We start from the raw sequence: 144,179 nt of genomic DNA, 5'->3' as shown, positions 1-144,179 counted from the left end.
CAGACACGCAAACTGACAGACACTCACACACAATTAAGCACTTGACACCTCACCTCATCATAGCCCTGATGGAGTCGGTGACCGACGCCCTTGTATAGTTCCTGCCCATGACGTCACTGACCCCTTTGTACTGGACGGCGACCAAACCAACCACGTCATCACCTAATATAGACATAGATAACATAGATAGATGGATGAATATTCTACAATGTGTCGATATACTTACATACATCATTTGTAACATTTTATGACATTTTGAAACATAATGGTTAGTCACGTTTTTCACGACATGGCACTGCTATTTAAAATCCAAAATAATAGATCACAATTCATGAACTGAGAGTGAGAAAAAAAGAAGAGATGTGCGTGTTTGCCTGTTACTAGATTTAGGAAAATGATTGTGTCCCTTACAGGAATCAACTTTGATCGTAACTGAGGTATAACTGAATATTGTATTCAAACTCTTATTTTCAACAAAATCTTTACGTTGGATTTAATATTAAAGTAAAAGAAAGACCATGCGCAAATGGTAGTGTAAACGAGTTCGGAGCAAGGTATGTCAAACGTCTTTAAAAAAGCGCTGATTACGTTAAATCAACATTTTGTTTCCCCTCCGAAAAAAAAAGGGGGGGGGGAGAGAATCAGGTGGCGTTATAACATTAGCTCTTCATCATCAAAGAGATGTAATGTGCTGATAGACGATGATTCTGGCTAACAGAAAGACATATCATTTTGATATGATTATCATTCAAAGGCACAGCCTCGGATGATACATGCTGACGAGCAACGATGTCTCCGATGACTACTACTTACTCTGGAAGTCGATGATGTCGAGATAAGTCTCTGGGATGATGATACCTTCTCCCTCACCAATCTGAAAGATGTACTCCCCATTCTCTGTGATGTTCTGCCATGTGTCTTTGATCATTTCATAGTCTGGGGAAAAGAGAACGGGAAGATTAACAGTGATAAATTGCTATTATTACTACTTCTAATATATTGCTGATGCTACCTACTACTACTTCTTGTTGTACTAATAACATAAATAATATACTTCTACTATACTACTACTATCACTACTACTACTACTACGACGACGACGGCTACTACTACTACTACTACTGCTACTACCACCTATAATATTATTATATACTTCTATTACTATAAATTATTACCTTTATATGATTTTACTATTTTTACTTCTTTGTCAAATTTCAAGACTTAAAGAGACAGAAACTGAAGAGAACCGCCAGTCCATTACATGCAAATTTCTTCTTTTAGTTAATTTTTGCTCAGTACCATGCATGAGATACATGCCATAATTTATCTGTTAAAATCCTATCCAAATCGCAATCAGTCAAACGGAAACAGAGTCATGAAGTCACAGTCTTAATGCAAAACTTGAAAAAATATGCTTTTTCAATGGCTTGTGATTTAAGATTAGAAAGAGAACAAGCAAGATATAGTAATTATTTGGTGAATATAATATTAAACAGATTTAAAACCTCTCTGTTCAATCAGATTTTGAGATACTTACTGATATTTTTGACATGAGACTTCAGGCTTCCAGGAGTCGATAAAAGGTTTGCTATCGCCAACGATGCTACGTCGACAGTCTCTATCACCGAAGCGTAGACGGGAAACGCCTGGGGAAAATTCAAATAAAAGAAGGTTCGCGATTCACCGTCTTCTTGTGTTTTTTTTTTCAAATGACAACGAACTACAATACCGATAAATACAATTTGACAATGGCAATATGCTGCGGGAATCTCTAAAAGATGAATGGTTGACGCAATGATAGTTGATATCATTGTGAATCGATGATACAAAATCTATGGTCTTGTAAGCCAATGATGTCATTGAATGGGACTTCATACCTGAATGTTGATTAAAATAATAGTCTCGTCCAGACTGCTGCTATTCCACTATTTTCAAACTCTATAGGTTAATCCTGAAAACTTAAAAAGTAAACAACTAACACGACTAATATCGCATTTCCTCAACAACATTGGCATGTATATATAATACACACACAACACAAACACACATACGTAAATACTATGTATTATAGTATATACGCATATATAGCTTTTTTCTTTATGTTTATATTCAACTATATCTATGATACATACCCGTTGAATATCCAACCACAGATCTAGGTACTCTTCGTCCAGCAGGATATCGCAGATTTCAATAATGTACTGAATAGAGAGAGAGAAAAAAAATGATATGAAATTACATAGCAAACAACACGAAACGGGTTTTGCTATGATGACTATAACAATATGCAAATATATGTCACAATAACACACCTCTAGTGATGTGCAAAGATAACTATGCTCAGAAAATTTCTGTGTAATGAAAAAAAAGAAGAAGAATGCGACATTGCCATTTGAGAGAGGCTGTAAAAAGCGAAGATATTATGATTTGGTGTTGCTGATGTTGTTACTGTTGTTGAGGGACAGAATACTAAACTGTTGTGATCAAGAACAATCCTTTCTGTGACAGTGAGTCAAATGTGTACAAATTTCACACGCATAGCAGCTGCTATTGACAAGAAATTAATGCGGTGCGCAGAGTATTAACTTACCGACATGACGCCATCAATCTCTCCGTAGTCAGCGAGGAGGTCGTTCTCCGACATATCGAGTAGGATGGTGGCCGTGAGATCCTGGACGAAAGCAGCGGTGACCAGTATTTCCCTGGTCGTCATGTTGACGTCCTCGTTGTCGAGGACGTCGATGATGACGGACAAGATTTGTAGCAGCTCGTCGGTCGTCACCGACGTCATGTCGGGACGAGAACTCGAGTTTGTCATGAAGTCGCCGTTGAAGTAAATTTTCTCAATGACCTTTGACGGGAATTAACACACACACAAAAAAGACACACTGTGATCTATAGAAGCACTTTCCTGGTGATTTATGAGAGTTAAAAAAAATGTTCCCACAAAGTGATGATTTCAACTCACAATTTTATCAACAGAGATTTAACGAGTTTAAGAAAGAAAAAGAAAAGCATTCTCAAGTTATTCGCATAATCTGATAAAACTTAGTCATGTTAGTTGTGGTCTGGAAAATAAGAAAATACTCTATATCGAGCTATCGAGCTTTCTCTCCCCCTAACCCCCCCCCCCCCCCCCCCCCGATTAGCGGGCATGACGAAATCATCCCATATCAGCTGAATATCTGAATGAATCTGCCAGGAGTAACCCCGGAGCCACTATCAAGCAACATAATAGATGCCTTGTACCAATAACTGTACAGATGCATAACAATGTCAATATTTTCGGTTTGATCAAGATTGCAGTCATAGATGAATTTTATAACACATCCTGCACTACAAAGGATCACGATCTTTGGATGCTTTACCAGGTTTATGTTTGTTGTTGATGTAGTTGTTGTCATTGCAGTGTTCCTTTACTATTGTACTTTCTATGACATTAAGTATTAAAATCATAATGACCACCTGTCCTTTGGACTTACCTGGCCAGGAACATCTGGATATTGCTCCATGATGGCGAAGAAAGTGTCGTTGAGGCTCTGCGACCTTTGCGCCATCAGCTCATCCACGATAGCCAGCCATCGAATTTCTGCCCTGTTTGGCTCGGGCGTGGTCGGGACCGTGGTCGTAATGTTCGGGTTCGCAGTCGAGGCGGCGGTCGTACCCGTCGTGCGCTGTTCAGTGGTCGGAGTCAGGCCGGTCGTGTTTTGGGCTCCCACTACGAAGAAAATGACATTTGTATATTACTACACAGGTACTTCCATCATGTGCAAATATGTAGGCCTATGCATGCGACAGGAGTATTACACCATGGTGGCATTTATTTTGATAAAGCTGTTTTTTTATTGTTAGTTCTCAAACTTTGATTAATCCAAAACGAACACTCCGAGAAGTCAAAACCTTGATGTATAAAATTGAGCTAGTTAGATGCCGGCTCACTAATTTTTGTTTTGTTTAGTTTTGTTTTCACTGGTTTTTGCTTTATTCAGTGTATGAAGAGCGCTGAAATTCAGTGGTGATAAAGGAATGATGCTGATGTAGGTCTGCATGAACTTTCATAAAAAGTAAGTTTCTGAGATTCAGAACTTTGTCTGAGACTTAGCTGATATGGCACAAATCAATGCATGTAAAATGAATCCCAAATAATATTTAGAAATTTATTAAGGAACAGGGCATTTTTGATGTCTCATGAATATTCTCATCCTACTTAATTGCTCATAATTTGATACAACGTTAATTCTCGCTATCGCCAATGACGTAAAAAGTACCCGGATGTTGATTTAAGCGTCATTTACGGTGCATTATGGGATAGTCCGGTAGCAAAGTCACTTCCGTTCGTACGCGCGTGATACGTGACTAATGCTATTTACACACACAACCGACTGTATTCTACGTGTACTTCCGGTTTTCTCGACTTGAATTACAGCTTTAATATGATTTGAAATTTCTCCATTCTTAAGAAATTGCTGTTAATACGACTATTGGATGTTGCTGCGAAGCTGCCATGTGTTGTTCGCACGACAATAAATGAAAAAAATCTGCAGAAATAGGACCCTTACTGGCATGCGAGACGTGACGTGGCCGCGTGGGTGAAGTTTGCGGGTGACTCCACAGCGCAGTACGTGCACGCGCGACTTACTAGTAGTGGTAGTATTATAGTAGCACTAGGTAGTAGGCCTAGTGCCTACGTACATTGTACGTACTTACTTGGAAGAAATTGCTTCGGAGACAGGATAAGTTCGAGATCACTGTTCGTTCCCGATTGTGTTCGTGACATTTCGACAGAGAACAAATAAAAGAAAAGATGGGCATATTCCATGACGATATACTCCAGGTGGGTGAATATTTTCCAGCATATTTTCAGCGTATGCAGAGATGACTGATCTGTGATGTGCTCATCGATCGCATGATCAAGCAGTACGCCGTACCGGTATGTGTTACTGAGTATGTAATTAGCTTATGCGCTGCGTGCAGTGGTGCATGTTGACCGAAAGATCGGTCTGTATCTGTCCGTCGGGGAATGTTCCGCGGAGACTGCGTCTGGCTTTACCGATCCCCTCCGTCTACGGAGGACAGCGTTAATGGCAAAATATAAAAGAGTCCTCCGGACAGACGGATCTTTCTGTCTATCTGTCTATGGTGAATGCTAATGCAAGGCCGGCCGCCTGCGGGGACTACAGTGTACGAGTATGACAGGGCTGGCCACTCGCTGGCTCGTAGCTCGGGCGGTACAGCGGCCTATTGGCCTACTGTACTAGTATCAGTGGTCGGCGCTGCGCTATAGGTAAGGTACACGTACGCGCACGTTAGCGTTGTGCAAATAATGCCCCGCGCCGGAAGTGCCCTTGCTACCAAGTGCACTAAATCTTGACGAAAAAGCCACATCCGGGTACTTTTTACGTCATTGGCGATAGCGAGAATTGAGTCTATATGACTTAGTTCAAAGTATGTTTTCTTATAAGAACTGACGAGCTGATGCAAACGTTTAAAAGACTTTATGTTAGTAAAATAACGTTGCGTTTGTGAGTGTATATATATATATTTTTTTGTTTTGTTTTTGTTTTTGGAACTGGAAATAAATGAAATCAAATGATAAGTCTGGGAGTCGGGGAGGGGGAGGGATATCAACTATAAAGTGTCATGCATAGACTTACCGTGACCAATGTGAAGCCATAGTAGGAACACGGTGGCCAAAGACACGTTCCACATCTTGGAAAACGACAACAATAAAACAAATAAGCAAACAAATCAGGAACACATAGTATGGTCGACGGATAATGTTATTTCAAATTTGAATCCCACTTCGCACAGTAATCTCATGGATCTAAGACACTGTGTGTACAGCTCCATGTTAATGTATAAACTTGTAAGAGGTGTCCTTCGTTGGAAATCATCTTCATTTCAACTAAATTTTACTAGAAAGATGCAATCGGCAGAAGAATAGCAAATTATATATCAACTTGCCTCAAAAGGAAAATCTTCCTAAGAAATTCCTGACAAAATTTGACCCCTAATTCAATGTGTTAGATGTTTGGGCTTTTCTCTTTCGATTAAAGAGATCAGAGAACCTTGATTCATAATGAACACAATCCTACGAAGAGTCATTATACAGTACCCATCTTATGATACTAGTTACTGCGAGAAGAAAAAAAAAATCACCTCAGAATACTAAATTACTGAAGGGAAATAAACATTGCGATCAAAGTTTCAAGGACATATCAGAAAGGCAGAATGCTTACTAAGGTCCCAGTGCAGAAGAATTCATCTTGAAAAATTTTCCATTGAAAACTGAAATCAAATTGTATTGCTGGATAGAGACATCCAAGAGATGCAAAACACATTGAGAATGAAGTACGAATAATGATTTATACTAAGTGATAAAATGTCCAAATTTTGCAATAGTTTCTTTTTATTGGTTCTACTCATGTCATACATTAGCAATCATAAATTACCAACACGCTTGATAGTCAAGAATAACACTAGTACTGACAATTCACAATTCAAATTGATTGACGGGAGAAAGAGAAATACTCAAACGTTATAAGTTACTAAGTATACATAGAAATGACGACTTCTTTGTGCATTGTCTACCACTTCTATTTGAATAGCAAATTTATGCCCTAAATGTTGTCAAATTCGCATGTTGAGAGGATATAGAGAGATTATCACCATCCGTATGCTTCATGATCAGGCTCCTGTGAGTAACTTTCATCATTACTAAATAACACCCCAGAAAAAAGAAATAAAAAGAGAACTCATTCATGGTTAGGTCATCTCTTATAAACATAGCAAAAAAAAAAAAAAAAAACTGATGCCATATGTCTGGAAAGATAGCAAGCATGTTAATTGCGGTTTGAAAAAAAAAAACTGATGCCATATGTCTGGAAAGATAGCAAGCATGTTAATTGCGGTTTGAAAAAAAAAAGAAAGAAAAGAGAATTAGGAACACTGATTACCTCAGCGAGTTTCGCCATTATCTAGGTCGAGTTGTCGGCATACTGAAGGATAAATTATTCCACGGCCTTGTTGGATCCCGGAATGTTTTCTCGTTTCGCGATAGAGAAGGGAGCGTTTCTTTCCTGCAAAGTTATTCCAACTGAATCCAACGTTATGATTTCCAAAATACGAGTCCTTTTCAGGAATATTAAGTCAGAATTCTACCCATTAGGTTTCTCCAAAGATGGCCGCACCATATTTTCCAGCCATTTTGTCCCATATGTCGTCGCTAAAAATTTATTGAGCGTTCTTTTGCACGAAACAAAAAAGAAACAGCATTAGCCCCCCTCTTACCTCCCGGCACGTTTGTTCGCAATTCGCGCTCAGGGACAAAGGGAGTATCGATCAAGACCCTGTCTCCTTTCTCAAACAGTGATATTATAGACCCAATTTTTCCAGACATCCTGATCTAAGCTCGAAATACGTCAAACGCCAGCTGTATATTTTACGCTGCAACATAAGTGACTAAATCTACACATGATCACATATGCGCACAACAATACTGTTCTAATATGATATTGAAAATGCGAGACATAGGATAGTAAAATGATCATCTCAGAGTGACTATGTGCAACAGGGTCTGAAATCAAAGCCTAAGTCTCCTCCTGGTTGCCACAACTCGAAGTAGGACACAACTGCTCAGCTATTTGGATGATTCTTTCGTTCCGATCGATAAGGCCAGAGATCTAACATGGCGTGACAAAAGAGTCATCGATTACCCGCAGATACAAATAGATAACGGTGCGTTGGGCAGTTGGGGCTGGGGTTGGGTTAGGGGGGCAGTCGAAAAGGCTGGCCCCCGTAGAACCGGTGATCGATATAAGATTCACAATCAACCAGGATGGGGGATAATAGGAGCCAGGATGGAGGGAGAAAGAAACAAGGACGAGTGGAGGATAATTTCATTTGTTTGCCTCTACTTAGGGCATGCGTAATGAATGTCTTCTTTCACAAGCAAATTAGAAAGCATTTATGTAATAGTCGTGTATGACTGTCATGCATAGTGATATTGAGGTTTGGTGGCGATCTTGTTCACAATTATTGTTTAAATGAATTCATGTAGGGTGCGTTCCCCCCTTTATACCGTCATCATGCAAATGATAACGGTAAGAATTATTTGAAATCATGACACGCTTTTTCTTTACTAAATATTCTCCATCTTCTTAGCTTATAATCCTCTGACGTCATACTCAGACGTGTCCACAAATGAACATTTAATGCGAGGAAATAATCTATGCACAGTCTTAAAATGGTTTCACCCACAAGAATGCCAAAGCATGCAAGAACAAAGAAAAAGAAGAACAAAAAAAAAGAGATAGTCTGAGCCCGACTCTTCGAATAAAATTGGTTACAAGTAATTATAGAACACGTAAAAACTGAAAACTTTCCAAACTTACTAAAGAAAAGAAAATCCCTTACATTATGACTTTTTTCTCATCCCATTAGAATTTCCTGCAGCAGCTTGTTACTGAAGCATCAAAGAGAAATTTACCCTTTTTGTTAATTTATGTCGAGAATCAGTATTGCAGAAATAGTACATAAAATTACACAACAATGAAGGTTTAGCTGAATTGTACAGTCCCTTCAAAAACCTGGCAACAAGTAAAAGTAAGCTGACCCCAGAAGCACACATACCTGTTAAGAAAAATAATAACTCATAAAGAAAATGAAGCAACTGAAACTAAAGAAAACAGCAGTATAAGAAGCAACATCACATAAATGCATATAAAATAATTAGACTTTTATTGGCCCGATAGCTCTGACATGAGATGAAAAATAATAATAGCCTCCATGGTTCGCAAAGGAATCGTGCTGAGGTTGATTAGAATGGCATGATATTTAATAATCTCTACTTACTTACGTCATTTGAACTCACAAACAAAATGCAACCACTCTCAGACGATGAGGACACGATTAATTTGAACTTAATCTAGTCTTAAGTGTAGGAAAAACTCTTTTGCCAATTAAAAACACCATAATCATCATTACGTGACCATTCATTACAGAATATTAGGCTAATTTTTTTAATGATAGTACGTCTTGTTGTTGTTTTTTAAACAATTTCTCCCTGTGATATAATGCTTGTGGCCTGCGAGCACATATTGTATCATACTGCTTTGTATTTTGAGACACGCTGCAATATCAGCATATAACATGATCTCTATGTAAATTTATATTGAAAATATGTGACTTTGGAGTTCCAAAAAGCGGTGTACTTCTCTAAGCAGATGCCACAAGATGGCGCTATTACGTTTCATCCAACGTAACACAGGGGCCACAATGGAAAGAGGAGGGAGAGCAGTGCAGTATAACCTTTCCCGTGTCACCCGTTCAGAACATCATTCATACGGCATTAAGAGACATGAGAAGACTCCACGTTTTTGATCGTGCAATGACAAGAACGATGTTGCCAGCTTCACTCTCAGTCAATATTATGGTTTGTTACGGCACATTTTGGTAAATTGCGCATTTTGGTAAATTACCAAAATGTGCAGTTACAAAAATGTGCCGTAACATGTCACGGCACATTTTGGTAAATAGGACGTTGACGGCACATTTTGTTAACTTTTTACTCCTCCACAATCATCACAAAAACAAATTAAAACTGTATCGCCACCCACGATCCAGTATTATGAAAGTGCCATGGCAGCACAGGGACTCAATAAACATTAACATATCTATGCCAGAAAAATGCCCCCCCCCCCCTTTCACAAGATTACTAGCACTGAACAGTAGTCCTGCCTGGAACAATTATTGATCACCTTAATTGAATTCTTACTCCTGGAATGCTAAATCTCCTACCAATGCACTTGACCCTTACTTACTTATAACTTTGGGACCCTACCCCCTAAGAATGATCCTCACCAAGTTTGGTTGTCTGAAATCCGCCCACTGGTTCTGAAGAAGATGAAAATGTGTTTTCCCCCTAGGCCCCCCCCCCCCGATCTCCAAGGGGGATACCCAAGTATTCCCATAAACAAATTATATTCTTCAGCTGTAAAGATATCCACGTACAACATAGCTTGCGTGTAATGCTTTTTGGCCTGGAGCACAAATTTCTACCTATTTTCCCGGGGGGCTCCCCATGGGGAGCCATATGCCCAACAGGAACAATCTTATTACCCAACCCCCTAAGGATGATCCCCACCAAGTTTGATTGAAATTCGCCCACTGGTTCTGAAGAAGAAGATGAAAATGTGTTTTCCCCCTTGGCCCCCACCCCTCAAACTTTCATCCCCATCTAGGGGCCCAAGGGGGCCCCTAAAAACGAAAAGCGATCGCAATGTGGGCCAAAAAAGTGTCTTGCCTGTCTTTACTGCAGGATCATATCACCTTAACTCCTTGACCGAATCAACTCTCAAGCCCATCCATGGATTTTAGTTCAGTTACCATAATGTGCAGATTGTCCAAAATGTGCAGGCAAATCCACTTTTTACTGCACATTTTGGTAACAGTTGATCCCGTCAGGTATAGGTGCACTATCGGCACATTTTGGTAACAAATTTCTTTCACCAAAATGTGCAATTTACCAAAAATGTGCCGTAACATGGTTCTTTAACAGTGTGTAACTCTCACACTTTCGGTTTACGCATTGCTTCGTATTCATTATCGAGGCACAGTTTCGTTTGACATTGAAATTCATGCTTGTTACTTATAACACAAATAGTACACACAAAGTTATCTAGTTTATTTTTCGAGTACATTGACTAAAAAAGTATAAACATTGATTATACAGAAAATGACAGAAAATGACTTCTTCCTTTCTCTTTTTTTTTCAATACGATAGTTTCTGTGATTTGTCTTGTTTGTAAAAATCTAAAAATCAAAACTCATTTTCTCCAATATCTTCACCACAGTAGGATTTAGCTCATGGAGACATATCAACAACTCTCGTCAGCAAAGGCTACAATACTCCACAGGTGTCGTTGTTTACATGTAGGGCCTAAACAATGAATTCGATCATGATCGCAATCATAAGTAAGATAAAATAATCGTTTAGGTTTTCAATTTCCACAACGATACGTGTATTCCATCTCCATTAAGTCACCATCGCTATAGTGAAAGCTTTGTCACAGTTTTCCCTGCGGACCATTTGTTTTTATGCTTTCCTTCTCTTTAGTTCAAATAGAACAGAAGCTGTTCCATTCCATTACGTTTCTTTTGTCTTTCTTTTTTTCAATTTTATTTCAACTGCTACTGTTGCATTACTTAAGTTGATAAATCTATGTTCTTTATATGAATCTCATTATGGGTTGATTACATTGTACTACTCATATTTGCAGTAATTTTTGAGTAACCTGCACACCAGGCAGCGTGACTCCAATACGATATTTTTGAAAAACAAGCGAAAAGGAAGGACTGGCTGGAATGTGATGATCATACAGCTAAAACGACTTAACAGAGCAAAACTCACAAAGTGATCGTCGACCGGTCGGTCCTGTCTCGATGATAAATTCAAGCAGGCGGGATAAAAATACCCGAAAATTCTTTCAAGACCATTTTCCAAACGTAAACGAGCATCATATAGGACCCAGGAGAACAACAAATATCTTTACAGGCGTGTTTTTCATACTTCACTTGTCACATAAATTATCAGACTTCAGTGGGAGAAGAATTTGACGCCCACGCCTCTTTCTACTCCCCCCCTAAAAAAAGAGTTCTACCAAGTATCTGGAGCACGACAAACATATGATATATATTCTTTTATTACGTTCTGAATGGTTGAAAGGATCCTCCGTTGATAAAAACAAAACAAACCTTCACCCCTACATCAGACACACGCGCTCACAAAAGGAGAAACGTACAGTGCACTCAGCAAAACAAGACAAGATACACCAAAGCGAAAGGAAAGAAATGAAAAATAGACCCAAACAGTCTATTGCAATTTAAATATATACCCGAATAGATTGTAAGAGTTTGTATCAACAACAAATGATTTGAAATAGAATGTGTATGATTATTATGTCAGGTCCAGATCAGCCGGCACCACTTTTTTAGGTTTGGCGCCCTCTAGAAACTTTTTTTTTTTTTTTTTTTTTTTTTTTAATAAGGTGAGAAAGACTGTTCGAGTTGCAATGACCTGTATGCATCAGAGACTGATAACAATTAGATGACAAGAGAAATGCGCAGTCCCTCTGACGACCAACCAAGACTAGTGTTGGTAACGTGGAATTGCTCATTATATTGTACGTAGATATTGAGGCATGCGCACAAGCAGACACATACATACACACGTATACACGCACGCGCATACACAGAATACATAAATCATTTTTACATGGACAGTGGGGCTAATATCATAATGTCACAGCGGTTATCAGCACTTACCGTTTAAAATTAATTACCTTTTTCTTATGCACCTGTAGCCCTGTGTAATCTACCAATCCCTGCTATTTACTCCCATTTTTTTCCTGACTGCTTTAAATGACTACTCTTCTAATTGCCTTCGACAGTAGAAAATCTCTCTATCAGCAAGATAGACCAGTCAGATTGATCGTTCTAAATCAAGTAGTGTACAATAATATTATCGTTGCCATTTAAGCCTGAACGAGGCAATTTCTGTTCTAGATTTCTGCAGTGCGTTCGAACTGAAGGCTCTCATGGGACCTTGTAATCTTTATTACCAGTCATTGTCAAACAGAAGATTAACTTTGGCTCTTTCGTTCAGCTCTGGTGCTCATGGCCACTTCTCTTTTCCTAGTTTTTTTTCCTCTGCCTTCCATCAACTCTTTTTTTTTCTTCTTTTAGCAAGATCCTAATTACTGGGCTACGTTATGAATCAGCTTAAAATGAATGCAGTGTGTGATGTTTTGATCCATCATCTGTGTACATTTATATGTCTGTTAAGATGAGTACTACTGGAGTTTCATAATGTTAGTTTTCTTTCTTCTAGATAATTCCTTGCCTAATTCTTCTTCTTCGTAATCATCATCATCATCATCATCATCATCATCAACATCATCATCATCATCATCATCATTATCATCACCATCACCATCGCATCACCATCACCACCATTACCATCATCACCATCACCATCACCATCACCATCACCATCACCATCACCATCACCATCACCATCACCATCACCATCACCATCACCATCACCATCACCATCAACATCGCCATCACCATCGCCATCGCCATCACCATCAACATCACCATCACCATCATCATCATCATCATCATGACCATCTCCATCTTCGTCATCATCATGACCATCATCATGACCATTATCATCATCATTATCTTCAACATCATCATTATGATCATCGTCTTCTTCTTATATTGTCAAATATTTTTAATACTATCACTACCACTAATTTTACTATCATCATTATCATCAGTAGCGTTTTCGTTGTGTATAACATTATACTAGTAGTCGTTCCAAGTATTGTTGTTATGGAATGTGTCAGCAGAATTCATCAACAGTAGGTTTAATCATTCCTGTAGGGTTTACGGAGGGAGCTTCTATAGAGTCGTAAACACGTCTTCATTTCGAACCGACATCCTCCGCACAGGTATTCTGTAGTGCTCGGCACACGTCAGTAGACATAAAATGACAGCACCTCATGCGCGTAATAATATGAACGGGGCCAATATTGTAATTGATTATTCGGGTCGCCCTCGGACATCCGACCTAACCGACATGAAATCAGAAACCGGTTCGTGCTATCTCCGCCAGGTAGAGTATCGGTCACGAAGATTAGTCTAGGGTCCAGTCCCTCTAACTTGCGACATTAACTGTGTAAACAATAGCGGTAAAACAATAGATCGATAAAACCAGAATTGAGCCCACCGCTCACGACAGCCAAGTATGCCGCGTGATAACCCTGCATGAAATGTGTCTTGAATGCAAGCAATGGGTTAAAAAATTAACAACGAAAAGGAAGAAAATGATGACGGGAAACATTAATGTGTTTGAATACATATCTACATTTTGCTATGTTCTTACTGATACTTCTACGGCGAATGTTCAAAATGGTATTGCACAACCGGCATGCGAAGTCATGGTGGCTGAGGGAATCGTGTATATTTTTCAAGATGAAAAAAGAAATGCTTGAAGACGCTCCCATTCTACTCAAATCACGAGCTATATGTTTAAGATGCCATGCCTCCTGTGGGCGTAGATTATGGAAATAAGAGCAATTCGGGGATGGGAGCTATTGAGGGCGATATGTCCAAGACAGCTCAACCATACATGCCTCCGGTTGCACGTCACGAGTTCGACACCCACGAGTAATACAGCACACGAGTCATACGGCCCACGAGCCATACAGCCCATGAGCTCGACACTAGGCAAGTAAGGTCCGCGAGTCCGATAATAGGCAAACAAAGACCCACGAGTTGGACACTACGTCAAAACAGGCCCACGAGACCGATACATTAAGCCCTGTGATATAATGTCGTTCTCGAGGATCTATTCCGCCTGATGTCGGACTCATGGGCCTTTTTTGCCTATGTCGAGCTCACGGGCTGTATGACTCATGGGCTGTATGACCGATGGACCTTTTTTCAGTGTTGAACTCATGGGCCGTATGACTTGTGGGTGTCTGTCTAGTGGGATGACCCCCCCCCCCCGACCCCCGCCTCCTCCCTCAGGAAACTGGAGGACACCGTGAAAACACATTCAGGACGCACTTCAACGGATACTCACAAAAGTCATTGATTTAGTTGGAGGCCCGCCGATTACGAATAGTAACATGCCCCGAACCTCCATCTTGAGGAAAACAGCACGGCAAATTTAGCCGAGTGGCAACTCTTACTCGCTTCTTGGTCAAGATCGTGTGTAGTTCATGTGTCAGAAGATTGCGCTGTTCATATAAAAGGGGTCAGGTTTAAGAACGAGCCCCTGTCACGGAAACAGGTAGATAGATAGTTTCCTTGTTGACCTTTCTCAAGTGCCATTCACTTTTCACGGAACGTTATAGATCTCATCGTTTGTGTGTAGCGAAGTGCATGGAGCGAGACATTTCATAGGGAGAAAAAAAAACAACAACAAAAAGGGTTTAGGTGTATTGTATAAAGGAGTGCCGATTTAATAATGCAAAAACGCAATATACGAAAACAAACAAACATGCAAACAACACCTAGATTCAACAAACAGTAAAACGTAACCCTATATTGTTACCTTGTATTGAACCTTTCGTTAGAGATTATCAAAACCTATTTGTAAGGCATTTTTCTTGTTAAGTTGTTTTATGTGCATACTCAACTCAACAAAAGCAAAACAAAATGAAATCTGGCCCAAATTTACGATAGTTTTTACTTTTTTTCTTTTTTTTCTGGTATTTTACATTTTCTTTCTATCCCTTGTATCATGACTAATATGTTTTCATATGCTCCTCGTTTTTTTTCTATTGTATAGATTTCTTATGCTTACGTTGATAGAGTGGATCCAGGTTTATGACTTTTTTGCCGACTAGCTTGCGAGAAAAATGTATTCATCCAATTTTTTCTCTTTTTTTCCTGTGTCTAATTAAGTAATCTAATTACTTCGACTGCAAAATCACAGCAGGTATTCTGAATAATGCTTGTAACTGGCGATCCTTATCATTATACACATTTTTTTTTTCTCACTACGTCTGATGACTCTCATTTCTTCGTGTTAGCCAACCTTTCTTCTTTTAAAGGGAGTAATCAGGATAAGATAAGGGGTAACCTTTTAAACGCTTACTCACAAATGTTTAGGCACATACATAAGTAATGTTCAAAATGCTGCGAAAAGAAAGGAAAACAGTTTGAACTGACTTCCATACAAGCAGATTGATTTAAAACATTAGCATAAACTTGAATTATCTTTCTGGAATTTATGTGTGCGCGTGTTTTATAATATTGCTAAGCTATACATACAGGATTTGATCAGATGTAGGTTACATTTTGCTCTCTTATCACTTGTCACCTACGTAATGGATTTTTTACTACCTCGAAAAAAAAGGCAGACAACAATATGTAGCCAGTCTTCCCGACCGGTCACGCTTGGGTAAGGCAGAGATTTGTACTGGGAATTGCCCGTGAAATGCAGGTCAAAGGTCGAAGTCAAAGATTGTACGCAAACGATGGATTGTCAACAACGCAGCAGTGACGAAAGAGTCAGAAGAGAAATCAAACTGACAAATTTTCATGAAGTGAATGAAAGAAACCACAGAGGCAGCAGAAATGTGGCGAGGTATATGTTACAATCAATACACCAATTTCGATATGCAGCTTCCAGCTGGACGTTGTCTGATTGTGTTCACGAATAAACCTTATTCCAAAAACTATATGCAGCTTGTGTATGCATAAACATGAGAGATGAATACATATTCAATCACATTGAATTTGTGGGCATATAATACAGAGGAAACAATTGAGGGAAAATACAGATTGTTTCAAAACGGTTTTCTTTTCATCGTCAATATCATTAATCTAAATTTGCTTCAATCGGTCGAATCTGTATGAAATCAAACTGATATATTGTTTGTGGATTTGACACAGGCATAGATACATAAACATCTTACTTTATGTCAGGAGGCAATATTTCAACGTTATGCATACAAGGAACCCGGTATACACATAAGACCTTCTTCCATCAACAGTCCCTGGATGAGTGGGATTGTTTGCCCAGCAACTCCCAGAAAATAATCGTATTTAAAGGCGAATAAACAAGATAAACAGATAATAATTCGGCAAACACGTCGGTAAAGAGAAGGAAGGCTTCCTTCCAAATTTTTAACGTCTTTCAAAAGAAAAATCGTCCCACTGCAAGCATTTTTTTCTACAGTTTTTCAGTGACGTCATATATAGTGCATTTCATTGTGTAAGATTTTGTTTAAGATTTTGTTGATTGTATACAAGTCACTCATCGGTCAAGCCCCCTGTTACATATCTGAATTATTAGTGCTTAAATCTCACGAACACACTCATTTAAATTTGCGCAGTTTCAAGGACGCTCTTCTCTTACAAATTCCAACACGTATAAAACAAAAGTAACATTGGGAGACAGAGTATTTGGCTGTACAGCTCTCAAACTCTGGAATGACCTACCATTAGAAGTCAGGAAATCCCCAACTGTAGCAGTCTTTAAATTACGACTCAAAACACATCTTTTCATTTAACTGTTCATTATCATCAAGTCCTACATCAGAAGCTTTTGCAGCGCAGAAGAATATAAGTCTATAGGTTTTGCGCTTTATAAATTGATATATTATATTATTAGTAGTATTATTTCATCTCACAGAAAATCTCCTCTTACACGACATGACACAGATACTTGATTTATTCGACATCTGTTTGCACTTTTTACCCTACAGATCAGAGCTGTCCCGCAAAAAACGATATAAATAAATCCAACTGAGGATAAATTGGAAAGTAACCACAATAAATTTAGCTAAGAAATCGTCTTCCATCAACATCTTCGCCTCAGCTTGGTGTCAAAGGTCAGCGCCTGACCTTTGCGTGTCACTTCATACTTGAGGGCTTTTTACACTTGTAAATTTTTGCTTAGCCCCGGACTATCGGTGGGGCTAAGGGGGGGCCTTAGCCCCACCGTTGGTACGGGACTATCCTTAGCCCACTTTCTGTTTACACTCGTTTTTGCCAAAGTGGGCTAGCCCCACCGATAGTACGGTACTATCTGGCCCTGCAAAATAGCAGGGGTTAGCACCGCAATTGCGGTGCTAGCACCGCAATTGCGGTGCCAAGCAAGTGAGTGTAAACAGAACGAAAAAATAATCCTGGGCTAAGCGACGGAGACGAAGTCCGACCCTCACTGACCAATCAGAAACGAGGCAATCAAGTGCTGCCGGTGCGTGCGTGTACGTGTACAGTACACAGCGTAATTATGAATATTCATGTGGTTTGGAAAGTCCGGGGCTAAGAAATACGAGTGTAAAAAGGTCAGTTTTCTCCTTAGCCCCGGACAAGAGATAGTACGGGACTAATTGGCGAGTGTAAAAAGCTGAAAAAATTGGTACGGGACTAACGATAGTCCTGGGTCAGAGAAAGTCCGGGGTTAAGAAACACAAGTGTAAAAAGCCCTTTAGAAGGTCAAGGGTCAGGGAGTCGCAATGCCAAAGGTGAGAATTCTACATCAATATTGCGTGCCGCAATTTAATGCGACAAACGCAAGATGCCGCCAAATAATCTCGTCTCCTAGCATCAATAAGTTGTATATCTGTTTTGGCTCTTTCTTTTCTTTTTTCCTAAAGGCAGTCAGGGAATATATTCAATGTAACGATATTTTGGGTTTCAGAGATTTTTTGGTTTCACAGTTATAAAATCAAAGTATGTATCGTTACAAACTCTACAAGCTTGTCTTTTACGTGGGCCTCTCTTGTCCAATAATACAATTATTTTGGATAAATAGTTTTATATGTGCATGTTTATATCTAATTGTCATTTTTCGTTTGTTTCCCTGAAATTGTATTGAAAACAAAAATGTGATATTGGAAATAGAATTTGATTTGAATTGAATTGGAATTGAAACGCGATGAAAATTGAAACAGTGGTAATATGATAATTGTATAACAATTGCTATCTAACGAACATGTAGTATAAATAGGCCTAATGGACGCGTGGAAACATAATGCAGTCATTTGGTGGACACCCAAAGTTTGAATACGGAAATTTTGTTCACTTACACAGGAAAAAGGTCTAGTTGAGTAAGAAGTTATTTTTTCATGAATGAAAACTTTGAGCTCAACAGAACAGTATGTCTATTAAAATAATGGTAATGCTGAAATTGTGTTTCTCGCAAAAAAAGTCTTCTTGAGTAACTATAGTCGTGTTAGTCAAACCTTAGAAATCAAAAGCATTTGTATATAATGAAATTCTGTTTATTTCACTGGAAAAGGGTGTGGAGAAGTAATTAATTTTTCGTTTCGTCCAGAAACTCTTTTGAGCTCAACAGTATTATTTTCTAGATTATAGAAATCCTGACATTTTGTTCATCTTAGGGGAAAAAAGTCTAGGTAAGGACAACCTTTGAGCTCAACGATTATTTTCTATTTTATGTATAAAAATGATAATGAATAGTCTTGTCCATTGAGCCGCAACAATTTCTGTGGGTGCACGTCACAAGCTAGACACCTACGAGTTATACAGCCCACGAGTCATACTACCCACGAGTCATACAGTCCACAAGTCATACTGCCCACGAGTCATACAATCCACGAGTTATACAGCCCAGCGTATAGACACTATGAAAGTGAACAAAACCTACCTGTTGTGACATCAAGTAAAACAGATTCACGAGCTATACGGTCCACAAGCCAAACGGTCCACGAACTATAGACACTAGGAACTACTAGTATTGCCTGTAGTGTCTAGCTCGTGTGCCTGTTTAATTTGATGTCAAGCTCGTGGGTGTCTATGATAGTGGGATAACCCCGTTTCTGTGAGTATGTATGATAGTGATAATTATAAAATAATGATAATGATAGATATCTAAATAACAATAACATCTATGTGTCCATGTACGTATGTATGTATGTATCTATATCTATCTATATATCTATCTATCTATCTATCTATCTATCTATCTATCTATCTATCTATCTATAACTATCTATCTATATCTATCTATCTATCTATCTATCTATCTATCTATCTATCTATCTATCTATCTAGTCTATACCAATCGACCTATCTCTCGATCTATTGATATATCTATGTTTGTATGGATTGACAGCTGTCTTTCTATCTGATCTGATGTCTTTTTTCCTATGGCAAGTTGAATTACAGGGACGACGAAGGTCTGTCCGAGATTCACGAGTAGCAGAAGACTTTAGACTTGATAGGATGGAGATTGGATGAAAGGTCATAGAATTGCTCCAGTGATCATTGAGTTTAATTCAAGGACTCGCTCAGCCTTCGCTGATTAAAAAGGGGGAGAGATAAAGGGGAAAAGGTAGCAAGAAACATAATTCTGTCAGTCTGGCATGAACATTAAAACACAAACACACTAAACACAAACGTAAACACGCAGATACTTATAATCGTTACTGACATTAAAGGAGGAACTATGTCATTAATTTTGTCCAGGCTTGAAGGGTAAACTCTTTTTATTTCATTCATAACTGGAATGTTAAGCTGATTCAGCCTTCAATGAATAAATCCTCATTGTGAAATGATAATCGAAATAAGGCCTATGTAATGACAAACAAACTACTTACATATTTTGACACATTTCTTCCGAGATAATCATAGGATAACATACGATCATTCTATTCCTCATAAATCAATTAATTCATTAATTCACAGTCGGTTCCAGCAAGCAGTGGATAAACAATGTGTGGTCCTAGCAAAGCGATATCTATGGTTTTTTTTTTTTAAATTTTAAGAATAAGGATCTTTTCTCAGGTAAAATGGAATATGCATTTTTTTTTTCAGAGCAATAAGAACAGATGGAAAGGATCAGTGAAGAAGACTGCTTTCATTTATTAACACCATCAGCTACACCAGCAATGGTTTGGAAATAGTATTTGACCTATGTAATGTCTTTGTATCTTTCTCACATAATTTTATTAATATTCAGTTGAACCATAATCTGACGGACTCGGGGATGGCCTGAGGAACAAAAAATAGAAACAATATAAAAGAGACTCTCTCTTTAAGATTTTTTAATCAAGGCAATTGTAAAATACCAGAAAGCATCACATGTATCATCACTGTTTCAGTAACATGATGGCAACTAACTAGAACTAATCATCCTACCTCTTGATTGGATCAGATTTGATGTCTTTTAAGTCTACCGAAAGAGCTTTCCCCTTCGCTACGTAATTGCGTTGGTGACAGTGATGCCCTTCGCTATGATTTACCGAGCACGCTTTTTTTTGTACAACTGATACTATCATAGTACATGTAACATACCTTCTCAACAACTGATTGGAGCACTATCAAAGGTTATAAAAAATGTTTGTGGTTGTTGTGTTTGTTGAGAAGGAATGGACGTAAGCAGATAATATCAATGTCTCTCATGGCATGTAACTTGTGTGATTATATCTTTATATCTTTATATTTGTATTATTTATATGTATATAATTTGAAGAGCTTGCTTCAAAAAGGCGCTAAATCCATCATTTTCAATGGATTTAGCGCCGTTTGGTTGAAAGCTCTTCATTTAGAGATATGGCATTGTTTTCTCGGAATCAAAATCAGGGTGCCGGATTTGTGTGCTTTGTAAATAAGCTGTTGCTATAGACAGCAGGATACATTTATGGAATTCTGTTCTCCTGTCATTGATAATATTATTTGACCAACAGGTGGACTACGAATTATTCGACATAATTTCATTCAATTTCAATTCAATTCAATCATAGTTTATTTCCAATCAACGAAAATCAAAAACATAGTACAATGTATACATGTCATTAACTGATATTGTTCAAACGCTTGCAAAAGATTCATGTAATATACGAGACAAATTATAGAACAACATATATGTACAATAATAAAGAGGAACACTGTACAAATACTACGTGGGCGAGCGGAAAGTAAATTCGATCATGGAAAATAGTGATCCACTAAAAAGCAAAGCTTGTCGGACGTGGATCGCTAGATAAATAATGAGTGAATGATATACTATTCTATAACAATATACATGTAGTTATTTTGAGATACACAGGTCGGGAAAAAAAATATAGAATACCAATGCTATAGTGCCCGGACACTGTTCATTGAACCACATGTACCGGGAAAATAAGACAAGGACAATACATTCGTACACACATTCAATTACCCACACGCATATACACTGTTGGACGCGAGACAGTACCGAGAGGAGAGAAGACGGTAACAATACAAGTCTACGAAGAACAATAGACAGGAAAGGAAAAGGAGAGAAGAAAGAAGAGAGGTCTGCACACAGAACACGCCAAGTGCTGCGACATCAGGACAGGTGAAAGCTCAAGCATAAATTATAGCAATTTAAATTATCTAAGATTATAAGTAGAAAGTAAATGTTTTCTGAGTTTATATTTAAATGTGACAAATTTGGGGGAATCTTTTAAACTATTATCTAAATTATTCCAAAGTCTGGGTCCAGTATAAAGAAATGTATTTTGGGCATGTGCGGTTCTCATTAACGGAAGATGGAATTCGTCGGATCGTCGCGTGGGATAGTTATGAACATGACTGTTTCGATGAAATAAATCGTGGAATATTTTAGGTAAAAAGGTACTGTTGTAATTAAACATAAACTGACCAAGTTGAAACACATACAAATCATTTACTTTTAATATTTTATGGTCAGAAAACAAAGCATCTGTATGTTCTCGGGTATGTAAATTAAAAACAATTCTAAGCGCTTTCTTTTGCAATAAAAGAAGTTTATCAAGTAACATCTGATATGTATTACCCCAAGCAAGAATCCCGTAGTTTAAATAAGGGAGTATCAAACTAGAATAAAGAGTTAATAATGCAGATGAAGGAAGATAATATTTTAATCTATTCATTACGCCAATGTTACGTGAAATAATTTTACATATGTTATCAATATGATTCCTCCATGAAAGCTTGTTATCAACGCAAACACCAAGAAATTTAAAAGAAGAAACTTCTTCTAAGGGAGTAGTATCAAATGTTATATTGCCTGGGAGGCTATCTAAAGAATTACTAAAAAGCATAACTTTTGTTTTTTGAATATTTAATGACAATTTGTTTGCGTATATCCATTGTATGACCTTTATCAATTCTTCATTGACTGTTCTTATTAAGATATTTGGGTCAGGGTGGGAAAAAAAAAGATTAGAGTCATCCGCGAATAATATGAATGATAGTTTCTCCGAGGATCTATGAAAATCATTAATATAAATAATGAATAACAATGGGCCTAATAAACTCCCTTGTGGAACACCACATGCAATTGTTTTACTTTGAGAGTCAAAGCCGTTGACATGTACAAATTGGGATCTTTCTGATAGGTAACTCGTGAACCACTCCAAGGCCTTTCCACGTATTCCATAATGAGACAGTTTGGCGAGAAGTATTCCGTGGTTAATCGTGTCAAAGGCCTTGGAGAAGTCCAAGAAGATACCTATTGTGTGTGAACGTGTGTCGAGTGCGTGTGTGACTTTGTCGATGAGGGCAAGTAGTGCGTGTGTTGTGCTGTGATTTTCCCTGAATCCAAATTGAAAGTTTGAAAATATGTCGCAGGTTTTAAGAAAACGTACTGTCCTGGTGTAGACTATTCTTTCAAGAATCTTAGAAATAGAAGATAATAAAGATATGGGTCTATAGTTATTGACATCATCCTTCTCCCCTTTCTTATAAATAGGAATTACTTTCGCAATTTTCATGCTATTTGGCACATGGCCAGTTGCAAGCGATGAGTTGATAATATGTACTAAGGGATCCACTATTTGAGGAATTATGTTTTTTATCAAATAGTTGTCAATTCCGTCGTGGCCAGGACTTTTACCTTCTTTCAAATTGGCAACAATCTTTATTATTTCTTCTTTATATGTTGGGTCAAGAAATATAGTTTTAGAGTTAGGTGTATCTAAAAAATCACTAAAAGATTTACTAGAAAGAGGAATATTTTGAGAAAGATTTTTTCCAATTGAAGAAAAGAAGTCATTAAAAATTTCAGCCATGCCAGCGGGAGTGTTGCTGGAGGCATTGCCCCACCGAACTTCAGAAATATTAGATGAATTGTTAGGTGTATTCATAGCATTCTTTAATGTTTTCCATGTGTTTTTAATGTCATTTTTATATTTGCTTATCTGATTAACATAAAAAAATTTCTTCTGCGTACGCAATAATTTGATGAGTGTGTTTTTGTATGAAACATATTTTTTCTTATTTTTTTCAGTGGGATTACATCTATATTTATAAAACAAATTATTTTTCCTATTTATAGATCGTAATATAGACTGGGTTATCCACGGGAGTCTTGGAATTTGCTTATATCTATTTTTTATGCTACGCAGGGGAATATGGTTATCGATTTCGGAGGTAAGAGTAGATATGAAATAATCATAAGACAAATTGACATCGGTAGTGTTGTATACAGAAGACCAATCGAGTTCTTTTAAACTGTTTTGGAGACTTGTAAGATTATCTGCAGTAATCTTACGACGCTTATGATAATTATTTTGTTTATTCAGTTTAATTGGAACCTGAGCAAATATAGGAAAATGGTCAGTGATGTCTGAGAGGACGATACCAGACTCAGGAAGTGGAAGAACATTACAAAAAATGTTATCTATGAGGGTAGCCGATTGGCTGGTGACACGGGTAGGCTTGGAAATTAATGGTAAAAACGAAGCAGACATTAATGTTTCTATAAATTCTTTTGAACTGTTTTGGGAGTTACATTTCATGAGATCGATATTAAAATCGCCCATCAGAAATGTATCTTTAATAGATATCATGGGATTTTGTACTAAATCCTGCAAAACTGTCAAAAAATCATTCAAATTCGACCGAGGGGGCCTGTAAATTACACCAATCATAATGTTTTTTCCATGTGGATTTATCAATTCAATAAAAAGGGATTCGAGTACATCGCTCATAACACTAATCTCCTCATGTATAATATATTTAAATTTTTTCGAGATGTACAAACCAACTCCTCCACCAACTCTCTCATTTCTATTTCTAAATACAAATTCGAATCCAGGTAAAGAAAATAAATGACTGATATTAGAGTTCAACCATGTTTCTGTTAGCCCTATGATGGAGCAAGATTTATGATCTGGGTTTTCTAAGAGTAAGCGCAACTTATCAAAATTTTTATTGATACTGCGTATGTTAAAGTGAGCTAACAAAAATGTTTCATCAACTGTATTCGTGATCCGATTTTTATACTGATTTTCGGTCAAATAAACACACGATGGACTCTGGACTGGATCATTTGAGTCAAAGTTATATTCAAATTCTTGTGCTGAGGTATTGTATTTATCGGATATGTAATCTTCATATAAACTGGAGATCATATTTGCATGATCAGATTCAAAGTGCCTTACTGTGTTATAGAATTCATCATTATTCAAGGAATTAAAAGCAAAATTTATTGTGTCAGCCATGGGTTAGAATATAAAACATTCGGGAATTAATAACTGGCCTCCCGCCTGGTCCTAACTCAGCAGCTACGTGGGGATATGCAGACCTAAAAGAAGAAAGGAAACCGAAATGCGTGCAGAGAAACATGAAACACAGACAAAACAAGGAAACGAACATGAACACAGATGACACAGAATCAACATCGTTGCGGATGGTACACAAGGCCATGGGCTCGTATACAATACCTAACATAAACTTATTTAACAAACAAAGACGTGTGCTACACGTACTAGGCAGCGTCCACGAGCATATTAAACTTCTCGACCACTTAATGACAAAATAAGGAACCAGTTATTGTTGTGGGTTTTTTTGGTAGTCGGATCGCCTATCCAAAATAACTAATTCTTATACCATTGGGATTTATAATCAGTACGAACAATTATATCAAAGTAATGCAAAAACACATACACACAAAAATGCAATTCCATTGTTATTGTTAAAATTTTCATCAAACTGATATGCAAATACTATTGACATACATTGTAGTTTTTCATTTTGATTGAAATAGGTGAAAAATATAAACTATGTCTAAACCATATCAGTTGTGTACAAGGATACTCCAGCCGTGTCTCATCTTCAAACTCTCTTAAACAGGGGTCTCTCTCATCCCCCTTAATTTAGTATAAAAATGCTCGTTTTCGTCTGGCATGTCCTCCGGAGGTCCTCCTAGACGGGGGGGGGGGGGGGGGGGGGGGGGGGGCTCTAAACCCATTCCAGGACCATCTTTGTACCACGTTCCTTCTCTTTCAATAGCATATATACACAAATGCGAGCAGACGTAGACATTTAAGACCCACTCACACGCCAGTGACTCAATCTGTAGATAATTTCTTTGGTAAGAACCAAATATTTTGTCACGTGTCACCCCAGTGGAATCCTGACAATTTCTTACAGTCATCTTAATCAGAGTGACTGACTTCTAATGTTCAATGCATCAACACTCGCGACAGGCGCTATAAAATGGTCTAAAATGTCTTTTCATCTGGTCTCGTCTGATATATTGCCCCCTTTCATGGCCAGGATGTTGCCCTTTCCGCCCTCCTCTTCATTGGGTCTCGTCTGTAATATTGCATGCCCCCTTTTCACGGGCAGGATTTTGCCCTCTTCGTATTAGTTTGGTGCAATTTATTGGTGCCCTTTCGTCGGCCGTGTCCCTCCCCCTCTTCAGAGAGCCTTACCCTCAATTGCGCCCTCTATGTCTCTTGACGCTAGATGATATAACTTGCAATAACACCGCGTTGAGTAGATGCCATTAGCTATGGGGAAGTTATACTACTGCGTTGTTTGTATTACTTGCAGCTGCAAACGGGCTCGCCAAAAAGGAGGCTCAGGGAGAGGCGAAGCTAATTTTGACGGAACCAAAAAAGAAAAAACGAACAAAACAAAAAACCAAAACAGCAATTGGTGAAAAGGAAGATTATTGGTTTGACGTACTGTTTGCCTCAGACACAGTCAAAGAGTGCCTCTCGATGCTATATCGTTCAGATATTCCGCATGTGCGAGGGGAGTAGCATGCCTGAAAAGTCTGAAGTGTTTAGTTTTCCCCATCATATTCCTCCCTGTCATTATTACAACCTTGCATTACAAAGTATACATTTCTACGCCCTGGGCAAAGGGGATCGGGGGGGGGGGGGGGGCGCTGGGGTTTGGAAGTAGAGACTGGAAGTATAGTGGGTGAGATGTTTTGTCGAATGACGTAGGCACTGTATATGGGCAGGGATTGAACTTTGCGAACGCTTGTTCAAAGTGGCAGCCACTCTACGTGTTCAGATAGATTTCATAAACTGAACAATGTAGTATCATACAGAATTAAAGGTGACGATTTCATTAAATTGGGGCATGATGATAATAATGTTAACAACGTTATAATTATGGAGAATAAAAAAAAAAAACCGTGCTTCTACTGATCAGTGATATAAATCACAATCCCAATTTCGGTTTAATAAAAATCTTATGTCAATTCTAATTGTTTACATTGATGTGCAAACAATTTTTCACTCATTGACTTCTTTCTCAATGAATTAACACACTGTAACGTTTGTCCTTAATTCATTTATAGTTATTTGTAGGCCCAGAGACTTTCAGGGGTAGCAACACTGTTTTAAAAAGGGTAAGGGTTGTAATCGCTGAATCACCCATCTAAATATGATTCGTAGACAATGATATACAGACCTATGGTTAATTACTGATATTTTATGCCCACTTTGCATAATTCTTTATTATGTCTAACGTTACTCATGAAAACTATTCATTACAGTCAGATTTAATATGAAGGGAAGTTTCACGTTGAAAGTCAAGAACACACAACATTTTTAAATAAACGTGTAGTAACAGCCAAATTCCCCATGATATTTGTATGGAACGCATTGTTTTTGTAAGTTTAAGTTAAATTATCATTTTCTACATTCATCTATCTTAGCTTCAGGCACCAAGACTATTCTGAGAAGAATTTTCAATGCAGTTCCCACTGGAGTATCGAAGAGATACCCTTGTGAAAACGAGTCAGGTACTCTTCACCAACAGACAACAATACCTTGTATCTCGTAAAAAGGTATACGTCATACACGCAGAGAGAGAAAACAACCTCTATACCGACAAAGTCGACAAAGTCAGTGGAATCGAGACTTTATTATAATTGCGTTCGATCTTATAGGAGCTTCCCCAGATTCTGCCATCACTCGGGGGCTCTGCCGACGAAATCCGAAACCCGACCCCACGGGATGCATCGATCGGACGATGAGAGTCACGCGTCACGGACCCGAGAGCGGGATCAGATATTGGTGACTTTTCCGTATCGGTCGCTGATTTTCCCCCCTCCTCACGTTTACCTGTCGCGTACGAAATAAAACAACGACAAAAAAGGTAAGAGATACAAGGCAAATGCCAAGAGAATCTGTGCTAGTGGTATGTGATATTTTCTCACCATCTGCTTGTTATGTCATTCCTAACATCTTTTATCTATCTATCTACCTATCTATCTATCCATCTTTCTTTCTTTCTTTCTTTCTTTCTTATCGATCTATCAATATATCTATATGTCTACTGTATCTATCTATTTATTTAATTGTCTATCTATTATCCAAATACTATATTGCATTGATCATTGATAGAATGCAAAATTAGACTGAACTGAACTTAACAATGTCTTAAATCATGACATGTACGAAGTATGATAAAATGACATGATGTAATTTTGTCTATTGATAACCATTACATAGCGTGCACAAGATGTTTCATGACACCTCTCAATAGGCTAAAGATTTTATCAATTTAATCGAAACTAATTTTGAAGAACATCGGTTAGCATGATCTATGGGACAAAACTTCTATACAGCATCTCAACGGAACGCAGATAACTTCAGCAGCCTATATAAATCCCTCAAAATAAGTTCTGAAATTAAAGTTTGATGTATCGTATTTCTCTTATACCAGCATTATCTTCATTGGATATGATATCATAACAAAGCCTGATTAATCATCTTTAAGTAACACCACACTTGCTATGGCTGGATGTTCCTGGAATGTGTAAAACAGCAGCGTATTGGGACGGATCAAAAGTGAAAAGTCGCAACAATTCTGCTAATGTTAACGTATTAATTCGATGAAAAAAGGCCACTGGAATAGGCAAAGTGAGCACTATCACAAACTTCTATACCTAAACATTAGACGATTGCTTGGTCAACCTTCATGTTTAATTTCAGTCTTCACTTACTTCAACAGTTTTTAATTCATGGATGAAGACTATAATCTAATTTCAATCCCACAATGCATTCTTTTCAAGCACACTCCTTCCCTGAAAAGACACACAACAATTATAATGGAGATTATACCAGTGTATACTGTTTGACAAAACACGTTTGCTCCATTTTTCAACACTTTGACCTTTCCTCATTATACGCAATCGTACTTTGCATTCCAGGGCACCGTTTCATGAAAGTTGTCAATCCTGACAAGTTCATCTCTGACAATTTAAGTAAAATCCTCGGTTTTGATTGGCTGAGAAGCCTTGGTCACTGACTGCTACTATGGTGATTGTCAGAGACTGACAACTTGTCAGGGCTGACAACTTTCATGAAACGGTGCCCTGGAATGCATGAATGCATAATGTGAACAAGTGAGTTGTCATTTAAGGAAAATTAATCAGGCTTTCTTATCATGTCACATTTGAATGAAATGATGTAGTTTTAAGAGAAATATAACACAGCAAACTGGAATTGCAGCACTTTTTTAAGGGGTTTAGTTAAAAATGATAATAACTAATCAATGGCTTGACGTATAGTTTTGTTTAAACCCATCGTCACGTATATGAGCGAAAAACTAAGACAAATTAATTCTCTTTCTTGATAACCAATGATGATTTTTTTTTAACATCGTTGGGGACACTTCCTCCTATCAACACTTTTTAATATACATTATATCCCACACACATAATGTGTACACTAATATAATGCATATCAAAACCGTGGTTTTTGGGCATCAACGAAATAAAGACAGAAGCGTCCAATGATTTTTTATGACAGACGGAGGGATGGAAAAGTTTGATATCGCATTTCTTCTGCCGAAACTAGGAAAAAAAAGACTCAAACAAAAGATTCATCATGATACTTTAATCCCTAGTTGCCAAAGGATCAGCCCTGTGGTTTAAAACATTAGGTTACAGGAGAAAAACAAAAGAAACAACTGCTTTTATCTGTTACGGTGGACATATTCCAGCAAGCGCCACTACAAAAAGAAGAGACTTCAGTGTAAAGTCATTGGTTCCGCTACGACGGCTAGCTTTGGGCCTCTGATTCTTTCTTCTTCTTTTGTCTTCATCATGTCATTCACACCTAGACTATCAATTTCAGTTGATATTGATTGAAGATGTCCCCATCCACATTGTATGAAAAAATTATATATTATCGAGGCTAATCCTCTTCTGCGGCCATGGTAACCGATACGGCACTGTTTCATTAGAGAACATGTCTTTTTGTTTTCATTGTAGAAAGGGGAGGAATCTTGACAACATAAAGGGGTGGAGTCCAGATCAATCACAGACTCCCCTGAAACTGTTTCTAAAATCGGGTAATCATTCTTTCTTGTTTCAAGTTTTCTATTTTTTTTTTGTCTTGACACCAAAATGAAACCAATACAAGCATCTATTTTTTCAAGTTAATAACCATCCTAACCTGTGCATGTCAGAGAGAAAGGCGATTTCACCCTATTCGTGATTTACCTTTACTTTGCTTTTACCTCAATCCAATCTAGATGTCACCATAACTAACCAAAAGGTTAAAAAAGCACGTATAAATGTCGTTAAGAGACAAATCAGAAAAATTGAACTACTGACGGCATCAAATATATAACGTTCTATATGCACTTCTCGTCTGATGTCGGTGCGTCTCAATGAGAAACGCGTATGAACCTGCATGTGTATGGTGTGTATTGACGCGGTTGTTTACACCAAATTCTAGCATCTAATCAATTGGTTTATCACGCTGGTTGGCTGGATCAATCGAAGTCGACCAGTACGCTGGAATTGCTCGTTCGCTGGCGCAGGTGAGATGGAAATTATCTTCTTGGTATCAAGTTTTCTTTTTAATAAGCTCATAATCATCAACAATACCCTTATGTGTGTTTAAAACAAACACTGCGAGTATATGTGAACTTTATATTGTCATGATATATTATAATAAAATCCGCCTATCCGCGTATTGACAGTAATAGTAGTAGCAGGAATGTTACGATAGAGGAGCGCATTAAATTCTAATTTGTATTTGTGACCGTGCACCTCAAAACAAACATAAAGTCGCACACACTGATTTTGCGTGAGGACTGAAAATAAGTGAAATGGGTCAACCCAGCCGAACTTGACTTTCTTCATATTTTCTATAGAGCGGGTCTTCTTTTAAATTATGCTAAAATTTGGTATCATAAAACGGGCAGGAAAGTGTGTTTTTTTAGCCGTTTATCTCGAACATTTTTGGTACAATAGTGTGATTAGGTGTGTTTTTAGAATCCCGTTTTCATTTCTGAAAAACCTTGTCCACACTCTTCACTTTCAACTCTAATAACTCTTGAAAGGATAGTGCTACTGCTTTGAAAGTTTGCAGTAATTATGGACAAAATGTTTTAATGAGGCATGCTTAATTTTCAGTTTAATCTGATAATCCCTTCATTGTTGTTACTCTGGTGGTTTACTTCCTGTTTTTTGTCCCATTCATCGCACAGCCACCGCGGTTTGGTAAAGATTAAGCGCTTGAATAGACACTGTACTTCAGAGCCTCTTTTCTCAGTTCACACTTTTCCTGAGTTTGCGCTTTCTTTCCAATATTTAGATAGGTTAGGAGAGTCCATTTGATTTGAGTTATACATCATTTTAAAGCTTAAAGTCTGCTCTTTCAGAATATAGTCTTAACTAAAAATTCATGTCTGGCGACTTTTTGTTTGTTTTGAGGTGCAGGGTCACATTTATAAAAAATCCACATTTGGATTTAATTAAATACGATTTGACGTTTAATGCACTCCTCTATCGTGACATATTCCTTATACATATATATATATATATATATATGCAAGAAATGTTGTGCCAAAGAAGAAGCTACGTCTCCAGTGGAATACTAATTATACTGTCTTACGCCTATATATATATATATATATATATATATATATATATATATATATACACACACACACATATATATATATATATACACACACACACACACACACACACACACATATATATATATATATATATATATATATATATATATATACATAATATAATTGTAAGTGTCTTTACCTGAAGCCACAACCAATCTACGATCCAAGATCTATGATATCGAATTGATGAACAAGAATGATGAATCATTCACTGTACTTACGAAACATATCACTGTACTTCTTTCTCGATTCTTGACACAAAAAAATATAAGTTGAAAAGTTATGAGCGCCAAGTAGACCCACCATTTATAGCACAAAGCGGGTATGTCAGCAGCTGCTAGTCGAAGGGGTGTCTCCCGTTTTATCAGTCCCCCACCTGTCATAAGATTGTTAGGAATGGTACAGTATGATCATGATGATTAAGGTGAGGATTCAGCCTTTAACTTTTTGCAAGATACTTAGAAACCACTTTTTGCAAGATACTTAGAAACCACATGAAATGTTAAAGAGCATACAATTTTAAGAGGAATTCATTTGAAGTTCATTTGATGAAATCGGTTTTGAAACGGCTGAGATATCCAAAAGCAGAGTAAAACAAAGCGAGCGTAATAAAAGGTAGGTCCCACCTTTTATTAGGATTGCGTTGTTTTGGACAGTTCAGATATTTCAAAACCAATTTTCATCAAATCAACTTTGAATTAATCTTCAATTTTCATAAAAGGCTTCTCATTATTGTAAAAAGATTATCATCAAAACATGTTAGGAGCCTGAAGTCCCATCTCAATTGAAACTGTACCATCTCTTTAAACATACATCAGCTTCCCTTTTATGTTCTATGTTTTTCCCGTTTCCTTGATCAGCAGAATAGCTTTCGTCAGCTGTAGACCCCTTATATGTCTGGGTTTCCTGAACACACTTTTTTTTTGTGGGGGGGGGGGGGAGTAGGTAGACATTTTCGACATTAATCATTGATCAATTATATATTGGAATTAGACAAAGCATTTTTTTTCTTTAACTCAGCGTGTAATTGCACTACTCGAAATTCACAAATGGAATTTATTTGTTTCTTTCATGTCAGCACGTCTGGACACTCACATTAAAACAAACTCCATGTTTAACCATTTTTGCTTGACGTCAACACCTAGGTGATTAAAAAGGCCGAACGTGGTAAGAGGTGGTATAAAGTAACTGCATTTTACATGTCATGTATATTAATTCATTGCATTATTTACAATAGACTTTGAGGCACCAATGCGACCAATATCACCAGTGATCACTGCAGCATCATCCGATCAGTATTAACAAAGGGCTCTCAAATTAATTGATTTTAAAGGTAATCGCGTTGACGGGTTTCTTACTATACTTTTGCTGGGGCACTGAATTCAATATTGTGTTAACGAGTCATGACATATATACAAGAATATATGCATATATAAATATATATATATATATATATATATATATATATATATATATGTGTGTGTGTGTGTGTGTGTGTGTGTGTGTGTGTGTGTGTGTGTGTGTGCATATATTTTGTCTCGTCATTCTCATTGTTACCATCATTTCGACAAACCTAGCTAAACGACAATCTTTTGAAGTCGCCGCAGCGCCATTTGTAATCCTATCCTAATGAAAAATCCTCTTACGTTATCCTCGGATTAGTCCAGAAAGCCTGAGCAATACGACAAATTTGCCCTTATAGCGGTATGGCAGTGGGCGACGACGAGGAGTAAGTAAAAGTGACAATTCATCATAAACTTATCATCACTAACGTGTCGCATGGGATCACTGGGCCATGTGTTCGGGGTTGTAATATACTTGTCGACTGAGAACCGGAACATTTTAACAGTAGGACATGAGTCTTGTATTGTTTTCTTCAGGCCATCTTGCCGTCATTGCGTGAAGATATACAGATTGAATACTCATAACTTGTTGCCTGTCACAAAGAACAGTCCTAAGTTTTATTTCTTTTGAGATGTTTGTTTAAAGTCGAGCTGACTCTGTATTTTTCTTCATTTTTTTCTTTCTTAATATATATTTGTTTATTTATTCGTCTATTTATCTATCTATCTATCTATCTATCTATCTATCTATCTGCATCTTGTACTTATCAATCCATTAGATTATTTTAAGATTTGTTATGTTTAATGTTAGTCTCGTCAAGCTCAATCTGTCTTTTCTTCAGTTTTTCATTCTTAATATTTGTATATTAATCTCTTTCTTTAAATATGTGTTTATTTTTTATTCATCTATATCTATCTATTATACCTATCAATCTGTCCATCCATCTTTATCATTTATCTCGTACTAAACTTTTCTCCATATACCCATCTCCAATTCACTCTCACCTGTCTTCTATCTCCCCCTCTTTCTAGAGCTACTGTTCTCTTTTTCTATCTTCCCCATCTCTCTTCTTAATTTCCTCTCACTCTCTCTTTTCATCTCTAAGTTCAATCTGCAATTCACTCCACCTGCAGCATCGAAAAATGAATGAGACAGAAATAAAATAGTGTCAGACCAAAATGTTCCCTCGTAATGATTTTCTTCTACATATCAATCCCTGTATTCACATTTCCCTCGACCATGTACATTAATAAAAAAAAGAAATCAAGAACATCTGATCAGCAGCAAATGATAATAAGCAATACAGACATTGAATTACAGAGAGTAAAAGTATAATAATGCAGCCATTCCAATTTGGAACAATCGATCTGATACAGCTGATTGCTTAGCAGTGAATCTCGTCTCAATTTCGCTGATGACATATCACTTTGAGAAAGTGAAACTGATGCGAATACCCATCATCCAAAAGATAGGATGAAAAATGACGCCACTTACAATCATATAGTTCCCTCGGAAGGAATGAAGGACTATCGCAACCTATCCTACTGGAAGGAACACAGTGTCCCACAGTGTGTTCACAGTGTGGTCACATAGTCGACTATGTGAAAACGCCCAGTGTTGAGATGATTTCACACTGTGGTATGGTTTTTCACAGTGTTCACACGGCAATGATCTGTGTCACACTGTAAATTGATGTTTCACAATGTGTTCACACTGTTAAAACTCTCGTGAACACATGTGAACACACTGTGTTTCTCACACTGTGGGACACTGTGTTCTTTCCAGCAGGGTAAACACATATGGAAAAACTACTATTTAGGGAAATACGACAATCTGAAGCAACATGTATGACTTCTGACCCATGGTTCCCAATCATCACTGTAGCTCAGACATGATAGGATAGCAAACAAGCAAAAACAAGAGCAGTAAAATTTGTAAGGATAAACAAATTCTTCTGAAATTTGTGGATTAGAAGTGTAAAGAGCTAATCAAAAAAACTTTTCAATGCCACTGTGATAAATAAAAAAGAAAATTTTTTAGCACTTTCAGACTATATAGTGACGTGCGTAGAAGAAATACTTTGATAAAATCAGTATAAATATCGCATTACAATACGCTAGTGGAGGAAAAAATATAACGTGTTCTTATCAATCATTACGTGTCGTACTACAGAATCTAACTTCTCATACCTAATCACAAAAAAAAATCTTTCCTCTCAGTGACATGTGCGCCTGATGATGATGTACTTGACCAAGCAGAGGGATCGAACAATACAATGTACCAGTAGTTTGATCCTATTACCCCATATAATACTATGTGCAGTACAAGTATGTGTCACTGATGGCATGAATCGGTAAAGAAAGAACCTTGATTGTGCGGTATTTTCTGCCGAAGACTTTCACGTTCGGACCCTTAAATATGGACAAATTCGTGGATAGTTATGGTATCGTTATTTTAAAAGTCCCCGAAACTAACTGTCTGTTAACACTGCATGAATATGACAACATCAAGGAGAAAATAACTACAAATAGACACTATCTCATCAATACAAAAAGAACAGTGGGAAATAAAGGCTTATGGTGTAAATAGTGAAAATGATTTGCTGTTGAAAATCGCACATACATAAAAGAGCTATAATCGCTTTGTTGTAATTGCAGCACGATGATTTGATAATCGAACAGGTGGTGGCGGTGGAGACATATTGAGCAATCGTGATTAAAAGTAATTTTATGGTAATGCTGCCCATGAGAGATTTTAAAAAGATGTTCAAAGAAAGTCTAACACATGAAACCATGGCCAGGGGCTTAGTATTATTTATTTATTTATCTATTTTTTATTGGTATGAAGGCAATCTTTCTTACGCAACATTTTTCAAAACAGACACCACTCAAAATTGCGACACGTCTTTCGATAAAAATTGTATGCCATATCAATATTTTTCTTTTCGATTGACTGCTTATTCTTTGAGTCACAGTTTGCGCATGTTAGTGCTGCTTTGATCTGCCGAAGCCATTACAAGTGAACAGTAATGACAAGATTAATAGTCGACTTTGTCAAAGATATCGTGATCAACACATCTTTTTGGCAGTCAAAATATTCTTATTCTTACTACATTGTTTCATACACATACACATTCATGGAAATACCAGACAAAATGACATTATTCGCTTAATATCAACAACCATATGTACAGAAGAAATCAGCTGTTTGGAACTTATTTCAAGTATGCACAAGATGATATAAAACTGTCTTTCGAAATAGTTGAACCAAACTTTACAATTAAAAAGATCATATCTTACAAAATAAGTGTCAATATAGGAAGCAATTTTCAAATTTACATTTCTTTTTCTGTGCAGTTTTAAAAAGAGTGGTGAAAATCAAATCAGATCAGTTATTTGCTATAACCGCCATTTTGTGGCTGAGTTTATTACTAATATTAATATACTGAAGAAAATTGTATTGCTGGTTGCTATGGTAGCACGACTGCCGTTACTTTCTCCCGCGTTTTCTGTATAGACAACGTCCATCGGACCGTGCTCCGAACAGTGAACTAGCGGGCTCTGAAATGAAGTTGGCCTGAGGTCTTCCCTAGTTGGACTGCGTCCGTCGCTGGGTCGCTGTCCGTTGAAGAGTAGGAGGCCGAGCTCTGGATCGTCCTGCAGTTTGAGGAGCTCGAACTCGGTGTGGGGCAATTCGATGCCGATAACGTCACACCCACCCGTTGACGTCACGTCCAGCGTCTTGCCTATCTTCCAGGCTCCCCGCCTGCCACACCCCTGACCCTTCTTGGAGTTGAACCGGTTCACCTCCCTCTCGCTCTGCGGAGTCAGGTACATGGCAAGGCTCGTGAACTTGAAGTCGAAAGCGCCCTCCACAATGATTGAGGGATTACCGGAAGTTCGCGTTCCCTTCACGGAGACCGTGTACATTGGGAACTGGCAGAGCGGGTCCTTGTAGTAATGAAAGTGTCCCTCCCAAGTGTGGTTGTCGAAGAAGAGGAGGTGCCTAGTCAAAAAGTACACGGGTCGAACCTCGCAGTGGGTGCTCACCCAGCCGCCGCGCAAAATGACGTTGTCGTGCTGTTGCCTCGGAAGGACCGGGGGTTTGTGCTCACGTGCGTTGTACACGATGCGACAAACGGCACAATGACTCTGAAAAGATAAAAGACATTGGTAACAGAGCAATAACATATTAGTTAATTTTTTCTTCATTCGAATTGATTCATTTATCTGTTTTTTCATAACAACATGATATAAACACCATATTTGATGTCATTTACATTTCATTGCATAATTAAAATAAGAAACACAGCATAAATAGATAACATGAGTCAAAGGATTATCAATGTCTTATTTTCAAGTGAGTGAAATTATGTAATCCTATGTTTTGGTTGAACATCATGGTCTGTCAGAGAATAAAGGGATGCACTGAAAAGAGTCGCTTGTTCATTTTACAACCCTAGAAAAATAAAACAAAAACAAATCAACAAACCTCAATTATTTTAGGAGTACCTGTCGACATAAACGACAGTTGCAAAATGTTTCTAAATGTTTTGAAGAAATGATGTTGTCACTTTTTCTTGTGACGAACCATACAAAGAAACTAAGCAGTAATAAGACAAGAATAGACAGGACAAGAGATAACAAGACAAAAATACTTTATAAAACACAACAATGACAAAAGAAAAAAAAAAGCTTCAAAGAATATATTAAGTTGAATGAGAGTGCGAATGACAATCAATTGCTACTATTGGATGACCAGAGGGAAAAATGAACATAGTATCAAAGTGGAGAGAGCATTTCCGAGTGCAAGGCTGATGACAAACTTTATAACAAGAAAATAGAAGAGATGTCAATATTACCAGGAAAATGATGTGAAATTGACTGTTGCCTTTACGTTGCAAAGATGGAAAAGTTGAGTAAGTAGAAGTACTAGAAAAGCATTTATTTTCCAAACGATTACTTCCGAACCATCGAAGGAGTAGAGAAAGGAAAACGCATGGAAGCACTGCAACTGCTCTGCAATGAATCTTGTGTCTATATTCAAACCAATCGTTCAAATGAATTTACGGACTTTAAATCCATGTTTTATAAATAATTTCAACAAAAAGGAAATAATTTTGAAAAGGAGCCCCAAAAGGGGTAAAATCCTGGCTTTATCTCATAGGATAGAGAGAGGGAGAAAGAAAGAGAGGGAGTGATGGAGAGGGAGAGGGAAGGAGAGGGAGTAGGAGAAAGAAAGAAAAAAAAAGAGGGAGAGAGGAGAGAGAACATGAATGAAGGTTGTAGAGTGTTCGTTCAGCTCAATGACGCCATTGCAGCACCAAGCCCACTCAGGGTCAATGGCTCCACTTCGTCACTGAAGTCCAATTTCATCGAACGATCGGTAAAGTGGTAAGGAGGGGTATTAAACCCGATGTGTAGACAGTGGAGCGGTTAGGGTGTATTTTTTCATTGCCGTCGAATCGAGCAGAGCGCCTCAATGGCGGGTCGACACGATGCCAGGGAAATATCGTGACTTGAATCGGTCGACGACTTCTCCGCGGCCGGAGGTCGCCTGCTAATGGTCACACCGTCAACGTGATCACGGGGATTGGCTGACAGCGCCGCCCAGCTGATCGGCTCAAATGCGCCTCGTCTTGTAGTATCGATGTGATATCTGCGAGTCTTTTGAGTTGGGCGGTTTGGCCTGCTCCGAATGGATGCCATTGAACATAATTACTGTGTCCATGTACTGGGATTAGCGAGGATGTCCTGGCAAATTTAGCAGCCGCTTCCTATGTACAAGTCGGGAAGGAGAATTACCCGTACAAAGACGTTGATTTAGAACAGTAAATGAATGATGAAAATGTAAAACAAAAAGGATAGTAGACACATGAGAATTATGACCTCAAGAATAACAACTCTTCGTTTTCTTATGTCAGTGCGCCCGAAGCGGCAATCTCTTTAAATAATCACCTTGGTAAAATACAGCGTGTTTCCTCTGCCTTTGTCATGACATCATGCTAAAGCATGACATATTCAACCTTTCAATTTTTGTAATAAAAAACAAAGAAAATCATCCTAATCATGCTAATTAGTGAAGATGCCTCAAAGATATCTAGTTTAGAAGCAACGTATTAGGTAGAAGAAGTCATCGAATCCCAAATCAAAAAAAAAATGACGTTTTTATGATTGAAATGTTTGAAAATCATCTTTGATGAATAGGGTGCGTGATGTCACATTCACGTGACCAAGACATTCCTCTAGAAAAACCAGAAGGGCTCTGTATTGGATGACGTAATGTGAAACAGCCTTGGATAACACAAGCTTTAATGATGTCATAAGAGTTCTTTCTTATAAGGTTCCATAGCCATAGAATCACAGAGGAAGTGATCGTGATGAAGGCGATCGATGCAAATAGAAGGATTGTATTGATAAAGTTAGAGTAAAATGGTGATGAAAAGGGGCTTGAAATAGACGGGTGATGAAGAATCCTCGGTTGACGCTAAATCGTCCCGAGCCCAGGACTGCAGCAGCCAACTAGCAGTACTACTAGCTGACTAGCAGAACAAGCAGTATCCCATCCCTTCCGAGCCTAAACGCCCTGACGACCGCAGACAGGCAAATAGGGAATGTTTTGTGTTTGGCTAAACTCAGGAGAAACTTGAAGCTGCGGAGCTGAAAGAGGGAAGCAGAGTATAGATACACCTTGTGTCGTGCCTTGAAAGGATCCCATGAATAATGCATGCATATGGAATGTCAATCAAGACATTACAGTCATACGTTCAGCAGACGCCAAAAAGTTTCTCAATCAACACCACGGCACATTTATGCTTCTCTCTGAAGTCCTCTCATGCATCTGTGTATAGTTCTTAACAACAGTCCCTCTTATAAAGGTATGTGTGATAACTCTTGAAATGAAAGCGGGTAATCTTGAGGTGGGGGCAGTAATAAAACCCCGGTTCCTTTTCGTCCCGCGGGAAATAAGGGGACCAGACAAAGAACCGGTGCTGATAACCACTTGGACGCATTTACATCGGAGACACGGACAATGAGGGCGTAATGAAATCCTAGACACCAGTCCCAGTTTCGGAGTAACGGATGCGAGTCGCAAGTTGGCGGACGAGCACGGGGGCATCACTAATGGGGAAGGGTTCCCCTCCTCCAAGGCAGTGAGACACGTTTTGTTCCGTTAGTTGTTCCCCATTCGCGCTTTTATACCAGGACTGGGACGTGGAAGGGGAACATGGGGGCTATCGAATGTCTCAGGAATCTACTCGCTCGTCGGGATCGAATATCATTTTTTGTTTTAATTTTTCATTTGGTTTTGTCAGTTTCGCAAGAATTTTGATTTTAGAGGCACGATCGCCACTTAATGCTCGGACAGGGTGACAAAAACACGCTTTCTACATTCTGCCTTGGAACACGCTCATTTTCTCTGAATTACAGCTGTCTGTATCTATCTATCTATCTATCTACGTGTATAATACCACGCATAAAACTATAAGTTATACATAAACCATGTTTATCGACATACCATAATCTCACCCAACTGATGGAAAGCAAAAGGCCCTGAAATCGTGATGGCATATTATATACACGTTTTTGTCTTCCACCATTTTTCTGCTAAATACGACAATGCGACTATCAATAACGACACTACTGGGCATTGCAGTGAAGGGTTAAAAGGTTAATGCAGTCAAGCTTAGATTATTTGTCATTGTACATCTTCTCATTTTCTTGTGATTTATTGCGTGACTGACTTTAACGCCACAGAGTCTCTTCCGTTTGGAGGAATTGCGACAGATGCTACAATTCGGACATTGACCCAGTTTTCTCTGTGTTTTTTGTGTGTGTGCGCTTATGTGGTGTGTGATGGTGTGAGTGTGTGATGGTGTGTGTGTGATGGTGTGTGTGTGTGTGTGTGTGTGTGTGTGTGTGTGTGTGTGTGTGTGTGTGTGTGTGTGTGTGTGTGTGTGTGTGTGTGTATGTGTGTGTCCGTGTCTGTGTGGAGTAGTGTGTGTTTGTTGAGAAACGCCAGGGGGTAAAAATAATACCAATTAGCATCTGGTCTAGATGACTGGCGTCCCCCATTTTCTTTTCGTCACCAGTGATGACACTAGCAAATGACTGCTTCATAAAAGTAGAGTAATTATGCAATTCGCGAAGAAATGTTCGCAAGCTGGTTGTCAATAACGTCTTTTCTTTTTCCAGATGTTTCCAGACGTTTTGAAGACAACTTGTCTCCCAAATGGAGTGTGATATTCTGTTGTCATTTTTCATTTCTTGTCGATCCCTCGAGAGTGATTATACAGCGAGATTATTTGGTAGAAGTTTATTCACAATGACGAAGAGACAGATGAAGCCTTGTTTGTCTCAAAGTGGCAGAATTCCCTGCTTTTTTACCATTTCACACTAACAGAACCTTCTCTTTTGGAGACCATCCAACACTGACAAAGGGAGAATTGAGTGAATACTGATTAGCATCGAAATTGCACGTTTCCAATCTTAGACAAAGGGTGTTGTTGTGGGAACACAAAACTTTTGCTAGACCAGCCTCTCCCTTTCCCCTCACTCTCCCTCTTTCTCTCTCCCCTATCTTTCTCCTTTTAATGATGGGAAATTTGGTGTTCATTGGTCCGATGTCATTTCCAGATTCAATGATCACTTGAGCTTTGTCTATCAATAAATTGTCTACCTGATAATAAACTATTCAAAACTTTATCTGAGTCCTTAATTCAATTCCCTCTTAGAAGAAACAAACAGTTCAAATGAGTGAAGGAGAAACCAGGACGCATGTATATCAAGCGAATGCTGTGAGAGTCATAGCTGTGGTTCAACGCGACACTCTCCGATTATCCCCTAATAAGTGAGACTCCGTTTCGTCTCGCCAATCTTCATCTCTATAATTCTGAATATCAATAAGATTTGCACCGTCTAATTCTGATTCTCTTCCCCCTCCTCTCCTCTGTGCAGATGGACAAGTTTCATGAATGATGAAAGCTGATCGCGCGTGATCAGCTTTCATCATTTGGAGCGAACGAACAGTTGCGGGACCACGCTTATTGACCTAATCATTACGTCTTCGAACTTCAACATGATATACAAGTACATGTATCTTGAAATATACTTGTCTGGTCAAGTTCTAGATGCATTATGTACACAAAATTTGATCACATTTTGGACAAACTGTTCCTGAGATACAAAGTAAACTGAAATGGCGTGTTCTCGCGTGTGGATGTGTGTGGGTATTATAATCCATCAGTATCCTGTTTTATTCAAGTTGTTCATGTCAACATGTCATGCTCTTGCTAAATTGAGGTAAAAAAAAGATCAAAACATATTCCATTGAAATAGTGGGCCCCGATGTAGGTCAAGAAATAAATGAAAATATTCTTGTTGTCTATCTAACTGGGCTTCAAAGAGCCCAATTGTTTCATTTCAATCTATTTCATTTCATTTCCTTTCATTTCATTTTATTTTATTTCATTTCATTTCATTATATAGTGTGTCAAATGTGTAAAATGTGGCGTAATCAAAGGTATCGGCTTCGGTTTAAAAAAAAGCACAAAACAAAACAATGGAACTGAGATTCAAACCCAGCTGTAAATGCGGCAAGAGGATTTTTATTTGAACAAATTCAAATGATGTCTCAGGCAAAATGGGAAATTTGGACATGTCGCCTAAATTTGAAGTTTTCACCATGATTAATTACTACGTCAAAATGGGGAAAAAATCGAGATATTAATGAGAAAACTGTGTACTACAACGTATTGGAAGTCAGTGAAAACATAAAATCGCGCATAACCTGAATATCGAGATACAGCACTGGTACAGTAAGATAATTATTGAACAGCATGAGGTCATATGTTTAATTCCGACTATTTCAAAATTCAGATGCCGTCATTATAATCAATGTACGACTTTAAGATGCATAAAATCATATTTACATCTCATGATGCTTTGGAACGAGCAATTAAGATGTCTTTCGCCTTTTTGAGGAGCCATATGGCTGCTTAAAAAACGCTTTACATTACAATATATTGTGCACAAAGGCATTTGCGCGATTTTTAAAACTTTGACGCACAAGCTCTATCTTGTTATATTAAAGTCTAGGATGATGAAAAATTAATGGCTATTGCTATACTGGTTCTATCAGAAATCCAAAATCGAGTGAAAACGACATTTTGATTTTGCGTAGGCGCTGGGCCCGCAGAAACGGACGGACAATGACGGACGTACTCGGCTTTTCGAAATGCTCAGAATTGTCTGAAACATGGTGATAGTTGCTCACAAAGTCATTGTGAGCATTTTAAACGTTTGACGGGTATATGAGGTTCAGTCTTTTATCACAAGCGATGAGAAATCCTTTCCACACAGCATGGTAAAAGTCTAACATTTATTTGTTTATTTATTTATTTATTTATTTATTCATTCATTCATTCATTCATTCATTCATTCATTCATTCATTCATTTTATTTCAGCACTGTACAAGATTAAGTCATGGCTGTCCTTCATTCAGCGTGTCCGTGCACACAGATTAAAAAAAAATGTTACCAAGTAATAAAAAAATGAGCATATGAAATCATAGAAAAGAAAAAAAAAAACAAACCACTTTTAGGACCTACTTGATGAATGCTACCCTCATTGAATGTGACTTTGACAACCTTCCCAAGGTAATTCCCGCCGCTATTCTCGCAAAAGATCGCAAGGAAAAATTGTAAAGAAATATCGATTTTTTTTTATGAATGCAGCTTGCCGTCCTATATCAAACGTATATAGATGAAAAATCAATCCAAGAAACACGCTGAATACGATCGTGGAAGGTGACTTATTTTCAATATTCAATCTAATTTCATTTCTATTTCATTTTTCTCATTTTTCGTTCTTTTCATTCGTACTCCTATTGGTAGATAGGATGCAGCTGCTTCTGAAGAGAATTTTTTCTGTTTCTCATTTTTTTATTACTTTCACCAGGTCAACAGGCAATCGCGTCGCCCACGCTTTTCCGTGAACGACAATCCACCAACTCCTATACGTGTATACATAACCGGAATCTAGCACCTGGCGACTTTGGAAACTTTTCCTCAGTCCGACAGAATCATATAAACACCAACGCTTTTGTATATACCAACGTTTGTGAGTTCTCTGCGGGGTTCCCCGCGATCATTATTTGATAGAGTAGAAGATAAAAATGGGCTCTGATAAACTTAACAATCATGTACATCATGCAATGACTTTCAACGAGCTGAAACCCGGAAGCATGGCGATGAGAACGATGAGATATAGATAGATGAATGAATGGATGGATGGATGGATGGATGGATGGATGGATGGATGGATGGATGAATGAATGGATGGATGGATGGATGGAAAGATGAATGGATAAAAATGGATGGATGAATAACTTGATGGATATACATGGGGAGAGAAGAGAGAAAGGGAGAGAGTGAAGGAGGGGGAGAGAAAGAAAGAGAGAGAGAGAGAGAGAGAGAGAGAGAGAGAGAGGGGGGGGGGAGGAGGAGGAGGAGAAGGAGGAGGAGGGGGAATGTCAAACGTATAATCAGCAGTATGAATGAATTCCAAACTTGCTTATCCCATTTTTTTCAACATCATCTATTCAGTAACCAGAAAACACATAATTGATGAAGAAGGGGGGGGGGGGGGACAGTCTTTTATAGTGTCCTCAGAGTGATAATCAGTGGCCCCAGGGGCCTATTTACCTTTGTTACACCACTATGCAATTACTCTTAAAAGCAATGCTTTTCTGACAAGAAAGAACATTAAACATAGTGACACAGGGTGCGGGTAAGTGATTAGGCCTTGGGACCGATCAATCCGAATATTAGCACAGTCATTTTCCCAACTGCACTTGCCATTTCTAACAACATGGGAATTATGAAGTTATGAGCCACTAAATGTTTGCAGTAATCGTTGCTATTTGTACTTCACCCCTTTGCAAACTTCCTAAAGGATGGCGTTTGTGATGCCGTACTGAACTATCGTATTGGATATCTATGGTTGTGAAAAGATGCAATCAACGCGGTAATGCGCTTTGTTAATATGTGCAGGTGCACCTTCGAGCGCGAACTTGAGACCCAAGTTTACTGCTGCGCTCCCGACTCGGCAGTTAGAAAGGAATCTAACATTAATACTTCCACAGACGGAGACAGTGCTAGCCCCAGACATTCGTTCGTCTACCGCACATTCTATGAACTTATCATCCGACAATGAAACGCGTTTACGGGGAATGCAAATTAATTTTAATCCGATTTTGGACCAAAACCAGCCTCGGGCGGCAGACGGTTATTTGCCTTCAGTCCCACGTACCGGTGGCGGTGTCTCTTTTGTTCTTCGCCGCCCATACCCAGCAAGCACGCACCGACAGACTCGCTTATATTGTGCATAATCCCACGGAGGTATAATTCTGTAATATCATTATCTCGACTGTTGTGGCTAAGCAAACGAAAGCTTGGATTAGCCCATATTTGGCCTTTCCAGGAGAACAAATCATCGCAAATGCTAGGGTCTATCATAGATCATGAAAAGAGTCCCAATTGCTGTGTTTGAATAGCATCATTCATTTGATTAATGGGTGTTCACGATAATCGCCCGCCCGAGTATAATTTTATGGTTCATTGACACTATAATCGACTTCGCGTTGTCTCCTCTAAATAAAAACCATTTTCTGCCCCTTTTAGTAGGCTCACAGTCGACCAACTACAAAAAAAAAAAATCCTTTGAGATCAAAGAATTCTCCCGCCATCCATCTTTTCAATAGACTTGTTATGAAGGGTAAAGTCTTGAATTTACATGAACATATCATTTTCTATTTCTCTCTCTCTCTCTCTTTTCTGCGCAAGAACAAATATTGCAGGTCTCAACTTCAATGTCGAGTGTCGATCTAATCGGACGAAATGATCCATCTCATTTTATCACGAAATGCCGCTCACCTGCTGGGATTTAGAAAAAAAAGCAGGCCGACTTGATTCAAAGTCACGAGCAAAGCATCCACTCAGACGTGAAGGGGACGCGGGGAGGGGTTGACGGGAGGAGAAGGCTTAATGTCTCACACAGCTTCATAGGTACAGATGTAATCACACTGATGTTTCGACCTATGTAGCACCATATACGCATTTCTTCTTTAAGCGGGGTTCCCACTATCACGATTGGCGCCACGATTGAAATCGTGGTCTTAATCGTGCAGCAAGCGTGATGGTCTTATCAGATTGTATCAGATCTTAAGGTCAATCGTGGCAATCGCGTTAATCGTAGGAAAATTTTGGACGGTTCAAAAATTTTCTACGATTATCACGATTAGTTTTTGATCGTGATCATCTCATCAGATCGTCTAGGATCGTATCCAAACGCAGCAAATCTCTTCTAATCGTGCTTCTTAATCGTGTTGATCGGGAACGACTTTTTCACTTTACTTCCGCTTATCATTATTATTATTTTTTGCCCATTTGCCCTTATGTTACTCATAAATTGATTTATTTTGTATTCTGATAGGTGGTCGCCTGCATCTTTAGATTATTTTTTCCAAACGGTAAATTCTATGACGGTGTGGGGTTTAATTGTCGTAATTTTTAAGGTACATTATCAAAATGATTTTTTTTAATGATTTCATAAAATGAAAGTTGTATTACAGATTTTTAGATGTTTTCATACATTATGTTAATGATGTTTTCATTAATGAGTTGCTATTACCATTATACAGACACACAAAACAGGATATGGGATAACTTTTGTAACCAAAACAAAAAATGAGCAAAAATAAAATGGCAATTGTATGTCTGCACGTATTGACTAAAGTCAGTACAAAGATGAGAATAGTTTAATGAATCGTGCTTGAATGGGTACATATCAAAGGCAAATGGTTAATTTTTAAAAGTATATTACAGAGTTTTTTTTTTTGGGGGGGGGGGTGCAGTATCCTGCTGTTTGTGTATTGTGCATAGTAATTAAGAGTTCTTGTTTCATCAGCCATCGTATGACCCCGTTACATCTATTTTGACACTTTTCAATGTCTTTTTTGTATGTTTGGTAGCTCATAATTTTAGAGGAAAATGGGTATTTTTAACTCTCATTATTACTGCAAATGTAAAAGTGACCATTGTCGTGGATGTGAGATCACTCGTATGATTATGACAATGAAGATCACTCTTATTATTTTTCACAGTTAGTTATTCAATAAGTGTAGCAATATACCCCTGCGAAAAAATCTTGCGTAAAACCTCTTTTTTTGTTAAAAAGTGACATCATTTTGATTAGGGAATCACTTTTATGTTATGTGTGTGTATCAGTTATGTTAAACATTGTTAAGTAAAACACTACATCAAGCCGAATAAACCAAACTTTTAATAACCCATGAGATAACGACATTTTGAAATAAAAAGGCATATGATACTTATACTTTGCGAATATGAAATTGAACACATAAGCAATACTATCCATTCGGCCAACTTTCTTATATCGAGCGTATATAACACACAATACTATGTTACATAACATTCAAAATGATCCCATCTTTCTTAGCTTCCATTTCATCATGTAATTATTTTCTTCATGTATTGGAGAAAGGTCATTTTGTCTTGCTGTTTGTATTTTTCTGGGGGAAGAGGGGCAATCATCTGATCTTATGTAATTGGGTTCGTTATTTCATTCTTTTTTTTGTGAGGGGGGAGGGTGAGCATGTCGATTTAATAATCTATTAATTTCTTTACGCTTAATATTAGACGAGGGAATATCTGAGGTTATGGCTGGCCTGGGTGCTGTTTTCTCTCTGATAACATAATCGTTATTAGCAATACTGCAAAGGTTACGTTGTCATCATCGTCAACCTGTCAAGCCTTGCCATCATCAATGGTTGTGGATAAAATTAATAGGCCTAATCACTCTGCATAATTTAAGGGAAACAATGAAATCTATCGTCAGCTGGATCCCATTCGGGTCCAATCGCGTCGTAAATGAGGGTCGCTTCTGATCCCGATAGTAAAAGATATCGTATCTTATCTCAGCAGCCCGTATTGGTTCGCGGTATTCGTATTGGAACGTATCAGTACGTTGCTGCACGTACCAGATCGAGGATCCTAATCGTAATGGTCATGTTAGATCGGTACCAATCGTGAACTCAATCAGGACAATCCTGTCGGATCGTATTTGAACGGCAGACCAGATCGTGACAGATCGTATCGCTTGAAATAGACCAATCGTGACCATATCGCATCCAAGCGTACCAACACGTATTGACTCGCATAACCTCGTATCCAAACGTGAAATTTCATACGAGTTCAACAAATTTTCCACGATCAGTTACGAATGTCCAATCGTGGCGTTCGCAATGGATCGCACGATAGTGGGAACCCCGCTTTAGATGCAACTTAGTACATGATGATATCACGAATTGACCTTATGTATAACGATTGTGTTAATAAATTCAACAGGACTTGGAGCCCAATGTTCCTGTTCCTTTCTGTAGTTCTCATTTGTTTCTTTTATTTACATGATTTATGCAGTGTAAAACATTCCACATGAATATATAAGAGATCATGTCTGTGTGTAGGGCCTATGCATAATGATCTCATGTGAATATCATAAGATAATGCTCCAGGTGCTCCAAATGATTTGGATGGTAAAAGTTGTTCGGCAGAATATTGAAAGACTCTTTAAATGGTGGAAATATACCACACAATTCGATTGATGTTTATTGTAACATTTCATTCATCAATCATGCAGTCAACATGAAGCTAAACCTTTGCACATTCAAAGAAAATAAAAGGTAGAAAAAGATCAAAACTTTATTATTTTCATTATTTCTAACGGAGCTGGTTGTATGTACTTGAAAAAATAGGGCAAGGTAATCATGAGTATAATAATATTATGTACGAGTGAGAAAAAATACAAGAAATTCTTCACTGAACGCCGATTAGCTTATTTAGTAAACCTTTGCAAAATTGTGGACGCCCTCCGTTAAATTTCGTGTGTCCCATTTGCAAACCTGAAAATAAGATTCCTTTCATAAGCTGGTATATAGTAGAGGTAGGTAATGAATGACAGAATGACAGAGCTGGCAACGTTTTTTTATTTTGTTTTTTTTTTTTGTTTTTTTAATGATGGAGGGGAAGACAATCCTACAGATTTTCAGTGAATTCATTCGGACCCCGAAAAATAACCACCGTTATTTTCGGTACAAATGGGGAGCGTATTCTCGAGTGACATGGTGTTTGTTAATGAGTTTTTATGTTTTTAAATCTTACATATATTATCGGGAGACATTATTTTTTAACCATGCAAAGTTTCATGACGTCTTCAAAAGGGATAGGCGAAGTTTGAGAAGAAATAGAGGGTCACCACTCCTTTCCAGAAACCAAGCAGGGGCATCATTGAACATGTTAAAAAAAAAAACAGAAACATGGGTGCAGTTTGGAACTTTTGCCATTAGATCGCATATCCTTTTTAAGTAATGGCTGTGAACGAATCTATTTGAATGTATACAGTAGGGCCTACTGAGTTATTATTGATTTGTAGACAACATAAGCACAGGATTACAGCTGCTGAGCACCGCTCTCTTATCTATAAAGAGATATGAGATATGCTTTTGTAGTGTCAACAGTTGCAGAGTATACATACATTTTTGTTTTTCTTACAGCGCAAATGACATTTATCGTTCTCTTTTTCTCACTTTGTTGTTCACAAACAACTGTGAGCATTGAAAATATCAATAATTTTCGAATTTCAAAGTTCTGACGATTAATATAATGATAATATTCACTCGAGTTGTTCATTATGAGTACAGACACGCAAAAAAAAAGAACCGCGACACGAATTCTCCGTGGCAGGTGCACGCCACCGTCGGTTAAAATGTTTGATTTGTCGGAGATCTCGAGTTTTGTATACCACTGTCTTTTGGGCTCTCTCTTTCTTCTTCTCCCCTTATCTCTCTGTATATTTTTTCCTCACTGTATATCTTTCTCTCCCTGTATACCGTTCTCTTCCTATATTTCTTTCTCTCTCTCTCTGTATATATATATATATATATATATATATATATATATATATATATATTTCTCCCTGTATATCTTTCTCTCCCTGTATACCTTTCTCTTTCTATCATATCTTTCTCTCTCTCTGTATATATATTTTTTCTCCCTGTATATATTTCTATCCCTGTATATATCTCTCTCTTCCTGGATATTTTTCTCGCCCTGTACATCTTTCCCTCCCTGTATATCTTTCTCTCTCTTTATATGTTTCCCTCCCTATTATTTTTCTCTGTGTGTATCTTTCTCTCCCTGTATATTCTTTTCTCTCTGTATATCTTTCTCTCCCTGTATATCTTTCTCTCCTTGTATATCTTTCCTTCACTGTATATCTTTCCTTCTGTGTCTTTTGCTTCAGTGGGTTCGTATAAATTTCGTCGTCGGACGCAACGAACCGCATGGAAAATCGGACACACAGCATCACAAAGTTTTGTGAAAACGGGGAAATCCACGCATGGAGAGACACACCGATCTAGGAAATCGATCAGATAGCAAATGAAGACTCGCATTCTAGATTGGTTTCCAGGATATGATTCAGCACATAACTACCCGAAAATGAAAAAAAAAACCAAAAACAAACAAACAAAAAACAAACAAAAAAAAAAAACAGCGGAAAAGTAAATAAGAGGAGATCTTATGTTTAATTGAGGTTGTCATCTAATATGTATTTAAATGCAAAGGTCTTTGATTTAGTTAGAAAATCAACATGAATACATACGTCATTGAACATGCCCATACGTCATGGACTTTTTGATGCGCGAGCTGCTCTGAAAAATTCGAAACAAACTAGTAACAAAGATCCTTTCGTCTCGAGTATGCGATTACGTTCTGTTTACAGTTACGCGTATGTGCGTCTAAGTAAAATGTATAGCCAGTTGTGTATAAATATGTTTCACTACAATACCTCCATGGCTTGGAGCAGTAAAATATATATCATCAAACATGTCAAAAGGACGTATGATCACCGAAAACTATTCGATACAAGTGCTCCACATAAAAGAAGAAATCATTATTCTTACATACAGGAAAATTCAAGCAGCTGTATACTAATCGCTTCTGACAATTCTTGAGGAGCAGAGCAAATATATCCGTGCTGTACATTCAAAACTGATGAATATTTTTTTTTTTTTAGTCCAAATTTTGCTTCAGAGAATTTGAACGAGTCTCGACGTACTCTCTCACCCAGGGCAAGGGAAACAGTCTTCTAATCTTAGTTGCGATGTTGTTGCTGGAGGTGGCGATGTTGGTTGTTTTCAGAGCTATATACGTATACCATAACAATACCATGAGTGGTAATCCACGCGACTGAAATTCTTCTCCTTGTGACGTCTACGCGACATCCCCTGGATAGGAATGGAATGGATGCCGGGCATCATGGGATGTGAGAGGGAAAAATGGCCATCCAAAACGTTCAGAGAGGCGTGAATAATGTACAAAGTAGCGGGCGAACAAAGAAGTGAAGCATGCATACATTCAGTGCTCGAGCCAAACTACGCTTAATTCCATACACATCTTTCTCTCCTGTTTTTTGTTTTGTTTTTTGCTCTTTGGTGAAAACATGAACTAAATCATTTTGAAAGTATGTTTGGTATAATATCACACTCCCAAAGCAACCGATGATTCTAAAAATCAATGGTATATACAGCCCTATGAATGAGAAATATGTGGCATGAACCGTATCTCACAACTTAGTGAAAGTAAAAGATAGTGACGATAATGCATCAATAGCCCTATATAGAAGAAGATTCATCTTAGACTTTGTTCTCTCAGAGTATAAACTGGACACCGAGATGTGTTAGTTGCCTTATTTTTTTTTCTTTCTCTCCGCTCGATCAGCTTGAATATCCCTCTTTTTATAACCCAACCCGAGCCAAGATGACTCACTTAGGACTTTCCGACTCCGTAACTTTTGAATATTGTAATCGTCCTCGGAAACCACAAAACGTTCTGGTCAGCGATTGGTCGATTCGTATTAAACGCGTGGCTGACTAACCAATCGATCATTGTAAAGTAATGAAGTGGTCATTGAAAGCGATGTCCATAGAAAAATTCAAATTGTTGTGAGGTCTGCATCTTATAATTTGATGATGGACGGTAAGAGAAAAAAAGACACTCATCAAACAAATAAGTGAATGGGATGACATTTTCCGTTATCGCAGTCTTGCGATTGATTCAACTGAAACGGGTTTATTGAAGCGCAACTTCGCAAGTGAGAAGCATACACTGTTCATCACGACACACCCATGACAACGGTGGGGGTTTATTGACTTTACTTAGAAAAATCTGTAGTCTTTCATGTCATTATTTGTCTTCTAATTTCTCCCCTATATGCTGTTGTTTTCATTCATGAATGGTCACATTAAACGACAGACAATGAGTATTCAGTGAGGTAAAACGTAAATCTCGCCATTTCTAGAATATCGAATGTTCCCAACATGCCCAAGTACCTTTATAATGGACTGCATCAACAAACATGAATGAAATCTGCAACACGCATCCTCTCCCTGACTCACTGCATTCGTGTCTTTCTCCTCCTATTTTTGCAATCACCCACCTGAGAAGAAAGTGCATCGACTGTGCTGATGCACTCCGTTTGAACAAGAGACCCTGAAATTAATTCTTCTCTTCTGTAGATTTCATTAATTTTCTTTGCACTAGTTTTATGAAAGACAAACAATATTATTCTTGTGTATAAAGAACAAAATAGGATTCATCCGACGAGGACGATGGTTGCTTCAAGAACCACGAGGATGATGCAGAGTCTGTTGCCTTGGCAACCGTTACCAGTCTCCGCCACCAGATGGATGATGATGATTGTTCTCCCAGGGTGTGGAATATAGAAGAGGGAGGAAAGACATTGTCAAAATATTAATAAGCACCGCTCCTAGCTCCCGCTATAACCCATCTGACCAAGGGGTCGGCAAAGTCGATGGCTTCTCTTCCCCAGTTCTCCAGCGAAAGTTCGCCCGGAGGAAGTGGACAATGAAAACACTTGAGTCATCCAAGTGGTCTGGGCTTCCGCCCGTATTGGTGGAGAGATGACCCTGCCGCTCCATCACGGCAGGAGGTGACAGCCGTCATCCGTTTTCATCTCTTCCTTTCGATTACTGCAAACAAAACATACGGACAGATAGACACACAAGCACACGCACACACACACAAACGCACACAAACACATGCACCCTTACATACACACACAATATACACACGGATGTGTGCTTTCGAGTAACCTAGTTATTGATTGCTTATATAGTATTAGCTATTTTACTACGGGAAAAGATACACTTGCGAGTAAAAAAAAAAAAAAAACCGTGTTATAGGAGTCTTCTTTGATAATCACGGATAAAGTGCTCTCGCAGGATCCAGAAGTAATTTGAATCCTACTCTTAAACATCTCAAATTATATTTATGAAATAAGTTATGAAATGGGAAGTGGAATACACCTCAGTGACAACCTCTTGTTGAGAGCTATCCAGCATACGCGAATTTCTGCGGACACGAAGTATTACTCACAGAGAACATGATCAATACTAGCACTCAACTGGGGAGGGGGGGGGGGTGCAATTGACACTTGAAGCTTCTGAGATGGTGCGAGGGTGCTCATCTATTTGGCGACCTATCTACCACCACCTGCCCAATCGCTTGCTTCTGGATCCTGTGATCGTTGATTCTGGCAAGTGAGGTATAGTAACATTTTGAACACAGCGGTGCATGTAGTTTGTGCTGTTATTGGGTTAAGTAAGTATAGTATCCACAGATTTACAATGATACGTATGAAATGATATACCGACTAGAAAATTATACCATTGTATGTCTATTCTAGAGCTTAATTTACATCTGCATGACTCTGTAAGAATTAAAAAGCTATGTAAACAGAAAATAAATGTGACATTAGTTTCGACGCGTTCTTCCAACAATGTGCAAAAAGTACAGCTGCCTTTCACCAAGACTACTGAATAATTTACACGTTTTCCTAATTCAAAATGTCAAAGGTCAAAGGTACACATGTAACGGAAAAAGACTATTTTATCCTAACTTACTCGTAACAGTAATCAACATTTACCAATGCATGTTTATAGTTCATTTGTATCACAAAATATTTTTCCATAGAAAAATTTGGCAATAAAACCGCAAAAATAAAGAGATATCACTATTTTTTTTCTTCAAGTAACCATAACTGCAGACGATTTACTGTAGAAACGATTTTAATAAAACTATTGTGCATATCTTGTATGCTTTACAATATTTAACATTGATTGTAGTGATTACTACTTTTACATTGGTTGTTCCTATCTGTAACTCACATTTTAGATCTACTTTGAAGCATCAAAACTTTTTTTTTTTTTCATCTGCATAAAAATGGTAAATAGTGGCTTTGGGCAGTTAAAGCCGAAAAGAAGCATCATATCCCTTCTTTCTTCTATCTCTCTCTCTTCCTCTCTCTCTCTCTCTTTCGATTCATTTCTCTCACTCTTTTTTTTTCTTTCTCTAATTTTTTTCTCTCCTTTAATCATGGCCTTCTGCAGACCAGGCCAATACCACAACAAAATGTCTCTCGCACTGTGATCACTGTTAGTCAGGAAAAGATGAGCTCAGCTGTGCGTTCGAGAGAAAGATACGAGAGAGAGAGAGAGAAAAAAAAAAAGGGGGGGGGGAATCTCGTCTAGTAGGTAAGCAAAGGATCATTGGTGGGAACGACGAAAAATGACGTATCATTTTTGTTAATGCGACCGCAGCGTCGGGGAAAAATCGCAGCATTATTTATGAAAGCAAATGCTTCATTTGTCAGGGAATCACGATGATGAATCAACAGATAAACAGACGCATTAAAAGCAGTTCTGTCTGTGAATATCATAGTAGCCCTGCAGAATTCAACAAAGAGTTTCCCATCCGCAATTACCATCAACGGCATTCATCAAAGGTTCGTCCCTTTTGGCTGTTATGACACCTTAATCCTTTTGGTCCAAGATTGGATTGGTGTAAATGAGAAATGGGTTTACGAACAGCTTCAGTTCTTCGGAACTCCTTGGACACCCTCCCCCTCCCCATCCCTTCACCCCTTTCTCCAAATTTCAAAGACATTACCACAAGGGGGACTTTCGATGAAACGGATACGGAGGCAGGAGGGGCAAATTCAAACTGGGTGACTTCTACGCGCTCCCTCCTCCCTTCCCCCCAACCTTGGGCGATATTTGGCAAACAGAATGATAGCCACGTGTAATTAAATATGCGTATTTAGCAGTGAACTTGTCGTGCGGTAGTGTTTCAGAGAAAGGTGAGAATTATTAGACCGTGTGTTCAGATGGGACGGTGTTTCACTGGGCATATGTTCTAATCTCCCTCGTGACTGTGGAGTCAAATGCGTGTCAAAAATACATATCGTATGCCGAGCGAGATATCGCGAGGGCAGCGTAACTTAAAACGCATGCTTCGATGAGATCTCTCGTGCACATTTTGTGGTCAGTAGCGTTATTCCCCGGATAGACGGAACTGTGATTCTAATCGGGTCGTTTACAGCATAGTGAGTGTGAGTTTTAATTGAGGCATACCGTGTAAGTTTCCGTACAACCCATCCACTTACATTAAATGCATCGCACTGTCTTCTATCCCAACCTGACCGAAAAAAGGAGAAAATAGAGATCCTGGTATTTGGGAGCAATGATAAATTCATATTATATGATACTAAATCTTAATGAATGCGTGATGAAGAAAATGGATTAAACAAAAAGACAAGTGTAACCCTTTTCGGAAAGATCACCATCATCCACAACAACGACGACGACGACGACAACAATAATAATAATAATAATAATAATAATAACAACAACAACATCATCATCATCATCATCAACATCAACAACAACACACCAGTGCACATGTGTTTGGAGAAATGCGTGATTTAAAGTAATTTCAATCAATTCTCTTATTTCTGGACACAATGCAGCTGCAAAAAGAAAGATTTTTAATTTGAGGCTGATATTGAACGCGGAACAATGTTTGGCTGTATCGCGCTGAGCGTAGTCGCACGTATATATGTATGTATGCGTTTCGATATTAGTTGGGATACAAGAAAAAAAAGAAGGATATTGACCAACCTCGTCTTGTTTTTGCATAGGTGACACTGTGATGAACCCTGGATCCTATAGACTGACCAGATATACATCTGGGTATATGTTAAGGGATGTATTTTGTCGATTGAAAAGCCATTGTCTGTATTTTGTGATTAAGCCATGATATTGCTCAAAACAATACTCGAGAATGCGACCGCAAACACGAATCACCCACTTTCCTTCACATGATATCTCGTCATACTGAGGCTTAATCTCCACTGCTGAAGTCGCACAAATCTCGTCTGAACACGCCGGTTTGAATTACATCTCATTAACATGGAAGGCACGTATGGCAAGGGGAGTCTAGTGTGCAACTGGATAAGCCCTCGGCGAAAAGTCAGTTGAACAGAACAAAAAGAAATGTATTTCTTCTTTTTTTCGGTAAAAAAAAATGGAGTGGTGTTGAAGAGTTGAAGAGAAGAGCCGGGATTAGAAATTCATACGACCATCCTCAAGCGTATGGTCACGATCATACTACTCGTCGACCGCGAGGCGTCAGAATCCTCGTAAAAAGACTTCTGCACGAATTATTTCTGTCCATTCACTGTGAATTATGGGGAAAGCAGCGGCATATATGGCAAATACGAAGATCAGAATACTGCAAATTTGCAAAGCCACTCATCCCCACCTCCTGTTAAAGAAATGAAAAATAAAGAAAATACCACAATCAGAGAGAGAGAGCAAAGAAACAGACAGACAGACAGACAGACATACAAACAAACAAACAAACAAACAAACAAACACAATGACACGATGCGGGATATGGTGGTTACGGTTGCAGTTTGAGAAATCAAAAGACTCCAGTGGCGGATCCAGAGGGGGGCGCAAGAGGCGCACGCCCCCTTTTTTTATCGTTAAAAACAAAAGAAATAAAAAGAAAAAAATGAAATGAAACCCGGAAGTGGCACCAAAAATAATAGTTACGCCCCCCTTTACAGAATTCCTGGATCCGCCCCTGGACTTTCTTGTGAGACTCTTTTTTTTTTTTTTTTTTTGATAACGGACACTCTTGGGGAACCAGTTCTATTGTGGATCCATTACTCCTTGTGGACATAATACATTTCCATGTCATGATCATTTGATGAAAATAGAACATAGAATTAATGTTTATTTTTTTCGTATAATACATTTGGCGTTTAATTCGTCCCGATTTTTTCCCTGATCTTCCTTGTAATCAAGGATTAAAAGTAAACAAACAAAGAAATAATCCTGGCTATTAAAACAAACCAGAACGAGCAAACTAACAAACAAGAAGAAACACACACGAACATTAGACACACACACAAACCTCATGCACGTCAAGCTCTGCTTATGATGACGGTCCCCTGTATTGATTTCTCCTTTGTTCAAATATAAATACAGTATGCCTTAACATGTTGCTTTGATTCATATGTTATTACAGCCTGATGTTGTTATGAAATTGACATTTCTTATATTGATTTGTATGTTATACTCTCTTTTTTTTTGTATACTCTGTATCACTTTGTTTTCATCTGTTATTGTATTTAGAGAAAGAAAATGCAGGAATAAACCAAATCAAACCAAACCAATAAACAACACGCAATATGTAAGAAGGAGCCGACTTGATTGAATGTTGATCAAGCATGATCCATGCTCAGTTGAGTTTTAAACTGATAAGCTTATGATCCGTGATCAGATCATGATGATTTTCAAATTTTTGCCATGTAACTGACATGATAGACGCATATAGATGAAGATCAGTGATAAATGTTGATAGAAAAATGAAAATAGGAATGATTAGATACATGAATATATTTATTTGCTTGTAATATAACTCAAATCTCAATACTGGTCAATTATATTCATAGCGTTATGTGTATGTATATGTATTGACTACGCACATGTGGGTGCTTACGCTGATTATGGAAGTACATGCTTGTATGGAGAAGTAAGTTCGTGCGTGGGTGACTACTGCAAGTGAAAGATGGAGGGTGTAGAATTTTTCATGAAGGAATATATTCCAAGCTTGAAAACAACTTCTTGCTTTGTGCTATCAGGGTTATAGTGATGAATGCGTCCTTGCGTATCATATGGAAAAAAAAATGGGATTGTTTGAAAATAAAAATGCAAAGCGACATCGAATCTCACCTCACTGTCGTCGTCAAATTTCCTGAGGGGCATTTGATAGGCCTTCGGCCGGTAGTATATCATCTGAGCGACGTCGGTGTGGACGTCGCCGAGGAACAGTCTCTCGCTCCGCCGGGTCAGCCCGCTGTCATCGTCCCTCCTCTCAAAGATTTCCTGCCGCAGTAGCTGCAGCTCGTGCATGGTAAAAGCCAGACCCGGGGTACAGTCCAGTGGGGGATCGTCCCGCGTGCTGTCCAGCACCACGTACTTCCTGCCAGTGTCAAGAGAAAAGAAAGATGCATCTCATTGTTGACCCGTCTATTTCCTCTGGCCCTACTTGTCCCTTTTGACCCAACTGTCCTTCTTGACCCAACTGCAAGTACTTGACAAAATTTAGAGTAAGGTAATCATTGATTTTCTTTAGCCAAGCTCTCTGGGCGCTGGGAGATCAGTGCTTACGTTGAAGAGGCTGCCCTGGGTTAAAGAGAACATCAGGATTATGATGGTGAAGATGCTCTTTATTATCTTCATTGTCATTATCATCATTATAATCATCACTATCGTTATCAATTTTGATGCTGAATCCCTCCTTTTCACGTCATCATTTCTCTGGGAACCTTTGCCATCGTAGGCCTTATAGCTCCTGAAGTACTTTTTCTTTTCCACGTAGTCTCGACTACTGCTGACAGAAAACGCACACTCACAATCACCGTCATTTAGAAGCGGCAATTCAAGTTTTGTGTCTGGCGGGTAAGAAATACTTTATTTCCTTGACATTGTAAATCTAAGTGAGTGAAGAGCATCAAAGTTACGCTTATATTATCCCCCAAACCTGTGTATCATAGCTTGTGTATTCTGACGTCACTTCAAATATCAAACATCAAACATGTTTGATGTGACCTCCTATAAATAAGGTTGAACGTTAATGAAAATCTATTTTCATATTCTGTTCCTTGTGTATGTTTGGGAGACCAGTATAAAGTTGCCTTTCAGAGCTTAATAGTATGCAATCAAGGTAAGTTTATGTTCCCATATGTTAGTAAAGGAAGGATAGATCGCCTAAAATGTCATTGGCCAATCAAAACAGTATATTGCAATAATGAGAATAAAGAACTATTGTTCTTAAGATAAGGTGTTAAAATGACCTTATGATGAAGTCCTGAACTGTGTTCCCTCTGTGTACGCTCCTTGATGTTCTAATGTATAGACTACTAGTATAATGATGACACCGAGGGCGCCATACCTACCGGAATAATACGAACGGTTCGTCCTGCGCTATCACCTCCGGACACGACCCATTGATCTGCGCCGACAACCTCCTGGCGAAGCCGTCTTGGAAGACGGTCAGAGTGACCTTGTCGAGTTCGTAGACGGCTTCGGTTGCCCCTTCGAGACTCCACGACAAGCCTCCCAATGTGAGTCGACCACGGATTCGGTACGAGTAAGCCGGTGTCTGGCACTGGTTGTCCGAGTAGTAGAACTGGTAGAAGGTGAAGCTGAGGTCCGAGTGGAATCTATAGCGGCGAGTCAGAAAGCCAGGCCCGGGCCTTGTCTCACACCTAGGCAAACAAGAGCAGAGTGAAAGAGGGTGAAATCGTTAACTTGCACTTTAACCATTTCTGTGCTAATGAGTCAAATGTGCACAAATTCCACGCACTTACTTACGGATAGCTAAGCAATGTGGCATTCTAAGGGTTAATAGTAATGTAAGTAACAACATCGTCCAACAAGGTAGCCTTCTCCGCGTTGGCACCGCTGCAAGAGACAGTCCTCTCCCATCCTTATCAGTTCTTGCTCAAGGAATTAGGTCGATGCACCGGGCATGACTTGGACTTAGGACCCTCTTCATCATTCTCAGTTTGACACCTGGCAACTGTGTTCTCTACATTATTAAGAACAGATTAACAGTGCTCTAGACCCTTTTAAAAAGTGGTTATGAAGTACCACATACATTATTGTTATTTTTCATTTAACACTGTTACTGATGTGGCAATCATTTTGATTAATATTCATTATTACGGTTATTTTTTATATCATCATCTCCATCTTCCACTGTACAATTTTATCATGGTAGTACTGATGGGATATGACAGGTGGATTATGATTCAATTCATCACATGCCTTAAAAAAGATACTACATACAGAAGAAAGTAATAACCATTTGACAGAACGTCATTAGTGTGGCGACCCATTAAAGATTTGTGCGGTTCAGCTCACCTATGTCTTTTCGATCTATTTTTTCCTGTCGTATGCTAAGGTAATGATATTGACACAAAAATTCGAACTCGAAATAAATTGACCGAGAAAGTAAAAAGTCACCGTGCTCATTTGCGCGATCGTTCAACCAACCCACTCCCGTGGTTCATTAGCCCCTCGTCGCTGAAACGATAGTCTTGCTGTCTCAGACGCTTTATTAAAATTTCTTGGTGATTCTGCTAGTGATTTATATAGCAGAATTCAAATCATGAGGGTGTGAACAATTGAATACATGAACGCATATATGCCGCAGTCTAGTCTAGGCTTCTCTGCAAAAACAGAAAAAACCCCAAACAAACAGGTAACATTCATCTGATGAAAAAGGAGGATGAGGAGACGAAGGGAAAGGAGAAGAATAGAAAGATGTTTGCGAAGAACTAGGAAGCAATATGGATAAAATCGTCACCCTTCTGAAAAAAAGGAGACAAGGAACATTATACAGATATCTATTTTAGATATCAATTCTGAGTAGAGTGACAAATTTGAAGTGTGGACGACATGAATAATGTATGGAGCGAAATTGCATGTTCTTAAGAGGGGTGGGCTATCGGAGAGGGGTGAAGACAACGTGCAATCCCATACACGTCAACGCTAATTGTCGATGTCTTGTAAAAGGGGGACCACTAATTAATCTCCCTCGATCTCTCCTTTAACTCGAACAGTCATAGGTAAAATATTCGAGAAAACGGCAGGGAGGTGTGGTTGTGGTGGGGGCATGGGAGAAAGGGTGTCAGTTTATTCTGCTTCACGCCCTAAAATCAAGTACCATTGTGACTATAATGGTTGAAGCAACTTCAAGTCTTAACCCCTTTACCAGAGCTCTTAATTCGCTGGTGACAGGTATTCAAAGTTTACGGTCTATCACAGTTCGAGGGCTACTACCCTTTCGAATATTGAGCACAATATTTCGGAACAGCTTTTCAGTTAAAGAGCAAGCGTGTCGACAGAAACAAATCTGCCACTTAAATCCTATTGGGCAGAGACAACAACTGTTACGCAATTACGGTGTTATCTATCATGACAAGATCGCATTGAAGTTAGAATCATAGGTGATCCTGATGACTTGATTGAAAATTTCCAAGACATCAAATACTTGTTATTTATCAGTCCAAATCCTCTTAACATCAGTCCAAATGTGCGTATTTTTTTTTTCCTTTGATGAGTTTGCCGAAGAATGCAACAATTTGAAACTGAGGTCTGGAAACAAAGGCTAGTCCATTCCAAATCCCCGGCAGACACGTAGAGTATCGATCGGGCGGAGAGAGTTGTCGGCGGCTCAACGCTCGGCAATCTAATGAAGATATCAAGTCATCGTTTACCCAGGCCCCCCGTAAAACGTAGCTAACTGAACCCGCTGACCAATGGATACGATTAATTGGCATCAGCTGGGATTGGCCATGTACAAACCTTCTCTCATGCCCATCCCCCTCCTCCCTCCCCACCCACCCTGGCGGCTGACAGATCAGCTGGCATTGATGTGTCTAATACTGACCACAAGTGCTCCAGACGCTTCTGTTTGTATACCGTAATAACTCACTTGAACAAACACAGGCTATCCTATCATTACACGTACTGAAGTCGGAATGTAAACCAGCGAAGCTTCCCGACATTCAATGAAGAAGAAGGAGAAGAAAACAAGGACAGTAATGTTCTACCGTACTTTTCGTGCTAATGAAATACGATACAGTGCGGCGTACATGACATGTAAAACGACTACACACGCAGTTGCGCTCGTAATCAATCGAGGACTAGCGGGTAAAACGTTTAACGACACTTTTCCAATCAACGGCGATTACGTAATAACGATAGCAGTTTCACAACAGCTGTTCTTTTATTGTTCGTCGGAGTATAATGTAAAGCGGGGCATGCTTCATAATAGCTGGTACGAGAGGAGCATAAAATACATTGTACTTGTATATGATATACACAGAGGTTACATTCTATGTTAAACAATCATTGACATGCAGAAGAGTGCTAGATAAATGTTAACATGATCGTACGCAGGATTTTTTTTTTTTTTTTGAGGGAGTTGTCGGTAGATTATTCCCATTGCCCATATTGACCTATATTTTTTTCAGTTTTACTCCTCTTGATTTAAAAATGATTCATTTATGGATGATTTAAAATTTCTTTGTTTGCATTCCTGGTGTAAAAAAGTATGTAGAATTGTGTAATATAATAAGACACTCTGAAAATGCGTTTAGGGAGGCAACTGCACACCCTCTTTCCTATTGCCCTGATTGTTATCATGACAAATAAAGTTTAAGCATCTCTGGTTCATACAACATTGCTGAAACTAATGATTTTATAAAATGGTCTAAATAAAAGCGAAGACTTGAAGGCAGCTGACCTGTAATTAAATTGAATCCAGTCTGATTAAAAGAAATGATGATCATCTGTCAAATTCTTAAAATATGTGTTCATCTCCATCATCAGACTGTGAGAGCATTTACCGGAAGACTTCTCCTTGTGGTGATGTCAGAGGACACCTAAAGTACTTTGCTGTAGCCATTTCTGTTGGAGGAATCCTTCTCCCCTGTTTGTTTGTTTGTTTGTTTTTATTTCTGTTTACAGGACGACTAGGCGAATACTGTCTGTGTTTAACTCGTGCGTGGAGTGGCATAAGGCATACTGCCTTGCTTATTATGCAGATGTCGATTCTTTTTTTAGACAAAATGTATGATTCTCCCGAACTGAAACTTTATTGAAACAGACGAGACTGGTGTATCAAGATGCAAATGTGGTGTCACGTTTGATGGCCTACTGTTGGCCATTGATGGGTAATTAACCATTGCCTCGGGGACTAATGTTTTCATCGTTGCTTTCATTGATGGTGGAATAATTTACGAGAAACTTTCACAGATTTAGGCATAAAAGCATGATGATAGTTTAACTATATTTCTATATTCTTTGAACATACCTCTTTGGATTACTTTTTACATTACTGTTAAGTCATGTTTCAACCCATTAGCTTGATGTTGTAATGAACTGCACTCTATGGAATACACACTCACACTCACACACACACACACACACACACACACAAACACACACACACACCACCACCACCACCACCCCAAAAAACAACACAAACATATATACACTCACAAACAAAAGGTAACAATACTATTACATAATTATGTAAGAGAGACGTAGTACAGTGTACTTTAATATTTTATACAGCAGTTACACTCAGTCGCTTGCATGCTTTGTCTACACTGGGAATATCAAACGTCAGTATTATGAGCAAAAATACAGAAACGGAATACGACAAATTCAGATGGGAGGGTATAAAAAGAAGACAAAGAAGATGAAAGAGAATATGAAAGAGAATTTCCTGAAGAAGAAGAAGAAGAAGAAGAAGAAGAAGAGGAAGAAGAAGAAGAAGAAGAGAGAGATGGAGATAAAGAAAGAAGACGCTGTTGCCAAGAAACACGTCTGCACACATAAATCATCCACATTACGATCACACACAGCCTTGTACCCTTCATGACTATTGGATGAGGGGAAATCGCAGACAGTCACCACAGACAACCACCATCAGAAAGTTTTTAGTTCATCTAACTTCGCAATCAAGAAAAACTTGAGATTTTAGACTGAAAAATTGAGAAACTAAACCACTACATAGCATTGGTATCTCTACTTGTTGATATAAGTGACAATAAACATGCAATAGAAATAATACTTATTCATTTTATTCTCCTTACACCGGCATCACCTCAATTATTGTCAATAGATCTCAAAACAATTGAATTAATCAATCAAAATCAATTACATCATTACACACAGGCAAGATCTCAACTAAATCACAGGCCAATTGAACGTGATATTTCAGCAGATCCTGTTAACAATTTCCCAGTTCATGAAAGAGCAAAATGAAAAAAAAAAAAAAAATCAGAGAAAATATATATGGAACAGATCATTACCTATAAACTCAATGATACCAAACCATCTTTTTGTAGTAGGTCCTATGTATAGTATAGTATAGTATGTAAAGTATACTCCGAATTTCACCTGTCCTTATTCTGTGAACAAATCAAAATCAAATCAAAATCAAACATCTTAGTCCGAATAATGTAAAAGAAAAAAATAGGACAAGGAAGTGAACAAGGGAAGAGAGTTTCCATCTCGTGGAAAAATAAATCGATTCCAACGTTGACGTCTGGAATGATGCTGACAGCTCATACCGTGGAAACAAAAAGCTCTCAGTAAATCTTTTATCTGCCTCATGCAGCCATGTTTAACAGAGACAACAGATTAAAAGCCGCATGCATAACTGTGGCGGACGTTTTGAAGAATCGGCTATGTAGGATTCTTCCAGTGGGACCGAACATTCAACACATTTTACCAGTCTCGGCGGATGCCTCGTGTAAAAAGTGTGGAAGAAAGCAGTCCGCCTCGATATCCAGATTAGATGTAACATTCGCGGATTCTGTCACTCAGAGCGGAAACAAGATCTTCGAATACACGAAATGCCGCTTCAAACACTAGTGGCCAGTGACCGACAGTTTGTTTTGCTACTCTTTTATACATCACCATGAAACAATAAAAAGCAAGAAAGAAATTATATCTACATATTTCGAGACTGAAATAAAGATTGGATGTTACTGTCTTCGAATAAAATAATCTGTTGAAACACCAACGAACTCACATCACGGTTCAAACACGGTCTGAAGAGTCAAGATTAGCTCTTCTGACTTGGAAAAAGAAACGCCAGCATGGGTTGAACGAACGGAAGCTCTGCTCTCAACCTGCACCAGTCACAGACATTTCAAGATTTGCAAGATGCTGCCTTCTAATGAGATCAACATATAATCTGTCCTGTCTCAAACACTCGTACATCAGTTTGACGAAAATATTGTAATGGTCACTGATCGCATTAAAACATGTGTGCGTAAGTGTGCGTGTGTGTGTGCACGTGTGTGTGTGCATGCACTTGTGAGCAACGTATACATACACGCACATTATTCTCATATCAAGGGAAGAAGTTATGTTACACTGTATGTACATACATGTAAGTACATGTGGAGGTGTCACGGTCGCATCAAAAGTAACGCATAAAGGAAGCGGAAAACTAGATTTCATCTGACAATACCTCTACAATAATCTCTGTATGAAGTTTGATTGACACCGTAAGAACGAGTAAAATCTTGTTATAACATAACCGCTTTGTAAATAACAGAAGCTTTCATTTCCTTCAGACGCGGGCACTAAAATGTTTGTGGTTCGTGGAGTGCCGGTTGAATAAACAACCTATTTGGTCCTCTAATTTCTCGCGCTCACACAACATAGTTTTCCCTCACATCTCAAAGACGTGTTTGCCAAACCACAGGGAGGAAGAAAATGTTTGCATAATTCTGAGGTGCGACCTCAATTACGGAATATTGAAATAAATATGGAATCAACACCGTTCTTCATTATTCACTTCGGCTAGCTTTGTTTGAAATGTCACGAATCTGGCTAAATCGTGTGGTGTTCACGAATCTTAGTAATATAATATTTGACGTATAGAGGCCAGGATGGCGGGAAAATATGGGTAGTACCGGCAACTGGTGACATGGGAAAAGTGCAAAATACTTGAGAGGTTTGTCTGAATATTTATTTGGGAGAGAATCTAGGGAATATTAAGGCAAATATTGCTTGTCATTGCTATTACAGGAACTTTCATTTTCTTTACAATGTCCTATTCACCCAATTTGTACTTGCATTTTAACGTTGAAGTAGTGACTGGTGCAATTAGTTTCAAATCTTTTTTACCCATTTTTCCGTGTTTGATGTCTCTGCGTCCTTAGAGTTGTAATAGAGCATTACACGTTGTTTTCTTTTAATCTGTCTAATATTCAGTATCTTCTTATGATTAATATCATATTTATCATTATCATCATTATTGTTATAACTGCTGTCATTATTATCGTAATCGTCATCCCTATCACAAACATGTCGTTATGGACAACAAATGATACCAAACTCATTTGTCACATTTATTCAAATAAGAAATATTATTGCAATCATTTATATATATATATATATATATATATATATATATATATATATATATATATATATATATATAATATCCCTATACAATCATAACATTTCATAATTATCACATTTTTACTAACTTTTGATATTTTGGGAGTTTATGAGAATAAGATGGCATGGTTGGGGGGAGGTTAATCCTGTGCAAGGCAATGATGAGCGGTAAAAGGGTCACTGTCGATTAAAGCGGTAGGCTGTTGGTTAAGCTCCGGTTCATGGAAGATGATATCCTTGTCATCGGCGGGAACGCTGCTCCCATGGCACCCACAGAAAGGTTTGAGAGAGGTTTATTTCCGGGGAGAAAAAATAAAAGTAAGTTTGCCTGGAGCGGATTCTACAGTGTAAACGTTGGGACCAGAGGGGCCAAGGCTTCTTGTGTTGACACGCTAAACACAGTGGGTAACTGTCGTGTGCCTGTGAGGTAGAGATACGTATGTTGCGTGTGTGTGTGTGTGTGTGTGTGCACGTCAGAAGGGAAAACACATGATGGGGGGGGGGGGGGGGGGGGGGGGGGGGGCGAGAAGGAGGGAATGGATAACCGAGATAGAAAGGTGTTGGTATTCTGTATCTCCGTTTTATCCCATTAACTAGAACGAACAAACCATAAATACAACAAGAAATTGCGAGTAAAACTAAGCATTCATCATCATCATCGTTATCATTATCAACATCTTAATCTTCAGCATCATCATCAGCATTATCATTATCATCATCATTATCACCATCATTATCATCATTATCATCATCATCATCATCATCATCATTATCATCATCATCTCTATCACGATCTTCATCATCATCACGATATTCATCATCATCATCATCATCCTCATTATCATCCTCACACTCCTCCTCCTCCTCCTCCTCCTCCTCCTCATCATCATCATCATCATCATCATCATCATCATCATCATAGTCCAACAACAACAATGGCATTTACATTCAAACACCTTGGAATTGCTCTACCTTTCGTCCAATTCTACAAACGCCTAAATGACCAGGATGAGCGGCGTGTTTGAGACAGATTTGGGTCCGACTTTACTGAACCAGAGTGGGTTCCTCGAGACCCCCTTCCCCTTCGGGAGAAAAGCGGAATCCGCTCATACTCCTCTCAGAGAAAGAGATGGGGGGGGGGGGGGTAGGGAGGGAACATGTGTACTATGTGTTTTGGTGTGTGTGTGTGTGTGTATACGTGTGTGTGGCGAGAGAGGGCACGTGGAGGGGGAGGGGTTTTTGACGAGGTGCAATCGTGTGCATTTTGTTGCATCCTGGAGGAATTGTTCACACTCCTTGCGCGAGTTAACCTCTGGGATGTTTACCCGCCCGAAAGCGACCAGAGAAGCGAGCAAGATTATCACCGCTTTACCCTACTTATCGGGCAAGATGACACGCCAGCAGCTAGCACAGTATAGTTGTACGTTTCTGAATGGTTTGCATCACACTAAAGTAGTTTGTTTTCATCATCAGGACGCTATTCATAACGAGAAACACATGCAAACATCGTAAGAATGAAGAAGGATTGTGTGCTCGTTGAACTGAACCGACGATTTCCTTCACAAAAAAGCCCCACTCCTTTCCTAAATGTTATCATCATTAGCTGATCATGTTTTTCCTGAAGTGAAATGAATCCTACCAATACACGCCATCTCCATTTTGAAAACCTGGATTATTACCTGTCAAGTTTTTCACATGAAGCTTTATGAAGAGACACAGTGCTATCATACGTAATGTGGGTATGCATGTGTGTGTTTGTGTGTACACCCCCTCTCTCATTTTCTAGCCAACTCTGTATGATGACACAACGTAAAACGTCATCACCTGTTCAATCAGCTGATATCAATATGTTCTGCCAGTGGAAAACGACCAAATGGACTGATTTTTGAATACATAAAAAGATCATTTTTTAATTTTTTTTAATACATAAAAAGATCATCATACTTTTAAGAAACTGTTACCCATGTCTGAGTAGACTGCTTGCTACCAAATTTCTTCTACTCTTCACTTCTTTGATCCTGACATTGCCACTGAATGAGTGTGTTGGGTGTGCGCTGTGTGTATGATGAGAATGTGGCGTGTGTGTGCATAGTGTAGGGCTGATAAGTTTTTTTTGTGTATTTTTTGTTTTCATTTTCATTTTTGCACAATATGCTATTTAGCAACTGTGTTTTGTATGATTTTGTTTTGGGCCCCAACAACAAGCACCAGATGCTTCAAAGGGGTCCCTGCATTAATTTCCATAATATGTGCATGCATGTTTATACACATTGCTTTTGTTTTTATTGTGTACATAATGTACTTTTGATTTATTGTGTGCCGAATAAAATTTGAATTGAATTGAATCATTCTGTTCGGGTTTTTTTTTTTTCTTTCAAAGCTTGGTAGCAGACAGAATGCCATTCGAAAACAACCATCTGCCACCCGCACTGCACTCAGAACGCACTTTTTGATTCTTTTTCTTCGTTTTGATTGACATGTGAATATTTTTCATTTTATATCATTATGATGCACTGACAAATCTTTAGTGGACCATTCGTAGATTCATATCAACGTTTTTGTTGAAATAAAAATCGGGAATGATGAATAAAACATTATTCCATGCAAATTTACTCAGGTAAAGCGCCAAAAACCTCTAGCGTTCCCCCGTGGTTCTAGGGTCAGGATTGGCTTTCTGTAGTGTCGATGCCCAAGTACGTTGACCCAAGCCTTTCGCACACGAAAGAAAAACCCATTTCGCCGTGCGAAAAGCCTGTGTCGATTTGTGCTGCTTGCTGCACGGGCGAGCTGGTGGGGTGATGAGAATGCTTGGTTTCTGAGTTGGCTCGATCTTTGTCGGCCAAAGAGCACGTTTTGCCAATCATTATGATGCGTACGAATCCGCGGTGGGTTAATGCTATGAGCATGGAAACGCCGCGGGAAGCCCGCTGGAGTTTTACTTCGGCTATTCGTCCATGAAAAGATTTGTCCTACCTAAATGATGCCCCACCTTTATCGGATATAAGAGCTTACAGTAACAGAAATACTTTGTGGGCCTTGTACTTCAAATGAGTGATTGTTGAGGAAGACAGGGGAGCTACCATGTAAAAGGACGTAAAAGCCCTCATACGAAGGCAACTTGCAGTCTGCACCACGATGGACATTTATAAAGAAAAGTCAATCCATTTTCAAGCGAACTCGGAGAAATGAAATAAAATCAACTAACAAAAGGTATAAGTTCTATCAGGACCCGGTATAATTTTTTCCATGATTTTAGAAAACTGTGTACACTTGGTCCACCAGATAAGCATATAGGCATACATGTTATGCTTCGCAGCTTACAGTCTGATCCAGTGAAATTGTATCGTTTGATAACAATTTTTATCAAAAACATTTACATGTACATTTACAGATATGACAGTACTGGCTATCATGCCTTCAAAATAACTCTTTATACGACATGCATATAGAACACAACATTATGATATGGTAAGTAAAGCGAGGACACTGGAAGAAACTACTGACACTATTCCCCGAGATATTACATTTGACGTGACATCGACATGTATACATGGTGTATTATAACAGTTTCAATATTCGCGACTTCGGAGGGGGTTGTTGTCAAGCATGGAGGGGGAGAACACTCACGACCGAGTCGACGGGAGTCGAATTGTACGGAGGCACACAACAAGGGGACCGACCGATGTTACTGTTTAGGGCCCAGCACGATATTTCTTCTGTGTGTTTATGGTACAAGGAAACCATTATCGCTGCAAGATATGAGACGGAAATGGAACCGAGACTTTAAAGGGAACCTCTGCTCAATGATCAAGTTGACTTAGCTATAATTTGGAGTCAATCCAAACAAGCAGAGTCGTAAAGCATGTGCTGTCAAACGTATAAAAGTCTGAAAGATGTCCATATTCATGCATTTCGAAGAGATAGTGGCAGTGGTCACTTATCAGGATGTAAATTCATAAACTGATTATTTTTATGAATCATGACACTTCCTATTTTATTGCATCAAAAATATCTTGTTTTTGTTGACAACATTTTAAAAGTCATCGTTATCAATAACTACTCGCCAAAATACCTACATTTGATGTCAAGATATATTTCCTTAATTCCTTGCAACCAAAACAATTGAGGAAGAGTTTGTTTGTTTCAAATCATTGGGATATTTGTGAGGCAATGACATAATTACCTAACCGAGTGTAAATGAATAATTGGTAGCTAAATCTGTTTCGTAAAAACATGACAGTGAAATTCTATCACTCCATGAGTTATTAAGAAAATCCGTTTATTAGATAGATTCGTCGTTCTGTGTATTACAAGTGATTTAGTTACATTCATTAAATTACGACTTTGGTCATCACAGAGTAGATTTTCACTTTAAGTCATCTCTGCAGCGTGGGGAAGAACGAAATGTTTTCCGAGGCAGCTATTTGCACGCAGACGGAGGACAAATTCGAGTGTTAAAAGCGGCGAGAGCTGGGAGCACGTTTGATCACGGCATGGAGTCACGCCTGCTGTTTACTGGCACTTGTCACGAAGACGCAATTGGATCCACGTGTCACCGAGGGGTTAGCGGGAGCTTGAGGCAAAGGTACATGGAACAAGCAACACCAGGAGCAATACTAACAACGACTTCCTTTACTGCATTAAAAAAACATTAAAAAAACATTTAAAAAACAACTACATTAACAAAATAGCTTTGTGTGTATGATGCGTAACCCGATATAACAGAGTATACCAACGAACCAACCCTTTTCATTTGCACTCATCAGTCCACAGTCAAGATATATCAGCAATGCCGATTTTTTCTTCCGTATTTGAATTTCATTCTCACAGGCCCTTGTTTTCGTTAAAGTGGTTGTATCTTAAGGCCTTGTTGTTATTTGTTCCTTTTTCTAAACCTGAGTGGACTCCTCTGAAAACCAGCCTTTGGCTGACGAGGGTGTTCCACCCCATAAAATGCATGAATGGAAAATAAAATTGAATTGAATTGAATTGAATTGAACGACTACCATCAATTATAGTAACGAAACGAACAACGAGGTGATGGCAAATGAAGCAACAATCACATATTTCGTCTGTTTGAGGTGAATCATTTCAATTAGATAACTTTATCAAAGTCAAAGTCACTACGCGAAGGTAACATAATCATGTGAAAGTCTTTTTTTTTAATGAAGCAGAATAAAGTCAGAGACGGGGGTGAGGGAACATTGTCATTGATACTATGACCTAAGCTACATTTTTGCTTGAGACATTCTAATTATACCCGTATCACTTTCACTGTCATCATGAAGTATTTGCTCAGTGTTGTTTTCGTTTATACCATCTAACCATAACCTTAAATGAAAACATCTCCGTAATGACTGTCGATCTGCATGGCGGTGGACACTATCATCTTTGATTTCATCAAACGTTCTTCGTCGGTCGAACCCTTTGTTACGACTTGATATTGCTGGACCAAGGAGCTTTTCACCAGAGTGGACAGAAGACTGAGACTGGATTTTCATATCCATGTTCATCGTCAGCATAGGAGCAGTATCTCTTATGCTTCATCCCATTAATGCTTTTGACGATGTCGGTGACAATTTAATGATCATTAACAAAATATCTACTCATCACTTACTGTCCTTATAGTTATTACCGCCGATTTAAAATCGGCGGTGAGAGGCAAGGCCTTTTTTCTCTGTATTTTAGCCAAGAATAAGCGGAACCTCCAATCTCTCCTTTAAAGACAACCGTTTGTTGTTTCGAGATATACGGTATTACTGTTCTTCACTTTTCATTCCCAATATGTTCTGCGTTCTTTTTTCTGAACTTTGACATTATCTTAGATAAATTCCTTTGCTTCTGTTTCATTTGAGCATTCGCAGACATGGCAGAAGCAGCGAATCCTTTCCTCGTCCCCTTGGTTTTATCTTTCCCCCATATTTTTCTCCCAAAGTAGATCATTCCAAATATTCTCCTTTTTTGTTTGTTGTTATTTTTCATGGCTATGTCTTTGTTTTGATCCATCAGGCGTCTTGTTTCTATCTGTTGGCATTGTCAATCTCATTTGCAATTACAGAAATACATTTATCTTGGTCGCTGCGAAGGGCAACAACACGACAAATTCAATGTGGCTGTTTGCTGTTTTCTTTTCTTCGTAATTAGATCATCCAAATCTTTTCCTTTTTGTTAAGATAGTCTTCTTTTCTTTCTATCCCTTTTTTCCCCATTTGTCGGACGCCTGCTTCTATCTGTCGACAATAAGACTGTCTCATCCGCAGTGACCAACCTACATTAATCTCGCCTGATATTGAAGGACAACGGCATAAACAGATCTATCATCTTCAGTACAGTCAGCTCGGAGGCGTGCTCAGCGCACCGTATTAGAGTCCCCAATGGCCAGATTGTGGATACTGGCGGAACAAGAATGCTTGTTCAAATACCCCTTTATGGTCCGATGTAAGGCTCTTATAAAAAACGACGACAACAACAAATGTAAAACAAAATAAAACAAAGCGAAACAAAAGCAAAGACATATCAGCGACACCAATGAAACTAGCAAACCCCCAAACAGACACAAAAATAACAGAAAATAACAGAAAACGACACATCAAAAACAAACAAACAAACAAACAGACAGACAGACAGACAGATAAACATACAAACAAAACAATGACAATCTTGCGATGTTTTTTTTTTTTTTTCCGGGAAAGTTAAGTGTTGAGATTTCGTGAGACTTTCCCCCAAACCTTGGCTATACACAGTTACTATGGTAATTGTAAATCCATCAGTCGAGTCGGTCGTACAGACGTTCCTGTGTCAGCTAGACGTGGTTCATTCCGCAGATCTTGATTCATCCCGGTCAATCGATAATTCGAACGATAATGACGACTAGTGAAAGTGGATCTTGACAAATGCACATAGATTCGTTTTTCGTTACTATTATTTGTGTTTTCACTGTAGAGAAATAAAGAAGGATGGCAGTAACAAAATGTTCAAAAGGCCAGAGGTGTGAAATTGCTCAGTCTTTTTTTCCCCCTCTTTGATTTCTGCTGTAGATTTGTGGATAAATTCATTTATTTCTGCTGACAAAGCCTGGGGCGAGATACACGTAGTGTAAACATGACATGAGAATCGATTCATGCATTCGTTATTTTTGTTTTCTCTCACTGTATCAGGAGAATAGTACGCATTGAGATCAGGCGGAGAATATCGGGCATTTGAGCTCCTTCTGATACACAGAAAGCTTCGCACCGCACGAATCGATGGCTTACAATCATTGACCAAGGCAGAAAATAAAAACATGAGCAGGAAATCAAGTTTTGAAGCATTGAATCCGTAATAAATGGCAATAACGAATGTTACTTTTAAAACCAGAGATATCTCTCGGGACGGGACGAGAAAAACACTGAAAGTTTTGACGAGAAAATTTCCCGCTGTTTTTGTTGTTGTTTTTTATTTCTTGTATATTCCAGTCGGTGTACCGTGTCTGTGCCAAAACGTAGAAAGACGAGATTATCACACTAAAGTTCTTCATGGAAGATGTATATCATGATAAGGTACTCAATTTCAAAAGCTGTAATACAATCACTATCTGTAATTCTGGCACACTGTAATGGATAAAACATCCTGAAACATTCAATCAAGTTATTTGGTGAAGCACATCAAGAGTTTCAGCGACACCTGCGAGCGCCGAGCTAATCTTCGAACAACGCTGGCGCAGAATGCACTCGACCTTGGTCTTAAAGTGAAACTCCATAATATTTTCAAGTTTCAATGAAATCTCTCCCAAGAAGGGGAAAGTGAAACAAACTGAGGAGTATCCACAGGCGCGTCAAATTTATCCCCCATAATATCATAAAAAGAGATAAAATTATGGGATCGAAACTTTGATATCTTCTCAAGATGAAGAAATATTGGTCACAATCACAAGATGAAATATAAAGATACAACATCAAATCATTGTTAATAATTAAGGAACTTTAGCCCATTCCCTTCACCGAGTGATTATTCCTATTATACTCTCTACATTTTTTTCTCTGTTTCATACCTTTGACATGAATACATAATTCGGATGAATCTATGTGCTTTTACGTTAATTTAGTGAGCTCTTCGTCGTCAGTGAAAATCTAAGAAACTACAGTTTGAAGTTTTGTTCTTGCCAAAGAGTTTTCCTTTGATAGATTATTATTCAATTTGAGATTTTCTTCCCCTGGTGTAAGTAATGGCCACCGATAATTATTTTCTTTTCTGTCACCTGTACCAAGATAAGGAGGAAGTATTTTGATGTTTTTGTTTCTCTTCGCATGACATATGCCTCGCCAGTACGCCAGCACATGGAGGAAAGGAAATGCCGAGTAATAATAGATCGGGATCCCAAACTTCCACTTCCAAAGGTTCTATCATCATTTACCCACCACCCGATCCGACTGGCTGTCCCCCACTGTTTTGATGTGGCGGATCGGTTATTGTTGTTATCATACGGAGGATCCCCCCGGGGTAGGTAGCACGCCACCGTATAATTAAAATCCGCAGCCTTCGATCGCCATGTATAGTACGTTCTATTATGAGTATGCATTAAGCCCACACGATCTGCATGTGCTATAGAATATCTAGAAGTGGAAGTCTGGTGGTTTAAAGGACAGGCTTAGCGTTCGTAAATATCACAGTAGTTTAGATACTGAAATAACGCAATTTATCCATGTACGAAGACTACAAAACTTAATCGTCCCCTGAATCACACTAGACATGCCAGTGTGCGTGTGTTCTGTTACGAGTAGTCTGCTGGAATGTTTCATAATGTTGAGTGTTTTTTTTTCTATTAATATTTCAATATCTTCCAGAGTATTGAAAGGTCATTGCTGTGTTTGAAAATAAGGATAAAGCTTTATGCTATCGAAATCTACTTGTCAGTGAGTGTTGCGTTATCACACACTAATCATGTATCTTTAGCATCAGCCGTGGATGAATGACATGGTCTATATCATGCACTGCGGTTTCACAGACAGAACTGGTATCTTGGCATAGAAAACCCATGATATCATCCGTCATTTTAGAGGAAATGCTAGCATTTGTAAAGCATGCCACCATCACTTGGGGTCAATCTACACTTGTCGGAGGTACAGACTTAAACGCACTTCAAAGATTAGGTTCGTAATTGCGAAGGTTCGGAAGTAGGCCTATTACGCACCCTCTTTTCATTTCTTGGATGAACGATCCTTCATACTAGTGAACCTTATTTCATTTTCGGAATTACGAACATTCGAAATAATGTCACATTATGTTCGAATTAACAAACCCTTTTTTTTTTCACTTTCGGATTGTCGAAGTTTTATAGGTATACGGACTTTGTGTGTTTCGGAACAACGAACCACCGGAATGACGAACCTTATTTCATTTTCGGATTAACAAACCTTCGGAATAACGTTCATCACCCGGACATTCTATACCAGAAACAAAAAGGGAACATCAACAGATCTTTTCTTTTTTCAAACTTGCAGAGAGAATCTGCCCTGGTACGCGTTGGCAGGTGCACCGTCTTTTAAAATATGAAGGAGGGGAAAGCAGGACGGGAAAGGCAGATGTAAACACAGACACAGTTTCATACAAAATGGGAGGAATTATTTATTGGGTTAAAAGTACTTGTGTTGATGGTACAGACACTTGAGAGTGTATACAGAGGAAATGAAAGTACACGTTTATCCATGATAAGCCGAACTAAAGGTCGTCTGATATAACAGTAACCTTTTCCCTCATCCTCATAACAAGTACATGAATTATTGATGATAACACGGAATGGGTCTGTAGGTCGTATATTGTACCAGTAATTCTTTTCCCCTCATCATAACAGCATAAATCGAAATATAAACACAGCCATAAACGAGTTAAAACGCATCTTCTTGTGTATGTGTGTGTGTGTGTGTGTGTGTGTGTGTGTGTGTGTGTGTGTGTGTGTGTGTGTGTGTGTGTGAGTGTGTGTGTATATATATATGCTTTTGATGTGTTTGTGTGTGTATGTGTGTGCCTGTACAGGAGGCTGTTCTGGTTCGCTTTGGTTTGTTTGGCAGGATGATACAAAATAAGACAAACGGTCGTCTGCGCTGCCCCTGCGCATTAGCTGTGCAAACAAAATTGTATGAACACAAATCAGTCTTATTTGGCTCCAACAATTTAATCCAACTTCCGTGTTATCAACTTAGTGCTCATATCTCTTTTTCTTTGCGTTTATTTTCAGAGCACTAGCAAAGACGTATTTCATTTATTTCTCCATTTACACAAAACAAGACACGCAATGAATTTAATCCTCTACTAACCAGATTCTGAAATACCAAAATAGACTTTCTGAATAACAACTAGGCTCCCTCTGGCTATAAGGTGTGGAAAACAACAACAGCACATTCGGTAGTCCACTAAAATAGAATAGCAACACAGATGGAGTGGTATCGCGGAAAGGTTTGATTTTCTTTTTCTTTTGAGAAACTAAACGTGTGCATGATAATTGCTCTCAATATCAATTGAATATTGTGTTTAAGTTAAAGGGGAAATAAAGGTCACGGTAAATGCTGTCTCTCTGTGCATAGTTCAACAAACTAACTTATATTGCAAAGCACGAAATTACTCGGAAGTTGAAATAATGTCAAAGTTGTTGATTTCAAGGATTTCGTTGTAAAATGAAAGAAAGGCAAAAGGAAAAAGAAAAAAAAAACCCAGAAAAATGAATACACCGAGAAGACAACCTCTACTAGAGTAATCGTACCCGGCTGTCGTTGGAAGTGGTTGTAGGACTTACACTGTAATTATAACAGACAGGGTATCTACAGACATGGTATCTGTAGATTTTCTCCGTAAGTGCACAACAAACTTCACGTAGGATATAGGCCCTAGACATGTCCTGCTAATTACAGTCTATAGTGTGATTCCAATTAAAAAAAATGTACCCAACACAAACTATATGGGAAGAGAATGTTCTATTACAACAGCACATACACTGTGCATTTCCAATGGCTCTACAGGCGCGTTTTCTTCTTCACTCGCGATTTCAAACTTTTGGATTTTTTTTTTTTGGGGGGGGTGGGGACAAGGTTGTTGTTGTTGTTATTTTCTTGTTTTTTATAGAGGGTCTAAGCTGTGAGGGAACACGTAAACCGTCAGACACCTATTCAGTCGTACGTGGCCATGCAGGAGTCTCGAGAGGAAAAAAAAAAGGGCTTCTTTTCAACACTTGTAGGTCAGAGGCAACTCAGTTGATGGACGACGGGGGAACGGTGGACCGAGGGTAGAGTATTACACGGAGGAATGGGAAAGCAATCGTTAAATCGTTAGGACCTCCAAGGTCAAAGTAGGTCACGTTCAAAGGACGCCTCCGATGAGCGAGGCGGGATTCACCGGGAGACCGGTGCAGACGAGACGTTGACGACGAGGGAACTCTGACAGCTCCACGCATCCACAAAATTAAGAGGAAGAAAAGAAGGAGAATGTGGAGTAGGAATTAAAGGAAGAAGAAGGAAAAATGGGGGAGGTAAAGAAGAAATCAAATGAGAAGAAAAGAAGGATAAAAAGAAGAAAGAAAAGGGGGGGGGGGGGGAGAGAGGAAGGGCAAATGTACGTTGAAATGACTTCTTATATCACCTGTATAGGTGTGGACACTATAGAAGTAATAAACTTTTCGAAACGTTGAGAGGCGTGGTGGGATTTTAGGACCAATTGTAGAAGATGACATATATTTTATAAGGATTAAGCCGATTTACATACGTGCAGAGATTAAACATTCTGCCATAACGAACAAACAAACAAACAAAACAACTAAAACAGAGAAATAAGCATGAAGAAATGTGCACGGGCTGCTTTTCTTTCTTACAATCTATAAGAATATATTGATGAAAGCCCATATATTGCAGCGCATTAAAGTCGACACGGTACGCCGCGCTTTAAAGAGTCAACCATCTGCTTTCCATGGTTTTATGTTTCTTTTTCGGCAAGACATTATCTAGACACTGATAAATGTGCATGCAATACAACATTTTCTTCCTGGAGATTAGTGAAAAAAACAATGTAAGCATGATAATGAAAGCAAAAGTAGAAGTCGTCACACTTAATACATAAGTGCTCCCTTATCAGAAATTGAGCAGATTATCTTGCTAGTGCAGCACACGAACGCACACACACGCACACACACACACACACGCGCGCATCATCACGCACACACATACTCGTGGTTTCGTGGTTCTTACAGGCCACTTCGCAAATGACTGCAGCCGTTCCGGCCAACGTCTATTGCCCTTTTATCAAATTTATGCCGGCTGTGTTCTATTTGCTTTCCATCAGTATCATCTGGTCCACATTTCCTCCTCATCTCTTCTTCTTACATTATAGAACTCTTCCAGGTGTCTGACCTGCAAGCCGCTTCCGAGATGGGTGGCGGGATACTACCGAGCTTTTTGTTCTTTTGCTGTCGTTGTTTTTATGCAACTGGTAGTCCCTTGCGATGTCCTCATTTCAAAGGCTGATATCATATTAATAGTGCATTACCTTGCTCCATCTACTGTGTACTTGCATAACGTGTACTTTCATTACGGATTCTAATCTCCAAGTTAGCAGTATCTTTTTGTCACAAGTTATAGCTACGCAATCTCACATTATTTTGTTATCTTATTTGTCTGTTTGTCTTTACGTGTGAGGACTTTAAAGTGTTATGATCGATGCACTCAAATACTAACAACGGCGATGACGATATTACTCTCCTATAGATGCAGTAGTCTATTTCCCTTCGGCGACATTGGGAAGAAAAAAAAAACCGCATGTACGTCACGAGTTCGACACCCACGAGTCATACAATAACCTACGAATCACACAGCCCATGAGTTATACAGCCCACGAATCATACAGCCTAAGAGCTAACCACTAAGTGAACTAGGTCCTTGAGCTCGACATCAACTAAAAAATTGAAGGCCCCCAGGCTGTAAGGTCTACCGGCTCGACACTAGGCAAACAAGACTCACAAGACCGACACTAGACTAAAAAGGCCCACGAGACCTACATTACATCACTGCCCTTAAAGGTAGGGGATACCTTTTACAGACCTCCCAAAATGCAGCAAAACATTAATATGAACCTCAGGGGACTTGCTTAGGCCACTGCTTAGACATTTGGAAGTCAACAGTTATCTAAAATTTGAATAATGCACAAAACTCAACTTCTCAGTAGTTCTGTGTGTCAGCCACACTTAAGCCTTTTTGTTGCATTCTTCTGTATTTGTGATCTATAAACACAAATCTAAAAGTACAAGAGCTGATGTAATAACATATAGAGTGCATGGCAAGAATGTATATAGAAATGTTAGTAAGTGTTGATGAACTTTCTTCACAAAATATACATGATGGACACACATGCAGTACATGGGTCTGCAAAGGTAGCCTAGTAATGTACTGGAATTTACGGTGAGCCCCGAAAACAATTCAATTCAAAATCTAACGGTCAAAAAAATGTACTAAATGTTACCTTCCACTTTCAATACTTTATGGGAGTTTCTAATATGATACTCTCTTCAACATACCGCTGTATTTATACAACTCTTCATTTAAGGCGTGCAAATGGGATTCCCTACCTTTAATGTATGCAGTGTCGAGCTCGTGGGCCTTTTTTGTCTAGTGTCGATCTCGTTGGCCTTGTTTGCCTAGTGTCGAGCTCACCGGGCTTACATGTGTATTTTGCCCTGTGTCGAACGATGAGTCTTTTTTGCCTATTGTCACCCTCGTGGGCTCTATGACTCGTGGGCTATGTGACTTATGGATCTTTGTTTCAATGTCGAACTCGTGAGCTGCATGACTCGCGGGTGTCGAGCTCGTAGGATGACCCGTGTTCTTCTACATCCCTCATCCAATCACTGACTCACACATAGACAAGTGAATGAAGGAGGCGAAAACAAATCAGTGTCGTGTTATATGTTTCCATAGCTAAGGAAAGGAAGGGCAACCTGATGCCAAGTGATGTCATCAGCTCTCCATTGTAATCTATGTCAGTATACTTAAATTAAAAAGTGTTTCTTCTTCTAACGTCAATAGCATAACGTTCTATGAAATTTCTCTCCATATTTTTCTATCTTTTTCTTATCTCATATAATCGTCGCTCCTACTCTCTTCGAGTAACAAGCCACCATTCATAATTTCAAAAGCGAACCTCGATACCTATCCTACATTATAGGACGATGATTACAGAAAGAAAGAACAACAACTGACAAATAGAAGAGATTGTCGTCATTCCTTTTGTGTGTGTGTGTGTGTGTGTGTGTGTGTGTGTGTGTGTGTGTGTGTGTGTTTTCCACTATATTTTCCATATTTCTTCCTCACTTTATCAATCTATCACTATCGTTTTACATTTCTATTTTATCGGAGTGGCCGTACTTCGCATGGAGTGGTAACTCAATGGTCCGTGACTTGCTTTTTAAAGTCTATACGCAGACCTTATCTAGGCACCATATCGATCAAGCCTGCTTTTCACAATTTATTGTCGCCCGGATAAATCACCCTCTTTTAACTCACAGAACGGAGGTTCCCTACCCCGATGGGTTCCACTGGAAATGATCAAAACTTCCGTAGAAAGCTATCGCATGATGAAAAAAGAAAGAAAATAGGTCGAATCTTCTCTTTCTTGTATTCAAAATGCAGCTGATACATCATGTTGCAGCGTGATTCGCGTAGAGTGCTTTGTTACTCTATATTGTAGACACACCTCCAACACTTTGAATTTCTGGGGACGTTGGATTGCAAGGCTGTGAAATGTGAACCACGTGACTTATAGCCGTATTTCATTAAGCCATTGTAGCTACATATATACTAATTATGATGCGATACAATTTTGTCGCCTTCTTCATGCCTTTAAGTTTATTTAAACATATAACAGGCAGAACACAACTCAACAGAAAAAAAAAAAACACACAATGATCTTAGGCGAAGTGACTCATTCTTCAAGTTGTGATTAGCATGTGCGGTAACATGTGGCAAATCTTTACAGTGAGAAAAAAACCACAAACAAACAAACAAATAAGTGAAGTGGGCATCTGATCTTCCACATCACAATTCTTTTGTCTTTTCATGGCTTATATTTGTACACATTGTGAAGAAGTATAATGAAAACATAATTTTGTATCATACAAATGACCATTGGTAGTTTGTCCTTCATCCTGCTCGTGTTAATTTAACATCTTATTTCAGTGTGATTAAGAGTGATCTTCAATCATTTCCACCGTTCGTTGAATTGACAGGCTGTTTTGATTACGAGAAATTAGAATCTTTGTCTAAATATGCACGGACTCGGTGATATTAGGGTATATGATTATGCGAAGGTGTGCCTGTCTATCTAGATTACACACTCTTTTCATAAACATGATAAAGGATAACGTTTTTGGAAGAATCTTTTACACACTATGGCCTGTTCTGTTTCAAAGTATAGAGTTTTATCTCCTCGATTGAAACCAGCCATCGTTGAAGTTCAGTTCGACAAGGAAATCAGACATATTATTCTCTTGATAGACAGGGATTGGACGGTCACATCGACGTCATCATTCAAAACGACGCGACGTCGTCTCAAGACAGACACGTTGGACATTGACCGATGATTTATTGTGATCAGCGTTCAACTCTCGTCTTATCAAACAGCGAAGTGTTACTTCAGATTTTTGAGTGTGGTTCTGCATGTGTGTGCGTGCGTGTGAGTGTGTGTTTGTGTGTGTGTGCGTGTGTGTGTGTGTGTGTGTGTGTGTGTGTGTGTGTGAGGGTGTGCGTGTGTGTGTGAATTTAATTGATCCGCGAGTAACTGTCATACAATTCAATATGATAACTCAAACTCTTCATCACAACATAATTTTCTAATAGTAAACTCCACTTCATGTGTGCAATGTGTGCGTGTCTGTGTGTCTTCGCACTCGGATGCATGGAAGCTTGATCGGGCCTTTTAAGTAGCATTAAAAGGAGTTATTTTCAAGTCAATTGTGCGTACAAGTAGAAAATCTTATGTCTCCATTTTCCACTCAGTCAATTATACCCTACAGGTCAGGATGCCAACAAGTTGAATGCAGCTCTAGAATGAATATGTGCATCTTTGTTGAGATGAGAGCTTTGTGATCTTAGTCTATTCTATTCCTGCGCTAAAAATGCTTGGCGGTGTCAAAAGCGACGAACACTTGGGAACAATATCTGTCAGAGCTTTTGTTAAAGTTGTAATGCAGAGGAGAGCGTCTTGTCAAGTTGATCAAAGGATTGTCGAAGGATCAATTCCAGTAGACCTGTCAGAGATATTGTAGTATTTACGTGGCTCTTCAAAATCTCTCTGGGAAGTATTCTACCTCAAAAATAGGAGATTATAGAAGAGTACAGGCCATCCCGAAAGATAGATAGATGGATGGATAGATAGATAGATAGATAGATAGATAGATAGATATATAGATAGATAGATAGATAGATAGAGATAGATAGATAGAGAAAGAGAGAGAAAGAGAGAGAGAGATGGAGAGAGAGGGAGAGGGAGATATATATCACACCGTGTGATACATGCAGTTTCCGAAAAAGAGTCGCTTTACTTGACAAAATGATGCTTCACATGAGAAAATATAAAGAGACATGCAGGGATATAAGAAAATTGGGTGAGCACTGTTATGTACGATCATGGAGAATAGGAGTTTTAACTTCGGCTGGGGAGCGAACATGAAGCTCATTTCAGGTGGCCTGTGCGTTCAGAGGCTACTTCAGGTCATATATTTCTTTCTTTTCTTTTGAGATTACGAAGCGATCAGATATTTTATGGTTAATTGTTGCTCAGTCACTATTCATCGTGCGGTGTTACATTGTCACCAGAAACAACAAACTAACCTACTCTGATTTAACAGGGGTATGAGACGGGGCAGTGAAAGAAGTGACGAATGCGTGTTATTATCGAATGGGAAAATAGGAACAAAATCTATTCTACTAGAGTAGAAACACCAACTGTATGGGAGTCTCCTGCGACAAGTCTGAACGCGTTTATTATCACAAAGTTAGTTTGCTGATGCTGTACGAATATCGATCATAATAACAGATACATAGATGAGTCAAGCATATATAGATAAAATGAATATAAACAATATACAACCTAAGCAATATAGATTCGAACTCAACAAGTGCCACCTAATTCTTAGATGATTCTTGGATGCATACTTGTGGCGCGTATGCAATCTATTACATTTTGGTTCACCGTCTGACTCTTACCATTGCCTAGTGTACGTTAAAATCTTGAACTAATTTCAAGACATGGCGGTGGATACAAGTTGAGAATATAACCTCGTATTTTTCTCAGTTTTTGGCGTTGGAATGATCCTGGGGCGATTTAGTACTTCATTACATACTACTGGTCTGGGTTTCCGACATCTTAGCTAATCGGTTCTCCGCCAAGGTTTGAATTCATCGGTATAGCTAACATGCACAGTGGATGGAGGATTGGGTATCATCGTTTCATATCAATGACAACTGCATCCGACTCTACCGCACTGCTTCATCTGACACGAGATAGTGCGCTCTAGCTCTCAGTCGAGCCATGAAATATCGTTTGCACGATCCCTTACCATATACTCATAACTTCAGACGATCTTTTGAATTTGTTACTTGAGATTTAACGCCACACGTGAAGTGGTGAAAATAAGAAGGGATACCGAGGATTCTCATTCTCATCCTTCTAATGAACCAGGAGCTCTTAAAAGTAGAGGAAGATTAAAGTAAATTGTCTCTAACTCGGATTCAAATTGATAGATCGCCATCGCCGGCTGCAAGGGTGACACGTGATAACTATCTTCATTCGAAAAAGGTATTTGGGCGGGGGGGGGGGGGCGAGGACATTTATAAAGCTGAATGATGTAATTTGCCAACATGTGATCGACGCGATATATATATGTATAAAAAAAACGCAACCTTAAAAGAGAGGATGATATCTTCAATAGAGCAGTGTTTCTAATTCACTTCGGCCCAATATTTCTATCGAACATATTTTCCGTCTACTGATTAGGACCTATTGTTTTGTCCGCATGTATTGTACTGCATCTTATGCCATGTAGTAATCAGTACTTTAGTTCAATTCACCAACAACGAAAACATAACTGGTGAAAACGCAATGCAAAAATATGGTGCGAATAAAAATGTCATGCAATCTGTCACGTCGCTATATTGAAGCTCAATAATAATATGTTTGCCCGTCACAGCGCACACAAAGAAAGTAGCAATATATCACAAATGCCCTTCGGCCAAATCAGTGACACGAAAAGGGTTAAGCAAGAAGGCCAATTTATCTATATGAGAGAGAGAGAGCTACAGAAACCGGAGGAGACTAAAGATTCTTATCGGGAGAAGTGGAGAGGATTGGCTTCATCGCAGCATCTCTTTCTGTGTTTTTTAAGGATGGCCACAAACAGGAAATATTCCCTGAGCCATATGAACATGCAGTACTGACGATTGTCTCGGGAAGAAATCATAAATTTCGAATTTTTCCTTAAAAAACGATGAAAAGTAGTGACAAAACAAATACCATCTGAAGGTTTCTGGTTGCCGACGTTTTTTGGCGTCAGACACAATATTGAAGATTGAGAACATCGGAAAGTGCTGTAAGATTACGAGATGTGGCGTTCATCTCTTCACAAGCGTCGTGTATAGGCTATCATACATGTGTATGGTTGGGGGCATAATTTTATCAACTTCCTTTAATAATGGATGCCAACTAAATTACTGATTACTGAAGGACGGTATGGAAAAAAAGAACGAAATTGCTGTTATCATGTTACTGTTTGCATAAACTTAGCCATGGGATATTAAGTTTGGCAGAAGCTCAGATAACGGGCTGAGCTATATGCTCAGATGAACCCAAGTGCGTGGTATGATGCGGTGTTGATGTTGATTGCCTTTCAGTAAAATGACAGATCGGCACGAAGCTGGCCTATAATGGGGGCAAATATAAATCATCAACTCCATTCCTGATTTACTGTTATTGTTCGCTCCACGGCCATCTTTCATCGGGTCTACATCCTTGACTCTTGAGGAGCGGTGGGTGTAGAGAGAGGGGTGCAGATTCCAGAGCGGGGAGGGCCAACAGGTCTCCCAAACCGACCTCTGGTAGATCAGAAGAGGATCACAATGCTGTGTGAGGTCCGGCACCTTTCCAAATACATCACAAACACCCTCATCATCCTTTCATCACTAGTCGCAAAGCGTGCTCATCGCTCACTCTAGTTGCCATGCTCAAATAATCCTCATTATATTTCGCAAACACAACTTTAGAAGAAGTGCATGCCAAAACCCAAGAGAACCATGCAGCCTGATTCTGATTTCAGTTTCTTACAACAAAAAGGAAAGAAGAATGTGAAAAGCGTAGTACGACTAGTAGACTTAGTTTTTGTTTTCCAACAGCTGTAATCTCACTTCATATCGATAGCATGTATTTCTGTCTATCATTCATACAAAATACCATTTACAATCAAAGGATTGACGTCATAATGAAATTTGAATTGTGTATTACCTAAAAGTCTTTCTGTTTGTAGACTTTAAGTATTTTCTTGCGATTCTTACGATTAATAGCCTTCCTTGCCCCTTTTTAGTTTTAGATATATCTTAAGCAGAAGTATGAAACAGAAAATTCAACTAGAGATTGTAATTTGTCATCACTGACAAATTAAGGTGATCCGATCTTTTTTTTAATTAATGATTCGAGTCCTGATACTGCAAAGTCTCAGCTACAACATATTAAAATCTGAGAGAAATTCACCGAAGCATAAGTAAGATAGTGCTCGATAAAGAGAGTCATGTCAATCTTCACATCTAAAAAATTCCCTCCCATAGAGATAACACGTCATAGCGAAGATAGAAAAAGAAGTACATATGACCTTTGACCCCACTTTGCACAGACAAGATGGCATCTGAGCAAAAAGTGGTTATTTTATGAAATGATCCCTGTAACATGGTCTTTACGTGTGCAAAATATGGGAAAGATAGGACATGTATTCACCAAGATACAGGATGAAACATTTATGACCTTTGACCCTAATTTACATACCCAAGATGGCGTCTGATCAAGTAGTTGTAATTTTATGAAATTATTTTCGTGACATGAACTAAACATGTGCAAAATATGAAGGTGATAGGGGCTGTTTTTCTTGAGTTATTGCAAAGAAAGTTGCAAAAAGAAAGAAATATTTCAATACATCAAAGATAAATTTTAATTTCAACCAAGTTTTTTCACGTGATCCCGACAACGTATGAAAAAACAAAGGGCACATTACGATAGCCCTACATCTCAGCTACAACATATTAAAATCTTAGAGAAATTCACCGAAGCATAAGTGAGCTAGTGCTCGATAAAGATAGTCATGTCAATTTTCATTTCCATAAAAATTGCACTCCCATAGAGATTACACGTAAACTGGTCAAATTTGACAAGGTTACCTTCAATCCATTTTTTCAAGGTAATGTCGTCATCAAATCAAAATTGTTTAATTACATTAATGAAAGAGTATTTCATAAGCTATAACATATTGAAATTTGGGTGAAAATTGGCAAAGGATTAGTGAGATACGCTCGAGTAAACTTGAAATTTGATGACGTCATTTTGAAAATTTACTTTTTTTACTTTATTAAGAAATTTGATATCTTTTAGTCATTTTATCAGCATAGCCAGCCCATGAAATGACATGTACAACTCATCAGCTTTCAGAATATGTAAAGAAAATGGGGGGTCACCGTCCATCCTGACGAGTAAAATCCGATTTAAAATTGGCGTTTTTTTGGCATAGTTGCACTGTGTATCCCCATTGACGCACGCGCGGAATTTTGAATTTGACGGGCCCGTATGACGTCATATTGAGTCGGATCGACTTGAAACTTGGTAGAAATATTCCTTGAAATTTCGGACATCCGATCCGTGTGAAAAAATTGAAAATTTCTATTTCATATTAGCTGTGCGTGCGTATATGTGCGCGCGCGTACGCGTCCGTCCAATTTTTTCAATTTTTCAAAAAATGCTCCAAATGGTCTGAAACGTGTGCAAAAAAAATTTGAGCTGGATTTGAGCATACAAATATTTCAACGCGCGCGTACGCGCGCGTTTTAAGAGAAAAAATGAATTTTGAGAATATGAGTAAAATGCGCATAACTTGAAATATATGTGACGTAAATTTCATTGAAATATTTCATTCCATTAATGAGATATGCATGAAAATGTGTTTTCATATAATGACGTCATAGTGACGTCACGGTCGACTGATCACTATGATTTTACTTGCGCTGTCGTCTTTGGGACATGATACATATATGGTATGAGTTTGACATTGAGAGGCAATGCACTTTCTGAGCTAACCTCTGCACAACTTTTGAGGAGAAATAAAGAAGAAGAAGAAGAAGAAGAAGAACTAGAGATTGTAATTTGTCATCACTGACAAATTAAGGTGATCCGATTTTTTTTTAATCAATGATTCGAGTCCTGATCGCAATAGGCATGACCATACAAGTTTCATCTGTGTTTAGAGACATTGGCCGTGTGATGTTTGCATTCTCATTTAGCAAAGGGAGTCATATCTGCCATGTTAGGTACAAAATTCTGTATACACTATAACGAAAAAACAACAACAAGTACATATGACCTTTGACCCACCTTTGCACTCCCAAGATTGCATCTGATGAAATAGTGGTTATTTTGTGAAATGATTCTCGCGACATCGTCTATACGTGTGAAAAATATGGGAAAGATAGGACAGGTATTCACTAAGATACAGGATGAAACATTTGTGACCTTTGACCCTAATTTACACACCCAAGATGTTGTCCGATCTAGTAGTTGTTATTTTATGAAATAATGTACGAGACATGAACTAAACATGTGCAAAATATGGGGGTGATAGGGCGTGTTTTTCTTGAGTTATTGCAAAGAAAGTTGCAGAAAGAAAGAAATATCTCAATACATAGAAGATAAGCTTTAATTTCAACCAATTTTTTATCGTCATCCCGACATCGTATGAAAAAACAAAGGAAACAAAACGATAGCGCAAAGTCTCAGCTACAACATATTAAAATCTGGGAGAAATTCACCGAAGGGTAAGTGAGCTAGTGCTCGATAAAGACAATCATGTCAATTTTTCACATCTAGAAAAATTCCCTCCCATAGAGATAACACGTCATAACGAAGATAAAGAAAGAAATACATATGACCTTTGACCCCGATCTACACAGACAAGATGGCATCTGAGCAAAAAGTGGTTATTTTGTGAAATGATCCTTGTAACACGGTCTTTACGTGTGCAAAATATGGGGAAGATAGAACATGTATTCACCAAGATACAGGATAAAACACTTATGACTTTTGACCCTAATTTACATACCCAAGATGGTGTCCGATCAAGTAGTTGTTATTTTATGAAATAATTCACGTGACATGAACTAAACATGTGCAAAATATAGAAGTGATAGAGGCCGTTTTTCTTGAGTTATTGCAAAGAAAGTTGCAGAAAGAAAGAAATATCTCAATACATCGAAGATAAGCCTGAATTTCAACCCAATTTTTTGACGTGATTCTGACATCGTATGAAAAAACAAAGGGCACACTTACGGTAGCGTAAAGTCTCAGCTACAACATATTAAAATCTGGGAGAAATTTACCGAAGCTTAAGTGAGCTAGTGCTCGATAAAGATAGTCATGTCAATTTTCATTTCCAGAAAAACTGCACTCCCATAGAGATAACACGTAAACTGGTCAAATTTGACAAGATTACTTTTAATCCATTTTTACGAGGTGATACCGTTATCCAATCAAAATATTGTAATTTTATGTTTGAAAGAACATTAAATAAGCTACATCATACTGAAATCTGGGTGAAAATTGACAAAGGACTAGTGAGATATGCTCGAATGAACTTGAAATTTGATGACGTCATTTTGAAAATTTACTTTTTTTACTTTATTAAGAAATTTGATATCTTTTAATCATTTTGTGAGCATTGCCACCCCATGAAATGACATGTACAACTCATCAGCTTTCAAAATATGTACAGAAAATGGGGGGTCACCGTCCATCCTGACGAGTAAAATCGGATTTAAAATTGGCAGTTTTTTGGCATAGTTGCACTGTATATCGCCATTGACGCGCGCGCGGAATTTCAACTTTGACGGGCCCGTATGACGTCATATTGAGTCGGATTGATTTGAAACTTGGTATAAATATTCCTTAACATTTCAGACAGCCGATCAAAGTGAAAAAACTGGAAATTTCAATTGCACATGAGCTGTGCGTGCGTATATGCGCGCGCGCGTACGCGTCCGTCCGATTTTTTCAATTTTTCAAAAAATGCTCCAAATGGTCTGAAACGTGTGCAAAAAAATTTTGAGCTCGATTGGAGCATACAAATATTTCAACGCGCGCGTACGCGCACGTTTTAAGAGAAAATATGAATTTTGAGAACATGAGTAGAATGCGCATAATTTGAAATATATGTGACGTAAATTTCATTGAAAAATTTCATTCCATTAATGAGATATGATTGAGAATGTGTTTTCATATAATGACGTCATAGTGACGTCACGGTCCACTGATCACAATGATACATTAGATTTGTCGTCTTTGGGACATGATGCATACATGGTATAATTTTGAAATTGATAGGCAGCGGACTTTCTGAGCTAACCTCTGCACAACTTTTGCGGAGAAATAAAGAAACAAAGAAGAAGAAAGAATCCGTACAGATACAGAAGGTGATCCGAAGGATACTCGGATCACCTAATTCCCTTTTTATATGTTTTATGAACACTGTACCACTTCCGACGCAACTTTAATGTTATGGGAAGTGGTTTGGCTAAACTCAAATGCCGACAATTTTTGCCCACTATTTTCAGCTGAGATGTCAGCGATGTGGAATGCGTGCATGCAGCTATTGAAACCTCAGTCATCACCCCGGCCACAACGCGATCAAAACTGGCTGATCACTTGGGATAAGAGGCGGGCTGCGCCATAGCCTGTGAGTGAGATACCAGCCCCTCGATCACACCCCTGACCTAGAATTTGTGCCTGAGGATCGCCTGCATACCGCGCGCTCAAAACGGACTTAATCCTGGAGCACACGTTTCCGGATAATGCCATCCTCCTTCCTGTACACTAGTCTCGCACAGATCATCTTCATCCGCCATAATTGAAATGATCTGTCCTTATGTCATCCGCAAATGACGGAGAAGGTATACATGTATTGAAATCCACACAAAAACACAATGGTCAGAAGAACGCATGGACGAGTATTTTGAGACATGTCCTTCGAGTGGGTGTGGCCATATGGGTATCCATTGAGTTCCATATTGACCAAGGAGGCGGCACGCCATGATTTGACCAACAGCATACAGAGTGAAGAAACCGGTCATAACAGTGATACTAAAGCTACTCTTATACAGCCAAATTTCAACCTATAGAATATTTCGTTACGCCCTTTCATACAATCACAGTGGGTGTCTATTGCTTTTGTCCTACCAGGTAGGTGGAACTCCTCCATCTCCCTGGTCCTACGTTACTTTCTACATGCCACACTATGCAGCTGGTAATGAAGATTTGATGGTTACAATAATCAGTGACGATTATCTGTCTTGTTTTCTACCCACTTGTTGCTTGTGTGATTCCATTTCAAACTATAACACGCAACGCTGGTACGCGAGTAATCACATGATCGTCTTTAAACATTCCTTCGCATTTCCTCGCTCTTCACTAGGGAAAAATAAAACTATTTGAGAAGGTGAATGTCCCAACTACCCTTCTGCGGTAATAACAGGGATTATAGTCCCCTAGACAATGATTAATGAGACATGTTTGCATCTGGCAATCACCGTCTGCCTACAGGCAGGGACACCTGTTGGCAACATTAGTGGCTTTAAGAGGGAAAGAACGATTTGAAATTGATGTGTTTATCGGTAGTCCTGCATGGTTCTCTCTTCCGAACCGAACTATGTCGTGTATGTGTTAAAACCTGGGCTTAGATGGCTGTAGGCATATTAGCTACTGCATGAAGACTTCCAGATCAAACTCCACCATTATAGTTAGCTCTGAGAAACCAGAGATTCCTATAGCATTCGATTCATATCCTTGTTCGTTGTTACAAGTCCATTCTTCAAATCAATTTCATTTTAAATGCATCATTTTATTACGGTAGGCACACTTATTGATAATTATCTTAAGAATTGTAATCCCTTCTTGTGGTTGTCGCCCTCTTTTCCATCTTAGGATTAATCTGTAAGATCGTATGACTAAGATGACAGCAGACATTCATAGCTTAAGGTAATTGACAATGAAAAACACATTGCAGTGATCTTACTTCTTTATGGCAATGAAAAACCATACGATCAAATCAAATCTTTTACTCTTCTTTCTTCGTTATCAGTTGATTTCTTCAAGTCGCTTGAAAACAAATCTCTATGAGACATCTTTAAGTATCAATATGAATGAAATTCAATAACACACATTTACTTTGGGATTCGTCATCTTCATGCTACAATGAGCCTTTGTTTGCAAGGGGACCAGCTCCCGCCATAATCATTACATCACGAGGAACTGTAACCCTTTCATCGAAGGTAATGCATAGCACCGGGGCTCCTTACCTGCTGGACACCCAGTCGCCATGGAGATCTGGAGGCGTGACAGCCTCAATGCCTTGACCGCCCTGCAGCCTCCGCAGCCTTCTTCTGCACTCCGTGCCAGGTCCCCACGTCGGTCCAGCGAGGTCTGGACTCCGCAGGCCTCCAGTCCTGGCCGCCTGTATGACCAGGAGCTGTGCGATAACTGCATGAAAGATGAGAAGCGATTTAAGCGGATGACTACATCAATCGACTAACATTAACGTTTCATGATTATATACCTTTATGACTGAGACTTTTATCAATAGACTAACATTAAAACTTCATGATTAAGACTTTTACTAACAACTAGAAGGCTTGCCCGAGGTCTGCCTGGTATAGCAACAAATCACAGAGCAAAGCGTATTTCATGCATTGAAATACATCGTGTATATGTCTTGGTAGATAGGAATAGCTCGTTACGAGGTTATACTTGCTATGGCGTCATAACGTTCCAGTCCTATAGCTCCAAGCGGACATAGGGATTTCTGCCAGCATTGCTAACACGTTTTTGAAATGGCGTTACGAGTAAGAAAACTAGAATAATACACTTCACGTCAAAATACATCGAAAAAACACATCATGATTCGGTTTATACTGTTATATTCACGAGACTTGGCATTATTAAACTGGTGACAAATGACCACATAGACAAAGATACTTTGAATAGTCTCGGTTGAAATCATCATCTTAATATTCTTATTGCTTCAAAGCTGGTATTCTTGAAAAATATCATGCTCTTTATGAGCCCAGTTGATGGTACAATGCCTAGATAGTTTGCAGAAACATCGGTTATGAATGAAAGTAAAAACTTTGTGTACAACTTCGATTCCATTAACAGATTTTGTCCATAATATGAACATACTGAGAGTGTTTATCCTGTTGTGTTTTTAATTTCTACATGATCACGGTCATATCCCCCTTTTTTATGAGCGAGCGTGCCGTGGCCCGAAATCGTTCTCTCAATCTTCACTCTGAAATCTGCAGAGATCTCGCTCTCCTGCTGCGCAGAACGTGTTGTCGCTAGGGACATGGATGACCGAGATTCTTTCGTAACTTTCCCACCTTTCTCGCGTCACGTCAGGTCTCCGTGTTCACATGCCCACCTCCCCTTTTCGTTTTCATTTTCTCCTCCTTTCGTCTCCTCTTCTTTTATTTTCTTTTCATCCTGTTTCCTTTTGCCTTCTTCTTTCTTTCGTTCTTCTTCTTCTTCTTTTCCTTCTTGTTCATTTTCTTCATCACATTTCGAAAATAATCTTTCGATCAGCCACGTCTCGCATTTATTTGATTTTACGTGTGTGCGTGTTTTTCCCCTAATAATTCTAATAGCACAGTTTAGACCACTTTATATGTACCTAAAGAGTAAAAATGCCATTCTAGTCCATAAGAATAATAAAGCTAATAAATACGTTTAGTTTTGAAGAGATACCGGCTATTGATGTCATCAAAGTCACATCATTGTAAGATAAGGATGACATTCAATGCTGATGCACGACAACGCAGTTAGAAGAATAAATAATTACTCAGTAAGTTTTTTTTTTTTTTCATTTGGAATATAATCTATGAATTCTCAATAACATGTTTCAAATGGCTTTGTGTTATTTTCGTGTAAAAAGAATGTAGAAATAAAACACAGTTTGAATCAAATTACGAAGTTTTGTTCGACATCCAACCTGGCTTGGAGAGCATTAGTTATTTTTTTCTATGCCTTGTCTGGCCTGGTGGGAGTTTTGCGCGTGACAAGTGCCATCTTTTCGAAACGTGGCGGAAAATAAGAGCACTTTACAAGATTGAGTTGCTTCCGTTCTCAGAATGTTACCCTCCCTCTTCACGGTTTGGACACAATTTTGCGTAACTCAGCGGCTGATAATCAAAATCCTGCCGTGACTGAAATGCAAAACCCATCTATATTTTCAGCTTAACTTGATCATCTACTTTAATTATTTCTGTCTGTCACTTCCTGTTGCGATAGCAAATGGATTACAAAATGATTTCGAAGTGAAACCCGGAATGTTGTAATGTTTTACAAAATCAATTATTTCATCATTAGTTTTCTTTCTATAACATTTTTTTTTATACCACTTCATCGTCAGTTTCTCTAATGACAATTATATCCTTTGTCATTAGTATATTTCTCAAATCACAGCTCACAAAATGATGCAGCATCTTTCCCGGAAATTTCATAAAGAGAAAATCATATTTTAATAGTCCATCATGCTTTTCCCATTATCATTTGTGTGTGTGTGGGGGGGGGGGGGGGGGAGTGCACTGTTGGTCAGTTTTGCTATGGATCTCGTCTCTTCATTTCGTCATTATCTCTTTCTCTCTATCCCAAAACTTAATTGATAGTAAACTGAACATAGACATAAAGAGATAAAGTCATGCATTGCAACTGATAGACGAATTGCCCTATATTGAAGTACATACGAACTAAATTAATCAGTGCTTTAGTAGTAGCCATGTGATTAAAAAAATATCATGGGCACGCACACTCTGGCTGGAGTAGAACCAACGGCCTCCTAATCACCGGACAAGTGTCTTACCCACTAGACCAGCGAGCTTCCGCCCGACAGTCAGTGCTGGTTTTATTATTTGAACGTCACGTATAGTGAATGAGGATAGAAAAGACGACCACTAAAAGTATGGGGTAATCAGACCATGTAAGGTAAGAGGCTTCTGAAACAATGTCAAAGTTGTGCATTCTCCTTCCGTCTCCCAGGGATTGCCTCAATCCTTTTGTCTTCCCTCTCCACTGCAATGATTTAAAGCACATCAAGTAAACAGGATGCCCCTTTCTTAAGTCACGGCAACATTTTCAAAACATTTTCATTCTCAAGAGAAAAAGGGAATAATAGGGAGAGGGAGGGGCAGGTGAAAGGGGGGGGGGGGGAGGGGCACGCAAGCAGGAGGAATGTCAAAGTCACGCAGGATTCTAACACACTTGACATTGGATGGTAACCCACTTCTCCCACTTCCAGACGGATTGCTTTCGCATTCCGACACTTGTAGCTGTATGGCCGCGGAGAAGAATTTCGCCCCTGACGAACGACAATCCTCCGACATATTGACATTTGATCGAGAAACGTCGTCGAGATGGAGGCGGGAGAGAGAGGACATGAGAGGGACAGAGAAGAAGAGAGGAATGGAAGAGAGAATCATAGTGAAAAAAGAAAGAAAAAGATGAAATTAGTAAGAGAGGAACAGAGATGTAGTGAGATGAAGGGAGAGAGAAAATAAGAATAAAGTAGATGAAGAGAGATAATAGTTAGAAAAGAATAGAGATGTTTTAGGAGGAGGTGAAAAGAGGTGTAGTGGAATATAGGAAGAGAAAAAGAGGAAGAGAAAGGAAGAGCAAGAGAAACATTGCCGAGATGGAGGCGGTATAGAGATCATGAGAAAGATAGATAGAAGAGAGATAGAGCGAGAGATGAAAAGCGGAAGAGAGAAGAAGAAGAGAGAGGAGAGAAGAAACTGGGACAGGCGTGTATTAAGGACACTGTATCTACTTCTATGTAAGATGGGTGTATACCTCTTAAGCCCCTTACTTTTAGTGGTCGTCTTTTCTATCCTCATCGAATCCATGGCGTTTTCTCTCTTTATGCCGATGTTCCATTAAATTTGCTGCTATGTATTACGTTTTGTGATCGAGAGAAAAAAGATGATGATGGGATGAGGGTACAAGAAACATGACAAACCTGAAAAATGCCGCCCTTCAAAATAAAGAAAAAAAAAACCCGATAAAAGCAAAATGGTTCTGACTTCCAGGTAACAGGTATTCGGCTCGAATCCACCTCGATCCTATGTGGATTACATACTTGTATAATATAGAGGGTGTTTTACCCTCGATGTCCATTTTCCTTCGATGATCTTCATCGATACACTTATAGTGTCATACCGCAGCACAGCAATGCACTCCAGACTTGCACAGTGTGGAAAGAAATGGGTTAATCGCACTCTGTAAAACCTGTAACAGAGAATAGACTACGAGATGACATCCTTACGATGTATAGACAAGAGACATTTACCAGCGTATCATTACTATGGAGACGGGATGTTGTGAAAACCCAGGATTAGCCCTTGCGGAGGCGGATTTGACCGGGGATGAACCCAGAAAACAGTGAAAACAGAGAAGAGCAAGAAGGCAATTCGCCTGTGTTGCTAGACTGCAATAATCTGAATTCAAATATAAGCACTTAACAGGTTAAAGTTCACCAGACAAAGGTGAATAAAAATGGCGATCACTACAGCTATATCGTTATATTATCTTAATCGGAATAATGCTAAATACGTACGGAGTGGCGCACTCGAAAACATGCACTCGATTATTATCTTGTCCTACAAAGTATCGTTTTAGCTACAGGAAGACGGGTAAGGGGAAGGGGGTTGTGGAAGAGAAAAAGGGGTAGACATAGAATGAGAGGAACTAAGAAACAAAATCTATCTATCTATCTATCTATCTGTCTATCTATCTATCTATCTATTTATCTATCTATCTATCTATCTATTTATCTATGTATGTATGTATGTATGTATGTATGTATGTATGTATCTATCTATCTATCGATCTATCTATCTATCTATCTTTATCTACCAATCAGTCTATCTATCTATCTATCTATCTATCTATCTATCTATCTATCTTTATCTATCGATCGATCTATCTATCTATCTATCTATCTATCTTTATCTACCAATCAGTCTATCTATCTATCTATCTATCTATCTATCTATCTATCTACCAATCAATCAATCAATCTATCTATCTTTGTAATTATTTATCTATACTGATATCTGGTTTCTTCCACTCGCAATCAAAGAACTGCCTTGTGCTTGAAAATGCTTTTTGAATGTAGAATCTCTGTCTGTCTGTCTGTCTGTCTGTCTGTCTCTGTCTCTCTCTGTCTCTCTCTCTCTCTCTCTTTCTCTCTCTCTCACGCATGCACAAAAAATACGGATCCCCATTTTGACGGTTTTTTTTCAGTGCTGTATTATAGTGCATGACTGAACGGTTTTCCAAACACGATTCGTCGCAGCTGAACGGCTGTCTACACAAATCACCAGCTGATGAAGCAGCGTAGATCCCCATAAAATGTTTTGAACAAAAACGGGTAATGAGGCTTTGCTATAGATTTGAGGGATGCGGAATATGAGGGCAATGGTGAAGGGAGTGATAAAAAAGTGGGTGAAAATTCAAAGGAAATATATCAGAAAATATCATAAGCTCTATTGTGGAAGTTCAAGGAAAACAATCGGGAGTTTGCGTGTATGATAAAGTACAGCTCTCGTTCATGTCTAAAATTTTAAGACAAGTACTAGTCGTTTTTGTATTTTCAAACTGGAGGTTTGATGACGTGCCGTCAGGAATTAAACGTGTAAAAATAAAAAAAAGCTTACTACTAACATCATTGCTGCCACTACTACCACTACTACCTTGACTACACCCACTTGATAATATTGGTGATGATAATGATAATAGTATTAATAATGATAATAATGATGATAATGATAATACTAATAATAATGATAATAATAATAATAATACTAACAATTATAATAATGATAATGATAATAATAACATTACATAAAGAATATATTCATAATAACTACAAAGAATGTAATTGACACTTTTCAAGCATTCTTATTGTGCCGTACGTTTATACTATATCCACATTATTCTCTTACCGTGAAAAGTCAAGGACATAGGTCCTTGAATACTTGCAATTATTATGATAGTAGCTAATCATAGTAGCTACTATCATAATAATTACAAGTATTAATACATGTACATGTAAACATGTCTAGTGCAACTGGATATTTCCCAGTGTCCTGCTTACAAAGAAAACGTTCATGCCAGGTGAAATTTATGCCGCAATACTGATCCATATAATTATTTTTCTCGATATGACGATGATTCTTTGGGAGAAAAATTGAGAACAGTTTACCGTATCTCTCTCTGCATTTTGGTCATCTACACAAGTCGCATCACAAGTCAGCCAAACTCGTTCAACCCTCTTTCTTATCTCGGTGTGGGCATCCAGGTTTTGGGGCCACGCAAGCCGGTCGGGGGGCCCCTTACCGAAATTGGATTTGACGTATCTAGAGAAAGAGATTCCTATCTAAACGGGGTGTGAGATAAGGGGGGAAGAGAAATATGGCTACAATATTGCACCGAGCTATGACAGATAAAACCCAGAGGATGCACATTGCAGGAGGGAGAGGGATTTGGTTGGGGATGACTCAATCAATTCTGCGATTTTGTTTATCTCTGATTAAATCGCTCCACTTCTTCAAGCCCCTACCTTCCGCTCAATCATAATTCAACTCCAGTGTCCCTTCCCATCGCTTCCATAATGCGGGCATATCAGTGCAAGGCAATTGCTATTGTCTTGTAATGTTCTATTTCTTTCTTTCAAGTTTTTCTTAATTAGTTTAAAGTGTCAATTACATTAGCATTTCTGAACTTCGACCTGCATCAATAAAGTATGACGAATAGGTCAATCTTCAAGACTGCTATCACTTCGGAGCACACATTCAACACTGATGCCCCTTCCCAGCACTTTGGTAGACTTAACCTGCTTTTGGATTTGGAAAGATGCTATCTCGAGTTCGGATGTTACCTGGCACTTAAACTTTTTTTTTTTTATTGCAAATGTTCTGCTCTCTTTTCTTAAACTTGCTTTTGATGCATATCTATGAGTGCATCTCACTAGGCTGTGTTACTGCTTATGACAAGACCATTTGGGAGAACACGGCTTAAACCAAAAGGGTACCTGGGTAAATAAGACCATACTAGTGGAACTTCACGGCATGCACGGAGAAGTTGGTACTGAGTCTGCACTTTGGTGTGAATTCCATTGAATGGCTTTAGATTACTTAATGGCTTTAGATTACATTGTTGTGTTATTGTTGCATTAAAATGTTGTAATCATTATGTTTGAATCGAAATGAAATGGAATGGAATTAATCTAATTTCATTGAATGACTTTAGATTATTAAAGCAAGAGATTTTTCTCTAATTGTGTGTATGTGTGCATTGCACAAAGCGTCTTTCTCCACACACTTCTATCCCGTTGCAAGTGGTAACACTTAATTTGATGAGGATGGATGAAATTGTCATTAAGGTATATGAGCATGATGAGTGAAATTAACTGTGGTATAATAAGATGGAAGTGTAGAAGGTAGAACTGATCCATATTACTAGTGAAAATCCTTGTCCTTCCTTAACTGGTAATGTCTTTACGTAGGTAAGTATCTTTATTAATTTGACCTTTTCACAATCATCTCTGCCAACGGAACAGAAAAAAAAGATAAGTGTATTGACATCCCCTCCCAAATAAACACAGTACACAGTTCCCCCCCCCCCTCTCTCTCTCTCTCTGGCTGCCCATCTATCTACTATCTATATATCTACATGTGTATCTATCTATATTTATCAACCTATCTATCTATCTATCTATCTATCTATCTATCTATCTATCTATCTGTCTATCTACTATCTATTTGTATCTACTTTCTCTTTTTTTAATTCATTTATTTTTTTTAGTCCTCTTTCGACAGGGTAGCCCCTTAAGTAGGCAGGTACTGTTCTTCCTGGGGGCCCTGCACATACAAACATATAACAGATGACAAAACAATGACACTTACATTAAATGCAACATATCTATCTTTCTATTCATGTGTCTATTTATCTATCCATCCATCCATCCATCTATCTATCTATCTATCTTTTTATCTATTTATCTATCTGTCTATCTATCTATCTATCTATCTATCTATCTATCTATCTATCTATCTATCTTCCTTTCTCTCTGTCCCGCCGCTGCTTAAAGTCACGTTTGCTATTTTTGCATCCTTAGGTGTGGACGATATGATTCGCAGACGACCTCTCGTATGCACTTTGCTATATGAGCTGGACCCGGATTTGCGCGCGTTAATGTTTACAGGATCGATTCCTACCCACAATCAGTGCTGGTAAACGCTTCGACAAGTGGTCGTTAATTATCGTAAAGGAAGCCCTCGCTTCGATCGACCAGTTTGCCTAAATGGTATCGCGTAATCGATATTGATCGTTTGGCGGTACACAACCGAATTGGAGGAGGGGCCACAAATGTTGCCGGCTCCGCAGAGAAAGTATATACAGCGATCTACACAGCTTGCTCTACATTAAGTTCTCTATTTCCGTTGTAACTGCAAACCTGTAAAGTAAGCCTATAATTATATACCTCCTATGTCCTATTATGTCATCCCTAGTTATTGGTGTTTGGGTTATAATCTGTAACCAAATATATAGGTTCGGAGGGGTTAAGAACCTTGAGCGTTTTCAGACATTAACTCCAAGACATCAAACAAACAAACAAACAAACAAACAAACAAACAAACAAACAAACAAACAAACAAACAAACAATCCTTTCTCGAGCCCCACGGATTTATTTTCTTCCACTTCACTCTCTTAAATGGAAGTTTGGGAATTCATTGATGATACACTTTTGGTTCATTGCCCTATATGTCACGTGGTAACACATTTCAGTTGTGTTTCACGTATTTTTTTTTCTCTGCTGCTGCTGAAGACTTTCAACATTTAAGCTGGCACAGTTTGAGAATAGATAAAGGAAACCTTAGTTTAACTTTTCTACAATGGGATAGGAAAAACAAGATTAGTGTTTTTATACGCCGAAAATATTCTGTCCGTGAAACGGTGCATAAACTGAATGGGGGAGGGACCTTCTCTACTCACTGCGTACTGGGTGAGGAAAAAGCGATTAACATTTTTAAATGCTCAAGATACTATTCAGTGAAACCGTCGAACAATTGAGAAAGTGGGAGGATGGGCGAACGAAACCTTACTCCATTCACACTAAATGGTGGATGTGAGAATAGCGATTAGTGTCTTGAACTGCCTAAGAACATGTCAAAGGGTGGAACCGCGTGAACCATTTAAAAGATGGAATGACCTCGAAAGCAAGACAGAGGAGGCAACGTGTAGGATCATCCGAATAGATCATGAATTCCTTATCAATGTGGGTGACCGTGATATCGGAAAAAAAAAATAACTCAGCGGAAGTTAAAGGGATGGTATAGTTTTGCAAAACAAAGCAAAGCAAAACAAAGTGGTCCTCATAAAAGGTGAGTCCCACCTTTTATTATGAGACCTCGTTGGTTTTAGAAATATCTCAGCCGTTTCAAAACCGATTTTCATCAAATAAACGTTGATTTTCTTTTAGATTTGAATGCTCTTTGAAAAGTGGCGTCTAATTGTCTCGCAATAAGTCAAAACCTGAATCCCCATCTCAACCAAAATTATACCATCCCGTTAACCTATGCCTTACAGAAGAAACAAAAATACAACCACAATCCTGGGCAATTTTTTTTAACGCCATTAGAAAGGCTACTGGCATAGAAATGACTACAATAAGGACAACGACAAAATATTTTAGACTGAACATGCTACATATTTATTACTACGATATTATACTGAATGATAGGGTCCTACTGTTCTTGTTTATTCCACAATTTGGGTGCTTTTGTATACAAACAAAAGAGCGATGCCCTCATGTCTTAGGGTTTGCAGTAGTGACGAATCTTGGGAGATTCGGAGGTTTAGTGTATGCGTGCAAGATGTTAGCATGTGAAAATACTCTTAGATAAACCTCTTAATGAAATCTTCTGATGTATTGGTTTTGACCAAAGACTTGCACATCATTGTAATTGTAATCTGGGTATGGTGATGTAATGTCCATCTTTAGTGCATGCAGTGTAAAACCTTCAAAGATATTTAATTGAACAGTATAGAAAAACCACGGCAAAGTTTGGCAGTAAAGAACTTTTATTTTTTGTTTTATATAGCAATGCAGATGTTGAAACAAATGATTATAAAAAATGGGTCAGTTTATTTGTTCCGGAAAACAGGTAACTGTTTTGTTTGGTGTTAAACGAGACTCTCGTAGTCTTTATCAGTTTTATGATTTTAGTGAGATTGGAAACGTCACAATCTGAAACGTCAATCTGAAACTTTTTCTTCTCTTGCGTTGATAGCAAGTGATTTTGTGAGAGAAAGACGCTAGGTCTAGAATGTACCCATGGGCTATACAAGTGTTGAAGATAACGATGATGATGATAATGATGATGATGATGGCGATGATGATGATGATGAAGAAGCATTTATATAGCACCATTTATCTGTACAAACATTCACAGGCGCCCAAGCGATGATGCGTTTGACATCGATTTGCGTGATCGCCAATAACACTTAGCATTCGAACTCTCAGCGCTCGATCTGTTCATCCATACCAGCATGTGACCAGTTTCGTCAGTCTAATCGTTCTTCTCTTTTCTCCTGTATTTGTTATATTTAACAGTCTAATCTATATTTCTGTCCATCTGTCTATTATAATCATGAATTCTGTTTCCACTTCGGCTTAGTATCACTTCCTTCTCCCTTCCCAAAGCAGATCGCCTCCTGGGAAAGGAAAGAAAACAGCTTTATGTCAAAGCACCTTGAGGATCGACTACAATATTGTAGGACTTCGAGGATTGACTTTTAAAGGTGCCGATACAATGAAAAAGCCTTCTAAGCGTTTTCTTGTGCATTTTTCCTCCATTTCTTTACCTGTCCATGGAAGATTTGCCAGATTAACATGGTACATGAAAGTGGGAGGGCAAAGAAAGAAGAACAAAAAGAAGAAGAATTCTTAGGACAACAGGCTATTTGCTCACTTGGAGATGATACTCGAGGGGAAGCTGTCGTTTTCCTCTTCATGTGTCGAGCACAAGCGATCATTTACAGACAGCATGTACGATGTATTTCTTCCCTCTGTCCGCCTATGATATGGCAGCTGAAACGTCGTTAACGCAAGAAAGTGGCAAAAGCCTGTATTCCACATCCCGCTCATATTAATGGCTCCACACTTCGCATAAATGTATTCAAAAATGTCTTCGAGACAATCAATAAATATCAAGGTTGAAAGTAATAAAGAAAGTAATAATTTCGCTTCAGCGACACATCAAGAAGACAGAGATTTACTATGAATAATAAAGAAACTTAGCATGTGATCTTACCCATTGCACCACAGGAAAAGAATACAGAAAATTGTCACAAACACAAGGAAAAAAAATCATCATCATCAACAACAACAGCAGCAACAACAACAACAACAACAACGGAACAGTCATCACGTGCTGAATACTGGAAGTATAATGTGATAGATCAAGGAGTCTGACACTACTTGTGAACTTTTTTTTTTTTTTAGGAATATCAATCACTTGGGCAATAGTGGGTATTTGGGCGGATAGTTGACAATTATTTGACACCTTGGGCAATGATCAAAGATTGCAATAATGAAAAGGAAATAAAAATAGCATCTAGATAAATGCGGTACAAGGGAAACCAACATTCCAATAACGGGAGAAGAGGAATGTTTTTCTATTTGATATCAAATCGCTGCCATGAGGATCGTGATGTGTCGTCTTTTCCAATCAAAAACATTGCTAACTTATGTTAACAGGTTGCCTTTGACATCACAAAATAGGCCTATAAAATCACAGCCATTAAGAACAGACAAGTTGACATGAAGATTAATGTGAACTGATTTTCTTTCTTTTTTTTTTCATCAGGGGTGTTGAGTACCATGAATATCAATTAATCACTTTGGAATCGTAAGGCAATAGATGGGCAACTTCTAATTTGATCAAAGAGGACATTTTATAAGACAGAAATTGAAAAATGAAAAATCCCAAACAATAAAAGTAACATAAATCAACTCTTCCGTCAAACGATGAGATTCCAGCCATTATTCCGTTTGATTTGTTTGGACGGGGGAAGTTAATAGCGGTAAATGCCATCGATCGAATGTGGCATTTATAATATAGCATAATAAAAATGGGACATGCCCTTTTAATTTTCGTCGATGGACTCTATTTGATCCTTTTGGATTCTCCCCCAGCTTTTAAGTTGTTTCTGGTGCAATATTCTTTGGTTCAATAAAACTGCGACCCCTCAAGGGGCCACAGACTAGGGCAAATACGCGGGCGGCGGACCGGCAAATCCTCGCCCAAATATCGAATTACCCAAGGATCAAGTTAAAAAGGAAAACTGAGGCTGATGAAATATAATTACTGTACAGACAACCGTGACGAAAAAACCGCTCGAGGGCCGAAAAGCACTATAGGGAAGAGTATTCCCCCCAAAAGACCAATGCAGTAGCTTAAAAGCATCTTAACGTGGTATTTGGTAGACCTTTTTTTTTGTTTGTCATGAAGTAACGCAGAGGAGAAGAGTAGAGGTGAAACAGGCGAGATCGGTGGTAGACTGAAAGTAAGGGGCTGCAGTGTATGCCAATAGTACATGAAAATAAGGATCACTTGAAACCAGTAACCAGTAGAAAAACAATTTCTTTTCGTATGCTTTTATTGTATATTTTGTGCAAACAGAATGCACAGTAAACCAGGAGACTTAAAGTGATGAAGAAGACAAAATCGCTTTAGTCTAATTATGTAAGAGTTAGTGTATTTTGGTATGAGTGAGTGGATGTTCTCAGGGTCTCCACCTCCGCATCACTTTTGGCTATGAAAAAAGAAGACGAAATATTAAAGTAGAAATATTATTCTGCCACTGTTGTACTTCGCATCTTTATGCTATATCGCATTATTCTTCCAAAAGGTATAGGCCTATACAATAGTACATCTAGCCGATGTGAAACCACAGTTTCAGAGCAAACGTGAATGATTATCATCTGGTAATAATACTCCAATTTTCATTGCAATAATTTGAGCCATTTTCAAGTTATGGAAAATAATGAGTTAATCTTGGCATGTTCATTTCGCCTCTGACCGATGGCCTAAATCTTAAAATACAGAACCATTGTACGATATAATGCATGTAGGTCTACATAAGTGGATACATTCAGTCATTTCCAAGGTATAAAGAAAACAGTGTAAGTGGTGTAATTTTTATCCTTTTACCCTGACCTTTTGACAGTTGGCCTTTGAACCCATGATCCAAAACATCCGACGAGATCATTGTCCGGCAATAAATGTAGAATGTACTAAGTTTCATGAAAATACCTTCAGGCATGGAAGAGATATGGGGGAAATAGTGAACTTTTAGAATTTGACCTTGACCATTATGACCTTTGACCTGAGCGTGTACGCCCACGAGTTGATAAAAACACCTTCATCCACTCATACATACATTATGCCATGTTTCATTCGGATACCCCTACATCATCCACAAAAGCAATTGCGGACGGACGGACGGACATCCCGAAGACATAATGCCTCCGGCGACACTTCGTTGCGGAGGCGTAAAAATCGAGAAAAAAAAAAGATCATTTCAAAACCCATTATTTTCCAAAGGTTCCACCTGGAGATTGACCCTTGACCCAACCACTAGCATTACCCTTGAACTCCCCTCCCCCCCCCCCCAACACACTACTGTACATAAAAAGCGTTCCGCGGCCTCCTGCGTCTGTCTGTGTGTCTGTGCATGGAAGACGCCTCTGTTTACAAACATACAATGTACGTTGTCAGTTTGTTGCAATCTTATACTGGCAAATTATATGATTCAAGAAAAAAGTCCTAGTTAAGCTACCAGTGTCCAGTGGCACTAAAGTAAACATCCAAGCTTGTGCATGGATCATGATCCAGTCTAATTCTTCAGAATCACATGACAGAGTGCCTGTATCATAACATTTGATGCAACATCAAACTTGAATTTGGTTATTCCAGGGTACCCCTTATACTGTTACAAATGCGCTTCAACCTGGCCCCTTTTCTTCCTGGTCAGTTTCTCATTAAAAGTAGAAGAAGAAGAAAAAAAGAAAGAAGAAGAAACGACATTTACACTTTTGCGATCTTGTAACAGAACGCGTGAGTGTCCTATTGTTGACCAGGCGTCGACGTAACACCCTTGTTTCTAGGCGACTGTTAGTTGATAGGGCTTGTGGTGTGGTTCTAACACACCGCCCCGGGGCTTCCAACACCTGTGCGCTCAAAACACACAATGGTGTTGACGTTTACCGGTTTAGCTCCTTTGGCACTTGTTTGGTACCTGTCCTTCCATTCTTACTCAAAAGTTAATATCCATTTCCCCCCCCCTTTTTAAGTTAATCTCTTCAAATCACCCCCTCCTTTCTCTTTTTTTTCATATTTTTTCCATTTACATGCATGGATGCAATTATAATGTTTCATGATTACAATCATCACCGCATCATCCGGAAGTAAAGTGATCTGAGCTGAGTTGAGAAAGATACGCCAATTTGCTAGGCAGTTAATTCATTATGCTGTTTATGTTAATTCACATTAACTTGTATATCTCTACATTTATGTCTGATTATCATTCACAGATAAATCAAAGTCTAGTAGTGAAATGTCTAGATAACTCACCTAAAAGAATGGAGAATGCACTGAGTTCGGGCAGCATCCTTCTATTCCAGACGGTAATCCAGAAAGAAACAAACCAAAGGGTTTTCATCTATCCAGAATAGTTAAACATTGAATCGTGATGCGGTATCTCGCATTCCGCTCCCAAAGTTTCTCCGACGTATACGGTATCCTTCACTTTTTCGTATACATGTATCTTGCTCTCTCCGTTGTATTGTTGCGCTCTCCACTTACTAGTAATGTCTCAGTGTCCATGCACATGTGCAACTCCCAGATGGCTTTTAAGTACTCAGCGAGAAAAGTGACCACAATAAACTCATACTTCGCAATCTTTATCCAAGGGATGCTCGCACACGGGGAAAGAAATTAAGTGTCTGCTACTTTTAAGTATCACACGAATTGCACAGCGAGTAGAGCCGAAATGATATCAGCTTAAGTTAAAAACTTCCCATCCTCGTTTTTGTTTTTGTTTTATTGGGCTTTTTTTTTTGCTGTACAACGCAATCGAATAGGCGGAAATTTTCCAGTAGAGAGAACTCCCGCCTGCTTCGTCAAATCAAGTATTGTTGGTTATCCAAAGATATATGATATTTTCCAGCGCACGATGAACAACTCTATGCCATGCTTCTTCACAGCATGAGCCTTTTCTTGCAGGTGCACCAACGTACTTTCTCTTCTCGCCTTTTCCTGTTATCGGAGCGAAATATACCCGGCACACCAGCAGCCGAACCTCAACGCTGTGGTATGAGAACGAAGTCGACCGTATCCTGAGTTGCTCAACAATGAAAGCTTGATTCAACAAATCACAGAGCTGGAATGCAGGTGCTTTGACGGAACAGTCCCCTCAGTCAGAACGCGTCGTCTCGAAATCGATAGTCAATGATTGTCCTTTAAGGGAGTTTCCGATGGGATCGCCAAAGCATGCGGGAATAAAGTTATCATGTTTTCTTGGCTGCCAAAACTCGCACTTTATTCTTGGAATCCTCGACTCGGAAGTACTGGCGCTCATTCTTGTTGCTATGACAACTTAGAGAGAGAGAGAGAGAGAGAGAGAGAGAGAAAGAGAGAGAGGGAGAGAGAACAAAAGAGAGAAAGGGAGAGATTCCTCAAATAGATGAACACTACTTCGATCGATTCCATGGTCTTGCCTAGAAATCAGTCAACGAAATCCGCTGGCAATTTGGTTCGCACGTCATCAAGAATCATGTTTCCAGATGAGTGTATGGAGAAGGATCGATATGAACATTATCCGGAAGTATGGTTCCAATGGGCACAGGTGTTAATCACATACTTTTAAAAGGATTTTAATTCATCTCCAGCAAAGCGAATTGATCTTGCATCACACTCTTGACGCGAAGAAAAAAAAGAGACAGAGAATTACTGAAGAAATCTCATATCTTTCCCGAGTTGGATCAAGATTCAAAACTTCCCGAAGCGAGTCATATCATCAGCCAGCGATGCGGGGATATCGATTCATAACTGGGGAAACATCTTCGCACAACGCCTCTCAGCGACTGTTGCAGCGGCGTCTCGGCACAGCATTTCTGATACCATTGCTTTGCCCGGTCTCTACTTTTCCCGCTCCTCCCTTTTCTCTCACTCACTCCGTTTTTTCCCCGTCGCTCTAAAAGAGTATCATGCACCGGCTCTTCAAACACGGAATCTCGGCATTCAAGAAGATGCGATTGAACACTTCACTGGCTTCCTTCGGGCTGAGGTTGGCTGATGTTCCGAGTTAGACTCCTTGACTCGGGCGCTTCTATTCCCTTCCCCGTGGGTGGCTGGTGAAATTAGAAGGTCCGCGTTTGAAGGATGCGCGCGGGTACAATTTACTTCTTGACTTACAGTCTCACGAACTCGGCAACAGTTACCGTCCATTTCTTTTCCCCCGCACATTCATTTGAAGATGACAACACAAACTATTCCTCAGCATTCGTGTCCGACACAATTTCAATGTGCTGTTTATCCATTTGCGTCAACTTTGCCCAGCATCGTGAGTGTTTTGAGCACAAAAGTCATAAGGAATGACACTAAATCCTAAAGATTGATGCGACCCGTTAAAAGATGAGAAAAACAAACAAACAAACAAACAAACAAAGACATGTATCAGCACGCGAAAGTTTTATCGCTACACGAGTCCTGGACCAATATGGAAAATAATTGCTTACGCTGATCACTTTTGATAATCCGGTCGGACAAAATAATACTAGAATATGAGATGCTTGCACATAATGTGTTCACGTACCTCCTCCAATGGAGCGAGAGAGATAAATAGAAGGCAGCAACTCCCCGTCTGCAAGAACGCAGCAAGTGCTGCGACCCGTTATGTGTACAATCACCCCCTGAAGTGTCGTGAGTAAATAATTATCAACGCGTTCGGCCATCGGCGCACGTGCGAAAGTACAAGGTGTCACCGTACGTGTACGGGTGTCTGCGAAAAGTGGAGCTTATTTTACGCGCGTCATACGCAACAGCGGAGTATACAGACAAAAACAATGCAAAACAAAAGTGGAGACAATTCGGTAGAGGTGCAGTCTGTTACTAAAATATCGAAATGAAGAAAGACAGGGTGAACATGTTTGCATATACTGACTGCCAAGATCTATCGCGATGAATGTGAATTAACAAGATCACTTTTCGAGTGAGATGGGCATTCATAGGCATGATAGGTTTATTGTTTTTGCTGCAGTCAGAGGGATATAGCCGACCTGAGCTCAAGTTATGATATATATCTTCCATACTTCCGACCTAGCCAAAGCTGATGAAAGGAAAACTGGTGGGAAAACCAGGAAAGGATTTGATCTGATGAAATTTTTGTCAAAGGAACCCAACGACGTTTTCTCACTGATAAGTCGGCCCTCTCTCTGTTCCATTCCATTGTTCCCCAGCGAGCAGCGGCAGGATAAAAATCTTTCTGCACCAAATAGAAAGAATCGCTTTGTTTATTTGTTCATAAACCGACGATAATAGATGCACACTGGTGGAAGGTGGAAGAATACATCGGAAAGGGGAAGAAGATATCATGGTAACGATGAAGTGATTGATCACCGAAACGACATTTTATGATATTTCATCTATTTATTTATTTATTCTTTTTAGTTTGAAAGGTACACACGATTAATGGCGATGGAGATGTTTACGAACGATTAAGGGTGGAATAATAAGACTTTGAAAGCCATTGACACCGGATCACATCCTTTATCCGCCAGAGTAATATTTCATGTCAACAATCTTGACAAATCCGCTGCGGTATTTTTGTAATTGTTCAGAGAAAGAGAAAGATGAATTGATTATTCACAGCACTACCTAGGGGCATATGGGTCAAAACACCATTGGTCGGGAGAAAAAATTATAGCTTGCAATTCAGGTATGAATCTCTTACCGAAACATGGACAGATTACATACACATTTCACTTTTCAATGAAGTGAAAGATTCGCCACAAGATTTCGTTTATTCGTGTTTGCGCGTATGAGTTTGCCCAGGTATAATTTACAAAATTGCAACTTATTATGATAGTTGTCGTGGAGATGGAGAGTCCGACCAGATATCATTGTGGTTCTCCATATACTTTATTCTCTGTAAGGTGACAATCGCCACCTCCGCCTTAGCGATGAACATCCTTCCCAGCAAGGTAGTAACTGATCAGTGGGAATCAGTGGGAATGCTGGGGGATGATTGTTCCAATCCTTGTGGGATTCATTTAAGACTACATTATATGTCTATTGTTGTGTGAAAATTATTTGCTTCAGAATGGCCTCATATTCAAGTAATGTGCAGTTTAATGTTTCCGGGTTATCATGCCTGTACAGTGACGGGGCGATCGTTAACGGGCCGTTAACGATCGCCCCGTCACTGTACAGGCACGCTAACCTGGAAACATTGAACTGCATGCACAGTACTTGAACATGAGACCTGAAGCAAATAATTTTCACACAACAATAGACATATAATGTAGTCTTAAATGAATCCTACAAGGATTGGAACAATCATCCCCCAGCATTCCCACTGATTCCAACTGATCAGTTACTAGCCATCCCCTTTAAGATAAATGTGGCTGACAGAGGGTTAAACTTATTTCCTGTATCCCTCTAGTTCTAACGGGTTGAAACGAAAGTGAATTGATCTGATTGCAAATTGTACACTGCTGATTTGACACAGAGCCGTCTTATGCGAGTCTCTGTGGTCTTTGTTTATGTGACATCAAGTCTGTCAATTTCTAGCAGGAACCAGCAAGTGAGCAGAGAGTGCAGAGTTTTCAGTTGGCGTTGCAAACGCGAACGTGCGATGGCGCTCTTCCAATTCCCCTTTCCAGAGCTGAAACATTGGTTCTGTGGGGACTCGATACCCGTAAGTAATGCAGATCTCGAAGTGTAAATTTTGTTTAATTCAATATGATTTTTTTTTTTATGAACAATATTTTAAATTGATTTTTTAGACTTTTGATCTCGTATTTGACTCTATTCAAAAGTGGTCCGAGTTCTGAAAAAAAAAATACAAACACCAATGTCCCCCAGGAAAGCAACTGCATTCAAAGATCTCTGAATTTGGACAGACATTGTCTCAACATTTAAAGTTTTATTTCGGGAGAAATCTCAACTTTCACATTTGTACGGAATGGAAATACGAGTATTAAGCATTAAAATAGCAAATTGTGTCAGTCGGTTATCTCTAACCACAAACTTCAACCGATGATTTCATAAATGAAAGAAGAATATGCGTAACCTTTCCACTGTTTAAAAGGAAGACCTATCAATTTCATGTAAGTCTTCCTTTAAATCTTTATCTACATTTCTATGATGTAAACTAGTATCAGCAAAATGAAATGAGATAATAATTGATCCCATTTTCATTCTAGTCGATATTCGGTAAATCACTAAGATTTTTGTCAGTACACACTTCTTGCTTTGTGATTGCTTACATACGCGCACAGACACACACACACGCACAACACATTTAAACACGCACATTATAATAATATTATTCACACAACTACACACGATGATAATACGCGAGAAATCGGCAAAAAGTAATTACTATCAAATTGTATTTTCTTGTTCAATATTCAGAAATTTAAGGGTAGTACTATCTCATGAAATTCAATTTTTACACATGCTCGTAATTAGGTAAATTAATATTGTAAAATCAATGAAATTAAAGAAGTGAACTGACTAAAATAGACACATCAGTACAGCCTTAAATCCCGTTTTCATTTTTGAAGTAAATGGAAGAGGATTTTAAATTCCACAGCTATGAACGGTCAAGTGAGCTGACAACGTTTTATGTGATTCACTGCACTTTTAGAGAAGTTTGACACATACTATCTACGTTGAATAAAAGAGACTTCCCCAGTTATGATAAGTAAGACGAATACCCCCTACTGGGTACCCATAAGTGTTGCACCAGTTAGCGAAGTTTACAAACAAACACCGTATTCGTATTAGATGCCATGATTTTGTCAATAGCATGGGCGCACGATATAGAGAGAATGTTTCGAAGCGTATGTTGCCATCTTTACAAAAGAAGATAGCACACGAAACGTAACGTCTGTGTACATAATCAACTTTCGTGATTCACTTATTTGTGTTTGTGGAGGAAGTAATCTCTGATAAAAAAAGTTTAGTCTACAAGAAAAAAAAGAAGAAAGCTTACATATCATACATTCAAGAAAAAACAACAACAATATTCTTTCGTTGCCTTGTTTACAACACGGGATATCACAGGATGAGAACACTGAATTTCACATTTTACATATAAAGTTAGAAACTTCACTTTATGTGAAACTTCAGTTGAAAACAAAAACATTATATGTTCACATCATCAAGACCTGAATGACGCATACAGCTGGTATAGGAATATTCCATAGCAATTAAAAAAGTTTCGTGATCAGGTAGTTTAATAACTGATTGCGTTCATTCAATTTCCTGATTCTGTGCGTAAGACTGTGATAACATACTTTAACATTGTCTTAACATCAACACACAACCTCAAAAAGTCAACAACGATATCGCAGCGACGGGTTAAAAGTTGAATTGGATTTTCCTGAATGCAATATCTCACATATTGCTGGAGTAAAATATAGGTATAGGCATAAACAAAACAGACAAGAAGAAATAATCATTTAAAAGCTTCAAAGTTAAATGAACACAAGTGTCTGCAGTCAAACCTGTTTTCCCTGCCTCGTTCAAGATTGTCAAGTTTTTAATAATGATGAGAATAACAACACAAGGAAAATCAAGAACTAAAGAAGAAGTACAAACAAATATACAAACAGCAGATCGAAAACAAAGAAAGAAAAAATGAAACGAAAATTTACTGAGTTACAAGAACAATAACTATTCACTTCACACAATCAGATGAAATGTTTTCAAAATGATTATCAACTATAAGTTGGCAAAGCAATGAAAATGGGCGGAATCATCAGATCATGCGAAAAAGAAATGCAAGAGACAAATTATTTGTTATGTCTGTTGTTCAAGCAGAACGGATATGCAATAATTTGCCTTCATAGTTTTCCTCTCAAATCAACGTCTAGTACTGCATGTGTTTTTTTCTTCCCTCAAAGTTCATACTAGCTCATTCTTCTGAATAGAGGATATTTGCCAAAGGTATAATCTTTCTAACAATGTGAAATATTGTATTTTGCACTTATCATATATATTTTGGTATACGGTACTGAATTTTTAGTACGCCTATACAGAAAAATCAATAAGATTTTTATTTGGCAAAGATTTCTTTTCAGTTGCCCAACAAAGACTAGAATGATGACTTCAGAGTCTTGTATAATACTGACATAGTTGTGAAATTCCATTTCTAGCTGTCTTTAGTCAAAAAAGTACTCCTCTGGCTCATTGAAAGCGACGACGCTAATGCGAAGTGTGAGAAAACTTATACACTCAGGTAAAGCTCTTATCGATCTTTCTGAGTCGAGTCAAAAAACCGTAAAAATCTGCATACATGGATAAATGATTTCTAGAGGAATGAGGTGTTTATGATATGACCATAAAACATACAAGGAAGATAACACGGGATCTTCAGCAAGGGTTTAGCCGGGCAAGCTATTTGCGAAGCAGCTTGGGTAGCTGGTCCTTGTGAAGGTACAGCAGTCCTCCAGCAGCCCCAACGACCGCCCCGAAACCCATGAAACCAAGGAAGCCACCGACAGAGGGCGACATGCGCTCGAAGAAACCAGACTTGAAGTCTGTATAAGGCCAGTTCTGAGAACAGAGGTAAAATGCGATGAAAGACAAGGTTAATATCCTTTGTAAAGAAACATTAATAAATCTCCCGCTTTTTCTGTGATTATTTCTTCCGCGTGCTATCATTCTTATATAAGTCCTTTTACTTTTTTTCTATGAAAGATCTCATCACCATTCTTGTCATTATTACTAACATTACTGTAACTGTTTGCAATGCACTTCCCCCACTACTATTATCATTACGATCATCAGTATGATTAGTATTTACATTAGTAATATCATAACACTCATCCATATCATAATTAAATGGGATGGGTGCATTATCAGTATCAGTCATTTATTGTTCGATTACCAACTCCAAATCTCATTTTGTGTAATTGAAAAAAAAAGACAACAACATAAAACTGCATATTAACTTGTTTTAAATTCTCTTAGCATTTTTTTTTTGTTATCTATGACTGTCGTATTTTCACTAATGGATTATTAGGTCTTGAATTCTGTTCCGTCCCTCTTTAGTTTATTTGCGGTTTGTTATTTTCATTACGAATTTAACAGGAAAATGGATGATTTAGCGATTGATTGAATCATTAAATAGTTGCTATAACGCTTGTCCATGACTTGTGTCCTGATTTTCATTCTTCTATACTTACGGGGTTGTCTGGCTCACCCTGCCAGATCTGATCTTTTCTGATTCGACCTTGGGCATGAAGAATCTGTAGTTAACCATCATATTGGAAAAGAAAGAAACTTTCAGTAAAGCTCAACACTATTAAAATATACATCGTGGCCTGCGGAAGCACCTGAACACAAAAGTTAACATTATTGCACAACGTTCCGATGTTATTAATGTAAAAATAGATATTCTAGCGCGATTAATCTTCGTCCAACACTTTCTCCACGCCCTCCCCTCTCTCTTTCACGAGAAACAGAGTACCAAAATCCGAAACCACCTCCACTTATAGGACATGTATCTCAATATTTTTCCTGTCTATAATTTACCAACAAAGTTTTAAGATACTATTTAATCATTTGTATAACCATTTTAAGGGGACTGTATAGTAGTGGTTGAGGTGAGGATTCAGGTTTTAACTTTTTGCTATATACCTAGAAACCATTTTATAGAATGTTAAAGAGCATAGTTCTAAGAGGAATTCAAAATTTATGTAATGGAAATCGGTTTTGATAATTATGGCTGAGATATCTAGAAACAAAGTAAAACAAAACAGTCTTAATAAAAGGTGGGTCCCACCTTTTATTAGGATCGCTCTTGTTTTGGCTATCTCAGCCATTTCAGCCATTTCAATTTTCATCAAATAAACTTTGAGTTCCCCTTAGAATTGCTTGCCCTTTCACATTTCATAAGAGATTTCTAATTATCTACAAAAAATCACAATAAAAAACGATGAAAACATCTAAACCGAGGCTGCACCATCCCTGTAATGCTCCTACCTCTCGAGCGGCCCTCTCGCCTGCCTGGATTGCGCCCTCCATGTAGCCAGACCACCAGGTGGCTGTCTCGGTTCCTGCGAAGAAGACCCGGCCGGCTGGCTCCCTCAGCACCCTAGGTAGACAGATACCACATGCCTAGTTAAAGGCTCATAATATAACAACTCGTCGGCCCGAATTCACAAAGGTGGTACAATACATTTATTGAAACCATGGTTTAAACCATGGACAAAGACCATACTTTTGTATGGGGCGCCAAGTGTCGCACGGCCTATTTCGTTACGAAATCAGTTATTTTTCATTTCGTCGACGAAGTGTTATCATTTCGTCGACGAAAAGATCATCTCGTTAACGAAATGGTCAACGAAATGACTGATTTCGAAACGAAATAGGCCATGCGACACTTGGCGCCCCATACAAAACTACGGCCTTTGTCCATGGTTTAAACCATGGTTTCAAGTGTACCACCTTCGTGAATTCGGGCCTAACAGTTTCACGTAAACTGCGTAGAAGAACGCCATGTGTACAAAAAAAAAAAAATGGAAGAAAGAAAGGTTGCATACATTGGTTTTAACTAGTCGCTCTAATATTGGAGCTCACCTCCGCTTATTTGAGACACAGAAGGGAACACTTACTTGCCGTAGGAGGTGAGAACACCAGGGGGCGTGGCTCCCATATAGCAACCACCGCTATACTCCTCCTCCATCCAGTTCTTCTCCACGTAATCGGTCGGCTGGAAGATGAAAGACGAAGCAACTAACTCCACTGATTGTCATACATTACTATACAAATGACGCACAAGACAGAGTGGAGCGGTGGGAATTGGACGCGGAGTTTAATTTTTGAACCATTAAACCCACGAGCTCAGCAAGTTGGTTTTAGACTGTTCCAAAGTTAAACGAGAATATCCAATTCTCAGCGATCCACGAAATGGGCCTGTATGATTCGTTTTTTTTTTAAAAGATAATAGAATGGGCCCGAAAATTCATGAAATTCGACCTTTTTCCCCATCATGCGTCCGGGCCACCAATAAGGTTTGAGCCATGACTTAGTGTGGGTCATTAAAAACCAATGCATGTTAATTGACCAATCAGATTGCAGAAATTCTAAAGCCCATTTTATACATTAGTAATGGTAAAGTAATAATAACGAATTGTGATGATATGATCATTATGGTCTTCTTAATCTAGGGTAGCTGCCATACATGTACTGGTACTGCCACTACCACAAGACCCCGCCATTACCATTACCTTAGCGTTGGCAGGTAATCATTTTTATGGCGGGTAAATATCACCCTGTTTATTTCGGAAGTAGTCGCTTGACGGGACTCGTGCTTGGGACCTCCGATTGAACGCCAAAAGTCTGCTTTCATCGGTTTCGTTGTTTTACGCGTCGTTGTAAACAACAACAACAACAACAACAACAACAACAACAACAAAAATAATAAATCTTGGTTTCATCTGAATAACTTGTAGAAAGAACTAGTAACACCCCCCCCCCCCCCCCCCCCCCCCCACGCACACACACACATCCTAGGAGCATGAAAGGGGCTTTACCTTTAGTGCTTCGTTTGTTCCGAAGGCCTTGGCGTAGCATCTAGCAACCTTCATCTTCCTGGATGACAAGATATGTATGTAATGTAAGTATGTACAAAGTGTATGTTACACATGTATGTATGTATGTATGTATGTATGTGTAGTATATACATGTATGTGTGTGTGTATACGTAAGTGCATACATCTACATAAATAGATTTATTTTCATGTGGTATTAGGTTCGTCTTCTACTTAAAAAATAACTTAACTGGAATTAAACATGAACGTTCTCGGGCTAGAACACTCATTTCAGAAATAGATTAAGACAGAAACTTCATGAAAAATAGGCCTAAGTATCCAGATGAAGAGCATTGTTACCATAATGTACCTTTTTTATCGGATTAGATGGATAATTCTTATGTGGAATTTAACATCACTCTTGATGGCATGATAATACAAACCTGCGCCTCTTTAAAAATTCGAAATATGGACGGACTAGTATAACACGTCAGATAGAACGAGAAATCTCACAGTGAAGATGATGAATAGTAATTTTGTGTATACAAAAAGATAGACGCCACAATACACGTGCACATAAACAACTACAGTGGATCGAATTGAACTAAATAATGAACTGGTATCTGCAGAAAATAGCTTGAATGTACGTACAAAATGATAATAACAATACCGAAAAGAAGACAAAAAAGAGAGAGGAAAAAAAAAACCCAGAAAACCTTCCATTATTTTTAGGTTACCTTTCTTCTTCACTCAAAGTAGCAAATTTCCTTGCGAAGACTCCATTGATGAATCTGCGATGAAACAAAGTGTACAAGTCGGGGGATGATATGTAACTAGTTATCTTTGTATTCAATGAATATCGTTTCATATCACATTTTTTTTTTTTAAGATGAATTTGATGAAGGTCGTGGAGACTTGTGGGGTAATGTCAATATTATTAATAATTTTAGCTTGCATATGCGACTTAGGCAAATTTCTTTCCTTCGCGAGTATGTAAGATATTTGTAAATGCCAAGTTTTTTAACCGTATGTTCGAAGCTGATTAAATTTTCGATTTTATATTTGCTTAATCTGCTTCATAGACTGAAGTCAACATCACCCCTACCCTCCTAAAAAATAAAGGCATTCAGCTTCACAGTACCTGAGGGGTCCATGTCCCCACAACTCACCCGACGAGGCAAGGTAGAGATCCGTCTGGCTTGGTGTCATCAATGGAAGCTGAAACGATGTCATCCGTCAGGACAAACCCAGAGCACTCTAGTTAAATGAAATATAAGTAAATAGAAGAATTAAAAATAAAATCAAGACTTTTGTGTGTCTTAAATTTTAAGACTTCTATTTACGCTGACAGCGTAATAAAAATGATTTTGGTTCGTCAGTAATGTTTGAAAAAATGTAGAGCTATTAGATTTTTTTTTTGTTTTAATGACCCCATCAGGGTATTACAACTTTTAGACTGTTGTGTTGCACTATTGCGCCTGTTGTGTTGTGAAGGTAAATAAGCAAAATAATGAGTATGGCTACTGCACATTATTATCTCTCTAACTGGAGGATGCAATGATTACACTGAATTACATTAGCTGTTTCCATGGAAGCAGGCTAAAAACAAATAATCAACTGTCAGGTAACATTGCTGCCATGACAACAGCATATCCCTAAACTCCTTGAAACTTTGTGTGGGAGAACCCAGCCACAGATTTCACTACACGGGCAGAAGTTTAAATACAGCATAATGTGCTTGAAATGAATGAGCAGTCATCTTCTATACGTCGAACGATGAGGAGGCTGAACCTTTGTACCACTCTACATTATTTATCTCGTCAAGTATTCACAGTGCTCACTGTTGACCTTTGAATTATGGAAATTTACATGTTGCACGTGGATATTACTCACCTTGTACATTACACCACCTGTTAAATATTACTCAAAGTAGATAGTACTAGTATTCACCTTGTTAATTTCCTGAAAAGCAAATCTTGTACTACAAATTATCTGCTGGAAATTAACCCTTTGGGTTTTCCTTTTTAAATCAAACACTTTGTGATTACTTAAGTATTCTCACAAAACTCATAATCTTTCCGATTATTTTACGACGGTCAGTGTAAAAACAAAAACTCGGTCTCGATTATACGATAATTGCCATCTTTACCATACGGTAGAGAGAAATACGAGCGTACGTATTTCAGACACTCGTCAATCAAATCTAATAGGATCGAACGTGAAACGAGAGAAATAATGTATATTGGAAGTACACACACAAAACACCCTCAAATACGTACACAATAATTCATAATGTGTTGCATAGATCACACATACATGAAGACTGGTCGCCAACTACATTCTCCGAACTCTGAAATAAGTTGTCGGCAGTTGGTTGTCAGACTTTCTTTTAATTTCTATTTCATAAGTCAGCGAATACAGCTAGTTGTAAGCGTTCGGGACCGATAACCGTGCAGTCCTGGTAGGCTAGAGATTTTCTCATTGGACTCATCGGAACGCTGACTTTCCCCCCCATTTTTAGTATTAGATGACCTTCTAATGGTAAATGAAAGGGGCATATTAAGTGCATCTGCCTTTAACCGCAAAGGAGCACATTTCTTGTGTTTTTCTTTAACAATAGCGCTAAAAATATGTTTGTTTTAGGTTAATTTTGCACCATAGACGACAATAATTCTGGGACTTGATTTTTCTTACTAATTCCGTAAAGACATTTCGTAGTAAGTGTGATTCGCCAAACAGTTGCCGACAAGTGCCACCCTTTCTGGCAGCAGTCGCAGACTTGTTGAGTTTCCTGTTCATTGCAAAGCATCCACAAGGTTCTCGGCAACCGGTCAGTAACAGATAGTATACTAGTTGCCCTTCAAAAAGTTGGGACATTTTGGTCACCGATTGCTAGGCGATGGTCGCCTGTGCCTTTTGGTCGCTAAATATCGGCGACCAGTCTTCGTGCAAGTGTGAGCGGGACCTATAAAAGCACTTGTCACAGCTGTGATGTGACTTACTCAAGTCACGCCAGAAAGGTCTGTCGTAGTAGATCATTGATTTGATACAAGACCCCATCGGGATTCTCTGGCACAACTGAAACGAACAAAGAATAAAATATAAATATTGTGAAGGGTTTTTATCACTTGTCTTCCCTCTGTACAAATGTATTTGTAAGAGTGAACCTGCTAGACTTATGAACTGATTTTGTATAACATGACAACAACAATAACGACTTCAAAACGCCATAATCATTTGCATGTCCTTATGGACAATGGTATGCAGGATCCATCGATAGACGAGCATGGTCACGACGTTAATGAGTTCCCTGAGAGATTCTGAAGTTCCCGTGGATTTTGAAATGGACTTTTGAGGTTACGTTAATAGGCTATGAGCAGAATGAACTATTATTCCTAACAACCTGAAATTCACAAGACGTGTATTTTGATTCTTTAAACTTACTACAATCAGAAATGTTTCATTATATTTTTGCTAAGGCAGAATAGTCATGACTGTGTGATTGGCCTACGATATTTACTGACAGCCACAAAAATTTGCTACTCAACATTGCTACAATTTTTCTAACACTTACCACCTTATGAAAGCATTTAGAGTAAAACAATATTCAACGCATTTTCTAGAATCATGTAAAACAGAGTTTTGAAGAAAAGTGTATGAATCAATTACTTCATTTTGGCAGCTCGGCTTGAGAACGTTCTTCTGATTCTAAAAAGGTCATTTTGACGCCCTTATACAACAGAATCCGATTAACGCCGTTTTCTCCCAATCTATTGATATTTACATGATTGACTTTTCACCGTTGCTAAATGATATTTCTAGCATCATACTACTTTCCTATAGTCGCTGAACCAATACAAACCTGGTTCTTGAGAGGGGAAAGGGGTGGATCAAAGGAAATCTTCCCGAGGAGAGCCATCGGAACGGCGCTGATAACGTGAGATGCCTGTGTTGACGAAAATGAAAGAAACATATGGGGGGGGGGGGGGAATCAGGGTCTCCATCGCTGCTGTGATTGATTATGCTTTAACTACAAACATGACAAACAAAAAGGCAGAAAAACCCAGAATACATGAATTCTATAACGGACGAAAAAATAAAACCACACAAACTATAACTACAATATTTCCACTTATTATCATTGATCCTAGGCAGGGCTCGACACTAACGGTGGCCCGGTGGCCCGGGGCCACCAAAAATGAAAGTCGGGCCACCAAATTTCAAAAAAAGGCAAATTTGGTGGCCCGCCTCGGGCCACCAAAATTTTTTGAAAAGTATGTCAATAAATTCAAAACTTTTTGCGCCGGAAATTAGCAGTTAAATTTGTTTAAAGGATGGATGAAAAGGACTGAATGAGTGCCCGAGAGTGAGTGTTGCAAGTTTGTTGAAGTTTATTTATGAGTAGATATGTCCAACTTCTAATTCTTACTATTAATAAAACTTCGATATTTGATTCATTAAAAAAAAGGACTTTTAATGTTTTTTATTGTTTCTTTTTTCGGGACACCAAATTTTTCTCTCGGGCCACCAAAAATTTGAAATTTAGGATTTTGGTGGCCCCATCGGGCCACCAAACAAAAAAGTTAGTGTCGAGCCATGTCTTAGGCGATTAGTTTTCGCACAAATACACTTTATACAACTTCCTTTCACATATTTCACAATTAATGGATCACTAGACAACCATAATTGGAGCAAAAATGCTAAAAAAATCCATAAAATTATCATATTTACATAATTGATTAGCATACATCAGAAAATTATGGTATTTTTTTGTAAAATTAAGTATGCGTTCTTGTAGGGCAAGTCATAAAGTAGATACATGCCGAATTTGGCGACAATCGGACATTCCATGGCCGAGATCTTAAGGGGCGGGGACATCATGCCCCCCTCCCCCCCCCCCCCCCCCCCGTCCTCAAAACCTCCAAAATAGCCCAGTCTTGATCATTGCGATGACAGTTTGATTTCGACTTTAGTACAACTATACACCCAGACGTGTAATAGAGCACTATTAGTATGAGAACATCACATCATTTTTTTTTTCATGGTTACCTTAAGAAATTGTCTCTACAATTCATTGACAACCACAATTACATAAAGAATACCCATACCCCCAATGACTTAACGCTACAGAACAGTGTTCATGATTCTGGACAATAGATGGCCGCCTGTACAGGGTGTGTGGTCGCAAAATAGTTCCTAGAAGGAAAACCATTCTCAGGATGCACTGCTTTTTCCCCTTTGTTGAATTTGCAATTGGACAAAATTCGTTTTGATATGACAAAGAACGACGATCTGGCGCACCTCGAACGTATCTCCGTTCATCGTTGTCACGGTAATCGTGCTACCCGCCTGCGACACGCGCTTCACAGGGTGCTCAAGCAAGACGTTATCTACATAATGATAAGAAAATTATGATAATCACAATATATATGAACATCTGATGGTATAGTAACAATAAGACTAATGATATTTCATTGTAGTAATAATGTGATAATGATAATGATAATTACAGTGTAAGTATGATAACTCCATCACGGTCAAAATTGCTTTCATCATGATCAATGCACACATGGTTATTAAATTTATTAATACGGATTAGAAATACATATCTATGCCTGATAATAAAGGAAATATCTTATACGAAAAATAGAAACTTAATATATACGTCGAAGAAGTAAGAGGGCACTATGATTAATTACAAAGGATGTATTTCGAATTAGTGAATGCAGTTTATCAAGGGAAAATCGGACTGAAAGCAAGTTTTTCCTCATTGAAGAGGAAATCCAGTCCAAATATAAGTTAGTCTGATAGAAAAGAGTAACATTTTACGAGTTCAAGAGTAAAAATTTGACTGAAATTCATGGATTAAAAATAAGGAACTTATGACAATTTCAAGTTTTGATAATTTCTCCAAAACAGTTCTTGTACGGTGGGCATGAATATGCAAATGAGTGAGCTAACCATGTCATACCCTCACAATCTTCCATTGATCGTATACGAAAAAATGATGAAAATTCAATGTTTCTGTCATTGAAGTGTGAAACATGATTTTATTCCTATGGTTGAATAACTTTAGAATAGTGATCAGTTAGATATACGATGTTTTGAGCCTCGGGCATGATTGCGTTTGAATGAAAAACTGGAAATTTCAAAATGTTATGTACAATCTAGATGGTAAGTTGTGAGGGAATGACATGGTCACTTTGCCATTTGCATTATATTCATATTGACTGTTCAAGAACTGTTTCCCCCCAAAATAGCAAAACTTCGAAATGTCATAATTTCCTTATTTTTCATCCGATTTTAATCAAATTTATACTGTTGAACTTGTAATATCTTACTCTTTCTTATCAGACTAACTTATGATTATTTGGACTGGATTTCCCCTTTTATTGCGTATGTATGAAATCAGGGTTGCTCCAGCGAAAATGTTGAATTTTTCGTCATTCAAGAGCGATTGCTCACATGACGAAGGATATTGACGTAGTTTTTATTGATGTTATATAGCATACTACATTGCATGGAAAGTGTCTTTATTGCAACAACATTGCAATGATAGTTCTACCAGTGCTTATATTTCTTTTAACAACTTCTAATCGTACCATACACCAGTGTTTTAACTGTATACTACGGTTGATAGAAGATACCTGAAACTATGGAGCTACATCACGAGGATTTAGCGCCATGCTGCAAGACAAGCCATTTCATGATAGCATTTGTGATGTCATGACCACATGGTATTATACGGTTATGTCTTTACCTTGTCCTATCCGTTGAGCCATTCCTTCGCTAAGCAGCTGGGAGCCGCCAATCATCTTGCGCTCCTGTAACGGAGTAAGAGAGGAAATCAACTTTTTTTTTTCTCCAACGCAAGCAGCAAAGAAGCAAGCGAACCATTAACTACAGAAGAGAAGAGATGAATTTTATTATTATCATTATTATTACACTGTATTATCATTTATTCGGCTGCTCTCAATCACAAATATATTACATTTTTTTTCAAAATCAGAACATACACTGGAGTGGTAAGGGTGCACCAGGTTGGGCAGCCCGGGTCTGGAATGAGCCAACCTAAGGACTTGGGCCCTCGGGCCCAACCAAGATGAACGTACCGCCGCCTCCAGGAATTCCGTATTTATGACAAAAGTAATTGCAGTATTGCTGAATGAGATATAAGTTCTAAAAAAAAAGAACAAACATTGGCTTGAAACATGACTAGACGAGAAGCGAGTGATAACCGACAGTAAGATTTAGTTAACATTTCTACACTCTAATCAAATGTGACAGAATATCGGCTAAAGATCGGTAGCAGCCTGCAATAACTCTTATGGGGAAGAATGCGCGCTATTCCCAAACGGTGAGAGAAACATCGGTGAACGCATTTTTGATCGGGCAGAAGACTCGCCTCTAGCTGAAAATAGCCTTACACTGTAAACAATCTACATGTAGTATTGGAACGACAAACGACCGAGGTGGAATTCACTATAAGGGAGAGTACGTACCTGGCCTCCGTTGTCGGTCGCCAACATTCGGCTGATTCCTGAAAGAGAGCAAGGGCATAAACGTGTCATCGGATTATAAACAGTGACAAATCATCATGTCTTAAAGCAAACAATGCAAAACACATCACTGTGCTCAAAAAGCTATGTTGAACGACCAAGCCACCTCTCTAGAAGCACTACGGTCCATTCAACTGACGGAGTCATCCATACAGGCTTGTGATTTGCCCATAACATTATTCTCTTACGCCATCTTCTCAAACTGACACTACTACCGCTATGGTGTGCAGCTTCATTATTACCACCACTACTTCTAAAACTACTGCTGTATTTTTACTGATGAAATCGTAACTACTCTTCTCCTGATACTAGTATTGTTGCTACTAATACCGCCACATACTATATTACAGAAAATTACAGAAATTTCCATAACTATAAGACTGCGACTTCTATAATCGTTATCATACATACTGGTAATACGGGACGATTAAACTATAGTGTCTTTTTTTCCTTCTATAACTATTAGTACCACCCTTACCATACTATAACAGCTGTCAGTCTTAAATACAGTAACCTTGACAAAGGACACAGCGTGAACTTGAAGAGGACAAAAAGTATTTCATGTTATTTTTTCAGATACTATCTTTTATTGAATGGTAAAGAACAGTCAATAAGGTGAAAAAAAAATAACTGCGTCCTTCTCGTGTACCAATAAAGTGTCATCAGCGGCCTAAGGAGGTTTTGGGAGCAGTTTTGAGTTCGAGCTGAAGTGTCCCTGATACGACCTTACCTCCACCACCCCTGATGTACCAGAGGAAATAGAGGAGGGACATGTTCTCGACCTCAGTGGCGAAGATGAGCCTGGCAAAGACCGCGGCCACGGTCCTGGTGTAGGAGAACCAGCAGACTTTGTCCAACCATTCCGACACTGACATGTGATCCCACTCAAGGGCTTTAGGGCAGTTCCAAGGAGCGCCGAGAGGTATCTATGTACACACACACAAAGAAATAATGGATGAGGAAACAATAGAGAACAACAATAATCTTCTAAGTGCATGATGAAGTCATTACTGTTGTTCTTTTTTTTTCTAATTTATAGAACCACAGAAGAGGCCTGAGGATATGTCATGTATGGGGAAAATGATGATGATGTTTCATTTTGTCTTCGATAATTACACATTATGTATGGTTTACCCGGGTTTTTTTTTTCACAAGGCTGTCGCATCTTCAAGCTATTTGCTTACTCGACAACAGCTTTCTGCATATGCATCCCACAATACACATGATGTACATGTACCCTAATTCATAGCAGACCATCTGTTTCACTATCCTGACTAGCTCCCAATCGACGTACGTGTTTTCTGTTTATTTTCTTTAATTTGTTAACAGCTCATTGCTACACTGCACGTGTAAATTTCAATTATGTTCGGATATACCGAATGTACAACCGTATGCCTTATTGTGTTGGAAAAAGAAATGACTGTATTTCATTTGTAATATATATTCAATGCAAAAAAAAAAATCCGAATAATTTCAATTAAATCGAATAAAAAGAGAAGACAAAGGAAAGTTAGATGGATAAGCGGGATCGGCGGGAGGATCAGAAGGGTAAGTAGAAGAATAGGAAGGCTAAAACATCATCAAAATGAGAAAAGAGGAGAAACTAGCATGAGAATAAGAAGACGGAGAGAATGGGAGTAAAACGAGGACAAGCAGGAGGAGGGAGAGTAGGCAAAAGCTACATGTTCTGCCCGCAAATGCCGTCCCCAAATGAACAAACTAAGGCAATGAAGCAAGTATTCACCTTCCCGTTTTTGTACAAACTTCTCTTGCAATTATCACGATTATTCTTAATTCTTTTAACCTTTCCAAGCGCCATGGGCCAGCTTAGAAAGAGACCACGAAAAGACTGATTGATATTTGATTGGCGTTTACGAGAAAAAGTCTCCTACAAGGTGTCATCAAACGCAATTGCCTTGAAATGGCGAATTCAATATCAACGTGGCAGGTTACGGCACATTAAGATTAGCATGTCACTTTAGATAATGTTAGTCAAACTTACCTGTAGCTACACAGCAGTATTCTTTAGGTAGACATGAATGATTAGTCGACGTCTAAAACAAGTCGGTTGGTTACCACATGGCAAAAAGCGTTTTCATTGTTACATTACTATTTGGAACTGTGAATATTTGAGAGGGTGTCTTTTTTCATGGTCACGATATTGATATTTCATGAAGATGTCTTGTCACTGTTTATCATTTTGCAACGCATCTTGAAATTTCTTAGGATCGTTATCATAATTCTTCTGAAGAGCAAAAAAAAAAAAAAAAACCCTCACCAAATACTGTTATATACGTCCTCTTATTATTCTACAGAATGGAGAGTAGAATGACATGTTGATGAGATTAATAACAAACTTTATTCACTGAAAAATTAAAGGGACTTTCCAGACGATTTTCATAATTTCACACCATGTAGTACATAAATCGACAACTCCCTGTATAGATTTGAGGAATTTATTGTGGTTCTTGAGCAGAGAAACAATACTTTGAAAAACCTTAAACAAATTACACTGAACAAGGATGATGACATAGAAGGCTCATATATTTCAGAAATGATAGCAGTGTAATTCAATTACAATACCGCTTGCTTGCGAGTTCACCTGTCTATAATCTACGCATGCCTTCTTCTTTTGTTCTGCTTCCTTGAGCCCCAACTCATGCATTCTCATGGTGACCCTGCCATGTCATCATCCTTGTTCATTGCAATTTGTTCTATTCTTTGAAAATATTCTTATTCTTCATCCCAATTATCACAAATTCTGAAACTCTGTCGTAAGTATAACTGATTTATAGTTGTACAAAATATTTAATGTAAAAATCTGAGAATCACCCGGAGGTCTCCTTTAAGTAAAAAAGGATTGAATATTCAAAACACAAATGGCATCCAACATCATTTTGATAACATTCAGCTTAGCCTATTTCAATTTTGTCCAACTTCAAAAGTTCGATAAAATTTAGCTTAGTTTCAGTTTCATCCAACTTAAGTTTGATAAAATCTAGCGTATTTTCAATGGGTGCACTTCACGAGAACCGACAACCACGAGTCATACAGCCCACGAGTCATACAGCCCCCGAGTCATACAGCCCATGAGTTCGACACTAAGCAAACAAGGCCCACGAAACCTACACATTAAGCTCCATGTTGTATCAGTTGCAGCTCGTTATTCCGAAGGTTCGTTATTCCAAGGTTCTTTGCTCCGAAGGGTCGTTATTCCGAAGGTTCGTTATTCCGAATGTTCTTTGCTCCGAAGGGTCGTTATTCCGAAGGTTCGTTATTCCGAAGATCCGTTATTCCGAAGATCCGTTATTCCGAAGGTTCGTTAATCCGAAAATATGATGAGGTTTGTTATTCCGAAGGTCCATTATTCCGAAAATGATATAAGGTTCGTTATTCCGAAGGTTCGTTAATCCGAAAATGAAACAAAGCTCGTTGTTCCGAAGGTTCGTTGCGGACCCTATATCACTTCGGATCAACTCATGGGTCTTATTTGCCCAGTGTCGAACTGATGGGCTATATACTCTCGGGCTGTATGACTCGTGGGCTCTATTACTCACGGACCTTTTTTTTTCAATGTCGAACTCGTGGGCTGTATGACTCGTGGGTGTCAGTCTCGTGGGATAACCCCTTTTCAATCACATCAATATTACCTCTTTCCCCCAACTTGTCTACCAGCCTCCAGAAATTGACGATGTCCATGTTGACGAGTGGATTCCAGGAATTCGGCACTACACCGTCATACCTTTTGGTCCGGCCCTGTTCGACATGTGAACGAAAAGTAAGTATCGCATTTTTTGACAGTTCTTTATAATAATTATACACACAATAAAGAATAGTATGTCTTATATCTAAATCGATTAATGACCTAAGGATCTACCTATTCCTAGTCATTCCACTAAATCCGGCACATAATAAACTCGAAGGTGCAGGATCTCAAAGGACAGTTACATTAATTCTTTCTGTTGATGCTGTTATTGATAACATTATCGAGCTAATGCAAACAATATACGTAGATTGATGATCAAGAAATCTATTACTTAGATTCACTCTTTGAACAAGTGTTAAAGACTGCTACTGTCTTACGTTGGGGCGATAAAGAATTGCCAAACTGAAGCAAGAGTCAATCTTATTTTAAGCCCCATTTATTTTTCAGTCATTCTCATTACGAACATAACAACAGCCATGGCTTTAGATATACACTATCATGTTTCCGCGAAGAGAATAAAAAATTCTTTGAAAGAAAATGTAGCATTGTTCATTCAATATATCGATGTAGATTTTGATTCATCCAGGTATTAGACTTGTATTATGCTGTAAAGAAGTTACTCGGAAGAGTCACGAAACTGTTCTCTCCGTGATTTTCACAAGTTAGTCCAACCGAACACATTTAATTCATACGCTTTTATGGTTCATTCAGTAATGCACAGTAAAACAAGTGGTCGAGTAACTTCCAGTATTATTAAACCTACGTGGAGAGAGGCAATGGCCGCGTCCTCATCGAAAACTCGGTAGTTCTTGATGCCGAGCTCGTTGGCCATTCGGATGACGCGGTTCTGCGTAGGCCCGATGTAGGATCCACCGATGTCGACATATTTTATATTGTCATTCTGAAGATTGGAAGGCGAAACGTTTATGAACAACCAAGTTGGTCGATGATATATCCATGGTAAAAGGAGAACAAACATTGGTGAGCTTCCGTATATAAGATACATTACTGGGTATATCACGAACATTTGCCAATAAAAGCTTATAATAAAGACAGATAAAAATATCTAAAGTTCAGTGTCGATGGTCCCTACCATCTTAACATGAGTGGTAGAATGTTCTGGAACCAAGTTCGGGGGGTGAAGCGATGTCAATACATAATGGGACTTGTTTTCTGGAGAGCATCATAAATTCATGTAACATTAATATTCTGATTTTATCAGTTTAGGCAATTAGATAATTCAGATATGATGTGTTTTGCTGAATTGAAACACAACCTGCCTTAACACAGTGGGAGACAGCCCGCCAAGAGAAATAAAAAGCCAAAACACAATCCAGAAGGTAAAATGAAGATAGCAGATATGAATACCTCACAACATACAATCAATCATCTAAATATTAATCCTTATAGTGCAGTTTTCTCGGTTTAACAAAAACCAACTTTATCAGCATAACGTGTCTCGGGTCGTACAGATAATGATAACGACGATTGATTGAGCATGTATGTTGAAATCCAGTTTAGAAGCGAACTGTTGAAGCCTACGACAATGTTCTGACGATGTAGCTCGGTTGGTAATTCCGGACGACAATGTGCCACGCCCCCTGACCCGCCCTCACAGTATAGACCCCTCCCTTTCCCCTCAAACTCCTCCAATGAGAGATTCTCACCCTGAGGGTATGCGTTCGTCCTCCGACTCTGTTCCGTGCCTCAAGGACCAACACGTCAACGCCCTCATCATGAAGTAGCTTAGCTGCGGATAAACCTGGAAGATATGACAAGAAGTCAAAGTTATTTTTATTGGAATTTATTTTTTTTTTCATTCGAGAATGAACTAATGAAAATGACACAATGATTATTGATGACGTGGAAATGATAGCTAGAACATGGGCTGCTCTATTTAGCACTTGCAAAGCAAAGGGAAGGGCAAATGAGAGCGAAAGGGAGAAAGAGGAGGGGGGGGGGGGGCAGAAGAGAGAAAGAATGAGAGTGAATGAAAGTTCTTTATGTTCTACCAACTGTTATTTCGAAAACTAGCTCCCCGTCACGGGCATTGCATATACAGTAGTTGTGATGCAAGGTTTGCGGCCTAAGTTTGTTTTCTATCGTCCTATAAAGAATTTAATTCAAAATGAAAGTCGCAGCGGCTTATGTTCACTCTTTCAAGATATCGATTCAATGAGTTTGATGTTTCTTTATCAATAGAGATGGAGAGGGGGATGGCGAGGGGAGGGGAGGGGAGGGGAGGGGAGGGGAGGGGAGGGGAGGGGAGGGGAGGGGAGGGGGAGAAAACACAGCTGAATTCTGCGTGACATAGTCTACTTACTTTGTCTAGAATATGACAGAGAAGATGTATTTGAATAGTAACACGCCTGCATGCACGCTGTTGAGACATAGCGCCAAAAAAAGTGATATTATACACTTGTGTGATGAGAAATGTTGTAGAGGTGAGTCCAAATATAGTATCATGAGTTATTGGAAACCTGCTTGCAAACCTTTGGCTTGCATTCTCGTGCCTGCTAAATATAATCTCGCTCTTGCCCCAAAGGTTTCGACTGTGCTAACCTCTGTCACCTCGTATAAACGTCTATCTCAGAATGATGTATCTGTTTGCCAAGCATTGAATTGAGTCCTGCCCGATCGAGAACTGGCATTATGTGACCCCATGTTAACCTCTGTCTTCATGTTTTCGCCCATGGCGTTATTCTAGACGAGATATGATGGGAGGAAAGGTTTATATTCCCAGCCAGTCAGTCCTGGTGCATTGACAACATCCTGATTTCAAACAAGCTTGCATACTGGACACCGCGAGTGTGGCTAGAATAGAATAGCTTAACAGGCTACGACATGGTACAGGATAACCATGGCCGCTGCCATTGAAATGTTAATGTATTCGTACATAGATCACATTCACAATACACTCGTACGTTTCTCTCTTGTACCCCCCGCCCCTTTTTAAACTCTATAGTCAATTATGTAGAGCAGGTAAAGTGCGAACGGCAATAGCTGAAAGTGTTCAACTACAAAATAGGAGCATATGTTCCTGTCGAGGCTTCGACTGAAACAGATTGTTCAGCTAAGTCACTATTAAACAACACTTTCCAGCCTATTGAATTCTCTACTGTTTTATGATAATTATATATATATATATATATATAAATATATATATATATATATATATATATATATATACATATACACGTGTATATATATATGTATATGTATACATATATGTATATGTATATATATACTGTATATATATACATATAAAGCTATATTGCTTAATGCATTTATCTATTTGTGTTTAGATGTAGGGCTACAGATATGCATTTTTTCTCTCTCAACATATATCAGGAATAATTTTTTTTTTTCATGGTGCATACTGTACGTTCAATTTGGGGATACCTTGTTGGACGGAGTGCCATGATTATAACCTAAACATTGAAGTTTTCGCAGCGAGACAGAGAGAGAGAGAGAGAGAGAGAGAGAGAGAGAGAGAGAGAGAGGCAGACAGAGACAGCAATGGAGAAAGAGAATTAAATCTTGAACTGGTGGGTAGAAAGGTTAACAGTACGCCGGAAAGGAAACGTTTAGCGAGAGGCCTTTTCCTTTCTCATGTTTTCTTTTAAGGAGTGCATGGGTGAAATACGACATTCAGATGTGTGATATAAGACATTCCTGCGCCCCTTTGCTAGAAACATTGCATTTCAACCCAACTCAAAAATCGAACGCAAGTCTCTTTCGGCAAAGAAACGCAAAGATCAAACGCAATTTGCGGGCGATACATGTGTTCGATGAAAAGGTGCGTGTTCAATCGCAAGTCGAGTTTCTAGCAATGGGGCCAAGAAAACTGGTGTGATAAAAAGAAGTCTCCTTGTCTTGTAGTTGCCTTCCACAGTTCTCGTGGATGACAAAGACAAAAATAGTATGATTGGTGTTTGCTTGTGTTCTAAAATTTTATTATGTCGAAAGAATACATAGAATTTATGCATTTTTTAGACATGATAAAATATTGCTACATTAAACTAGAGGGTGACATAGATTATAATTTTAAAGCGGATTTTTTTATGAACAATTTTCAGTGTGCCTCTTCCAGCTACCTTATTTTAGGTTAGAACTCTTGCAAACGATGGGTAAAATTATGGACAGTTTTGCAGCCGTCTGTGTCGTGATTCTGCTTTCATGTTCTTTATTTGCTCAAAGCACAGTTCTATATTTGGCAATGACTTTATCAATTTAGTTTGTGAGAAGCTATTATGACACACCCAAAGGCTACAAGCATTGGATGTCTGTGAGTCCTTCTATTGACACGGACCCGAAGCATTGAATGTAAGAATCATTTCAGATTTTGCCTTTGTTCATTCTCAGGAACAAATCCTTATAAAAAGAACATTTAACGACTAGTAAATTTGAGAAGTCATTAACTACAACAAAGTTGTTAACAGCTATTTTTTTCTTTACTGCTTACAGATGTTCAACACTCCTTGTTACGTTTTGTATCATGACCATTGAGTAATCTCATTTTAGGTCATTCCACAAAATCAACGAAACAAAACAAAACGACGTGTCCTAGCTTGTCATGCTTGTTATACTGTCTAGAGTGAAAGAAACGTTTTTCTTCTCTTTTCTGGTAATTCTACGCCTTTGGTACTGGTAGCACTGCTCGTTAAAGTTGACTATTAGACATAATATGTTGATCAGAAATGCGGCAAGTTCATAATATCAAAGATGTCATATTTGCTGCTGTGCTAAACAAAATTTTACGACTTCTATACGTTGGCATTGCGTGGTGTCATGTTTTATGTACACGGCGGGTCACAACTATAGGCATTCTGATACGCAGACAACAGCAGAACCCCTTCGATGAACTTGTACAATAAAGTCGTAATCATATTTTCTTCATGTGAACCAGTTCACATCGTGTCAAATGTTAATAATCATTCCACGCTTCTCAAGTGTCTTTCAGATGGACTGGATACAAAGTGTGAACCATACACAGAGCACCAGTGACACCCAGGGGCTTATGAAGTAGTCAAAAAGTGAAAAACAAAAACAAAACAAAAACAAAACAAAAGACTGAAAACAAGAACCAGTAACCAAGGAACTTTTGCTTCGGTATTGTCCTTATAGTTCGTGGTACGGTCCATACAATTACTTCTGCATGCATGTGAGGAGGATTGTGGAAAGATATTAAAGTGGAAGGCTTTTTTGGCTTGACGTTTCATTGGCATGGATGGGGTAATAATTATGTTCAGACATTCGACGAGGAGACTGATTGATTGATTGATTGATTGATTGATTGATTGATTGATTGATTGATTATTTCTGCATTATAATCATAAACATAATACATAAACTTTATATAACACAAAGTCAATTGAACAAAGGTATTAAGCCCGGGTATTAAGTACAGTATTGTTTGTAATCTAGCAAATGGATACGTGAGTAATTAAGGGAGAAATCGTGAACTCTCCGTCCAGTGATAATTACCCTCTCGCTTATATGTTTAGCATTTCATGGATGTTCATAGTGAGATGTGTAGAAACGTAATTAAAAAAAAAAAACTCAACCCAACGACAACACATGGCCAGTCTTCATAGAGCCTTGAACGCCATACCTATGGTGGGCGTTTTGTTGCACAGAATTATCATCATGATATTCAATAATTTACAGAAAACGATACTAATGGAACCAAACCAGTTTATATTCTCTTGGCATTTCTGAAAGTTCTATACACTAATAAAACAAATCACTGCAACTTCACCATAATTTCGTTATTTTTGTATGTTATATTCTGTCAGTCAATTGTATGTCACGTAGGCCTAAATAAAATATGCTCCATCTTTTCATTGTTTGAAAGTTGCTGTAATTCACGCAAATAAGTCAATTAAATTGATATCATTTTTTCACTTGTTGTAAAAAGAAAAAAACACGTTTTAGTGTTTGCTTTTCATATTTTAGTTCTCTTTAAAACCTCTCGGTCTGTTCCTCACCACCTCCGTGTAGACCCTCTTCCAATGAAAACTTACATAAATGTAACACTGCTCCCCCAATCAAAAAGGAAAACGTCATGTAGGTCAACAGAATATATGTAAACACTTGATGTTGAGAACACAGTACATATGGCGGTAAGAGGTGGGATATGCTGATATGGCATGTCTGTGAGTACACGTGACATGACTTCATGATGACAGGTAACTGATACTGGTTGCGTTCCAGAGTCCATTAGACTGTTAGACAGTGTTTCTGCTGTTTCATTTTCGGTTGGATTCCTGACTGTATATAGCTAGGTTAAGCATAATTCACAGCTAAGGTTCAAATTATTGCTGTAATATAAATATTACAAACCTATACGTCAATATATTATCATATAAAGTTATGTTGTATGTGATATACGCCCATCTCACAACACATCTCCATCCCAGCAAGAAATTAAAAAAAAAATCAACTATAGTACAGGGATCGAATGGGGATAAGTGTAGAATGCTGGTTTCACGAAACTTGTAGAAATTTACGAGAGAAGAAATTTAAATAGACCAGATGGTCTCGTGTTTGGTATCGAGAATAAAACAACTGTAAATACAAAAATATATGTATGTAATATAATATGATACACCTTTTTACTGTCCATTCTAATCCCAACACCAGCAAGAAGAACAAAACAAAGAGGAGGTTGAGAGGGTATGCAGCAGAATGCTGTTTTCATGAAACTTATAGGAGATAAGAAACTTAAAACGAAGAGACAGTTAAGGACAGATATGACAAAGGTAATAGTTCTACTTTTCATGTTTCCTATGGAATCATGAATCGCTGACTACTGTCTTAAAGTGGAAATGTAAAAAAAAAGATTGACCATAACTATTGCAGTCCCGGTCACACATATGCCATGGCCGGTTGTCGACCATTCTACAACCTCTGAAATCGCAGGTAGGCAGTTGGTTGTAAGAGGTCGTAAAAACTTTTTTGGAAGGCGGTAAATGGTTTTCAGATTTCGGCGACCGGTCACGGATGGGCTTTATCGACGGCTACAGGTTTTATTTGTTGCGTCGAAAACCATTTTTCCCTCTTTAAGGCAGGTCTTCAATGATTTCTGGTCCTTGGTATGAACATTTTTGGTTGGCAAGCAGTTGCCGGACAATTGCCGAACAATTTTCGACCACTGCCGACCGTTTTATTTTTTGCTTAAAGACGGACAGGCAACCATTTGCCAAGTCGTCAGATTATATCACTATATCTTTTTTTAAATAACGAGCAAAAAAAGCTGCTGAAAAAATGCTTGTCCTACAGCCAGTGGAGTAAAATGGGGTCAAAAGGGCTGATTTTTCGATCCTATAGCAGAATCTTTGTCAGACGCCTCTGACTATAGGATCCTGTGTGACAGGACACTATCAATATTTGGTGGAGTTTTGACCGTGTTGACGTCCGCCTGGTTGAAGACACGACGGTCAGGTGCTGACCCATAGCGACAACGTCCACACATTATAAACTTAACACTGTTGTTATAATGTAGTAGGCATCAATCAACGACACCCTGCCGAATGATGAAAAACCCCTTTGTAGCTATGATTGTACTTATACTGAGTTCTGAGGGCATTCGATGGTGACATATGTCATTTACTATCACCAATGAAGTGTGTGTGTGGGGGGGGGGGGGGATCCCATCTGCTTCAAAATCTTTCCCTGAGTTGCCGTCAGTCATGTATTGTGCTGGGCAAGTATTCGGTATGGACACCACTTAGCTTCTATTCTTTCCACATTTTCATATTCTACAAGTATATTATGTAACCCAGTGTATACTGTGGTCTAGAATACCAGATGAACATGATAAATTGTTTCTGTGCTATTGTCACAGGTACCAACTTTTGCTCACCAAACGAAGAAAATTAGTAAGCACGATATTGGGTTGTGTGTTTTTACGATGGAGGACTCTACAAGAATTGTACCTTCCCTTTGTCAAGTATATGCAGATAGAAACCGGACAAAAACATTAACACGAATATGCATAACACCTTGCTTCTTCAAATAACTATCATCCACGGAACTTCTACCGATTCAAGTCATGTATCACGCTCTCATGTGAAGTATACACGTATATAACATAATCATGTGGTAAATGCGAATAAAATCTACCTCTGCAACAGTTCATGGAACACGGGAGGTTCCATCAGGAGATGAGAAACACGGTCTCCCCATGCCCTTCTTTCTCTGCTATGAGAATCCCACTCCCCAAACACTACCCTCCCTGATATCCATAGCCTCGCCCATGCCGCACCATTTTTGTCCCCATTTGATCAATCAGCAAATACATGACCTGGACTTGTTTGAGCAGAACCATGCTAACAAATCATTTTCAGCATGTAGAATACGAATACTTGTATAGTGCTATTCATGACTGTGTAATCCTGTAACAAAATGGTTGCCGAGCGCCAAACGGACATCAGCAACCAATCGACGACAGATAGGAAGTGGTCTCCATTTAGCACTGTTTAGTCGCCGACCAATCGACGACCAGCTACCGACCAGCTGCCGACCAGCTGCCGACTAGCTGCCGACTATTTTCCAAGCCTTATGCGGGCTAACTCCTATTAATTATTAGATCTTGTGATGTTCGCAAAAAGTTCGGAAGGTGCTCGACAACCGATCGGAAACTAATACCGACAGAATTTCGGGGCTTGGTCGGCGATTGTCAATGTTTGCCACAATTTTTTGGTTGCTGAATGCTACTCAAAAAAAAAAACTTTATTAAAGCAGATCTACCTGCGTTTTGCTAATTCAAATCTAATGTGATTATGAATGATGCGCTTTGTAGCATTTTTTATATACTTTATAGAAATATGAGAGTAATTAATAAGTCATTCAAACATGCAATTCCTACGTCGACTACAATTTGAGTCTTCCCCCACCCAAATCCTCGCTATCTATCAAGATTATGAAGATTTCATTCATGAGAGCCGAAATATAATCTGCGTCATGTTTGGAAATTGCTTCTGGTCTTCCGACAATGGCAATGCTGTAAGATAAGTCACGTCATTCGTCACGTGATATGAAAGCATTAATTGATGGGAATAGTCTAGTACTGTGTTATCGCAGTTCGTCTACGTCTTAGTCAAACAAACCTACGTGCGATCCACTATCTCGGCCTTTATTCATATTCAGCAATTCATTCTCGCAAATGACTGATATGACTATAGACATACGATTATGCCACATTGACAAAAACTCAATGGACACGAACGTCTGGTACAGGCAATATGTAACTGTTGAGAGTCATTTCAATCGCGATAAAACATAACGTATGGCCAGTCGCACACAGCCCCTCTTGAACACAGGAAAAATGAAGGTAACTATACGCGCATACAGGTATGCTGGGTGACTTGTCATTATTGTCTAAAAAAAGAGTGTTTGTCATAAATTGGCATGTTAACCTGTTTTCCTTTTTGTTTTCTTGAGCGTTATAATTTTGTCTGTATCCTTTACCTGAACATATACGTGTATGCTATCTTACATTGCCATGAATTAGCCCGTAATCAGTACATCGTCCCTCTTTTTCTTTCTCACCCCTCCTCCCTCCTTCCCTCTCATTATTTTCCGTCTGTCTATTATGTGTTTCTTTTTGTACGCACGCAAACACACACACCCACACACACACACACACGCACATACACACACACACACACACACACATACACACAAACACACGAACATAATATTCGTAGATTAATACATTCGTTTCCGTCCCTGGTAGTTTCCAAGGACCTAAATGCCGGCTCTGCACGAAGACTAATAAAGGTCCTTACCCCCAACTCCCTAATTAGGGACGATCGGCATTGCGTAAGGATTTCATCTTGCCCCGTAGGTTCGTCCTCTTTTCTCGCCCGTCCTCATTAGCGTTTCGCTCGTAATTAAATTCGCATTGTGAATAGAGAGTATTTAACTCGATGCGCCCATTTTCTCTATCTCCTTCATCCTACAGGTCTTCACCGTACGCCATTAAGTCACAGTCATTATGGGCTTCCCGCTTTTCTCACTTTTAGCTCCCATCCCCATCAACTTCTTTCGACTAATCAAGGGAAATATCATACTACAAATCGATCATCTGATTCTCGAATATTGTTACATCCACTCCTACAGTAGTGGAAGATTCAATGTTTATGGTGGCACAATAATAAGCCCCAATTTATGGCGACATCAACGAACATGATAATAATCCCAGCAAAAGGGGAAACTCTCATGAATACACTCGAAAATATATTATGGTAATAACAGAGACGATTTGCACGCATCAATATTTGAATTGTTTCTGCTTTTTTGTTTTTGCTTGACAATAATGACTTAACCTCTGTTATTTTACCGGAACAATGCTATAATTCAGTAATCTCATAAACAACAACAACAACAATAATAACAACACCAACAACAACACCAACAACAACACCAACAACAACACTAACAACAACAACAACAACAACAACACCGATAACAACAATATCAACAACAAAGAGAAGAACGAATCCGTTCAAACGTGTATACGTTATTTTGAGTACAAAAACAGTGAGACAAACGTTACCATAGAAGCAATTAGGCGCAAAGGCGATCTGTATAGGATCCCTAACACCCTAGACCTGTGCATGCATCCTTACAGAAAAAAAAACCCAAATAAACAACAGCAGAACAAAACCTGCTGGATCAGAGTCATGACTTTATTATCGACCAGAATCTAATTACATGTTTCTTCTTCGACAATGGACCTATCCTGAAAATGTTATCAATATATTATTCCGTTCAGGGTTTTTTTTTTTGTTTTAGTAACATTGCTAACAAACAAACAATCACACATATACACTGGCAAAAAAAAATCAACAACAATAAGAATGTTTTCTTGGAAATGTTCAAAACTTAGTCATAAAAAATTGTAGAAGAACCATCCCTTCGAATAAAAGAGACCAAAACTGTTAAAGCAAGCTTTGGCACCCGTCTGTTACGATACACGAAGAGTTGCCTCATGACTATTATGTAACATACTTTGTAATGCTAAGGCCTTACAAAAATTTAACATTCAGGAACACCACATGTATGGTTTCTTTTTGAAACGTATATAACTCTTATTATCAAATACCACTTTGCGACTAATATCACCTCTAAATAACATGTTTTAATGCAATTCATACTTACTGATGGTACACCACAAGCGACCGTTGTTATACGGTTAACACTTTTTCTTCTGTTACTGAGACGCAACAGACATTTATTTTTTTTCCTGGTATTTTCCAAAGCCGAACGCAGACTATGGTATTTAAAAAAAAAAGAAAACTATGGGCGTAGGAGTTTCTACGTCATCTCCGTTGGGCGTGTCCCATCAATTTGAATGTCTGCTCTGTGGGAGTAATGAGGCAGCTTTAGATAGCTGACGCGCCTCCTCCAGGCTTTGACAACGTGAGCTCTATCATCATTAATTATTCATTTCTCTGTTTTTAATCTTATTTATCTATTTTGGTTTAGCGTCGCGGATCTATAGCTGCCAGTATAATCACACTTCATAGTCATCTACTGCATGTACTGAGCGCATTAGACATTATTTGATGATCGTCATTTTGTGCTTGCTGTAGACCCTGGGTCGTAGGGTGCAAACCTTTGCCCTGCGTTTAGATTATATATGGGTAGGTGCCTGGATGATGATTGTTAAAGTCTCGAATAACCATTAGAAAGCCATGTCTTATCTCTATGATGATAACAACATTTCAAACATCTTAAATCAACATAGCAAAAGAATTGTACGGTGTTCCATTAATTTTGTGATTGTCCGTGACAGTTGTAAGAATCAGAAAGTAGCTAGTAAAATGCTTGATGTCATACTTGTTTAAGATACATCAAAAAGGACAGTTTACAGGTAGCCACCAAATAATGCAACTCCGGTATTGTAAACGCGTCAATCATCACCAGGAACTGTATTCCTTATCAGTGAATTATCTTATATCTTACAATGTAATATTCTCTGCAATGAGTAACGGAATTTGGCCAAAGAATTCTACAGAACCTTATGACTTGCGAACAATAAATTACTACGCCGTATGCACTTTGTTCAGCATCATGTGAAAAGAATTAAACAATAGTATTACAGAAAGGAAGAAGGGAAGAGAGAGAGAGACAGAGAGAGAAAGAATGAATGAAAAGGGAAAGCGAGATGAGATATCTCTGATAGGCCCTACATGTTTAGGTTCTCGGAGATTGAAGACACGCCTGTCATCTATCACTGGTCATCATCATTTTATGAAATGGAAAAGTGGGGGAGGGGTGTCAGAAGCGGCACAGACCATACGAGCAGGATCTCTTAAACTTACGTCAGACTGGCCTTTTGTTAAGGCCTTCTCGCTGTAACGGGCGAGCAAAGCGAGCCCAGCCAAACGCGACACTCGGCAGGGCTCTCTTCAACATTCAGCGAGACGGCCTTGCCAAAAGGCTAATGTCAGACGGAATCGTCATTCATAAAGTCGACTGCAAGTTTTCAAGCGCAAGTGGTGAAAATATGTGAGTCTTACAAGGAAATGTTTCGGTAGAAATACATTTTTTGGGGGGTCATATCTAGTAATATAATATTTAAGTCAATTCAAAACGAAAAAAAAATCTTTTCGTCCAATAGTCTCCCAAGCAGGAAAGATATGTTTTCTCTCATTCTCGGATGCATACAAGCATAACTATTACCTCTCTTATGTTTAGGAGCCTATTGTTTGAGCTCGGTCGCGAGGTTTTACAAATCAATCAAGAAATAAGTAAAGCAATCTATGCTATTTGTAGGCCTATACGTTTTCACTTAATCAAAACACCAAAACAAACTAATATTGACTGTAATCACATTCATTTCAGTGAGTCGCATTTGCCAATATACATACGAAGATGCTGTCCACGAGCACCCTCAATACCGTATATCCCAAAAAGAATCAAAATGGGACCCTCAGCGTGATATCTTTAGAAATAGTAAATCAATCTAAATACAAATTCAGGGTATGAAACTATAACTCATTGCTCACATCTTACAGAAAATTCCATTCGATTTGCTTCAGTGGTCAAATAGAAATAAGGAATTTTGTAGAAGATGTTAGGAATCTCTTCCCTCCAAGTTCTGTCTATTGTATTCACACACAGCATCGAAGTGCTAAAATTTAAAGAATCAGGCTCATGACATGCTTTACAACAATCTACATTTCTCTGTGACCGCTTAACCAAATTGAATGGGAATTTCTGCAAAATAGAGCTAAGATGTTATATTTTAGGACCCTGAAGTAGCATTTAGACAGGTCAATCATAATCCCCATTGGGTGTTATCAATTCGAAAATCTGATTGTATTTTTTTTTTTTTTGGGGGGGGGGGAACATACTGATAGTGAAATAATTATACCCTAATTCTTTGAGCAACTATACAACCTCATTAATCAACAATTAAAGGAATGCATTAAAAAGGAAGAGTGTTTTCATCAACCCTGGAATTCATGATTATGAACAAACAATAAATAAAAAGATATATCTCTTTACTTATTTCTAATCACATACTTATATGAGATCGAGTTCGTAAGCATTCTCGCATTCTTCAATGTCTTAAATCTACAGCTTTTCATCTTGTAAGCACAACGAGAACTGAATAGTCACTATATAAAGTGATGAATGATAGCTTGGCACTTTTCATACCCCCCCCCCCCCCACCCAAGAAAAAGAGAAAATGTCACAAAATTTATTATTCTCAAAGAAAACAAGGGAACACAGATTGACTAATAATATTGGTCGTATAAGAGGAACGCTTTCCTCATTACTCGTAATCAATCTACCTGGATGCGATACAGTGTTACACTTTATACTTCGTCCATCAACCCTTGGAGTCGAGGTGCTTGCAAATCAAACTCAACGAGTGGGGACAGGGAACCTCGCTGTTGCTCACGCTCCCTCTCTCCCTCTCTGTCTACAACTCTGTCCATTCTCGCCTCAAAGTTCAGAATTATACGGGCTCAAAACCACACCAACAAACTCAATAATGATCAATCCGGAGCAAAAACATAATGACAGTATCATTACCGCTAATGCCACCTCCGATGACGATAACCTGCCGCTTATTCCCGGGCATCTTTCCTCCCTGGCTCCTGATACGTCCTCCGCGGATCGTCGAATGAAGGGCGAATGACGGCGTCGTTGCGTACGACACGATTTACAATGCGTACACTCTTTACAGCGGTAGAGGCCAAGAACGCCGCGACCATGTAATCGATCAACTCACGATGATAATAATCGACCGATCGACACTAAAAAGATGAGCGATTGGCAAAGAGAGACACGAGTGGATTGGATAAAACTCTTTTGATTAAAAAAGCTGTGCGTGTATTTTGATAGAAAATACGTCAAGGGGCATTACATGAAATCATGAATTATGAAATCCAACAACGGTTAAGTTAATATGGATCCGCTGCCAATGAAAACCTTTTTCAGCGTTATATAATGACATTTGGTGCAGAGGGTCAATTAAGTTTTGGTATAACTTTAAGCCCACTTCCAATGTATTGATAGTGTCCTCTTCAATTCTGCATGGGGAGACGTATATTCCCTATAATTAAATTTAAACACACCTTCAGTTTATTGTGATAGGGCCTACTACAAAGGAAATCAGTTCTTTTCAAGTAGGTACGATGAGGGCACAAAGAATTAAGGGTTTTTTTTTTTTAAATGATACTAGATGGAAAATCAGTTCGTTTTCAGCAGGCACAGTTTGGGTAAGGTGAATGGACTGGTGCACCAGAAAATGTTCTGTTTTCAGAATCACTAAGTTTGATTTTATTTTTGCATTTTTTCCATATGACAAGTATACATAAAGTACGATAAATACAGTGCATTTTGAACAAAAAAGTGCATAATGAATTCACAACATTAAACGATAATCATTAAAGTGTTTAGAAAATACAATGAAATCAAAGAAATCGGCACCTCCATAATGGAGAAAGAAAAAAATGGAGGAGTCTGCCATCCTTAAGAAAGCGCTGGGTAATGATGGCAGTCCGCTGTAGACAAAGAGAAACATATACGCAGAGATTGGCAATTTGCCATCGAAATCAGCATTTGCATGCGAGTGGGGAAAGAAGAGAGAGAGAAAAAGAAAAAAAAATATGTGCAGAGTGGTGAATTAAGTATCTGGTCGTGTCTCGCGGTCATGTTCTTGACAATGTCGATATCTTCCAACCTCGGCCGACTTTTGGAAATCCAGTGTCGAAAGATCACGGAGGGCAACAAATTGACTACGACCTTGGGACGAGGAATGAGTAGAGGCGGGTCTTGAAGAGTCATGGTGTGTCTATTCTATCCCCCCCCCCCCCACGGCCCCTCCTTCACCGGGTGTACAAGTAATGAAGGGGACCTCCGCAAGATTTTCAAACTTATACATTTAAACAACTATAAATAAGTTATACTGAGTACAGAGTTTCAGAATTCATAGTGACTCGGATGAGGAATAAATAATGTTTTCAAAATAAAATTGCAATGAACAAGGATGATGACATGGCAGCCTCACCGTAAGAATGCATGAGTTGGGGCTCAAGGAAGTAGAACATAAGAAGAATGCATGCATAGATTCTACACAGGTGAACTTGTTAAGCAAGCGGTATTGTAATGAAATTACACTGCTATATTTCTGAAATATGTGAGGCTCCTATGTCATCAACACTGTTCAGTGAAGTTTGTTTAAGATTTTCATATTATTGGTTTCTCTGCTCAAGGGCCACAATGAATTCCACAAGTCCATAAATGGAGCTGTTGATTTATGTACTACAAGATGCGAAATTACGAAAATCGTCTGGAATGCCCTTTTATGCTCGCTCATGTCTCAGACGTATTAAGAATAGGCCCTTAGGTATAGTAAACGCGAGTATGCATATCCTGACATGACAACCGCTTTATGTATTCGCTACAAAATTTGGAGTCAAAACGCCTCAAATAAACTTTGACAAAACGGGCTATAAATCAGGCCACCTTCTAACAATGTGTGTCCGTTGATTCCATTTGCCGTTTTACAACTGGTCATAAACCTTATACTCTGTAAAGCAGGTAATAGGCAGACTCCGACATAGCTTATCACTTCCGATCTTGTCAACATTGTTTACTGTCCCCGGAGTAATTTTCAAGAAGAAAATGCAATGATCATGTTCAAATATTGC

The 144,179-nt window shown here is 38.6% G+C and overlaps 3 protein-coding genes across 3 annotated transcripts in view; all 3 read right to left on the bottom strand.

The window, feature by feature from the left end:
* The window catches only part of LOC139712567 (adhesion G protein-coupled receptor F5-like), a 15,271-nt gene extending 9,562 nt beyond the window's left edge, over window positions 1-5,709 (bottom strand). Inside the window, exons 1-7 of the mRNA XM_071624376.1 lie at window positions 5,655-5,709; window positions 3,483-3,718; window positions 2,591-2,851; window positions 2,133-2,201; window positions 1,538-1,646; window positions 814-936; window positions 54-162 (exon numbers count right to left, since the gene is read on the bottom strand). Of these exons, the coding sequence (XP_071480477.1) occupies window positions 54-162; window positions 814-936; window positions 1,538-1,646; window positions 2,133-2,201; window positions 2,591-2,851; window positions 3,483-3,718; window positions 5,655-5,709 (962 nt within the window). The remainder of the gene's footprint in view (window positions 1-53; window positions 163-813; window positions 937-1,537; window positions 1,647-2,132; window positions 2,202-2,590; window positions 2,852-3,482; window positions 3,719-5,654) is intronic.
* Window positions 5,710-36,428: 30,719 nt separating this feature from the next.
* LOC139712566 (protein APCDD1-like) lies at window positions 36,429-107,100 on the bottom strand. The gene is made up of 5 exons (XM_071624375.1): window positions 106,541-107,100; window positions 92,146-92,326; window positions 59,500-59,811; window positions 58,274-58,523; window positions 36,429-37,181 (listed from the first exon to the last, which is right to left on the bottom strand). Exons 1-5 carry the CDS (start codon window positions 106,626-106,628, stop codon window positions 36,429-36,431), a joined length of 1,584 nt encoding a protein of 527 aa, XP_071480476.1. The 5' UTR covers window positions 106,629-107,100.
* A 4,096-nt stretch (window positions 107,101-111,196) lies between these two features.
* On the bottom strand, window positions 111,197-142,142 carry LOC139712584 (amine oxidase [flavin-containing] B-like). The gene is made up of 17 exons (XM_071624392.1): window positions 142,057-142,142; window positions 129,666-129,760; window positions 128,762-128,899; window positions 127,932-128,048; window positions 125,023-125,218; window positions 124,236-124,273; window positions 123,494-123,557; window positions 122,035-122,123; window positions 120,596-120,679; window positions 119,736-119,811; window positions 117,903-117,990; window positions 117,471-117,524; window positions 116,737-116,794; window positions 115,816-115,913; window positions 115,184-115,295; window positions 114,385-114,447; window positions 111,197-113,752 (listed from the first exon to the last, which is right to left on the bottom strand). Exons 1-17 carry the CDS (start codon window positions 142,103-142,105, stop codon window positions 113,594-113,596), a joined length of 1,578 nt encoding a protein of 525 aa, XP_071480493.1. The 5' UTR covers window positions 142,106-142,142; the 3' UTR covers window positions 111,197-113,593.
* Window positions 142,143-144,179: the final 2,037 nt, after the last annotated feature.

This window comes from Diadema antillarum, unplaced genomic scaffold (assembly GCF_040938485.1).
Source record: "Diadema antillarum isolate AM-2024a unplaced genomic scaffold, OU_Dant_1.0 seq00001823_RagTag, whole genome shotgun sequence".
NCBI lineage: Eukaryota > Metazoa > Echinodermata > Echinoidea > Diadematoida > Diadematidae > Diadema > Diadema antillarum.
This window is presented reverse-complemented; position numbering and strand designations above follow the sequence as displayed.

Excerpts from the sequence above, each read along its gene's own strand:
- LOC139712584 (XM_071624392.1), bottom strand. The coding sequence starts at position 142,105 with ATGCCCGGGAATAAGCGGCAGGTTATCGTCATCGGAGGTGGCATTAGC. Across the intron at positions 119,812-120,595 it reads TTTCCCCTCTCAAGAACCAG|TTGTGCCAGAGAATCCCGAT; the intron begins GTTTGTATTGGT and ends TGTTCGTTTCAG. Across the intron at positions 113,753-114,384 it reads AGGGTGAGCCAGACAACCCC|AACTGGCCTTATACAGACTT; the intron begins GTAAGTATAGAA and ends CTCTGTTCTCAG.
- LOC139712566 (XM_071624375.1), bottom strand. The coding sequence starts at position 106,628 with ATGAAAACCCTTTGGTTTGTTTCTTTCTGGATTACCGTCTGGAATAGA. Across the intron at positions 58,524-59,499 it reads GAACCGTTCGTATTATTCCG|GAAGTACGTGGTGCTGGACA; the intron begins GTAGGTATGGCG and ends TGACACTGGCAG. Across the intron at positions 37,182-58,273 it reads AATTTGACGACGACAGTGAG|AGTCATTGTGCCGTTTGTCG; the intron begins GTGAGATTCGAT and ends TTATCTTTTCAG.